The sequence below is a fragment of the Dromiciops gliroides genome, chromosome 2 (genome assembly GCF_019393635.1).
Source record: "Dromiciops gliroides isolate mDroGli1 chromosome 2, mDroGli1.pri, whole genome shotgun sequence".
Classification (NCBI taxonomy): domain Eukaryota; kingdom Metazoa; phylum Chordata; class Mammalia; order Microbiotheria; family Microbiotheriidae; genus Dromiciops; species Dromiciops gliroides.
The window spans coordinates 469628714-469772892 of record NC_057862.1 but is presented as its reverse complement, the minus strand read 5'-3'; the positions used below and the strand labels follow the sequence as shown (position 1 = coordinate 469772892).

Here is a 144179-nt window from a genome sequence, read left to right as displayed (position 1 = left end):
GTATTTGCTGAATCTGCCTTTCAGAGTTTCATGGATGACAGTACCTCACCAAAACAAAAGCAAATTAAAACCTCTACTACCTCTTAAGTGGCCAGTGTCCTGCAAGCTGGCCCATAGTAGTATGGGAAAAGTTCCACTCATGCCGATTTGTTGTTTTTTTTTCCAGTTCTGGACAGTTCTCCCTCCTTAACCCAGAGCTCTCAAGGGGCTCACCATACTGATGCCAGATTTAGTGAGGACACCTGATCAGTCTCAGTCCAACTGCTCAGAACTCCCCAGCTCAAGAGACCCCCCCCCTCACCTTCTGCAGTAGCAGGGATTATAGGTGTGTGCCACCACATGCAGGCACCCATGCCAGTCAACATTCTACATGTCTTCAAAACAAACACATTTATTTTTTTCATCAAGACAAAACATAACTATTGCCAGGTTATGATCACAAAAACTTGCCATCTTTATTATCAAGGGACTCGATATTTGGCTTATCAAAAGCTGTTTTAATAAATATTCAATGCTGAAAAAAAAAATCTTCAGTCATCAAAATGCAGGCAAACACTTACCATCATCAGTAATGTGCCGTCTGTGAGAAAAGATGACGCTATTGACCCATCATCAAAAAGACTAGATGCTGTGAGTTGTTTTTACCAGCAATGAAGAAGATCAATCCGTACTCTCTAACCTCAGTATGAAGAAGCCATGTGGTAAAGAGAGAGAATACAAATGCTGAACTTGAGTCCCAGCTCTGTCTCCTACTACTTGTGTGACCTGGGGGAAGTCACTTAAATGCTCTAGCCTCAGTTTCCTCATCTGTCAAAACAGGGGTAGGGGGATTGGACTAGTTAGTCTCCAAGGTTCCTTCCAGCTCTGCCACTCTGTGGTTCTGATTCCCTTTGGCATTCTGGGTGAGCAAAAGTGTAAATAGCAGAGTATGACCTGGCCATTGTCCCAGGGCATCAAATTAGGAAGGGGCACATTTCTCCTCTAGGGCAAAGCTTCTTAAACTGAGTGTCTAGACCCCATATGGGGTCCTGTAACTGAATGTGGGAGTGGTGAAAAATTCGGCAAGTAATGTTTGATTTGTATACCTATTTTATATCCCCGGGGTGGAGTAAAAATTTCTTGGGCAAAAAGAGGTTCTCGAGTGGAAAAAGTTTAAGAAGCCCTGCTCTAGGGTAAGGGCATACTTCTACCACGAAGCTATCTTAGTCCCCACATTTTATCTCAAATGGGAGGGGGCAGCTAGGTGATGCAATGGATAGAGCACCGGCCCAGGATTCAGGAGTACCTGAGTTCAAATACAGCTTCAGACACTTGACACTTACTAGCTGTGTGACCCTGGGCAAGTCACTTAACCCCAATTGCCTCGCAAAACAAACAAACAAACCTAATGGGAGAACTCATTGGGGAGAGTCAGAATGGTACAAAAGAAAAAGAAAGATCTGGTTTCAATCTATACCTCTAACAGTTACTACCTGTGTGACCCTGGGCAAGTCATTTCACCTCTCTGGCCTCCATTCATCTATAAAATCAGAGGATTGGATTAAAAAGCCGTTTCTACCTCTATGATCCTTTATTAGTTCATCACACATACAGTCACATGATGACCCCTGGGAGAACACCTATGAACTTGGATAATAACCCCATTTCCTTGTGCTTACTCTTCCTTCCCTTCCCCCCACCCTCACCTTTTGTACATCAACTTAGAGAAATAAAGACCCTTTGTCCATTTTTAAAATTAAAAAAAAAATTTTTTTTAAGTGAGGCAATTGGGGTTAAGTGACTTGCCCAGGGTCACACAGCTAGTAAGTGTTAAGTGTCTGAGGCCGGATTTGAACTCAGGTACTCCTGACTCCAGGGCCGGTGCTCTATCTACTGTGCCACCTAGCTGCCCCTTGTCCATTTTTTTAACTTTATAATCTAACCTATTCTTATAAAAACAGAAGTAAAAATCTGTTTTCTTCTAAAATTAACAACAGATTTTGACTCTGTGGCTTACTACTTGAGTGACCTTGTTGCTGTTCATCCTTTGTTTTTGAAGAGGACCAATGACATCAAGAGGTGATATTTGACTTTTGTGTGGATTGGATTTAAGTGAGGCAGAGTTGCATGAAATCAGCCTCATCCTCCCTTCTAGAGTTATCAAAGTCCAGTGGCAAGAGAAAAGTCAAGACAACTGGTGATGGCTGAAGGTATAGTGGATAAACTTGGTGTCTTCAATGTCTGACCAAGCTCCATAGCACCTGTTTCAGCTTCCTTCCTGGCCACTGGAACAAATTGTTCTCATCTGGACATTCTGCCAAGAGAAGTCTTCACATACTTAGGGTGGACACCCCTCCCCCAACTCACCAATGGGTTTGAGACCAGTCAATTATCCTCAGTCAGGCTTAGCCAGTCTGCCAAGACAGTTTACCAGGGTGTGGCCTGGGATCATGCTACAGCTTCTTGGAGCCACAGGGGAGAGCTGGGTGGCAGGTGGATACTAAAGGTGGATGAGCAGGCCCAGAAAGGGCTTGGCAAGTCCTCACACCAGAGGCGCTAGTCCTCCCTGAGCACCATATGCAAGTCTAGGTTGTCAAGTTTCCTCATCTATAAAATGAAGGGGTTGGACTAAACAACCATTAAGACCCCTTTCAGCTCTATCTTGATCATCCCATAAAAGTCTTTTTTGCTGCAACCTCAGCTCACTCCTTCACAACAGGCAGGACTAGGTAAACCTGAAAGGAAAACCCTACCCCAGATTTCCTGGAAGAGGAATCTTAATGATTCTAATCCCTTGCATTTATATGGCTCCTTACAGTTACAAAACATTTTCATATTTAATCCCCTGTGAAGTAGGAAATGCAAGTATTTACAGGTGTGGAAATTGAGACTGAGAGAGCACAAGGGACTTACTTATGGTCTGTGGTAGATCTGGAATTTGAACCTAGCTCCCCTGAATCCAAGGCCAGGGTGCTTTCTATTATTTCATGTTGCTTTAAGACTCCTAAAGCATAGTGGATAGAGATATAGTCTCACTCTCTCAGTCCTCTAGGCCCTAGCTTCTTAAAGTGTGGTTTGAAGGGGCAGCTAGGTGGCACAGTGGATAGAGCACCAGCCCTGGAGTCAGGAGGACCTGAGTTCAAATCCTGCCTCAGACACTTAATATTTACCAGCTGTGTGACCCTGGGCAAGTCACTTAACCCCAATTGCCTCACTAAAAAAATAAATAAATAAACTATGGTTTGAGACCCCATATGGGATCAAGGAACTGAATGTGGGGATCACAAGAAATTTGGCAACAGTTAAAGGTTATTACCTACACTTTTATATACATGAAATATATATTTCATATATATATATATATGTCTCATACTTATTTTATATACCTATATACCTGGAGTCATGTAAACATTTCTTGGGCAAAAAGGGGTCACGAATGGAAAAAGTTTAAAAAGCCTTGCTCTAGGCAACTCTCCAAGACTCAAAGTTGAAGGGAAGGTACCAACTTGCATTTAGTAGAGGGAATTTCCTCACCTGAGAGTTCTGTATAATAATGATCCAGTCCCTATCCTCACGTCTTCATGACCCTAAAGATAAGAATTTCAGATTTCTAAGAGACTTCAAAGGCCAGCTAGTCCAACCCATATCTGAACAGAAATCTTATAACATCCCCAATATGTAGTCATCCAAAGAGTACTAGTGATTGAGAACTCGCCACTTCTCAATTCTACTTTTTCTCAACCGTTTCTACTTTTATTGTTGTTGTTGATTTCAGTTGTGTGTGACCCCATTTGGGATTTTCTTGGCAAAGATCCTGGAGTGGTTTATCATTTCCTTCTCCAGCTCATTTTACAGATAAGGAAACTGAGGCAAACAGGATTAAATGACTTGCCCAGGGTCACAGTTTCTGATACTGAATTTGAAGTCAGGTCTTCTTGTCTCTAAGCCTAGCATTCTATTCACTGCACCATCTAGCTGTTCGTCTCTACTTTTAAGAAGTTCTAATTGTTGAGAAATTTTCTCTCCTATAGAGCTGAAATCTTTCTCTGAAACTTATTACTTTCACCCATTGTTCCTATTGTACCTCTGCCCATTGAAGCCAAGAAGACCTTGTCTAATCTTTCTTCCAAATGGCAGTTATCGTACTCCCTGTACCCCAGATTTTCTCTTTTCTAAGGCTAAAAAGAGGTCTAGAAAGATAAAAGAGGTGACTATGTTACTTTCTGAAGTGTTCAAGGAAGTTGTTCAGTTGTGTCTGACTCTCTGTGACCCTGTTTGGGGTTTTCTTGGGAAAGATACCCGAGAGGTTTGTCATTTCCTTCTCCAGTTCATTTTACAGATGAGGAAACTGAGGCAAATAGGATTAAATGACTTGCCCAGGGTCACACAGCTAATAAATATCTGAGGCTGGATTTGAACCCAAGAAGATGTCTTCTTGACTCCATGCATAGCACTTTATCCATTGTACTACCTAGCTGCCCATTCAAGGAAGGAAGCTGAAAAATGAGTTAAAAATTCAGTTTCCAGTGCCACGGTTTAGGAAGACAATTGATATGCTGGATAGTAATGTGTCTGGGAACTGCACAAGCAGGATGGTCAAGAGACTTGAATCCATGTCATTTGAGGATCTGGGGATGTTTAACCCAGACAAGAAAAGACTTAGAGAGGATCACAATAGCTGTCTTGATGGGAGGGCTTGTGGAAGAAGGATCATATTTGTTTTATTTGGTCACAGAGGGTAAAACCAGAAGCAATGGGTGGAAGCAATAGAGGTACATTTAGTCTTGCTATCAGGAAAGAACTTAGAAATTGTCCCAAAGTAGAAAGTACAGCCCCAGGACATGGTAGGATGGATCTCGCTCACTGGAGATTTTCAAGCAGAAGCTAGCTGATGGGCAGCTAGGCGGCACAATGGATAAAGCACTGGCCCTGGATTCAGGAGGACCTGAGTTTAAATCTGGCCTCAGACGTTTGACACTTGCTAGCTGTGTGACCCTCGGCAAGTCACTTAACCTCATTGCCCTGCAGAGAGAGAGAGAGAGAGAGAGCGAGAGAAAGAAAGAGAGAGAGAGAGATTACTAATCTGCCATGTAGTAAAGAAGACTCCTTTTTGGGTGTATGTTGCATTAATAGTCATAAAGATCTTTCCAATTTTGACTGTATGTTGAATCAACTTCTATGTTTAAATGCTGTATCCCCAAAAGAATGTAGAATGTAGAATTCTCAAAGTCAGGGACTATTGGATTTGTCTCCCCAGTGTGTAGCCCAGTGTTTAATACAGAGGAGACGCTTAATACTTTCTTGTCAGTCAATTTATTGAAATTCTATGATTGGGGCAGCTAGGTGGTGCAGTGGATAGAGCATTGGCCCTGGATTCAGGAGGACCTGAGTTCAAATCCGGTCTCAGACACTTAACACTTACTAGCTGTGTGACCCTGGACAAATCACTTAACCCCAATTGCCTCACCAAAAAAAAAAAAAAGAAAAAGATAAAAGAAATTCTATGATTACTGTGAGAGTGAGATTCCAGGGAGAAGAGTCCCTCCCCTTTACCTCAAAGTAATCTCCATCAGCTTTCTGCCGTTGTGCCTGAAATTCTGCACTTAGAAATACAGTCCTTTGGGTTGAAATATTGTCACAAAATTTATCTTTCAAATCAAACCAGTAATTTTTGATCACCTAACCATGTAACTGGCTCTCTGCCAGGTGCTATAGAGGATGCAGAAGTCTTCAATGCAATTTGTCCATCGAGAATAAACCCAGAACTGAAAAAAAGTTTTAGAGAGAAGTTTGTTAAATCATTTGGCAGGGGCAAGACCCGAAATAGGTGACTTGCTCCTCCAGACTACTTTGAGTTACACATTCTATAAAATTCAAACAGAGGAGCAAGGGAACAAGAGCCGATTGGCGGATACATAGGCAGTCTCCAAGTAAGGCATGTAGGTTACTTGAGATGTATAATGGAAGAAACTCATTACATTCCTTGCATCAATCTATTTCCCTGGAAGGTTTTTTTTGAGTCAGTATAAGCTGGACATAGTGAGTTAAGTATTAAACAAATCTGGTCTCTATCTGAGCAACAAGTCTGGTCTGTCAGCTATGCAGGGCTAGAGTCAAACAATGCAATAAAGTTTTCCCACAAATTCCTACCCTCACAGAGCTTTTGAGAGATAGTTTAGGGTTAAGTGCTGGGTTATGTGGTATGGGCCATGAGAACTGTAAGAATTAAAGAAGGAGAGCAATGAGGCAGGACTGGGTAAACCTGAAAGGGAAACCGTACCCTAGCCCCTCCTAGACAGGGATCTTACTAATATTAATGCTTTCCTTTTATTTTACACCTTACAATTACAAAACACTTTCATATTCATTATCTCTTTTGAGCTTCCCAACAACCCTACCCCTCCCTACCCCAAGATGGCACGTAGTTTGAGGAACCAGAGATTCAGAGACATTGAGACATTGGTAAAGGTCACACAGCTAATATGCAGTTACTTTACCTGAGACCTAAACTCACAGATTTATAGCTAAAAGAGACTTTAGAAAAGATCAACTCTTACAATCATCTCATTTCATAGATGAAGGAAGCTGGATTCTAATCTCAGATCTGCCACTTACTATCTGTGGAATTTTAGTTGTTACTTTGTCTCTCTGGGTCTCAGTTTCCTCATCTGTAAAATTAGAGTCCTGGACCAGACAATCTCTAAAGTCTTTTCTAGCTCTAAATCTATGAGCTTGTGACAATAACTAGGAGGGGCACTTTAGTCACAAGAAGAGAGACCTATACCTGCTTGAAGACTAAAAGGAAGGTTCTACAGGAGAGAAAGAGATAGAGGAATCAAGAAAGGGATCAGATTTTCTCAGCCAGCTGGGAAGGGATGGGGTACAGGATATAGGCCTAGGGGAGCTGACGAAAGAGACAAGCTTCAAAGAACTTTCTTATCTTGAGACTAGATGAATGTGAAGAAGATTGGATATTTCTTCACTGCTGAACTCTGAGAAAGATTATTCTAGACTCATTTCTCCCAGTTCCTCATCACCTACTACTGTCTTCCTCATTCTGCAATCTGGTTTCTGTCCTAGTCATTCTACAAGAGTCTCTTCATTCTGAGGTCAGTGACCCAACAGCTATTCCCACGGTCCTTTCATAGTCATCCTCTTTGATCTCCCAGCAGCATTTGATCCTCTTAAGCACATCCTCTTCCTTATAATATCTTTTGGGATACTACTTTGTCCTTATTCTTCTCCTGTCTGCCTCTTTTTTTCTCAGTCTCTTTCCCTGTCTCATCAATAATAGACTTTACAGGTGAAATAGAGATCACTAGTCCAACCTCTCAATTTATAGATTAGATGATATAAACCCAGAAGAGTGAATAGATTGGCCAAGGTCCCACAGCTAATGAGTGCCAGAGCAGGAATTTGAACTGATGTGTGTGCCCCCCACCCTTTTCTTAATCTGATGTTCCTTCCATGATTCTACTTTGCTGCTCATCTTCTACTTCCTGCTCATCAAGCTGGAATAGTCCCCAGGGCTCCACCCTCGGTGCTTTTCTTTCTACACTCTGTCCCTTGTCAATCTCACACAGTCATGGTTTTATTTATCACCTCTATGCATATGACTTCGAAGTCTATATATATCCAGCTCTGACCTCTCTCCTGAGCTCCAGTTTCACATTTCTTACTGGCAGAGGAATGTTTCTGCCTGAATGTCCTATTTGTACCTCAAACCCAGCAGGTCAAAAATATAACTCATCATCTTCTCCCTTAAATCTTCCCTTTCTCTTAATCTCTTTATTTCTGTTAATGATAACACCATCTTTTTAGTCACCCAGAGTCAAAACCTCAGTTATCTTTGACTCTTCACTTTCCCTCATCTACCACATTCTGTTGTTTCTATTTCCACAATTTCTTTTTCATCTGTCCCATACTCTTCATTACTATTGCCACCACCCTAGTTCAGGCCTACATCACCTCTAACCTGGAGAGTTGGTTCCTCTCTCCAATAAATCCAGTATACAGCTGTCAAGATAATCTGATTGTGCCACAGGTCTGATCATGCCACTCCCACTCAAAAACCTTCTGTGGCTCCCTATTACCTGTGGGATAGAGGAATCGCCTCCTTTCCTTAATGGATGCTTCTAATACAGTTTCATTTTGCCTATAGTCTAATACACATAAAGCACTGCTCATTGGAAAGCACCAGAGAGAATGAGGGTTCTTGGTACCTGGTATCTAGTTCCTGGACACAGATCTTTTCTAACCCAGGCATCATGGAAGAAGCTATCAGATGAGACCTGGTCTAGAAGGATATATGAGTAGCAGAAGACAAGACCATAAGGCAAGCAGCACAGGCTAGCCTGCAAACGTATCCCAGAATCTACGATGGGTAATTGATAATATTCTATTCCCATTGTTTTAGGAGACCAAGGGACTAATATTTATAGGAAATGCATCTTCACCTTCCCTGTATAGATCATCAGAGACTGAGGTGTTCTGGTCTAAATATAGTGGTCTTGCTATCAGTGATGATCGAAACAAATCATTATAGAAAGACTGAAAAATTTCCCATTTTCTACCTATGTATAGTCCTCATCAATAAATGTTAGGTACTATTAATTTGGGATGATGTGAGTTAGTGAGTCTCAAAAATAGGATCTAGGTAAGCAGAGTAGAAGAAGAAAAGCATAAAACAGAATGATGAAATTCAGAGGCAGTAGTGAAGATGTTATACAAATTTATTTCCTTTTTAAAAAAAGATCTGTTGTTTCTTTTTTTTGTTTTTATATCATAGTCTTTTCATTCAACTACACTAAATCCTCTAGACACCTGCTACCCTTAATCTTGGATGATAGTAAATTTTTTTCCTCCGGCCAAAATGCAGCACTAAAATTAAATGGGTTTCCTGCTGACAGATATACATATTAAAAAGTTAAAATGTGAGTCAGATGGGTAGAGAACAATGATCTTGCCTCCTGTGTTTACTTTTTGTTTTTATTCTCCATTTCCTTGAAAAGCTAGAGAGGGGAATTGGGAACTTCTAACCTTAAATTGGTTAGGTATATGGAACAAACAACTCTGATCTCAGCCTGGAAACATTCTTACAGACTTCTGTTAGCCAGATATGGTCTGGCTATGACTAAAGAGCTGTCAATTTTCCCTTATCAGGGAGAGGCTTCTAGTCACTATACCCCAGCAACTTAGATGCTTGGGAAGAGACTCTAAAGAAATAAAATACAAAGGTTGGTAGCAGGAAGAATTGCCCACCAGAGACTATAAGACAAGTGCATTTATTACCCAGTAGGTGAACAGCAGAAACATGACAAGATGCACAGATGCAGTCCTGACAGAGAACAACATCCATTAAAAATCTGGCCCAAGTAGAACAACTTGACATCACCAGAAGCCATAAAACATAAAAGATATTAGTTGCTCCTCTCCAGTGTTCAGTGGCTACATATATTACCTTTACCTATGGCCTTCCACATGAGTGCCCTGGACACACTTATTCCCTATGTGTTTGCTCCTCCAAACATGTTATCTGGCTATACATGGTCTCTGTGTATGTACCTTCTAGTCACATACCCTGGCTATACATTTTCCCTATGATTTATTCCTCATATGCAAATCCAAGCTTTCCCAATGATGGTGTATACATTCATGAGACATAATGATCTAGATTTATGGAGAGAAATATTCTATTGCTCCTTTACTAGCTACACTATTTCATTAATTCCTTTTCTCTGAAAAAAAATTTGTCTTCTGACTAACTAGAAAAAAAAGTAGATGCATCAGTGGGGGCTTATGAACTATGATACTGAATGTATATGGAGCCATATCTCATATGGAGCTTAAACCTAGAACAGCTATTCCTGGGCTTCCATGTGTAAGAGAGGAATGGCCCAATGACCAACCACATAACAAAGAAGAAGATTCAAGCAAAGCCAACAAACACAGCCTCCATGTCAGACATTATATACTACATTCTACACCCATGGTCCCTCCTATAATGAGAGGTAGAGGTATGTTTCATCATCAGTTCTCTGGGGCTGAGATTGGTCATGGCAACCAATCAGAGTTCAAATGCCTTTTGGGTGTTGTTTTTGTTTACGAGACTTACTTCTCCTTTGGCTCTATTCCCTCCACTCTGTTTCAGTTCCTATGGTCTTCTTCTGAAGTTTCTCTGAATTCTTCATATTCATTTGTTATGATGTCCTTTCTCTTTTCTCCATATGGATGAAAACATTTTTCATTGTACTTAATATTGCTGCTAAAATTCTTCTTCCTGTATAATTTAAGCTCTCATTCTCTACTTACTGATGAGAGAACCAAGCTTTTTTTCCACTCTGTATGTTCTCTCTACCTGTTCTTTTTTTCTTCTTTATTAAATATGAAGAAGTCTTCCACTAAACTCCTCCTCCAGCACCTCCTTGTGATATGGAGGTGACCCTTTATTCTTAAAGTCTATGTCAGTAGAGTGCATGTTCTAAGAGGTCCTGTCAAACTGGAATAACTTCAAGAACAGGGCTGATGATAAACAATGCCTGTCACCCAAGAATCAGCCTAGTTACATTTGGAAAGACCAATTGACAGGCTCAGTGTAAAGGGATGAATGTTTTGACCACAGCAATTCTTGAAGACTGTCTCCTAGGGCAGAGAGGGGTCATGTTCTGCTTTGGCATATAGAGCACCCTCATGAAATACCTAATTGTTAGGATAGAGCATCAGGCTTGGGGTCAGGAAGACCCGAGTTCAAATCCAGTTTCAGGTATGTACCAACTGTGTGACCCTGGACAAGCTACTTAACCCACAGTTTCTTCATTTGTAAAATGAGCTGGAGAAGAAAATGGCAAACGACTCCAATATCTTTGCCACAAATGAAGTCTTGAAGAATTGGATTTGACTGAAATGACTGAACGACAATTACTACTACTACTACTACTACTACTACTACTACTACTACTACTACTACTACTACTACTGCTACTACTACTACTGCCACTACTACTACCATTACTACTACTACCCTCTGCACTGGTATATTTTTATTCACTTCATCTTTCCGTCTTTCTTTAGTTATGTAGAGCAGGAGCACTTAGTTTAGGTTGCTTGGCTCCAGAGATAAAATGGCAGATTGGGCAAAACACACATGTCTCCTAGGGAATTCAGGGATCATCCCTCAAGGATTCTCCATCTCAAAAGTCAAGCCAAGGTGGATGGAGCTCTCAATTCTCCACAATTGTCCCTGCTGTCTCACTGCATACCTCAAGTCTTGTGGAGATGGCATTCACTTCCGGGCTAGTCACCAGGACAACTTGAAATCTGGAGTCTGAAGAGTTAGTTGAATGGTTCACTAAAGGTTCTGTGGTCAGGGGCAGACATCACCTACTGTTGATGCTAGCCTAGTAATCCCACAGTTAATCAGAGCATCTACCTGGCAAGCCTCACAGATAGTGCTGCATCTTGATCTGGCTTGGTTCCCATAAACACATTCTCCCCTCTCTCCCTCTCTCCTCTTTCTCTCTCCCCTCTCTCTCTCTCTCTCTCTCTCTCTCTCTCTCTCTCTCTCTCTCTCTCTCTCTCTCTCTGCAAAGGAACATAGAATGACTATAGATTATCATCTTTATGTGACAAGTAATTCAATTTCTGGCCCTTCATTTCCTCTTTTCTTGTACTTAAAAGATCCAGGAAATTGCAAGGGAGAAAACCCAAGCCATTTCAAAATCTGGGTTACAGTTAAGTTGTTTTCTAATACACTTTTTCCATTCTTTTTGAGGATTTTAAACAGTAAAGCCTTTGTTGACTTTAGCAACCATTTTTCTCTCCTCTTTTCAATACTATCAAGGGGTGTAAGATGTTTGAGTTGTGGCATTGCCATGGCTCACACTGGATGTGTGAAGGTGGGCAAATCATTTCAAATCTTTCAACACCACAGACACCTCTATTCTAGGACAATAAGGCATAGAACAGCTGCCAATATGCATTGGTAGAGGAAATTTTCCCCTTGGGAGTTCCCTTTAACCAATAAAATCATAGTTCTAGGGGGAAAAAGAATATTCCTACTATCACTTGAGAGCTGAAATAGGTTCTAAAGGGGCTTGTTAAGGTGACACTAGATGATACCCATTCCTCCACTTGTTGCCAACAAGAGATTTAAAGTTTATGCTGGTGGCATAGCCAGAAAAAGAGTACAATAGCTTGGAAAACTAGGAAACCCCATGTTTATATATGTGCATGTATGTATATAGATAGTTGTATATGTAAATGTGTATGTGTGTGTGTATATATATATACATATATGTATATGCAACTCTCTAAGACTATAAGTTTCAGAGAGGGTGCTGACATGGATTGGTAAAGGGAGTTCCTTATACTAGCAAAATCCCAGGTCCAGGTCTTATCTCCATTCTCATCTCTATATATGCATACCTGTCTATGTGCACACATACACATATACTTCTTTTAAGAGAAATGTGCAGGGCAGCTAGGTGGCGCAGTGGATAGAGCACCAGCCCTGGATTCAGGAGGACCTGAGTTCAAATCCGACCTCAGACACTTGACACTTACTAGCTGTGTGACCCTGGGCAAGTCACTTAAACCTAATTGCCTCACCAAAAAAAGAGAGAGAGAGAGAGAGAGAGAGAGAGAGAGAGAGAGAGAGAGAGAAATGTGCATCTATCATCTATGAAAATACCACTCCTATACTCAAATATTCTAATAATCTATGATCTCATAAATTCAGTTCCTTCCAATGACACAGTTTGTAATCCATCCATGTCTGCCCATTCTGTGTAATGACTCTAATCTGTGTCCTCCCCAAAGTTCACTCAATATGTGGGAGGCCTCCCCTGATTTCTCTTTCATCATAGAGAAGCAACAGAGCCCTGTGGGGGCAGCTATATGGTACAGCACATAGGGTACAGTGCCTGGGGTCAAGAAGATTCATCTTCCTTAGTTCAAATCTGGTCTCAGATACTTATTAATTGTGTGACCCTGGGCAAGTCACTTGACCCTGTTTGCCTCAGTTTCCTCATCTGTAAAATGAAAAGAAAATAGAAAACCACTTCAGTATCTATCAAGAAAGCCCCAAATTGGGTAATGAAGATTTGGATATGACTAATCAACTAAACAATAACTGTGTCTTGCTCTTGCCACATGACCAACCTATCTTCTCTTCCTTTCATATAATTCTTTAATGTCTTCCTTTATTATTGTTCTTCTTTGGATTTCCTCAGTGGTCATATGTTGTTGCATGTTCACATCCAAAATATATCACTCCATTTCTCTCTGTAAACTTGTTTTTAGTTCTTCAGAGGCAGTGTTGTTACATGTCTCACTACCATATAGTAAAAATGATAAAGTGTTGATATTGAAGAGATGGGCCTTTGTTTTTATGGGAAGCTTTGAGTCAATCAAAGAGCTTTTCAGTTCTCTAAAAGCAATCCATCCTATTCTTGTCCTTCTATTCATTCCAGTCCCATCTTACTGTTCATCTATATTGTCTGGCCCAGATATACAAACTGTTGGATAAATTCTAATCAGTGGTTTTGAACCTGGTGTCCTTTGGGATCTATAAATAGATTTCATGGGGTTCATGAAATTAGATTGGAAAACATTGCGTCTTTATTTCAATGTAATTGGTGTTCCTTGTAACCCTATTTTATTGTATTTTATCTTTTTAAAACATTTTAAAAACACTATTCTGAGGAGCCCATAGTTTTCACTGGACTCCCAAAGTGCTCCATGACACAAAAAAGGTTAAGAACTACTGCTCTATAGAATGTTCAACTAATTTAATATTGAAATTTGGTCAATACACATACTTCATCCACTTAGTATTTTGTGTATGAATGGACATGCCAAATTCCTTTTAATAATTCTATTTCTCTTCCAGGAGGCACTATAGGATTATAGAGTTTGACGAAATCAACACAATGTCATTCTCACAAAAGCAAGTTTCAGGCTTCATCAGCCATGGGGAATTTCTCCTCTACTTTGACTCTGTACTATTTCTCCTGCCTCAGAGTGGAGAATACCACTGGCAAACATAGACCTCCCAGTCGTATGCTATGGCTGATGTTTATTATCATTGGATAATTGAAGAGCATTATTTCAATGTTGATATCTTTCAAGGAGTCTTGATGTATGGATCTGAAGCACCTTGCTATATAAAAGTACATGAAAAGGGGCAGCTAGGTGGCGCAGTGGATAGAGCACTGGCTCTGGATTCAGGAGGACCTGAGTTCAAATCCAGCCTCAGGCACTTAACACTTACTAGCTGTATGACCCTGGGCAAGTCACTTAACCCCAATTGCCTCACCAAAAAAAGAAAAAAAAAAATTACATGTAAGGTGGTCTTTTGTCCTTTGTTCAAGTGGGCTTTGTTTTAAAATCTCTTCACAATCAACAAGCAATATGGGATCTTATGGTCTTCATATCTCTCAATCACTTGTTGGTTTTTTGTTTTGTTTTGCAGGACAATGAGGATTAAGTGACTTGCCCAGGGTCACACAGCTAGAATGTGTCAAGTGTCTGAGGTTGGATTTGAACTCAGGTCCTCCTGAATCCAGGGCCGGTGGTTTATCCACTGCACCACCTAGCTACTCCCTCTCAGTCAGTTTTGAAATGGTAAATATAGTTCACTATTGAATATCACAGAAACACAGAATGTGAATTGGAAGAGACCTCAGTAAGCATCTAACTCAGCCTATATACCAAAGGAATTCCCAGGAAAACATACCTGACAAGGTCAGCTAGGTGGAACAGTAAATAGGGCACCAGCCCTGAAGTCAGGAGAACCTGAGTTCAAATCCGGCCTTAGACACTTACTACCTGTGTGCCCCTGGGCAAGTCAATTAACCCCAATTGCCAACAACAACAAAAAGGAAACATACCTGACAAGGGGTTGTCCAGCCTCCTTGAAGACCTCTCAGGAGAGGGAATTCACCACCTCTCAAGCAACACACTCCATTTCGGGACTGCCTTAATGGTTGGGAAGTTTTTCCCAACACAGGGACCTAAATTTGCTTCTGCACTTCTCCAGGCTGCTCCTCCTAGTTTTGTTCTCCGCAGCCAGACGGACCCAGTCTAATCCCACCTTCACACAATGGCCCTTTAAATATTTGAAGGAGGCTGTCATATCCCCCCTAAGCCTTATCCTCTCCAAGCTAAAAATGCCCAGTTCCTTCTGCTGATCCTTATACACTCAAGGCCTCTCCCCACCCTGGCTGCCCTCATCTGGACACTGTCCAGCTTATCAATGTCCTTCTTAAACCCTGGTACCCAGCACTGAGCACAATACTCCAGATGAAGTCTGATAAGGACAGAGCACAGGGGGACCGCCCCCCACCCACCCTGGTACTGGAAGCTCTGAACCTTTTATTGAAGCCCAAGATCCAGTTCGCTTTTTTTGGCTGCCTCATCACACTACTGACTCAATGCAGCTTGCAATTCACTAAAACATGCATATCTTTTCTCAGAACAAATGCCACCTATTCATATCTCTGCCATCTTATACTTTTGAAAGTGGGTGGGGTTTGGGGTTTGGTTTTTTGTTTTTTTGGGTTTTTTTTGGTCCTGAGTGAGACTACATTTATTCTTCTTGAATTTCATCTCATTACATTTAGCCTAGTACTCTAGCATGTCAAGATCCTTTCTTGTACTGTGTGTCAACTGGTATGCTGCTCTCTCCCAACTTTGTGTCATGTGGAAACTCAGTATCTTTATTCAAGTCACTGATAATAATGTTACAGAACACAAGGAGGAGCACTGATCCCTGGGACACTCCACTGGAGACCTGCCATTGACATTGAACCATTGGGGGCAGCTAGGTGGCGCAGTAGATAAAGTACCAGCCCTAGATTCAGGAGGACCTGAGTTCAAATCCAGCCTCAGACACTTGACACTTAGTAGCTGTGTGACCCTGGGCAAGTCACTTAACACTCATTGCCCTGCCAAAAAAAAAAAGTAAATGAGCCATTGAACCACTGACGACTACTTTTTGAATCTGACCATCCAACCACTTCTGAGTCCTTCTAATTGTTATACCTTACTCCTTATCTCTCAGTATCTTCTCCACAAAAATTACCAAATACTTTGTAAAAAGTTTTGCTAAAATTTAGGTAAATTATATCCCCAGCATTCACCACATCTATTGGTTTAATAATCTTGTCAAAACAGGAAATGAAATTAATCTGGCTTGTTTTTTCCTTCTTGAAGCTGTGTCATGTTTCCTTTTTTTCAGATGGTCAACCACCATTTCTTTAATGATCCTTTCTAGAATTTTCTCAGGAATTGGTAACAAGTTCACTAGCCTAGAGTTCACAAACTCTCTTCTGTCCACCCCCCCCACCCTTTTTTTGCAGGGCAATGAGGGTAAAGTGACTTGCTTAAGGTCAGTGACATGCCCAGGGTCACTCTTCCCCCTTTTTAAAAAAAAATGGGATATTTGCCCTTCTCCAATATTATAGTACCTCTTCTGTTTTCCATAATCTTTAGGATATCACTGACAGTGGCTCAGTAATCAGGTCTTCCAGTTCTTTCAAGACCCAAAAATAGTTCATCTCAAGCCAGGTGACTTGATCCTTTTGAAATCTGCTTTTCCAAAATCTTGGATACTTGTCAGACTATAATCAGATTTCCTCTTCTCTCTTATAAACTCTAGGGCAGACAGGTGACACAGTGGATAGACTGCCAGGTTTGGAGTCAGAAAAACTCATCTTCCTGAGTTCAAATTTGACCTCAAACCCTTACTAGCTGTGTAACCCTGGGCAAGTCACTTCACCTTGTTTACCTCAGTTTCCTCATATGTAAAATGGGCTAAAGAAGGAAATCCAAACTACTCCAGTATCTTTGCTCAGAAAACCCCAAAAAAGGGGGCAGCTAGGTGGCACAGTGGATAAAGCACTGGCCCTGGATTCAGGAGGAACTGAGTTCAAATCCAGCCTCAGACACTTGACACTTAACTAGCTGTGTGACACTGGCCAAGTTGCTTAACCCTCATTTCCCTGCCCCCCCCAAAGAGGCAATGATGGATATAGGGGAAAATTAAAACAGTTCATAGACAATAAGTTATTAGAAAACCCCAAAAAAGGTCACAAAGAGTTGGACACAACTCAAAGGACTGAACAACAACATTATAAACTCTAAAATGGGGGCAGCTAGGTGGTGCAATGGATAGAGCACCAGCCCTGGATTCAGTAGTACCTGAGTTCAAATCCAACCTCAGACACTTAACACTTACTAGCTGTGTGACCCTGGGCAAGTCACTTAACCCCAATTGCCTCACTAAAAAAACAAAAAACAAAAACCCTCTAAGATGGTATGTCCAATTCCCCCCATGGTTCCTATCATTTCTACCCCAGCAACTATTTAATCCCTGTTAATGAAATTTATATCCACAATAGGATTTACCCTCATTGGTTATCCATCTTTTGAAGGATGAACTTGTAACTAAGACAAGTTAAGAAGTTATTAGCTGGCTTACTTTCTCATAGAGAAGTAATGAATTACTCAGACTACCAACTGAGACATATTTTTTTGGACATAGCCAATGTGGGAATTTGTTTTCCTTGACTATACATGTTTGTAACAGAGGCTTTTTGTTTTTGTTTTTGTTTTTGTTTGTTTGGCTTTGGGGAGTGGGGGTGGAAGGAGGAGAGATGGCAAGAAGGGAAGGCAAATCTTTATTTTAAAATAAAATAAAATTTAATTTTAAAAAAGTTATCAATTGGGCAGCTAGGTGGCACAGTGGATAGAACACCGGCCCTGGATTCAGGAGGACCTGAGTTCAAATCCGACCTCAGACACTTAACACTTACTAGCTGTGTGACCCTGGGCAAGTCACTTAACCCCAATTGCCTCACCAAAAAAAAAAAAAGTTATCAATCACTTTGCTTTTGGCAAGGAAAACTCTCTAGTAGGTATCTGGAAAATTGAAGTCTCCCATTATCACTATATGTAATATAGTGCCTCTTTGTCAGACTTGTGATCTGTTTTATAAACACCTCATCTCCTTTCTTTTTCTGTCCAGCTGGTGCATAACATACTCTAATAACAAAAATTACTTCTCTATCACATTTTCCCCCTTTAGTTTCTGGATTTCTGCACACAAGTATACTTTATTTAATGGGACAATTTGGTGGTAGAAGGGAAAGGAAATAAGTGTTTATATAATGCTTACTGTGTAGCAGGCACTATGCTAAGCACTTTGTAAATATCACATTTGATCCTCACAACAATCTCCATTTTACAGTTGAGAGTAGAGCGCTGGGCCTAGAGTCAGGAAGATCTGAGATCAAATCTAGCTTCAGACATATATTAGCTGTGACCCTGAGCAAGTCATTTAACCCCTATTTGCCTCAGTTTTCTCATCTCTAAAAATGGAGATAATAATAGCACCCACTTCTCAGGATGGTTGTGAGGGTCAAATAAGAAAGTATTTGTAAAGTTATTTTCAAATCTTAAAGCAATATTTAAATGCTAGCTACTATTATTGTTAATTTAAATTATTATTATTATACATAATACTACTCTGTCCCCCATTTTGCCATCCTGTTTCTTCCTTTTTTGTTTTTTGGCAGAGCAATAAGGTTTAAGTGACTTACCCAGGGTCACACAGATAGTAAATGTCAAGTGTCTGAGGTTAAATTTGAACTCAGGTCCTACTGACTCCAGGGCTGGTGCTTTATCCACTGCGCCACCTAGCTGTCTCCATCCTGTTTCTTCTGAATAAAGTCTACCTATGTAGGGCCAGAGTTTAGTCATGGGCTTCATTCCACCCAGTCTCAGTGACTCCCAAGAGGTCACATTTGTCACCTGGCTGAGGACCTCAAACTTCTGATTTGTAAACTTTGAGTATTGTTGTATAGACATTTGCAACCATGGATTTTACTAATGGCTCCTTTCTGGGATTTTGTTTCCTGTAAATATCTGTGTTTCAGTTATTATTTTTCTTTCACCCTTCCTTGGCTACTCTTTATACTTTCTAACTCTGGGGATATGCATAAGCAAGAGAGGGAAGAGAAAAAGGTTTCATGTGTACAAACATATTTATAGCAGTACTTTTTTGTTACAGTAGAGAGCTGGAAGCAAAATGGGCGTCCATTGGGGGCAGCTAGGTGGCGCAGTAGATAAAGCACTGGCCCTGGATTCAGGAGGACCTGAGTTCAAATCCAGCCTCAGACACTCAACACTTACTAGCTATGTGACCTTGGGCAGGTCACTTAACCTTCATTGCCCCACAAAAAAAAGAAAAGAAAAAGAAAATGGGCATCTTTTAATTCAGAAATGGCACCTTCAGTAGTGCAGTGGATAGGAAGCTAGACTTGAAATCAGGAAGACATGAGCTCAAATGCTGCCTCAGACACTTTTGGGGGGGGGGTGAGGCAGTTGGGGTTAAGTGATTTGCCCAGGGTCACACAGCTAGTACGTGTCTGAGGCCAGATTTGAACTCAAGTCCTCCTGAATCCAGGGCTGGTGCTTTATCCACTGTGCCACCTAGCTGCCCCTGCCTCAGACACTTACCAACTCTGTGACCCTGGGCAGGTAACTTAACTGTTTTCTGCCTCAGCTTCCTCAACTGTAAAATGAGGACCATAATAGCACCTATCTCAAAGAGTTGTTGTGAGAATCAACTGAAATAATGTCTGTAAAGCACTTTGTAAGCTTACAGTACTATATAAATTTTAGCTGTTTGTCACAGGGAAATGGGTGGTGGTAGGGGTCCTTAGGTATTCCTCTTTAAAGAATTACACCCTCGGGGCGGCTAGGTGGCGCAGTGGATAAAGCACCGGCCCTGGATTCAGGAGTACCTGAGTTCAAATCCGGCCTCAGACACTTAACACTTACTAGCTGTGTGACCCTGGGCAAGTCACTTAACCCCAATTGCCTCACTTAAAAAAAAAAAAAAAAAAAAAAAGAATTACACCCTCAGGGGCAGCTAGGTGGCACTACTGATAAAGCAACAGTCCTGGGTTCAGGAGGACCTGAGTTCAAATCCAGCCTCGGACACTTGACACTTACTAGCTGTGTGACTCTGGGCAAGTCACTTAACCCTCACTGCCCTGCAAAAAAAAAAAGAAAAGAAAAAAAAAAAGAAAAAAGAATTACACCCTCTCACACACAAATCCAATTAGAATAAAATAATATTTTATTTAGGCACTAGAGAAAGTTGGCCAAGAAAGAAGACCTGGACTTCTCTGGAGGGGAGATGATTCAGAGACATTTCCTGAGATACCTATCTCCTTGAACAGGAGAAAGACCATAGCTTTTATAGATGGTAGATGCGGTGATTACCTGAGCCCTTATTGGGGGTAGGCTGGGAGAAGTCAGGCCAGGGGTGGCTGCTCTGATCTCTGGAGCCATCTCTGTCCCCCTGACACCACTCAGGCAGAAGCCATGCCTAATGGGCTTCTCTCTCTTGCTTCTCAAGGTGTGTCTGTCCTTGAGTTTAGCTGGCCAGTCTAAACTTTAATAGTCCCAAATTCCCGACCCTATAACACTATTGTTATTATTAATGGCTGAACAAATTATGGTATATTAGTGGAATCAAATAGTGCACTGTAAGAAATTACAAAAGCAGGGACAGTAGATAAAGCATGGGGCCCTGGATTCAGGAGGACCTGAATTCAAATCCAGCCTCAGACTCTTGACACTTACTAGCTATGTGACCCTGGGTTAACCTCATTGCCCTGCAAAAAAAAAAAAATCGAATTTTTAAAAAGAAATTACAAAAGGGATGACTTTAGAAAAAATTTGAAAGAAGAATTTGCATCAGAGTCCATTTCTCTTAACCCTTAATTCAATAATACTTTCAATCTACCACGATGAGAGCCCTTCACCACTATAGCTGCTTTCCACTGCAGAAAAACGCATCCAGGGTCAGTTTGAGCTCATGGGTCATAGAGGCAGAGATAGAAATGACCTTATCAGTCACTTATTTCTTTTTCGTTTTTGTTTTTTTTTGCAGGACAATGAGGGTTAAATGACTTGCCCAGGGTCACACAGCTAGTAAGTGTCAAGTGTCTGAGGCTGGATTTGAACTCAGGTCCTCCTGACTCCAGGGCCGGTGCTCTATCCACTGCGCCACCTAGCTGCCCCCTAAAGAAAATCAGTCACTTATTTCAACAACTTCATTTTGTAGCTGAGGAAATGAAAGCCTAGAGAATGAATTGCTTTGTGCTGCATTCATATACTTGTCAAATCAGGATTTGAAACTCAGGTCTGCTGTCATTAAATTCAACAATCTTTTCCACTGCACCATACTGCCCCTCCCTCTCAAGGATATTATTTTGCAGGATTGTCTGCCACTCGTTTCTGGAGAACCCAAAATGTGGTTACAATCCATTAGATCGTAAGCTGCTTGAGGGTAGGGACTGTCTTTTGCCAGCATCTGGCCCATAATAGGTGCTTAATAAATGTTATATCGAAATGAATGAATGACTCGCTTTAGAAACAATTACCACAACAATATGCCATTTCAGAACTGTTTCCAGATCATCCCTATCGTTTCCTCAGCTTGTTAGACTGGATGATCTTCCAGATGCCTGCTTCATACCTTCAGGTTTTGGCATCACAATGAAAGTTTTACAGTTAAAACCAAGTCATGTATAATTCTCTCCGCAGGCACCAGAGCAAGAAGCACTGGTCGACGTTATGGTAAAAACAAAGGAAGGGCTGATCGAAACAGCTGGTAAGTACCTGTGGCTTGTTACTCAATGAAGCTGATAATGTACTAGCTTGAGCCAGATTTGCTTCCTCTTCTTTTTCTCCAGAAAAAAAAGAAAGAAAGGAAGGAAGGAAGGAAGGAAGGAAGGAAGGAAGGAAAGGAAGGAAGGAAGGAAGGAAGGAGGAGGAAGGAAAGGAAGGAAGGAAGACACGGAAGGAAGGAAGAGGAAAGGACGGAAGGAAGGAAGGAAGAGGAAGAAAGGAAGGAAGGAAGGAAGAGAAGGAGAAGAGACAAGGAGAGATCTGGGACCTTCCCCTAGTCAGAGCCACTGGATACTGTTTGCCTTTTATGTTTCAGACTACTGGAGCTCTGTTTGAAAAGCTGATGGTCTGGTTGAGTTTCAGGCCAAGCCGAATATAGATCCCTGGGTAGTCTGTGCCCTAGCTGTGACTGGCTACATCTGCTGAGCTAGGAGCTCTAGGGCTTCTTCTAGGGGTGCTGAACGTGAGGACAGGGGGAGCATTTGACAGAGGAGCCTTCAACCCAATTCAGTTCAATTCAATATTTATTGAGTACTTACCATGGGCAAAGCACATAGAGAAGGGCAGTGTGGAAGAATGGATAGAAATTCGATCTTGGAGTCAGGAAGACTTGGGTTCTATTCTCTAAAACTATAAGCTAGAGAAGAATCATCAAAAGTCATTTCTTTTTTTTTCTTTTTGCAAGGCAATGAGGGTTAAGTGACTTGCCCAGGGGTCACGCAGCTAGAACATGTCAATTGTCTGAGGCCAGATTTGAACTCAGGTCCTCCTAAATCCAAAGCCGGTGCTTTATCCACTGTACCACCTAGCTGCCCCTGAAAGTCATTTCTATAATAGGAATTCCCTACATCTCCAAAATCACAATTGGTTGGCCCAAACTAATCAATCAGAAATATGCAGAGCACTGCACTGGGTGTTAGGGGAGATAGAAAGATATCAAGAGTCACATGACCTACAAGATGAAGGACTTGACAGTTTCTCTGAGCCTCGATATTTTTCAAAAATCTCCAAAATAATCATTATGCACAAAGAGGTCAAGTAATTATAGTGGTTTCCACCAGCTAAGATACCAAGACCCTAATAAGATAACAAGCTGATTAATTAAAACTAATCTGTGATCCTTAATATGTTCACTCAATCCCTTTCCACTTCCAACAGCCACCATGCTTTGGCAAGTCAGCACAGGGGAACCCACAGGCTTGTGCTCTAGAATCTACTCTACAATTCCTTTGTTGATTCTTCAGTCTTAGCCAGAACACCAACCTGCCCTCACCCCTCCCTTCTGTGGCAACAGGCAACAGAACTCAATTCTGTTGAGCAATATTGCAAAACAAAGGAAATTGAATCCACACATAATGCAAATACAGCACCCTGTGGATTCCAAAGAAATCATGGAACCAGAATAAGATGCTCCAGAATGATTCCTGAGAGAAATGAGAATCTTAAGAGAAATGAGAAAGAAACAAATATTGCTAGACAAAACTTACTGTCTGTTCAGCAGAAATAATAAGCAGTCAGAGCAGGTGGGTGACACAGTAGATAAAGCACCCTCCCTGGATTCAGGAGGACCTGAGTTCAAACCTGGTCTCAGACACTTGATATTTACTAGCTGTGTGACCCTCATTGCCCCGAAGGGAAGAAAGAAAGGAAGGAAGAAAGGAAGGAAGGAAGAAAGAAAAGGAAAAAGAAATAATTAGCAGTCTAGAAAAACTTGAATTCTTGGTGGTGAGTCTTCACAGAAGTGAGAACAGCAGACTTGGAATTTGGCAAATGCTACAAATCTAGGCTAAATGTATTGTTTTTGTTGATTGTCTAGATTTTAGAAGATGTTAATAATGTATATTAAACTTAAAAGCATGTCTTGTGTACATTTTTTCCCAGAGAGCCAATTGTTAAACATTTATTTTCATACTTCCACTTAGTAGTGAATTCATTTTTGTGTGTGTGGAACTAAACTGCAGAATGGGAATGTGCATAAAAAAAAGGAGGGGTGTAAGATTGATGTGTGATCTACCCTAATCAGGTCAATGATAAAGAATGAAGGGAAAACAACTCCTATGGTCTCTCAAGAAGAAGAGAAGCTGTAGGAAAATGGAGAAGGTGACAAAAGGAGAATCTAAGATGGAAAAAAGGGGGGAAATCTTAATTTAGTGATGGAAGGGGTCCCACAGAAGAATAGTTCCTCATGAGAAGGAGAAAAGAGATTCCTTAGAGGGACGTGGATGGAGACATTAAGTGATCAGAATCTACAAGGATTTGGTATTTACAGAGACCATCACTGGAAAGGGTGGTTGTGCCTCTTTGGATAGCATTCTGCCCAGAGAGAAGGGGAATCAGACTTGGGGGCTTTGGCATCCAGAAAGGCTAGAGGACATGGACCCAGAGAGCAAATTTCATGGAAAATGGGGGAGGGGGGCAATCAAGGGAAGATAAGGGTGTAGTAGTGGACTGTACAATCAGGGACACAGGAAAGCTTATATCCTGAGGCAATATTTCTATTCTTTCTATCTCCTACAGAAACTGATCCTTCTAAGACCAAGGCACAAGAAAATTGGTGGAGGTTGGTAAGCTATCGTTTTAAGTGAATATAGACCCATAGAGAAGGGTCATTAAGTAGTCCATTTTGCCTGGGGCATATCAAATCACCAGAGAGAAGTAAGAGAAAGAGAGACCTAGGAAAGGAAGGGAAGTGCAAGATTGTGGGAAGTATTCAATGCTAGCGTCAGGATTTTGGAGTAGGCAATAGGGAACCACTACAGAGTTGGGGTGTGAACAGACCTGTGCATAAGGGAGATTCATCTGGGCTTCTCCTGTGCCCAAATGAGATGAGTCTATAGGAGTGAGTCTATCTCCTGCATCACTGAAGTTACTCACTTTAGCCTTTTGTGCCTGCTCCCCCAACCCATCATAAGAGGAGACAGCCTCCTGGGGACATACTGGGGCCGGAGTGTGAGCCAGAGCTGGCAGCTTGTCCTCACTCCACCGGGTGGTTGGTATGTAGAACTAAACTAGCCCAGGATGTAACCCAGAAGAGGGAGGGCTGCTTGTCCTGAGTGATGCCAGTCCAGCCCCATTCCCTCCTCTGGTTCTAATCTTCAGAGCTGTAACTAGCTCTGAGAAAATAACAACTAACACTTATATAGCACCTGCTGTGTGCCAAAGCACTGTGTTAAGTACTTTACAAGTATTATCTCATTTGATCCTCACAACAACCCTGGGAGGGAGGTGCTATTATTATCCCCATTTTACAGATGAGGAAACTGAGGCAGGCTGAGCTTAAGTGACTAACCCAGAGCCACACAGCTAGCAAGTGTTTGAGGTTGGATTTGAACTCAGGTCTTCCTGACTCCAGGAAGTAACTTTCCCCCAGGGTGCTGACATCCAAATGGGGAATGGGGCAAAATCAGTGCTTCCTTCTCAGGAAGGCATATTTGCCCCATGTAGCAACCACTCTACCTGAACTTTGCCTTGAGGTCATTGGGCACACAATTCTGTGCAGCATGACTCCCACTGGACTACCGGAGCCATTTGCCTACCTTTCTCCCCCTCCTCCCCGCCCCCCTGCCCCATCTCAACTCTTTTCTCCTAATAATACTTTGACTTTATATAGTTCTTACATTTTTTTCAAAGTGTTTCTTCACACAGTATCTCATCTGATTTGGAGGCAAGCAGATCAACTATTATTGTCCCCACTGTACAGATAAGGCAACTGAGGCTCAGAAAGTTTAAGTGATCTGCCTAACCCTACATAGCTACTTCAGTGTGTAAAGGGTCTTTCCACTACATAAATCCTTCCTTCTCTTTCAATTCAATTCCACAACCATTCAATTCATCAGTATTTATGATGTTCGATTCTGCAAGTCATTGTTGCTGTGTCAGTCATTTTACAATCCTGCCTGACTCTTGGTGACCCCATTTGGGATTTCTTGGCAAAGTTACTAGAATGTTCTGCTATTTCCTTTTTCAAGTCATTTTACAGATGAAGAAACTAAGGCAAACAGGGTTAAGTGACTTGCCCAGGGTCACAGAGCTAGTAAGTGTAGGAGGCCAGATTTGAACTTGGGAAGATGAGTCTTCCTGACTTCAGGTCCAGAGCTCTGCCTAGCTATGCAAGGCACTGGGGATACAAAGACAGAATTGAAGCAGTCCCTGTCCTCAAGAAGCTTAAATTCTATTTAGTGGGAGGGAACAATGGTCCTCAGATAAGTAAATACAAAACACCCAAAATAATTTCAGGGCAGAGGTGAAGGTGGGGGAATGGAGCATAAGAGGATGGAGTGGGGTTAGAAAAGCCTTCTAGTTGGGCTTTGAACTTGAATTTGAACTGGATCCTGAAGAATTAGAGACTCGAGAGGGGGAGGTGAGGAGGAAGAGCTTTCTGGACAAGTGAGGCCTCTCTGTGCTTTTCCTTCTCTGTGATGCCCCTCCCCCACCCCCTTTGCATTGTAAACTCCCAGTGGTAAAGACTGAATTTTCTTTTTGGATTATTGACTAACAGGGTGCTCTGTTCTGCCTTGCAGCCCATCTTCAAAGAAGTTGGCTTGGCTTGCTTTATGGACTGCTGTGGTTAATAAGCAAGCTTTTATTGAGATCCAAATATGAAAGGAGAGCAGCAAACAGGTGTTATAATTGACAGCTGTACATGCATAGGGTGCTTTGTAATTTAGCACAGCTGTGTGAGGAGAGAACGTGCGAGTGTGATCATCCCCATCTTACAGATGGTGAAGCGAAGGTTCAGAGGATTGAGGTGATTCAGCGTCATAGGATTTAGAGCCGATGGGAAACTTAGAAATCGTCAATTTAAATCCTTTCATTTTACAGATGAGGAAACTGAGGTGCAGGGCAGTAAAGGGATCTGTCGATGGTCACACAGTCAGTTAGTGTCAGAATTAGGATTTTAACTCTGGTCTTCCTATTCCAAATCTAGTCTTCTTTCCACTAAACAATGGGTGCCCAGGTTCACATTGCTTAAAAGGTCAGAGCTGGGGCTTATGCTGAGGTCTTCTGAGTTCACATTTAGTACTCCTCTACAAGGTATCCCAAAAGTCTTAGGGCATAAATTTTAGTAGCTTAAAGCTGCCCTAAGACTTTTGGTACACTGCATACCCTATTACTTCTACCAAACAGTGCCCTATATGAGGTGTAACCAACTGTGACAATATTTTTAACGTGTGAACATAATACACACTATTTCATGAATCCAGCAATTTTTTTGAGTCCCTTACATGTGACCAGCACTATGGGTCAGCATAAATAAATTTAAGATTGCATCTTAAATGCAATCTTAGATGCAATCTCTGACTGTAAGAAGCTTGAAGAGGTAGCTAGGTGGGCTTGGAATTAGAAAGACTCATTTTCGTGAGTTCAAATCCAGCCTCATACATTTATTACCTGTGTAACCCTAGGCAAGTCACTTCACCCTATTTGCCTCAGTTTTCTCATTTGTAAAATGAACTGGAGAAGGAAATGGCAAACCACTCCAGCATCTTTGCCAAGAAAACCCCAAATGGGGTCATAAAAATTCAGACACAACTAAAGAACAACTAACTTATTAGCACTAAAAGAGGAAGTTCCTTACTAGGAGCTCCATGTACTGATGAAATTACAAATCCATTCGCTATAGATCTATATCTGTAAATGTGTATATGTAAATGTATATGAGAGAGAGAGAGAGAGAGAGAGAGAGAGAGAGAGAGATGTGCTGGTAAATGTTTAAGAACCAGATCTTTGGGGGAAAGTTTACATGACATACTTTTAAGTTTAACCTGCATTATTAACATTTCCTCCAACACTTTGTGAACTCTAAACAATCAACAAAACAATAGATTAAGGCTTAATCTGTAGCATTTGCCTATTTCTGAGGTGTAAATGCTCATAGTGAACATTGAACAGTTGGCTCCTGTATAAGCACAATACTGTGTATGGAAATACATATATATGCATATATAATTTCATTTGATCCTCACAACAACTCTGTAAGGTGTACAAGTATGTTTATGTGTATATATGGGTATACACACACGTGCATATCTGTATGTGCATATACAATATGTGCATGTGTATATAAACACATACAATATAGGTATCCATACACATATATTTTCCTTTTTACTTGTTGCTTTAAATCCCCTTGTACTCAAAATGTATTGCAGAGTTAGAGGTATTACAAAACTAAAGGAAGGAGGAAAAAGCAGTTAGAATTGTTTGCTGGGCTACAATCTAGGAGATACTGAATTAGACAATTTCCCAGCCCTGACAGTTTGCCTTAGTGATTCTAAGACAAGGTTATGTCTCCCTCTGCTGATAGAAACTGATATTGCAGCATGAGCAAATTCATTGAGCTGATTAGTTTCTCTGCTTCTGAAAATGGCGTAGGGGCCCTTGTTCCACCCATCAGCAGTCTGACATCCCTTTTTTCTTGGCTTTGCACTAGCAGAGAAAGCTGACTTAGGAACTCTTTTATAGTTAAAGGATTAAAGGCAAAGTCCCGTGAATGGGCCATTTTAATCAATCAAAAAGCATTTAGTACATCTAAACTCTGTGCCAGGCTCTGGGAGGGGCAAAGGGGATCCACAGGTGAAAAATAAATCAGTTCCTGTCCTAAAGAAGTTTATAGTCTATATATAGATGGAGACAAGGTGTGTGTATATCCAGACCCACCACCACCACCAGGGCTGCTCTTTCCTTTTGCCCTCCCCCTAGAACCTCTCTCTCTGACCCCAGGAGAACCACCAGGTAGCATCTGCTACCTGCTATGATCTGAAGACTCATTTGACTTTTTGATGGAGTTGAATGACCACTGGACCCAGGGGTGTGCTGGTAAATGTTTAACAACTGGCTCTCCAAAAAATGTACCCATGATATACGTTTTAAGTTGAATTTGAATTTTTAAAAACATTTTCCCCATCATTTTTTTTAAGTCTAGACATTGACAAAGCAAAAAATCAAGCTCTGATTTGTAGCATTTGATGATTTCCCAGTCAAAGATTTAACAATCCCTGTTGGGAAATGGTACAAGCTGGTTCCAGCACATTCTTGTCTGGGTCTTACCATCCACCCTGCCACTGAAACATTGTGACTTCTGATCTTTTCACCTACCCTTGTCACCAAACCTTCTTTTATATATTGTCTTCTCTATCTTAGAGCAGAGATTACCTTCATTTTTCTAATTGTATCCTCAGTGGGTTATTTTTTAGGGGAGGGGGTGGTTGAATGAAGCTGTAGAAGCTAAGGCATTAAGAAAAATCAATGTAAAAAGAGACATGATGAGCTAAATTTTTAAATAATCTGAGAATTACAAGAATTTGAGGTGAAAGGGGAATGTATTCCAAGTAGCTGGGGAGGGTAGGTAGCTAAGGTAGACATCCTACCTAAGATACTTAGCTATATGCCCCCGGTAACTCGCAGTATCTCTGAGTCTTCATTTCCCCATCTGTAAAATGGGGATAATAATAATATGTACCTTACAATTTTAACACTGCCCTCCCATGCCTCCCATTTCCTAAAGGCTAGGTATATTATATTTTACCCTCCCCATAGCTTCTCCATGCCCTTAAGGGTGATTAGGGAAGCATCTAGATTTCCTGACACTAGCTCCAGGCTCAACCAATGGTGTTCCCTCAGGTATAGAGGGTGGTCCACTGAACCCTACTTCCATTTAACCACTAACAGTCATATTAGCTTTTACAAAACAATATTTACTTCAAAAGGTATAACAACAAACATACATTGCTTCATTCAATAAACATTTATTAAGTGCCTAGCACGTGCCAGGCACAGTGCTAAGCTCCAGGGATAAAAAAAGTGGCAAAAGATAGTCTTTGATTTCTAAGAGTTTACAATCTTCCACTAGGAGTAAAACATTAAAATATAAAGAAAGGAGGGGGCAGCTAGGTGGTGCAGTGGATAGAGCACCGGCCCTGGATTCAGGAGAACCTGAGTTCAAATCTGGCCTCAGATACTTGACACTTACTAGCTGTGTGACCCTGGGCAAGTCACTTAACCCCCATTGCCCTGCAAACAACAACAACAACAAATATATATATATATATATATATATATATATATATATATATATATATATATAAAGAAAGGAAATGAAATTAGAAAAATGCAATTTTTAAAGACATAGCCTGTTCTTCACCCAAAGGAAACAACTCTTATCCACATGGTGGAAGAATGCAGGATGCAGGAGAAGTCTTTCATGTTAGGTGATCTGGGCATTCTCCAAGCCTCATTACACAGGGCTGTTGTAAGGATGCCTAATGCACTATGTAAATATTAACCACTCTTACCATTCTGGGCATGGGGAACAGCCAGTGCAAAGCCACAGACACAAGAAATGTGTTTTGTGAGAGACAGTAAGACCAGTTTGGCTGAACCAAGGAGTATAGGCCAGAAAGGTAGGTTGGAGCCAGATTGTGAAGGGTTTTCAATGCCAAACAGAGCAGTTAGTCGTGTAACAGGAGCCATTGGCCCAATTAGACTACAGTATACTCTCTCCCTTTGGGGCTCAAGCTTTGGGCTTATATAGATCAGGTTCAGGGCTGGAGGAGCCTGTTCTCTAAAGGGAGGGGTCAGGCTCTCTTCTCCTTCTCTGGCTCTTTAAATCAGGGCATGTGGGGTGTTCAGGGAGGACTAGTACCTCTGGTTTGAGGGCTTGCTGAGTCCCATCTACCCGTCACCTAACTCTTACCTGTGTCTCCAAGAATCTGTAACAAGCACAGCAACCTTATCCCTGTAAAAGCATTTCAGCATATGGGCTAAACCAGGTTGAAAGTAACCAACAGGACTCAAACCCCTCCAAAGGGGTGGATGAAAACAATTCGTTTGAACAGCCATGAAGGTGGGTGAAGCAGGAGCATGGTCAGACATCAAAGATGCCACAGTCATCCATTTCATCCTAGGCCATTGCCAGGCATTCTGACTTTTATCATCAAGGTCCAATGGAAGAGAACGTGAGTCTGACTGTATAACTCTGCCTCACTTATATCCAATTCAAGAGTAAGTCATGACATCACCCCATGATGTCATTGGTCCTTTTTTTTTTTTTTAGTGAGGCAATTGGGATTAAGTGACTTGCCCAGGGTCACACAGCCAGTAAGTGTTAAGTGTCTGAGGCCGGATTTGAACTCAGGTACTCCTGACTCCAGGGCCAGTGCTCTATCCACTGTGCCATCTAGCTGCCCCATCATTGGTCCTTTTTGAAAAAATGAAGGAAGGGGGCAGAGCCAAGATGGTGGAGGAAAGGCGGTGAGCTCTCAAATTCACTATGCAGTGGCTCCAAAAAACATCCAAATAATGCCATGGGACAATTCCTGGAGCAGAAAAATCCACAGAAGAACGTGCTGAGATCATTTTCCAACCAAGGATGGCTTGGAAGGTCAGAAGGAGGGAGCTGCTGTGCGGAGACAGGAGTGGAACCCAACCCCACAGTCACGCTGACACAGATCCAGTCCCAGGAAGGCCTCACCAGAGAAAGAGACCCCCAGAGCCTCTGAATCAGCTGCAGTGCCAGTGTCGTCTTGTCTGGAACTAAACTCACAATCTGGTGAGAGGGCTGAGCCCTTGGCAAGGGGGAGATTACAAGGGTCTCTGCTGGTGCTGAGGCAGAACTTGGGTTTTTCACTCCTGCTGAGAACCAGGAAGTAGGCTTGAGTAGCAATGGCCCAGGTTGGGGAGGGGCACAGGCTGGTCAGAGCTGACAACCACAGCACACAAAGCTGGTTTATTAGCAAGTTGGTCTTGGGTCATCTATGGACCAGGGAACAGGCCAGGTGAGTGAAGAACCTTATCCTCCTTAAATCATACCACCTGGGACCTCCTGAAGTTTGGGATAGTGCAGCCTGGAAACAGTGCCCCACTTTTAGAAGCTAAAAGGCAAGATGAGCAGACAGAGAAAGGTGAGGACTACAGAAAGTTTCTTTAGTGACAAGGAAGACTGAGGTGCACCCTCAGAGGAAGATGTCAACATCAGGGCCCCTATATCCAAAGCTTCCAAGAAAAATGTGAATTGGCCTCAGGCCATAGAGGTGCTCAAAAAGGACTTTTAAGATAAAGTTAGAGAGGTAGATGAAAAAATGGAAAGAGAAATGAGGGTGATGCAGGAAAGATATGAGGAAAAAGTCAACAGCTTGAAAGGCCAAATGGAAAAGCTCTCTAAAGAAAATAATTGCCTAAGAATTAGGATTGAACAAATGGAAGCCAATGACTTTATGAGAAACTAAGACACAGTAAAACAAATCCAAATGAATAAAAAAAAATAGAGGGCAATGTGAAATATCTTCTTGGAAAAACTTCTGACCTGGAAAATAGAGCCAGGAGAGATAATTTGAAAATTATTGGTCTCCCTGAAAATCATGATGAAGGAAAGAGCTTAGACATCATCTTCCAAGAAATTGTCAGGGAAAACTGCCCTGATATTCTAGAAGCAGAAGTCAAAATAGAAATTAAAAGAATCCACCAATTACCTCCTGAAAGAGGTCCCAAAAGGAAAACTCCCAGGAATATCATAGCCAAATTCCAGAGCTCCCAGGTCAAGGAGAAAATATTGCAAGCTGCCAAAAAGAAAGAATTCAAGTACTGTGGAGCCCCAGTCAGGATAGCACAAGATCTAGCAGCTTCTACATTAAAGGACTGGAGGGCATGAAAAAATGAAGGAAGAACAATAAACAGGAATAACACTTTCAGTCCCTATCCCAGACCTTCAAGGTAAATCGGAGTAAACTGCTTAAATCGAAGAACAGACTCACACCTAGCATCTCCCTAAAATGGATTATTAAGCTAGATCAAATATTATAGTACTCCATGCAAAAGCAGATCAGGTATATAGAACGCCTATTTATTTCCTCTCCACAAAAGAAATACTTAAAACACAAAAGACTCATAAGAATGCTTTGAGAAAGTCTTAAAACAAGATATGGTAACTATTAAGAGGCAGCTGGTGGCAGAGCTAATCAGGAAGATTTTCCCGAGTTCAAATCCTACCTCAGACATTTACTAGATATGTGATCCTGGGCAAGTCACTTAACCTCTGTTTTCCTTAATTTCCTCAACTATAAAATGGGGATAATAATAGTACCCACCTCACAGGGTTGTCATGAGGATCAGAGGAGTTACAGCAAAAGCACCCAGTACATAGGAGGTACTATATAAAACGCTTATTCTCTTCCTACTCACTAAAGGACACTCTGGTCCTTTAATGTAGAAGCTGCTAGAGCTTGTATGACACTCTCCTAGGTGGTTGGTACTTAAAAGGTAAAACCATGAAAGATTGTGAGGCTGCTAAATTACCATCTCACCTTCACCTCAGCTTTGTACTAAACAAACAATTCCTTCGGAGTCCATAGCTTCTGGCAAGCCAGGACATTCATGTCTCCTCCACTCCAAAAAGCATCAAAGGAGTTTCAGAGAGCACTTGCTAAGTATAGCTAGCACCAGCTGAGGAAACAAAGAGCTTCCAAATTTGAACTCATGAGGTAGCATACAAGGCTGGAAACTTCCATCTCAGGATTGCTTTCACTCACCTATGCTCAGGGAAAGAGACGCAAAGTACTAAAGGGGCCAAAGTACAGGCTCAGGCTTACCTAAACAGTTGTTTTTCAGTCGTTTCTTTGTGACTCCATATGAGGTTTTCTTGGTTTGCCATTTCCTTCTCCAGCTCATTTTACAAACGAGGAAACTGAGGCAAACAGGGTGAAGTGACTTGCCCAGGGTCACATAGCTAGTAAGTGTCTGAGGCTGGATTTGAAGGCAGGGCTTCCTGACTTCCCAGTACTCTATCCACTGTGCCACCTACATGCCTAAGTAGTACATATGTTGAAAGAAGAACTCTCCGGTCTATCTACAGGAAGTCAAGGAGAGCTATTTCTTTTTTTAAAAAATTATTTAGGGGCAGCTAGGTGGCGCAGTGGATAGAGCACCGGCCCTGGAGTCAGGAATACCTGAGTTCAAATCCGGCCTTAGACACTTAATACTTACTAGCTGTGTGACCCTGGGCAAGTCACTTAACCCCAATTGCCTCACTAAAAAAATAAAAAAATAAAAACCAAAAAAAAAATTATTTAATCCCCCCTCCAAATACATGTAAAAACAATTTTTAACATTCAATTTTTAAAATTTTGCGTTCTAAATTCTCTCTCTCCTTTCCTACCTCCCCACACCCCTCATTGAGAAGGCAAGCAATTTGATATAGGTTATACATGTACAGTCATGCAAAACATATTTCCATATTAGTCATGTTGTGAAAGAAAACACAGATCAGAAAAAGAAAAACAAAGTAAAAAAAAAAAAAAAGCATGGGAGAGACAATTCAAAGAAGAAGAAGAAACCTGAAGATGTCTTTCCCTTTAAAATCTACTGATTAGGGACAGCTAGATGGCGCAGTGGATAGAGCACCGGCCCTGGAGTCAGGAGTACTTGAGTTCAAATTTGGCCTCAGACACTTAACACTTACTAGCTGTGTGACCCTGGGCAAGTCACTTAACCCCAATTGCCTCACTAAAAAAAAAAAAATCTACTGATTAGGTGGTATCAGGGGCCAACCTTCTTTGATGCAGCAGTCTATCATAAGAGGGGAAGGCACAGGGGGTTTTGTATGTCCTTTAGCAAGGACCCAAGACCCTTGTCCCATCCCCCATCTAGCAGGAGCACATTTTCCAATGGGATCTCTATTACAGCAGGAAGTGGCATTTAAATTGAACTTTGCTTTCCTCCTAGTTTCTAAGAAAATAAGGCCTTTAGTCTAAGCTGCTTAGATTCCCCTCCCTGATTCAAATCCAAGTGGAAAAACCCAGATATATTCCCACCATCTCTGAAGTGTATATGCCCACCTAGTGCTGGTTACTCTGTTCATATATCCTTGAATGTTCACGTTTTTCCTTCTCTGAAAAGCATATGGAGGATTTACTATCCAAAGAGGGGCAATGGTCATCTGGACCCCAGAACTGCTATTGACCTTTGGTGAGGGTAGAAGGCAACAGCTTTACAGAGGTTGCGTCTGGATGCCAGTTAGGGAAGATAGGCAAGTTCAAACCTCAGTTTATAGGTTACTCACACTCCCCAGTACAGCAGAATAAAGTAACAGAATGAACATTAAAACCAGAAAATGTGGGTTTAAGTCAGGGGTGTGCTGGTAAATGTTTAACAACCAGCTTTTTTTTTTTTTTTGGTGAGGCAATTGGGGTTAAGTGACTTGCCTAGGGTCACACAGCTAGTAAGTGTTAAGTGTCTGAGGCCAGATCCGAACTCAGGTCCTCCTGAGTCCAGGGCTGGTGCTCTATCCACTGTGCCATCTAGCTGCCCCAACAACCAGCTCTTAAAAATAACTCATAAGGGGGCAGCTAGGTGACACAGTGGATAAAGCACCGGCCCTGGATTCAGGAGTTCCTGAGTTCAAATCCGACCTCAGACACTTGACACTTACTAGCTGTGTGACCCTGGGCAAGTCACTTAACCCCCATTGCCCCGCAAAAAATAAAATAAAATAAAATAAAATAAAATAAAATAACTCATAACACATTTTTGAGTTTAATCTGTACTATTAACATTTTCTCTATCATTACTTAAGTCTAGAAAAGCAAAAAAGCCATCAATCAAGCCCTGGCTAGCATTTGCTGATTCTGAGGTGTAAATATTCACATTGAAAATTTAATAATAAGGGGGCAGCTAGGTGCTGCAGTGGATAAAGCACTGACCCTGGAGTCAGGTGAACCTGAGTTCAAACCTGGCCTCAGACACTTGACACTTACTAGCTGTGTGACCCAGGGCAAGTCACTTAACCCTCATTGCCCTGCAAAAAAAAAAAATTAATAATCGGCTCTTGACAGCTCACATATGGTTTACGTCCTAACAATGGATGCTACATGGTAACAGAGGACTTTGAGCAAGTTAATCTTTAGAGTCTCAGTTCTCTCATTTGTAAAATGGGGATAATCATACCTACAGTACTTACCTTGTGAGGTTATTATGAGAATGAAATGAGATGATGTATGTGAAGCTCTTAAAAACTCTTATGTGCTATTCCACTAAGAGCTATTTTCACAAATTAATCATTTGTACTTACATAGCAGATTTAAAGTTTACATAGTACTTTCAGCATAATCTTTTAATCAGGGAAAGTATAAAAAAGTACTTATCTCCAGAAATGCTGATATAGCAAATGTGCATAGAGTCATGTAAATCACATAAGATTTTCTATAGATATATCTGTATAGTATTATAGGATATACAAAATTCTTAATATACCAACTGCCAGTAATAGAGGCACGATAATAACTATGTTTATATAGTACTTCTCATACATCATCTCATTTTCTTTTTTTCTTTTTTTTTAAGTGAGGCAATTGGGGTTAAGTGTCTTGCCCAGGGTCACACAGCTAGTAAGTGTTATGTGTCTGAGGCTGGATTTGAACTCAGGTACTCCTGATTCCAGTGCCTGTGCTCTATCCACTGTGCCACCTAGCTGCCCCCATCATCTCATTTTCTGCCTGGAACATAGTAAGTGCTTAATAAATGCTTTTTTCATTCATTCTTTCATTCATTCCTTTACAACAACCTTATGAATTAGGTTCTATAGGTACTATTTCCATTTTACATATGATGAAACTCAGTGAGACTCAGTGAAGTTAATTGACTTGCCCAAGATCACATAGCTAGTAAATGTCAGAACCAGGATTTGAGCCCAGTTCCTGATTCTAAGACCAGCACTGAGACCAGTCAGTCAGCAAACATTTAAATACTTATTATAGAGGGCAGCTAGGTGGCTCAGTGGATAAAGCACTGGCCCTGGATTCAGGAGGACCTGAGTTTAAATCCAGCCTCATACATTTGACATTTACTAGCTGTATGACCCTGGGCAAGTCACTTAACCCTCATTGACCCACCAAAAAAAAACCAACTTACTATATGCCAGGCATTTCCCTACAAACAAGGGTTACAAAGAAACGCAAAAGTATCACCCCTGACTTCAAGGAAGTCACATTCCAATCGAAGAGATGATACCATCATCACCACCACCACCATCATTATCATATCAAAACTTCTATAGTGCTTACAACATGCCAAGCACTGTGTACTTTATATTTACCCCATTTGATCAAAACAACAATCCTGGGAAGCAGGTGATAATATTATTCCTATTTTGCAGATGAGGAAACTGAGGCAAACAGAGTTTAAGTGACTTGCCCAGGGTCACACAGCTAGTAAGTGTCTGAGGTTGGATTTGAACCCAAGGGAACTGAGTTCAAACTCCAGGTCTATTACTCTTTCACTTGTGTGACCTTGGAAGTAATTTCATCTGTATAGGCCTCAGTTTTCTCATATGTAAAATGAGAAGGTTGGACCAGATGACCTCTAAGGTCCCTTCCAGCTCCAGGCCTTTGATCCTGAGCTAGGGTCTGATATACACCTGTATATCAAAAGATATAGGGCTTCATCCCCCAAAATGCCTTCTCAGCAAAACTATTTATACTTCAGTCCCAAAGCCAAATGTGAAAGTCATGCTTTGTGCTTCTATCAGATATATTTCCTGGGGAAAAATATTGACTGACCTTGGTTTCTTGTTGAGAAATACAAGACACATTATTGCTTGTTAAGAAGGCAAATTAAAGCAGAAAATACAAGTTTTTATTTTCTTAATGATTTGAATTGAAAGTAGAAGTGTTAATAAGACTTTAATTAGTGAATATGTTAATTTTTCTTCTAGGCTGGATTTCTGGGTTCTCTCCTTAACCTCTATGAAAATTAAACTTCAGTGCTGTTTTGTAGTCTATGTGTGACTGTGCCTTCTTTAGTTTATTTTTTAATTAATTGATTGAGAGGTTGATTGATTGATTAATGTTCTAAAATATTAAAGCAGCTCTCTGTGGTGACAGACAACTGGGAATTGCAGGGATGCCCATCAACTGGAGAACAGCTAAAGAAGCTGTGGTATATGATGGTGATGCAATACTGCTGGACAATAAGAAATTATAAGCTCGAGTCAGCTAGGGGATGCAGTGGATAGAGTACCAGCCCTGGATTCAGGAAGACCTGAGTTCAAATTTGGCCTCAGACACTTGACACTTAATAACTGTGTGACCCTGGGCAAGTCACTTAACCTCAATTGCCTCACCAAAGAAGAAAGAAAGAAAGAAATGATAAGCTTAATGATCTTAGAAAAACTTGGAAAGACCTTGCCTTCTTCAAAAAAAATATGAACATAATTTTCTTTAAGTTATTGACTGATTAATCATTAACAAACATTTTTGCATTAAAAAAACCCAAAGAGAAGATTATGTATGTGCCTATGAACTTTGGTTATGCATGGCTCTTACAAGTATACATTTAACTTCATATAGCAGTAACAAAATTGCCCTATTTGCTTCACCTTCTGAATTTCTCTTGGTTTTCTTCCATACATCTTAAAATGTATGATGGGTGAGTATTTCATTCTTTCTCCCCTAATCTTTAACTCATCCCTCTCCCCAGCCCTTTTTAAAAATAACAATAATAAACATTTTTATTTATAGCTTTGAGTTCCAAATTTTATCCCTCTTCTCCCTCCCCTCCCTCCTCCCTGAGGCAGTAAGCAATCAGATGTGGGTTATTCATGTGCAATTATGTAAAACATTACCATATTAGTCATTTTGTAGAAGAAAACTTGAATAAAAGAAGAAATGAAAGAAAGGGAAAATAGCCTGCTTCAGTCTGCGTTCCATCAATATCAGTTCTTTCTTTGGAGGTAGATAGTATGTTTCATCATTAGTCCTTTGGGATTGTCTTGGATCATTGTATTGCTGAGAATAGTCAAGTCATTCATAGTTCTTCATCAAACAATATTGCTGTCACTGTGCACTGTGTTCTCTTGGTTCTGCTCACTTCACTATACATCATTTCATACAAGTCTTTCCAGGCCTTTCTGAAATCATTCAGCTTGTCATTTCCTAGAGCAAAATACTATCAATGGCTCTTTTTAATACATAAGAATAGTGAAGCAAAACAAATCAAAACAAGTCATTTCTGAGAATGTATGTCTTCTTCTGGACCTCTATCTAGGTCATTGCTCTCTGCCAAGAGGATGAAGGCAAGCTTCATCATTGGTCTTATAAATTCACAATTTGGCTGTGAACTTTTGGCGGGGGGTTGAGGCAACTGGGGTTAAGTGACTTGCCCAGGGTCACACAGCTAGTAAGTGTCAATGTTCTGAGGCCGGATTTGAACTCAGGTACTCCTGACTCCAGGGTCGGTACTCTATCCACTGCGGCACCTACCTGCCCCAGGCTGTGCACTTTTAAAAGGCTAAACCCAGGACGCAAAGTTCTGGCAGCAACTGCTATGCTCTAAGTACTTTGAGTATAGGCTTCATGTCGGACTGTGTTTCTGTCACCTGAAGTCCAGTCTTGGTAAGTACAGAGACTCACAGAAAAAACATTAGACATATGGGAACCTAGGTGGCACAATGGATAAAGTACCAGCCCTGGATTCAGGAGGATCTGAGTTCAAATTCAACCTCAGACATTTGATACTTACTAGCTGTGTGACCCTGGGCAAGTCACTTAACCTTCATTGCCCTGTGAAAACAAAAACAAAAACAAAACAACAACAACAACAACAAAAAAACCCAAGGGGGCAGCTAGGTGGCACAGTGGATAAAGCACCGGCCCTGGATTCAGGAGTACCTGAGTTCAAATCCAGCCTCAGACACTTCACACTTACTAGCTGTGTGACCCTGGGCAAGTCACCCCCATAGCCCTGCAAAAACCCCAAAAACAAACAAACAAACAAAAACACTAGCCATCAGCTGGTGAACAATAATTCAGGAAGAGCATGAACAGATTGGGATCTGCTTTGCTTACTGGAGTACTTGAAAAGTCAAAGAGGTATCTTAAAGTGCTATATAAATGCAGGCTATTATTATTGTTGTGGTTAATGCTATTATCCAAAGAAAAGCTCATCACAGATACTTTATAGTGAACCCCCTCACCCCCACCCCCCCACCCCCTGGCAGGTGGGGGGGTGGGGGGTGGAGCTCAAGATTCCCAGGACCACTTTGGCCCCCCTGTGAAACAGACCTGAACCAACTTGGTCTCTTCTGGGGATTCTTTTGACTAGGTCAAATAACAGTGGAGTTATTGGACCAGTATCGAGGAGGCATAGTGAATAGAGTGCTGGGCTTAGAGTCAGAAAGATCTAAGTTCAAATCTGGCTTCAGACACTTACTAGCTTTATGACCCTGGGCAAGTCACTTAACTCTGTTTGCCTCAGTTTTCTCATCTGTAAAATGACCTGGAACAAACCACTCCAGTATCCTTGCCAAGATAACCCCAAATGGGGTCTCGAAGAGTCAGGCACAACTGAACAACAGCAACAACAACAACAACAACAAAAAGACTAGTAGGAACCATCTTACCCAGCAGGAAGTTGAAATAATTTGTTGAAGAGTGTGACCTTTCACAGCAGAGAAGAGAGTCAGCTATGGATCCAAGAGAATTCACCCTGGCTGTCAGGAATAGAGCTGTGAAGAAAAGCAGGCTGAGAGAGTCCAGCTGAACAATCTGATGAGCAATGACACTGCACCCACCAGAAAATAACATGATGGGGAGCAGCTAGGTGGCACAGTGGGTAGAGCACCGGCCCTGGATTCAGGAGGACCTGAGTTCAAATCCAGCCTCAGACACTTAACACTTACTAGCTGTGTGACTCTGGGCAAGTCACTTAACCCAAATTGCCTCACCAAAAAAAAAAAAAGAAAAAAAGAAAATAACATGATGATACCAGGAGAAGAAAAGGAGTAAGAGGATCATAAAATTAGAGCTGGAAGGGGAAGAAGAGGCCCCTAAATCCAACGAGCTCATTTTAGTAATGAAGAAACAGGCAGAGAAGTTGAAGTGACTCTCCCATAGTCACACAGCTAATAACTGACTTAGAATTTTCTGGTCCTCTTGAGTTTATGGAAGGAATGTTTTGTTACTCTTGTTCCTAGGAAGACATTTCAGGAAATGCATTTGAAAAGTGTTGCCCCCTCTTTTGTTTTTAATTTTTTTTTTAAAATTTTTGCAGGGCAATGGGGGTTAAGTGACTTGCTCAGGGTCACACAGCTAGTTAAGTGTCAAGTGTCTGAGGCTGGATTTGAACTCAGGTACTCCTGAATCCAAGGCCAGTGCTTTATCCACTGCGCCACCTAGCTGCCCCCTGCCCCCTCTTTTGTATGTGGATATTCTTTTTTTTTTTTTTTTTGCAGGGCAACTGGGGTTAAGTGACTTGCCCAGGGTCACACACCTAGTAAGTGTAAGTGTCTGAGGTCAAATTTGAACTCAGGTCGTCCTGAATCCAGGGCTGGTGCTTTATCCACTGCACCACCTAGCTGCCCCCAATATTCTTTTTATTAAAAGGGACAAAAAAGGACCTTGCTGTGAGAAACAGAGAAAATCAGCTTGAGGTAAAACATAGGTGGGGTTGGGTTTTTTTTTTCTTTTTTTCATTAAAAAATTTTTGAGTTCTAAATTCTTTCCCTCCCTCCACTTTCTCTCCCCCACTCATTGAAAAGATAAATAATATGATACCCAAAGTCATGCAAAATATATTTCTATATTAGCTATGCTGCAAAAATAACAAAAAATAAAGTTTAAAAAAAGCTTTAATCTGTACTCAGAGTTTATCAGTGCTCTCTCTGGGTGTGGATAATATTTTTCATCATGAGTCCTTTGGAATAGTTGTGGATCATTGTATTGATGAGGGTAGCTAAGTCTTTCACAGTTGATTATAGTTACAATATTGCTTTTACTGTGTACAATGTTTTCCTGGTCCTGCTCACTTCATTTTGCATCAACTCATATAAGTCTCCCCAGGTTTTTCTGAAACCATCCCCTTTATCATTTTTTACAGCACAATAGTATTCCATCACAATCATATATCAAAACATGTTCAGCCATTCCCCAATCAATGGACATCTCAATTTCCAGTTTTTTGCAACCACAAAAAGAGCTGATATAAATATTTTTGCAGATATCTTTTCTTTGATCTCTTTTGGATATAGATTTAGTAGTGGTATTGCTGGGTCAAGGGCTATACACAATTTTCTGGCCCTTTGTTGAAACATAGTCCCAAGTTGTTTTCCAGAATGGCTGGACCAGTCCATAACTTCACCAGCAGTGCATTAGTGTCTCAATTTTTCCACATCAGCTCCAGCATTTGTCACTTTCCTTTTCTGTCATGGGCTCCAATTGGTATGCTTTTACTTTATCCTGCTCTGATCCAGACTTTCAATCTGTTAGTCAATCTGATATGTGTGAGGTAATACTTCAGAGTTGTTTTAATTACATTTCTATTAGTGATTTGGAGCGTTTTTCACATGACTGTCGATAGCTTTGATTTCTGCTTCTGATAACTGCTTTTGACCTTTGATCATTTATCAATTGTCAAATGGCTCTTCCTTTTACAAATTTGGCTCAAATCCTTGTATATTTGAGAAATGAGGCCTTTATCAGAGAAACTTGATGCAAAATTTTTGTTAGCTAAAGGAACTTTAACATTGCTTTAGTGGCCCAAAAGTAGCAACAAAGCAGCTTTGTCTATCAGGAGAGCAAAGAGGTTCAGAAGAGAAACAGGAGATATATGGTGCAGCTTGACACCCAAAGAGATCATAGGCATGTAGGCCTGTATTCCAGAGTTCTGAGATGCCCTGAGCACATGAGTTTCCCTAGTCATGTGCCATATTGCTAGGTTTCTGTGAGTTTCTACCCACTCTCCTCCCACCCCTCCAAGGACACTATGAATTGGTGGGAGAATGTGACCTAGGTTTATGGATGGATTGTTATGGGGGGTTTGGGGTTTTTTTTTTGTTTTCATAAGATTTTTAGTTCCAAATTTTTCTCCCTCCCCCCCTTCCCAAGACAGAAAGCAATCTGGTATAGGTTATATATGTATGCTACGTTTTGATCATTCTTGCTTTTGCCTTCTTCTGAATAAATGTTATGTTATAGCTATGATTGCTTTTGCTTTTCAGGTAGTAAATAATTCATGATTAAGTGTTAATAGGGAATATCAGGGTAGACTGACTAAAGTAACAGAAACAACATTATTAAGCTAGGGCACAAGAATCAAAGGCTTTGCTGCTTATTGATAGGGATTTATTTATATTTATAGGATTTATTTATATGTATAGGGATTATTTATTTATAGGGATTCTTTTCTTGCCCCTGGGTACTTTTCTGTTCTGGGTGCCTTTGAAAGGATTTATTCTTTTCACAGCATTATATGCCTTGCAGAACATTTCATCACTTGAGAGTATTCTTTCTTATGGGACCAATGAAGCAGCTGAAATGCATTTTTAAGCCTACTTGACTGATATCCACCACTGGGATGCTGTTGCATCTTATATTCACTCTGTGTTCTGTCTTCTGGTGGCACAACAAGGAACTTGCCCTCATTTTTTGCCTTTTGTGGTCTTTGGCCTTGATGTGGTACATATAGCCTTTCCTTTCTTTGCTTGCAAGGGATGCTGTGAAGAAATGTTTTGCTTGTGCGCCTGGCATAATAGGCAAAAAGACACCTTTGAAAGCCTTGGTAAGTACAAAAGGCTGATTTTTGATGATTTTAGAAATATTTTCCTAACTCTTAAAAACTTATGACTTTTTAGCTTGCAGCAAGGTATTGTTTGCATTTTGGTTTTTTTTAGTGAGGCAATTGGGGTTAAGTGACTTGCCCAGGGTCACACAGCTAATAAGTGTTAAGTGTCTGAGGCTGGATTTGAACTCAGGTACTCCTGACTCTAGGGCCAGTGCTCTATCCACTGCGCCACCTAGCTGCCCCATATTGTTTGCATTTTTAAAACTGAAGGTGGTTTTGTAAGCAATGATATGTTCACAAACCAAAGTGTCCATCCAACCATGTCAGTTTGTGTGTTTTGCTTAATAATAATATTAATAATGGAGTACAAATAGCAATTGTTTCTATTCTCACCAGAAACCCTGGGGGTATTTCCCTCCCAGACTTTGTAGAGTCAAACTAGGCCATCTTTTCCCTCAATTATTACCTAGCCTTTAACTACCAAATGGGTGCTGCCTCAGATAAACTGAGACATGGGAAAGACCCGAGCTTAAAGAGGCCAAGCTCTCCCACTACATCTGGGGCCATCACCAGTCATCCTGATCTATGTCTTGCCAGTGGATTCTGATGACTGGAAGAGTGAGGCTGATGACTGCACAGTTCTGTCTCACTTAAATTCAATTCACTTGCAAGTCAAGACATTACCTTGCTGATGTCATTGGTCCTCTTTGAGAATGAAGAAGAAACAACACCAACAACATTAATAATAACCACTATAGCACTTACTATGTGCTAGGCACTAATAAACCCTTTATAATTATTTACATTTGATTCACACAACAACTTTGAGTGGTAGGTGATATTGTTATCCCCATTTATCAGATAAGGAAACTGAGAAAAATATAGTTTATATGATTTGCCCAGGGTTACACAACTAGTTAACTCTAAGGCTGGATTTGAACTCAGGTCTTCCCGACTCTAGGCATTACACTCTATCTACTGTACCCCTTAGCTACTTGGGTTTCAAAGAACAGGATGTTACTAATGCATGCAATTTTTTCCTCTTTGGTTAATATTTTTCAGGATTTCTCATGAATAAAAACCAAACTTTTGGATGAGGTTTGGGGCCCCATAATCTCCCAAAATGGCAACAAGCAGTCCTATAAGCAATCTCAGGAGGGATTTCTTACTTAGGAGTAGAATACTGCTAGGATTTTTTGATCTTCTTAGAAGGTCTAGGTCACTAGAAATGTTCTAACCCTCAAGGCAGGGGAGAACATCACTACTATTTAAAATGTAGCATAGACCTACCCTTATTTAGTAGGACATCAGCCATTCTGTGAAGTTCAGTAAAGTGCAAAGCTGTTCCAGGATCCTGGCAGAATGAAATGGGACATGAGCACCAGTTACCTTATTTATTTAACTTATATGCAGAGGACATCATGTGAAATTCTAGGCTGGATGAATCAAAAGCCAGAATTAAGGTTGCTTGGAGAAATATCAATAATCTCAGATATGTAGACAATAGCACTCTGATGAAAGAAACTAAGGAAGAATTAATAAGCTTGATGAGGATGAAAGAAGAGAGTATAAAAGCTGGCTTGAAGATTAACATTAAAAAACCCTAAGATCTTGGTAAATGATCTCAAGACTTCCTGGCTAATGGAGAAGAAACAGAAGCAATTTCAGATTTTATATTCTTAGGCTCAAAGATCACTGAATATGGCAACTACAGCCATGAAATGAAAAGACACTTGCTCCTTGGAAGGAAAGCTATGGCAAATCTGGATAGCATACTAAAAAGCAGAGACATCACCTTGCTGACAAAGGTCCATATCATTAAAACTATGCTTTTTCCAGTAGCAATATATGGCTATGAGAGTTGGAGTATAAGGAAAGTTGAAGGCCACAGATTGACATTTTTTAATTATGGTGCTGGAGAAGACTTTTAAGAGTTCCTTGGACAGCAAGGAGATCAAATCAGTCAATACTTTAAAAAATAGTTCAGACTATTCACTGTAGCGTCAAATACTGAAGGAGAAGCTAGGTGGTGCAGTGGATAAAGCACTGACCTGGGAGTCAGGAGGACCTGAGTTCAAATCTCACCTCAGACACTTATTAGCTTTGTGACTCTGGACAAGTCACTTAATCCCAATTGCCTAAAAAAGAACAAGAAAAAGAAAAAGAAAACCATCCTGGGCCATCTCCAGTTATCCTGATGTTTATCTTGCCACTGAAACCAGATGTCTCTAGAGGAATGAGTGAGGTTGGTGGCCTTGCACATCCCTCCCTCACTTAAATCCAGTCCACTGCAATTCATGACCTCTGTCATGGTCCTCTTCAAGAATGAAGGACAAATGGGGCAGCTAGGTAGTGCAGTGGATAAAGCACTGGCACTGGATTCAGGAGGACCTGAGTTCAAATCCAGCCTCAGACACTTGACACTTACTAGCTGTGTGACCCTGGGCAAGTGACTTAACCTCCATTGCCCCTCAAAAAAAAAAAAAGAATGAAGGACAAACAACAACAACAAATACTGAAGCTGAAGTTTAAATAATTTGGTCATATAATGAGAAGATGGAACTCATTGGAAAACACTCTGATGTTGGGAAAAATTGAGGGCAAAAGGAAAATGGAATGGCAGAGGATGAGATGGGTAGATAATGCCATGGAAACAACAAACTTACACTTGTACAGACTTTGAGAGATATTGAAGAATGGAGAGCCCTGTGTGCTATAGTCCATGGAGTCATGAAGCATGGGACAAGACTCAATGACTGAACAACTATTGAAGAAAACAAAATGATATGCAACTTCTTATCCTGTAAGGTAAGGAAATAAAGCATTTACTAAGTGCTTACTATGTGCCAGGCATTATGCTAAGCACTTTACAAATATTATCTCATTTGATCCTAAAAACTACCCTAAGAGGTAGGTGCTATTATTGTTCCCATTTTACGGTTGAGAAACTGAGGTAGATGAAGGTTAAGTGATTTGTGCAGGGTTACACAGATCATAAATGTCTGAGGCTAGATTTAAATTCAGGTCTTTCTGACGCCAGGCACTGTATTCACTGTGTCACCTAGCTTGTATCTGTATTCTCATAAATTCAGATGCCTCCCTTGAGCATACTTTTTAGTTCCAGGCAAAGTAGCATTTCCTACCTACCCCCTAACGCTCTTTGGTCTCCTACATAACTCCTGCCAAAGCTAGATTGAGAAAAAAATAAATGAATAAAAAACTTAAGCCAAAAAAAAAAGTATTACTAGTGACTACTTTGTATAAATGGGAAATGCACCAGTGGGGGCTCAAGAGAAAGAGTTGAACATTTAGATATGTACTTCCCCCACCACCAGGTTTATCTCTAAGACTCTGGGAATGAGTTGTTGAAACATCCATGCCCCCTCTGGAGAACTACCTTGACCTGCTAGAGTGGATACAGGTTTGGTGGCAGGATGGGGTGAATAAGCCAGCCCCAGCCCAGGAAGATAGAGAATGAGAAGAAGGTGGATGAGACTGAAAGTCAGTACCACATACTCTATACCTGCCATGAAAACACAAGGAAGAAAAGGGGGGTGAAAAGACAAAGTGAAGAAATACATTTGGGATAAAAAAGGTGGCATCAATAGTGCTGACTGCTAGAGAGAGGAAAGGGTGTATGAGAGCAGAACAAAACCATTGCATTTTGCCAAAAATGAGTCAACCCAGAGAGGGGCAGCATCTTCACGTGGTAAAATTGTGAAGCACACATATTTGTCTTTGATGGGCTCCTGGACCCCAAGATTTCCTACTTTCCTTGTGACTCCAGTCATCTCCTTGAAGTCTATCCTGTATCCTGTTCCTTCCAACCTCCCCTCTTTCCATAAACTACACAGCTGCCAAAATGATTTTCCTAAATCATAGGTCTGGTGATCATCACTCCCCTGTCAAAGAAGCACTAGTGACTCCTGGTTGTCTCTAGGATAAAATCCAAACTTCTCTGTTTGGCATTTAATGCCCTTCACAATCTGATTCCAGCTTTCCTTTCCAGGCTTCTTGCACACTACTCTCTATTATGCACTCTCCCATGCAGCCAAACTGCCCTATTTGCTCCTTCTCAAACCTGACATTCCACCTCCTGACCTTTGCACAGACGCACCCTATCCCTGGAATGCACTCCCTCCTCTCCTGTCTTTCTCTTAGGATCCAGAGTCTCCTTCAAGATCCTTCTCAGATTCTCCATTTCTTCCTGAGGCTTTTCCTGATTCCCTCCCATTTTAGTTGCTATTTCTTTATACCCCTCCCAAATTACCTCATATTTGTACTTTACATTCTTTCTATCTACTTATCTGTATACATATTGGAACCCTCAACAGAATGTCAACTTCTTAAAGGCAGGGGCTGATTTGGTTTTGTCTTTGTATCCCCTAGCACAGTGCTTGGCATTATAGCAGCTGTTTAAATAGCTTGTTGAATGATTTATTGTCAACAGCAAGGCACATCACCCTGTTTGCCTCAGTTTCTTCATCTGTAAAATGAGCTGGAGAAGGAAATGGCATATCACTCTACTGTCTCTGCCAAGAAAACCCCAAATGGAGTCACAGAGTCAGACAGGAATAAGAATGACTGACTGAACAACAACAAAAAACAACACAAAGAATGGATTTTGTTGTTGGCTGGTAGTGACTATTTGCATTTTAGGGAAATCTTGACCATAGAAAAGTCTTTTATTTTTATTTATTTATTTTTAGTGAGGCAATTGGGGTTAAGTGACTTGCCCAGGGTCACACAGCTGGTAAGTGTTAAGTGTCTGAAGCCAGATTTGAACTCAGGTACTCCTGACTCCAGGGCTGGTGCTCTATCCACTGCGCCACCTAGCTACCCAGAAAAGTCTTTTAGATCCAAAAGAATGAATCTCTTTTGGTGCAATTTCTGCCACAAGTGGGGAAAGCTTTGGGGGGACAGAGGATCCCTTCCTTGCTCCTTTCACATCTCACCATATAGATTACCTGTTCTCTCTCCAATTAAGACAGATGGTGGATGGGGCAGCTAGGTGGCGCAGTGGATAGAGCACTGGCCCTGGAGTCAGGAGGACCTGAGTTCAAATCCTGCCTCAGACACTTGACACTTACTAGCTGTGTGACCCTGGGCAAGTCACTTAACCCCGATTGCCTCACCAAAAAAAAAAAAAAAAAGACAGATGCTGGTGATAAGAAAGGAAGTTCAACTGCAGGGACCCAGTGAGGAAATGGAGGGATTAGTTAAGGATCACCCTGGCAAGGAATTTTACAGTGAAAGGAAAATGAGAGAGAAGAAAAGTTAAATAGACTATATTTATATAGGGTTTTATAAGTCACAAAGTTACTTCTCTCACAAAAATCCTGTGAGGTAGGCAAGTGGTGTGAATAGTGTTGACCCATTTTGTGGATTCGGCATAAAAGCTCACAAAGATTGTGACTTACCTGGGGAGGTGGGGAGTCACACAACTACTGAAGTTGGAATCTAGATGTTCTGACTCTAGTTCTAGTGCTCTTTCTATTATATAACTCTTGAGGGACCAGCTGGGTCAAAGGATCCTCATGCTAAAACTGGAAGATGCCTCACAGGCCATCTAATTCAACTCGTTCATTTGAAATAATTTGGACAAGGGTCACTCAGGCAGTAAGCATCAGAGGCAGTATTTGAATCCAGGTCCTCTGACTCCTAAGCCAGTGGGATAGGCCACCATAATTTTTTCTAGCCAGGGGAGACCCAAACATGTACACAGAAGTGAAGTAACCAGTGGAGAGGGAGAGAGACCCAGAAGGGTCTTTTGAAATCTAGGCCAGGGGCAACTAGGTTGCAGTGGATAAAGCACCGGCCCTGGATTCAGGGGGACCTAAGTTCAAATACTGCGTCAGACACTTGACACTTACTAGCTGTGTGACCCTGGGCAAGCCACTTACCCTTCACTGCCCTGCAAAAAAAGAAAAAAAAAAGGAAATCTAGTCCAGAAGTTCTCGACCTTTTTTTGTATCATGAATCTTTTAGCAGGCTGATGAAACCTATGGACTCCTCAGAATGTTTTTAAATGTATAAAATAAAACACATACAATTACAAAGAAAAAGTTATATAGAAATGCAGTTATCAAGATTTTTTAAAATAAATAAGTCTAGGGAGCCCAGATTAAGAATTCCTGATCTAAACCATCCCCCTCATTTCATATATGAGAAAAATGAGGCCTTGTTAAGTTGAATGCTACAGCCCAGGTCACACATCATATTAATAGCAGAAAGAACTAAACGCCAGGTGTCCTGATTTCTAACCCAGCACCCCTTCCACCTTACTACCCTGCTTGATAATTGAAGATGCTGGAAAGGGAGGGGCTAAATGGGTGAGCTTCTGAAGCTCTCAGAAGGCAGGAAGGGATGGGACAGAAGGGTACAGGTCAATAGATTAGCCTCCATGGTCTCAAAGCCTCCAGTCTAACTGGAGACCGAACCCTGGAAATCCAGGGGCCTTCAGCCTCCCCAGCGGGACATCCAAGACTGGAACCAGGACCCCTAACCTGCCCGAATTCGGTTAACAAAGGCAGGACTACAACTCCCAGCATGCCCCGAGTCCAGCCCGGCTCGGGTGAGGGTGGGTGGTGTCAGGCTCTGGCGTGGAAATGATAGACCCCACCGGGCGGGCAGGATTTCTGCAATGAGAGGTGCTCGTTGTTTATTTGGGGGAGCAGGGGGCCAGCAGTGGCGCCGGGCAAGGATGCTTGACTATTTATTTCTCTTCTAGCCAGTCCCAGCTTGTCTCTGCTCCCCCTCCCCCCACCCCTCACCCCACCCAGGCGAGTGGGAGAGCTACGGCAGCGGCGGCAGCATCACTCCCCCAGTCGCCGCCGCTCCGCCCCATCCCTGTCTGTTTTTCTCTCCCATTCTCCGTTGGCGGCGGCGGCAGCAGCGGCAGCGGCGGCAGCGGCAGCGCTGCAATGAATGATCCTCCACCCTGGGGAGAGAACCGTAGGTGAGCGTCTCTGAACACAGAAAGGCCATGAAGGACCCAGGACCCCAGCTGTCCAGGATCCCCGGCTTTCCCAGCCCACTGCCATAGAACGTTGGAGAGGAGCAGGAGGAGGAAGAGACCAGATCCCTGCCGCCCACCCCCATCCTATTTTTTTCTTTCTTTATCTCATTGTTGCTGTTTACAGCCCAGGGTCCCTTCTCCCCAGCATGGGCCGGGCTCCGGGGGCTGCCTCTTGGCAGGCGATGCTGCTCCTGCCGCTGCTGCTGCTGCTGCTCCTACCACTGCCTGGTCATTCTGCCTAATCCTCGTTCCCAGCCCGGGGTGGTGCAAGCAAAGAGCTGAGAGCTTTGGAGGCCAGGACTGCAGCAGCCGGCAGCCACCACCCCAGCCAGCATCCCTCCCTCACCTCAGGAAGCTGCATGCACGTTGAGGAGCAGCCCCAGTGGGCCGGGACCGCCGGGTGGATCCGGACTTAAGGGCAGGCAGACAGCCCAGGCTGCTTGAGTGAGGGAGGTGGGGCGGGGGTGGGGTGGGATAGGGACCAGGGGTGGTGGGGAAAAGGGAGTACTGTGAGCTGCAGAATGGCCAATAAAGCCAAGCCCAGCGAGGCCCTGAAGGTGGTGGCCCGGTGCCGCCCCCTGAGTAGGAAAGAAGAGGCTGCTGGCCACGAGCAGATTCTCGAGATGGACGTGAAGCTGGGACAGGTGACCCTCAGGAACCCTCGGGCCGCCCCAGGGGAGCTGCCCAAGACATTCACCTTTGACGCCGTATATGATGCCAGCTCTAAGCAGGCTGACCTATACGATGAGACGGTGCGCCCACTCATAGACTCGGTGTTGCAGGGCTTCAATGGCACCGTTCTTGCCTATGGCCAGACCGGCACGGGCAAGACCTACACCATGCAGGGCACTTGGACTGAACCGGAGCAGCGAGGGGTCATCCCCAGCGCCTTTGAACACATCTTCACTCACATCTCCCGTTCCCAGAACCAGCAGTACCTGGTGCGGGCCTCTTACCTGGAAATCTACCAGGAGGAGATCCGGGACCTGCTCTCCAAGGAACCGGGCAAGCGGCTGGAGCTCAAAGAGAACCCAGAGACTGGGGTCTACATCAAAGATCTCTCTTCTTTTGTCACCAAGAATGTCAAAGAAATAGAGCACGTGATGAATCTGGGCAACCAGGCCAGGGCTGTGGGCAGTACCCACATGAACGAGGTCAGCTCCCGTTCCCATGCCATATTTGTCATCACAGTGGAGTGTAGTGAGCGGGGTTCTGATGGCCAAGAACACATCCGGGTGGGCAAGCTCAACTTGGTAGACCTGGCTGGCAGTGAGCGGCAGGGCAAAGCGGGCACCAACACAGCTGGAGGAGCAGCTACCCAGCCTTCAGGGGGAGGGGGTGGCACTGGAGAAAGACCCAAAGAAGCATCAAAAATCAATCTCTCCCTTTCTGCTCTGGGTAATGTGATCTCGGCTCTGGTGGATGGCAGGAGCACCCACATCCCCTACCGGGACTCCAAGCTGACCCGGCTGCTTCAAGACTCTCTGGGGGGCAATGCCAAGACCATCATGGTGGCCACCCTGGGTCCAGCTTCACACAGCTATGATGAGAGCCTGTCCACCCTGCGCTTTGCCAATAGGGCCAAGAACATTAAGAACAAGCCTCGGGTGAACGAAGATCCCAAGGACACGCTCCTCCGGGAGTTCCAGGAGGAGATTGCCCGCCTGAAGGCTCAGCTTGAGAAGCGGGGGCTGCTGGGTAAGCGCAGGAGAAGCAGCCGCAGGAAGAAGTCAGTGGCCATAGAGGGGTACCCGGAGGGGTCTGTAACAGAGGCCTGGGTTGCTGAAGAAGAAGATGACAACAACAATAACCACCGACCCCCCCAGCCCACTCCAGAGGTCCCTCTGGAGAAGAATATGGAGAACTATCTGCAGGAACAGAAGGAAAGACTGGAGGAGGAAAAGGCAGCTATACAAGATGACCACAGCCTGGTCATTGAGGAGAAGCAGAAATTGTTGGAGGAGAAAGAAAAGATGATTGAGGACCTGAGGCGGGAGCAGCAAGCCACAGAGCTCCTGGCCACCAGATACAAGGTAAGGCATTGGGTGGGGAGTACCCTATGAGCTCATAGGCTCCTTGAGCCTTCCAATCCCAGAATTGGGAGGGACCTTAGAGAAAAACTACTGCAGGGTTCCTTTTTTTTCCCCCGGGGCAATGACTTGCCCAGGGTCACACAGCTAGTAAGTGTCTGAGGCCAAATTTGAACTCAGGTCCTCCTGAATCCAGGGCTGGCGCTTTATCCATGCTACCACCTAGCTGCCCCCTACTCCAGGGTTCTTGACCTTTCTAGTGTCTTGGATACCTTTAGCAGTCTGGTAAACCCTATGGACCCCCTTTTAAGAATAATGTTTGGGGGAGGAGCAGCTAGGTGGCACAGTGGATAAAGCATTGACCCTGGATTCAGGAGGACCTGAGTTCAAATCCGGATTCTGACACTTGACACTTACTAGCTGTGTGACCCTGGGCAAGTCACTTAACCCCAATTGCCTCACCCAAAAAAAAAAAAAAAGAAAAGAATAATGTTTGTTGGGGGCAGCTAGGTGGCACAGTGGATAAAGCACTGGCCTTGGATTCAGGAGGAGCTGAGTTCAAATCTGACCTCAGATACTTGACACTTACTAGCTGTGTGACCCTGGGCAAGTCACTTAACCCTCATTGCCCGACCAAAAAAAAATAATAATGTTTGTTACCTACATTCATAATTGAAGGAAATGCTATATTTCAATTAGAGGTTAGTGAAAATAAAGATGTATATTTCCCCCAACCAAGCTCACAGACCTCCACTCCCTAAATCTATCCAGGGACCTCAGATTAAAAACTGCTGATCTGATCCAACCATCTCTTTTTACAGATGGAGAAACTGAGTCCCAGGGACCAAAAGTGACTTGCCCAAGATGACATAGCTAGTTAGTAACTGGGTCTAGGATCCAAGTCTCTCAACTCCCAGTTCTTTTCTCATCATTCAGTGACATCCACTTAAGGAAAACAGAGGTAAAAATTACTCATGGAGGAATCTTGCTCATTTCCTTTGGGACCAGAGACTGATGCTTTATCAGTAGACTAGGTTGGAAACCCCTCACATCTTTCTCCTCTCTGTCTCTCTCCCTCACATGTACTGCTTAGTTGGCAGATGCTCCACTAATACACAGATGTTTCCTTACAAGCTCATAAGCTAATGCACAGTTACCCCCCAGGGTTAATCTGACCCTGCTGCCCATGAAGTCATGAACTTTGAAAAACTAGACAAGATTTTTGACCTCAAAGGAACCCTGACTTGTCTTTCCTATATCACCTGCAGTGCCTTTCTTCCTTATTATACAGCTCTAGACCTGATACCCTTTTCTTTCTGAGGAGTAAGCCTCCATGAGGGAAAAGGAATTCCTGAATGCTATGATAGAAGGGAAGCCCCATTGTAGGCCCATGCACTCTGGGCTGGAATTCTAGGATATAGGGCTCCATGTCAGTGGAAGGAGGGTAGGAGGAGACTTTCAGGTGATGATGACCTGAGAAACAAACCAGCTGCCTGAATCCTAAATCTAGCCATGACTATCCAGTTCCAAGCCCAGTAAGATTTGAAGCCTCTGCCCTAGGGAGGTCATGGATCAGGATATCAGCAAAGTGAGCAGTTCTCAGCAGGGTGTGAGAGCTTTGAGGTCACATAGCAAGGGTCAGCTATGAATGGCACCAGCACTAGGCAACAACCACAGCAAGCCCCAGACAGGGGCAATAAATAAAGAAAGGCTATGGGGGGAATGAGAAGAAGAAGAGAAGAGCAAAAAAGGAGAAATAAGGGGAGGTGGTGATGTGCATCTATTGGGGAATAATAGAGAGTGGATGGTCAAGAATTGGGCAGCTTATTGATGGATGGGATAGAGTGCTGGCCTTGGAGTCAGAATGATCTGAATTCAAATCCTGCCTTTGACACTTAGCTATGTGGATCTGGGCAAATCCTTTAATGTCTCAGCCTCAGTTTCCTTCTCTGTAAAATGGGGGTAATAACAGCAGGGTTGTGGTAAAGATCAAATGAGATAATATTTTTAAAATTTCTTTGCAAACCTTAAAGCACTATACAAATGCTAGCTGTTATTACTGTTGTTGCAGGCACCCCTTGATGTGGCTAGTATCTTTAGTTCCTGTGAGAGATGAAGGCAGGGGTGGGGCTGAAGGCCACCTTAGGAATCCAGAGGCCTTAAGTGCATTTGTTTTTAGGAGGCGTCATGATGGCTGGATGGTCCCTGGATCGTCTTCGGGGTAGCAAGCTCCTGCTGAGGAACTTCCTTTATCAGCTCAGATTACCACCTTCTCTGTTACTTATAGTCAAGAGAGTTACTTGGGACACTGAGAGGTTATTTGCTCATGGTCACATAGTCAGTATCCATCCGAGATCAGATTTGAACCTGGGTCTTTCATATCTGCCTCTAATTGGGAGACTTCCTATGACTACTAGAATAAGGGGAACCTAGGATGATGCTGATCCTGTCCTGGTCGATCCACATCTGGGGTTTGGCATTTGGCATTCTGGTCCTCAGGACAGCAGTTAACAGCAAACTCACTTGAGAGAGGAAGAGGGAGCAAGGAAGTGGGGAGGGAAGCCTACTCCTAGCTGACAGTGCTGATATGATCCAACCATCTCTTTTTACAGATGGAGAAACTGAGTCCCAGGGACCAAAAGTGACTTGCCCAAGATGACATAGCTAGTTAGTAACTGGGTCTAGGATCCAAGTCTCTCAACTCCCAGTTCTTTTCTCATCATTCAGTGACATCCACTTAATTATTCTCACTAACTGGGTACTAAACTTTGCTGCTAAAGGACTGCAAATACTTTGTATATGCCCTGGTTGCCCCCCACTTTAGTAATGACTCTTCTGAGGGGGCAGCTAGATGGTGCAGTGGACAGAGCACTGGCCCTGAAGTCAGGAGGACCTGAGTTCAAATCTGGCCTCAGACACTTGACATTTACTAGCTGTGTGACCTTGGGCAAGTCACTTAACGTTCATTGCCCAACTTATAAAAAAAAGAAAGTAAAGGACACTGATAAAAAGAAGAACATGCAGAAAGGTGAAGGGCCTTCTGAAGATCATTGGAAGCATTTGGGGATGTTTAACCTGCAGAAGAGAAGGCTTAGGGAAACACAGTAGTCACACATTTCAAAGCCTGTCATGTGGAAGAAGTATTAAACATGTTCTTATTAGACAGCATTCCCAGGAACAATGGGTGGAAGTTGCAGAGACAGATTTAAGCTTGATGTCAGACAAAACTTCCTAACACTTAGAGTCGTCCAAAAGTGAAATGAGCCACCTCTGAAGGTAGTGATATTTGCCTCACTGGAGGTCTTTGAGCAAGGGCTAAATGACCATTCGTCAGGTGTATTGTAGTGACAAGTTGTGTTCAGGTCTGGGTTGGACTACATGGTTTCCCAAGTCTCCCCCATTATGAGATTCCCTGACTCTGTGTTCCCAGCTCCAGAATTTTTCACTACTACCAATTCTAGAGTAGGAAATATCAGCCATGAATAGGTCCCTTGGCACCCTCATCAATGGTGGGGTGGAATTGTGCTTCTTGGGTGCCTAGGTCTGGTGGTCTCCTAGAACCACCACCACCACCACCATCATCTTCTTCATCACCATTATTATTATAATAAGATTTTGATTCTATTTTATTCTCATCCAGATGTAGTCCAGTGAGTAGCCTACAGTTACATCAAATCCCATTTGCTCTTTGGCTGTTTAGAATGGACCATTTAAAAAAAGCCAAACACAGAAACAAAATTTAAAATAATTGAACATGATGGGGGCAGCTAGGTGGCTAAGTGGATAAAGCACCGGCCCTGGATTCAGGAGGACCTGAGTTCAAATCCTGCCTCAGACACTTGACACTAGCTGTGTGACCCTGGACAAGTCACTTAACCCTCATTGCCCCACAAAAAAAAAGTAACACCTTACAAGTAAAAAACAGGGTGCTCTGTTCGTGTCTGTGTCCCCACTCTGAAGTCTATTTCTGTATTTTTCTAGATTTTGCCAGTGTTCTTGTTATTTACATAGCCATAGATATGGTGTACATTGTTATTGTCATCTTGCTTTTTTTGAGCTATTATGCTCTATATACATCCTCTTGTATTTCCTAATAACCTTTGTATTTTATAATTCCTTAAGGGGTCCTAATCTTTCATTCTCAGCTTGAACCACAATTTGGTTGGCTTTTCTCCAGTTTTCTTTGTTTTCTTTTTTGTTATTAGAAATAAAGCTGTTAAACCAGAAGAGAACTTAGAGATCATCGAGTCTAATCTCCTCATTTTACAGTTGAGGAAAAGGAGGGAGGCCTAGAGAGAGGGAGTTGATTTGCTCAGTGTTGCCCAGCTCATTTGTGACAGAACTGGGATTAGAATGTAGAACTCCTTATTCCTTGTTGATTGTTCATTTTAGTATCCCACCCTACAGGGCAGAAGGGAAGGTAGAAGGATTCTAGTTATTTATTTTGAAATTTATGGAGACTTGTTCCTTCACTGTGTTCTTCTGGTCTTATTCAGTTGAAAATGAAATGGTCTAAAACAAAACAAAATGAAATGAAAGAAAAGAAAAGAAAGCCAAATATGGTACCTGGTTACCTATTCTTGCCTGTCCTGGAATACTTGGAAACTTAGGACAAGGCACATTGTCAGTTATTGGCGGAGATGAAAGATATGTTCATGTTTATGTATTTGTATTCATTTTTTATTTTATTGTATTTGTATTTATACCAAGAGCAGTCAGAGCTACCTGCTAGGTTGTTAAGAGCAATGGCCCCGGAGAATCCTGTACAGAGCACAGTATACCTCTTACTATTAAAGAAAGGCAAGAGATTACCCATCTTCAGAACAGATAGGCCCTTCCAGGGAGGGCATAAGGACTGAGACAGCTGGGCTCTAAACCAGAGATGCAGCAAGAGCTGGGGAGAAGTTGGGCCTGTGTAGAAGCAGCATTCATCTCTACTTTGTAGACCAATCCCCCTTCCTTCCAGGATTGCAAAGGAAGTCTTTGTATCCCCAGCAACTAGCACAGTGCCTTGTACATAATCCAGGAGTCATGGCTATGTACCATTTCCACTGTTAGTAAATGACTAGATCCTTATGGTATAGGGTCTAAGAGACCCCGGCAATTTGGGATAGAGTGGGGGATGGGGAAGAGGGCAAGAAGTGAAAGCCATGGTTCCTGGAATCTTAGAACTAGAAGGAGGCTTGGGGACTATTGAGTCCAGTCTCTTCATTTTAGAGGTAAAAAAAAAAAAACAAAACCCTAAAATTTAAAAAGTTTAAAGTGAATTGATCAAGCTCACATGACAATGACTTTACATGTATAATAGGTATCCTATTTGACTTCTCAATGGGTAGGGGAAGGCCAGGAGGGAGGAAGAGAATTCAAAACTGAAAATAAAAATAAAAGATTTTTTCTTTTTTTTCTTTTCTTTCTTTCTTTCTTTTTTTTTTTTTTTGTGCATGTGAGGCAATGGGGGTTAAGTGACTTGCCCAGTGTCACACCCCTAATAAGTGTCAAGTGTCTGAGGTCAGATTTGAAACTCAGGTCCTCCTGACTCCAGGGCCGGTGCTCTATCCACTGTGCCTCCTAGCTGCCCCTAAAAGATTTTTTTTCAAAATGGTATAGGGGCAGCTAGGTGGCGCAGTGGATAGAGCACCGGCCCTGGAGTCAGGAGGACCTGAGTTCAAATCTGACCTCAGACACTTGACACTTACTAGCTGTGTGACCTTGGGCAAGTCACTTAAACCCCATTGCCTCACTAAGAAAAAAGAAAAAAAACAAGCGAATGGTATATTAATTTTTTTAAATAAGTTAATGGTATATCTCAGACTGAAATATAGGGTACAGTACCCTGAGTCAAGTTAGAAGACCTGGGTTCAAATCCTAACCATGACTACCTCCGTAATCTTGGACAAGTTGCTCTATTTATCTAGGTCTCAGTTTCCTCATCCGTAAAATGAGAGGGTTGAATTAGATGGTCTCTGAGGTCCCTTCCAGTTCCACATCTATGACTCCATAGCCATAGAGCTCCCATTGCCTCATCTAGGACTCTTTCCATGGTGTAGGGTAAGTTTTCTTCCCATCCATTCTATCGATTCACTGGGTACAGTAAGAGTCTCCTTTTCTCCAGGCTTCAGGTAATTGTCTGCCTAATGGAGATGAGATCTCTGACACAGCTCCCCAGGGATGGAGGTGACATCATCATTATAACCAGGACTCTTAGGTATTTAGCAAAGATGGAGGTGCCCAAGGAAGTTTCAGAATGAGAATAATTCTGTGCCCTTTGTCTATGGTTCAAAACCCTTTCCACCTTTTGTCACCACCCCCCACCCCCAACTACATAGAACTAAGAGGAGGCCTGGACATAGCTCTGTCACTTGTGAACTATGAGACCTAGCCAAATGAAAAAACTAGAATTAGTGTTAATAGGCCTGGATTCAAATCCTCTCTCTCTATCACTTTCTACCTGTGTGGTGGTGTTGTTCAGTCATCTTTTAGTCATGTTTGGCTCTTGGTGACCCCAACTGGGGTTTTCTTTGCAAAGATATTGGAGTGGTTTGCCATTTCCTTCTCCAGCTCATTTTACAGAGAAGGAAACTGAGGCAAACAGGGGTAAGTGACTTGCCCGTGGTCACATAGCTAATAAGTGCCCGAGGCCAGATTTGAACTCAGGAAGATGAGTCTTCCTGGAATAGGCCTGGCATTCTATCCACTGCATCACCCAAGCTGCCCCAGCTACCTGAGTGACCTTGGGGCAAATTACTTGGCCACTCTGAATCTCACTTTCCTCATCTCTAAGATGGAAGAATCATGTTAGGTGACTTGGAAAGCCATTTTGTGGTGTTGCAAAACCAATTGTATGGCTTAGAGGGATCTCCGAAGAGCTGGGGTTAGGGGAAGGAAGGTATGGGAACAAGGGAATGAGGATGGAGGTAATAATACCTGCCTGATCTCAGTGCCGGAGCTATCTTGTTAAATTTGAAATATTAAAACAAACAAACTGGACATTGTAGAATTTGAGGAGTTCTTTCTTTTCTCCTTTGTATAGAGAAATGTTTGTGAAGTTCGTTGTTATCATCATAATAAAAAGTAAAAATTTTAAAATACCAGCCCCACCTCCTTCCCAGGGATATTATAAGGATCAGATAAGATGATAAATGTGATTGCCCTTTGAAGAAAGTTAAAAGCACCTCATGAATGGAAGGTATTATTAGTAATAGTAATATCTTCACCATCTTGCCACCCAGGGCTCCCCAGGAGCCCCAGAATTATGGCTTTGGCCTGTCAAAAGTCACCCTGTTCCCTATCTCCACCCTGGGCTCCCCAATACCTATGTGTTTCTCAGAGTTCTGAGTCATTGCTTCAGGCCTCAGGGGAGGCTTAGGAGGGTGTCTGAGACTCAGAGCTTGGGTTTTCTTCTCAGAATTAGCTAAATCCACTCTCTACCCTCTGGTTTATCCTTATTCATCCCCCCCTCCCACTTTTCTCTTTTTCTTTCCCATCTCAACACAGAATGTCTTGGAGGGGAAAGCATGCTGTCTCTGAAGTCAGAGGAGATGAGTTCAAATTCTAACTCTGACGTTTACTTCTTTTGTGCAATTTTTGGGCAAGTCACTTCAGATATGTGGGGCTCAGTTTCTTCATCCATCAGATGAGGGAATTGGATTTGATAACTTCTAGTGGCCCAACCAAATCTACACCCATGATCCTGCCAGTAGCTAAGCTAACCGAGTTCCTTCCCTTAGTCTGCCTTGGGGCCTGGGACAGAGTTGATCTTGCCAGATTCTTGGTCTCTCTGTATTCCTCATAGTGCCCATGGTGACATGTTTTGTTTTTGTATCTGTCTGTAACCCTGGATGCATAGCTTTTCATGAGCCTTAATCATTGCCAACAAGTATTCATTGAGTCTTCCTGGTGCTATAACTAGGGTGGCAGGGAGGTTAATGTAGAATATAAGAATTTCTTCCTTGCAACCTTATGTCAGAGGTAGGGGTATGCTGGAAGACTGTTAAATTTTCTGTATGAGCATTTATACCTCAGATATCTGCAAACATTGCAAAGCAGAGCTTAAGTTGTTGATTTCTAGACTTTAAAAAAATGATGTATAGAATGTTAATAATGCAGATGAAACTTAAAAGTATGTTTTGTGCATGTTTTGGGGGGAAGAAGGAGCAGTTGTTAAACAAAGTCAGTGTGCCATTGGTTAGAGCTCAAATTGTGGATTAAAAGAAAGTGCAACAAGGATAAGACAGTGTTTGCAGCTTGATTGGGACTAGCTGCTCAGTTAGAGGAATGAAAAAGGACATGTTTGTGAGAGAATGCTGAAGATAGTGAAATATCAGGCCTTTGGGGCAACTAGGTGGCACAGTGGATAGAGCACCAGCCCTGGAATCAGGAGGATCTGAGTTCAAAACCTGATTTGGATACTTATTAGTTATATGACCCTGGGCAAGTCACTGAACCCTGATTGCAGGAAGGAAGGAAGGAAGGGAGAAAGAGAGGGGAGGAGAGGGGGGGAAGAGAGGGAGGGAGGGAGAGAGGGAGGAAGGAAGGATAAGTCAAAGAAGGCAGAAATCACAGGCAGGATTAGATCCCCAAGGGATCAGGTTGGCAAAAGAGTAGGGAATAAAAAAAAAAGAGTAGTGAATTCTAGATAGAGCCTCGGGGCCTCCCACCACCATGGGAAGTGGGAAGAGATGGAAGATGGATCCTGAAGAAGTAACCTAGGAAACAAAAGGAAATTAAGATGAAACCAGCCTCAGAAGCTAGCCTGAGTTCTCAAGTAATAAGGCAGTAGACAATATTGACCTATCTCTATCCCCTACTAATAGCTCCTCTACCTTCTTCCCACCTTTAGAGGTAAAAGGGGAGGTTTGGGGGCAGCTAGGGTGGCACAGTCGATAAAGCGACTTGGCTCTGGATTTCAGAATGGTGACCGTGAATTCAAATTCCAGCCTTCTCCAACATACTTGGACACTTCCTAGCTGTGTTGGACCCATTGGGCAGAATCCCTAATTAACCCTCATTGCCCTGCCAAAAAAAAAAAAAAAAAGGAGGATTCCCCAAGATTCACTCCTTGACTCTGTATCTCTATCTCTCTTTACATTCTCATCTTTATGTGAACAATTTCCAAATTTGTTAGCTCAAGGGTCCTGACCTCTCTTTTGAACTCTTGACAGTAGAGGAGTCTGGTGTAATGAAACTGTCCTGGGATTTGGAATTAGAGAGACTTGGTTCAGTTCTTGGCTTGTGTTTCTTATTACCTGGGGTGATCTTTGACAACTACCAAAAGGTCTAGGCCTCAATTTCCTTCATTTTTAAAATGAGAAGGGTTGAACTAGATGGGTCTTCAACTCTACACATCTCATCTAGCACTAAAGGCTACAATGCCTTATTTCTAATTTCCTCTTGAGTTTCTGGGTGGTTTTCAGTGGATAGAGCACTGTGCCCTGGATCAGAAAGAACTGAGTTTTAAATGTCACCTCAGACACTTACTAGCTGTGTAACCTTGGGCAAGTCACTTAAGCTCTGTTTGCCTCAGTTCCCTCATCGTAAAATGGGGATAATTATACTCTCTACCTCCCAGGGCTGTAGCGAGGATCAAATTAGATATAATTGTAAAGCACTTAGCACAAAAGCCTGGAAACATAGTAAGAATTATAGAAGTGTTAGCTATCATTTTTATCGTTGTTGTTGCTATTGCCTGCAACTCTATGTCTCAGGTGTAACATATCATCTTTCCTCCCCAACAAAATACCCAACTAACTCCAAAAACACTCCTCTCTTCATTTTCCCATTCTATTGAGATATCAGTTTTCCCTTCGTCAATGCAGACTTAAAATGACTGAGTCATCTGTGATTCCTCCCTCCTTCCTCCACGTATAAATTAATCAGCAGTTTCTGGTCTATTTGTTTCTTTTTAGTGTTTCTTAACTTGTTTTCTATTCCTACTAATACCACCCTGGTCTAGAACCTCACCTAGGCTAGGCCACTGAGGTGACCCTTGCTGGTTATTGGGGAGTATGACTATTTACTATAGATTTTTTGTGGTGTCAGCCATTTTAATCTTGTCTACCTCTTCCTGACCCTATGTTAGGGGTTTTCGTTTGCAGCAGGATACTGAAATGGTTCAGTATTTCCTTCTCCAGCTCCTTTTAAAGAAGAGGATACTAAGGCAAACAGGGTTAAGTGACTTGCCCAGGGTCACACAACTAGTAAGTGTCTGAAAATGGATTTGAAGTCAAGTCATTCTAGCAGCCACCTAATATCCTCCTCTTACCTGGACTCCTGCCCTCCAGCTTTGCCTCCCTCCAGTCCATCCATCTTACTTGAAGGCATCAGATTGATCTTTCCAAAATGCTATTTTTATCTTGCTGCTCCCCTGTTCAAACCACTCATTGCCTATTCAGTTCAGTTCTACAGTACTGGTTTAGAGGCAGCTAGAAAGCTCATTGGATGGAGTAGTAGGCCTAGAATCAGGAAAACATGAGTTTAAATCCATCCACAGACACTTCCTAGCTATGTAACCCTGAGCAGGTCACTTTAATCTCTGTTTTGCCTCAATTTGAGTAATAACAGCGCCCACATCCAAGGGTTGTTGTTTGGATCCAATGAGATAATATTTATACAGTGCTTCATACAATGCCTTGCACATAGTAGGCCCTATATAAATGCTTATCCTCTTCCTTTCCCTGGTATAGTTACTTCAATTTAACAGACATTTATTAAGCACTTATTGTGGGCAGAGGGCAGCTAGATGACACAGTGGATAGAATGCTGGGCCTGGAGTCAAGTAGACTCAACTTCCTGAGTTCAAATCTGAACTGAGACACTTACTAGCTATGTGACCCTGGACAAGTCACTTAACCCTTTTTGCCTCAGTTACCTCATCTGTGAAATGAGCAGGAGAAGGAAATGGCAAGCCAGTATCTTTGCTAAGAAAACCCCAAATGGGGTCACAAAGAGTCAGTCATGTCTGAAAAAAAAATTGTGGAAGAAGCACTGTTCTGGGTGCTAAAGATGATGCAAAGATTTAACCAGAATCATTTGGTCACTCATTTGTGGGAGCTGTAAAAGTGAATGTTGGGGCAGCTAGGTGGCGCAGTGGATAGAGCACCAGCCCTGGAGTCAGGAGGACCTGAGTTCAAATCTGACCTCAGACACTTAACACTTACTAACTGTGTGACCCTAGGCAAGTCACTTAACCCCAATTGCCTCATTAAAAAAAAAAAAGTGAATGTTAATGACCTTGAAGAGAATGTGAATAACACAACCTTCAAAGTCACAGCTGACATTGAGTTTTTCTAAGTAGGGTGCTTCACCTCATTTGTGCCATGAATGCTCTGATGGTGGGGAACCCATGGATGCCTTTTCAAAATAACTTTCAATATAAACTAAGAAAATGTTTACATTTCATAATAGAATGGAATAGAAATAATCTAATTTAATTCTAATATAAATATGTAATTTTCCCCATTCAAGTTTCCAGATCCCTTCCTTCCCTGATATCTATTCATGGACCCCTTTGGGGGTCTCTGAGAAGCTACCATTAGACTGGAAATAATTAGGCTATAGGGGAAGGAACATTGGCTCTGGAGTCAAGAAATCTAATTCCTCTTTTGAATATGAGCTCCTCCACTTATTACCTTAATCATCTTGGAAAAGTCATTTTCCTTCTCTGTGCCTCTGTTTCCTCTTTTTGAAAATAAAGGGGTTTAGGGGCAGCTAGGTGGTGCAGTGGATAAAGCACTAGCCCTGGATTCAGGAGGACCTGAGTTCAAATCTGGCCTCAGACACTTGACACTTACTAGCTGTGTGACCCTGGGCAAGTCACTTAACCCTCATTGCCCTGCCAAAAAAAAAAAAAAAAGAAAAGAAGGGGGTTTAGGGGCAGCTAGGTGGTGCAGTGGATAAAGCACTGGCCCTGGATTCAGGAGGACTTGAGTTCAAATTCGACCTCAGACACTTGATACTTACTAGCTGTGCAACCCTGGGCAAGTCACTTTACCCTCATTGCCATGAAAAAAAAAACCACACACACACAACAAAAACAAACACAAAAATAAGGGGCTTTGGTTTATATGGTCTAAAGGTCCTTTCCAGCTCTGGATAATAATTAAAGGGGAACAATCATCCACAGTGTATTTGGATGATGGGCTTAATTCTGTCTGTTACAACCAGGGAGAAAGATAGAAGTCATTGTGTATGGTATTGTTCCCTGAAGACATTGGTCCATTGTGCTGGGTTAGCTTAAAGGGCAAAAAAAAAAAAAAAAAAGCTGAATGTTTTGGAAAACAGAATAGATTAAGATTTTCCTCTCGTTTCTGTGAACCCTGGAATCCAGAATTCTGTCTGCAGCTCTGCTTATACACCCCAACCCCAAAGACAAAATGAAAGCCAACTAAAACAATTGAGGGCAGGGACTATTAACCTCATGTGTTAGGGGCCCTTTTAACAGTCTGGTGAATGTTTCTAAATAATTGAAGGAAATGCTAAATTTCACTTAGAGGTCAGTGAAAATAAACATATAGTTTTCCCTCAACTAAATTTATGAACCCTTGATAAGGGAGATCAATAGATCAAAAGCACTTATTAAGCACCTACTAGAGAAGCAGTATGTTTCAGTGACTCACATGCTGACCTTGGAGTTGTGAACACCTGGGTTCAAATCCTGTCACAGACACTTAGTAGTTGTTTGACTCAGAGCGAGTCACATGACATCTGTTTGCTTTAGTTTTCTCATCTGTAAAATGAGGGGATGGTGGCCTCAAAGGTCCCTTCTTGTCTCCAAGTCTATGATCCTGTAATTCGATGGGCCAGTGCTGGGGATACAGAGAAAAAAAATGAAACAGTACTTGTTCTCAAGTAGATTATATTTTAAAGGGGAAGACAACCTGCACATATAAAGGCAAATACATGACACATGGAAATCAAATGTAAAATAGCCTTGGGAAGGAAGTCACTAGCATCTGGGGCATGGTGTAAAGATAGAACTTTCAAAAAACAACCTGGGGCAGCTAGGTGGCACAGTGGATAAAGCATTGGCCCTGGATTCGGGAGTACCTGAGTTCAAATCCGGCCTCAGAAACTTGACACTTACTAGCTGTGTGACCCTGGGCAAGTCACTTAAACCCCTTTGTCCTGCAAAAAAAAAATTAAGAAACAACCTTCCTCTTATGATGGAAAGTGAAAGCTTGGAGGGGATCAGTCAATCATGTATTTATTAAGCCCCTACTATGTGCTGGGCATCATGCTACTAAGTGCTAGAGATACAGATATAAAAATAAGACAACCTTTTCCCTCAAGGAGATTTTAATCTATTGAAGTCAGTAGTATCAGGATGGGCAATGGATGATGTGTAGCTTCCAGTGCCTCCCTATCCAAGGTTACCATGTATCTACTTTGTGTATATTTTGTATACACTTATCTAAAGGATGGCTTTCAACCTCTCACCTCCATTAGCAAGATGCTCTATGTCCTGGTACCATTATCAGATTGGAATACCTCTTTAAGTTATAGAATCAATCATTAGACATGATATGTAAATATGATTCTTTATATCCTGCAGGGTGAACTTTTTAAATTGGGTCATAAAGTGGGGCTAACCCAACAAGTTATCCACACCTCTGGGAGTTTTAAATAGCAGAAGGATTTTAGTAGTTCCTGAATCTAAAGGGTCCAACCCAGGAGTTAAAAACTTCAGTTTGGGAGTTGATGATTCTACTTTGATTCCACTCTGAGAGGGAAGCAACCTTAGTAAGGGGAGAGGAGATGGAGAGGGTTTCTCTTTCCTTCACCTCCCTTCAATCCATTGACCTTCTTATTGAAGCAGACAATATACCCATATGGGAGCAGAGAAAGATACACACATATATACATACACAGAAAACATTGATAAACATGGATAATAAATATAGATCTGGAATGGTAGCTACGTAAGGGAGGAAGCAGTTCCAAGGAGTATGGCACTTTGTGGAAAGAATGCTGGCTATGAACTCTAGAAAATCACAAAAACAAGTTACATCTAAAGGGAAAGTTCATGAGGACTTCACAAAGGAAAAGAACCCCCCAGTGCTAGAATTTTTTGCCACATGTGTTCCTTATGTGTGTGAGTCGCTTTCTTTGTACTTTTAAGTTGGAGTCCCTTTCCCTAGCAACCATATGTGTGTGAGGCAAAAGCATGCCCCAAGTTTTGGGGGAATGTTTTGTTCCAACTGTTCTTACTATACCATCTAAGTAAATACACTAGCTAAAAGCTAATTGAAGCTACTGTTTGATTGCCGTTGGGAAATAGCCAGGTGGGGGCTCATGAGCAACAATACTAGAAACCTCAACACTTTAAGGTTACTCCTGGAACCTATGGTCAAACTATTAAGCTGCTCTTTGGGGACCCAGCCTGCCAGTTTGAGTGGGAATTAGGAAAGCAGCCTCAGAAAGAGTGCCATACCTCTACACAGTGCTATACCATGTTGTCTCCTTCATTAAAATGTAATGTCGAAGTCAGGACTGTTTTGCTTTTGTCTTTATATATCCTCAGTGCTTAGCATAATGCCTGGAATATAGTGGGCACTTAAATACTTAGTGATGACTGATTGATATCCTGCCCTGTTAGAAAAAAAGGAAACTTCTTACAATTTACAATGAGGACATATACCAGACATACTACTTTCAGTAAACTTATTGAGTGGGTCATTATTCATAAGATGCAGTCCTGGCATGGTGGAAGGAGTATTAGATTGGAAGTAGTTGACTTGAGTTAAGTCCTTAGCTGTACTACCTACTAACTGTAGGGCTGCAGACAAGTCACTTCGCCTTCTTTGAGCTTCAGTTTTGTAATCTGCAAAATGGGGAGAGTAAATATCTCCATAGGGAAATTCTAAAACCTAGAAAGATTTACATGGACTAAATGCTGAGTGAAGTGAGCAGAACCTAGAGAACATTATACAAAATAATAGCAATATTTTGTGATGATCAACTGTGATAGGAATTAGCTCTTCTCAGTAATACAATGATCCAAAAACAATTCCAAAAGACTAATGATGGAAATGCTCTCCACATCCAGAAAAAGAACTATGGAGTCTGAATGCAAATCAAAGCATACTATTTTTTACGTTTTTGTTTGTTTGTTTTTCTTTCTTGTGGTTTTTCCCTTTTGTTCTGTTTCTTCTTTCATAACATGACTAATGTGGAATATGTTTAAAATGATTGTCCTATATAACCTATATCAGAATGCTGTTTGTCTTAGGGAGTGGGGAAGGAAGGGAGGGAGGGAAAAAATTTGGAACTAAAAATTTTACCCAAAATGAATGTAGAAAAAATAAAGTACCATAAAGAAAAAAGATAGGAAATTACTATACTAACAACTATTTAATTCAGGAGATGAGGAATAGGAACTAGGAAGAATAGGATTCAGGAAAGGAAGGAGGGAAACATATAAAGGTTTTAAGAAGTCAGGCCTTAAGAGCAATTATGTTATGGAGAGATCTTAGAGATCATCAAGACCAGCTGTTCTCAAAGTGTGTTCTGTGGACCCTTGAAACTGAAAGCTATTTTCATAATAATATTAAGATGTTATTTGGGGGCGGGCTACGTGGCACAGTGGATAAAGCACTGGCCTTGGATTCAGGAGGACCTGAGTTCAAATCCACCTCAGACACTTGACACTTACTAGCTGTGTGACCTTAACCCCTCATTGCCTCATTAAAAAAAATGCTATTTGGCCTATTAAAATGCACTTCCCTTTTCTAACTATATATCTATGTGAGACTGATTCTCTTTGTATCTTTCAACCAAACAACCTTGAAATCCTTGAAACCAGCTATCTTTTATTAAGCCAGATATTAAAGAGATTTGCAAAAAGTATATAAAATAATGCTGCTCTTCTCAACTTTTTTTTGTTTTTGAAAAATATAGTTATTTTAATAAAAATATGTTATTATGTTTGTGTAATGGGTCTATTAATATTTCTATGAATAAATACATATTAATATAAACAATTTTATCACTATGGTAAATATCAATAGATATAACCCACATAAACAAATGCTCTTTAGGGTCCTCAGTAATTTCTATGAGTGTAAAAGGGTTCTCAGACCAAAAAGTTTAGAGAACTGCTAACCAACTATGTCATTTTCATAGATCAGGGCTTCTTAAACTTTTTCTACTCACAACTCCCTTTTTGCCCAAGAAACATATAGAGGTATATAAATAGGTATACCTAACCTTTTACTGTTACCAAATTGTTTCTCAATGTGTACAATCAGTTATGGAATTCTATATTGGGGCAACCCACAGTTTTAGAAGCTTTGTTATAGATAATAACCCTTGAGGCCCAGAGGAAATATATGACTTGCTCAAAGTCACACAGAAGTAAGTGACAGAGCTTGGATTTGAACTCAGGTTCTCTGACTCTAAATACAGCAAAACCTCCTATGTTGGTTGTTAGGAGTGCCCTGAATAGACGTTACTCTATTTCTCTTATTGGTTTCTCTGCTTCTGTTTCCAGATGAAGGTAGTACTCTCCATAAATCCTCCTAATTACTGAGATAAACGAGCTTCTTCTCTGGTTTTTCTAATTGCCAGCCTCATTTCAGACAGCATGGCATCCCAGGTCTGGTTCTCCTAAGCTTCTGTCTCTTCTCTGGCTCCAGATTTCATAGAAGGCTTCTGGCAATCTCTTATTTCTTACTTCACCCATCCAATTGAATCCAACCCAACCCAACTCAACCCAATCCATTTGAAAAAGCATTTAAGGGCTTACTCTATATCAGGTAGTCTGCTAAACACTGAGGACATAATGACAAAAGTGAAATGGTCCCAACCTTTAAAGAATTTACACTCTACTCTTGTTCAGTAATTTTTCAGTCATGTCTGACTCTTCCTGACCCCATTTGGGGTTTTCTTGGCAGAGGTACTGGATGGTTTGCCATTTCCTTCTCAAACTCATTTGACACATGAGGAAACTGAGGCTATCAGGGTTAAGTGACTTGCCCAGGGTCACACAGCCAGTAAATGTCTGAGGCTAGATTTGAACTGAGGAAGATGATTCCAGGCCCAGTGCTCTATCCACTGTGCCACCTACCTGCCCTTATGTTCTACTTATATCCCCATTCCTTCTACTCATTGTTTTCCCATCTCCAGACACACCAGACTCAAAGCCTTTCTTTCCTCTCCTTTCCTGTCCTTAACTCTGAGCACTATCTATCCTTGCTTCCCAAAGATCCCTTTTCTTCCTTAACATTCAACTTCAGGCAGCTAACATATACAAACATATTGACTTGCAGAGTATCTTCGGGTCAACAAGAATACAACCTGACAAACAGAAGTACAGTCATCGAAGTCTAGCTTCTTCAAATGCCCCATACCTATGCCTACCACCCTGGCTTCTTTTAAATCCCAACTAAAATCTCTTCTTTTACAGGAAGCCTTTTCCAACCCCTCTTAAGTCCAGTGCCTTCCTTCTGTTAACTATTTTCTGTTTATCTTGTATATAGTTTGTATATATTTATTTGCATTGTTTCCCTCATTAAATTGTAAGCTTTCTGAGGGCAGGGACTATCTTTTGCCTCTTTTGTATCTCTAGATGCTTAATAAATATTTATTAATTGATTGATTATATTTGAGCCATCAATTACACAACAACATACTCAGAATTCAGCATCATGTTCTTCATCTGTAAGGATGGGGTAATAATTGTGTCCACCTCCCAGGGCTGTTGTAAGAATCAATGAGATAATGGATAAAAGAGTGCTTTGCAAACCTAAACCAAGTTGTGTAAAATGTGAACTGCTAATAATGTTACCACCCTCACCCCCATTTTGTCCAAACCTTCCATCTTACAGGTGAGGATTAGACTGCTAGGGGGGACCATTGATAGAATGTTAGACTTGTAGAAGGGAAGATGAGTTTAAATCCTGCCCCAGACACTTACTCACAGTGTGACCCTAGGCAAGTCATTTAACCTGTCTCAGCCTCAGTTTCTTCATCTATAAAAGTGGGTAAACAAAGGTACCCAGCTCGCAGGGCAAGTAACTTAACCTTCTCAACCTCAATTTCCTTATCTGTAAAATGAGCATAATGAAGTATTCACCTCAGGATTGTTGTGTTTTATTTTGTTTTGTTTTTGTTTTGTGGGCAATGGGGGTTAAGTGACTTGCCCAGGGTCACACAGCTGGTAAGTGTCAAGTATCTGAGGCCGGATTTGAATTCAGGTACTCCTGAATCCAGGGCCGGTGCTTTATCCACTGAGCCACCTAGCTGCCCCCAAGGATTGTTGTGTTTTAAATGAGATTATCTTTAAAGTGTTTTAGAAACCTTAAAGAACTATATATGTGAGTTGTTTGAAGACACTGAAAGCCCAGAAAGAGGAAGTGACTTATCCAAGGCCATATGGCAGATTGGTCTGATCAGCCTGTCATCCAGCAGCATAGTTCCTTTTTAATTCTTCATGTAATTCACTTGGTGTAATAAGTGCATTATCATATTGCTCTTATTTATTTCCGGCTCCTAGCTATTCCAATAATAGACGAATTGGTGATGATAATGCACTTATTGTACTATGAGTACAGGGAATTGGAAGATAGCCACGAATAGTCTGGTCTGTGGTCTAGCCAGCCAGGCCTGGAGAGCCTCATGTGCTTATGCCTGGAGCCAGTAGGGCTTAGGAGCAGTAGAACCAGGGTGGAAAATCATAGACTGGAGGACGAAATAGTCTTTCTTTACAGTTTCATAGCACTTGGTTTATCAGAGGGAAGGATGTCTCTCTGATGCTGGGAGCTAGGAGAGACAGTCTCCTGTACTAGAACATTCCAAAAGCATCCTGGATTTGTTCCAATCGATGTAATTAAACTCTTTGATTTTCAGCAGAATCTGAATCCCTGAGCATTCACTGGATGTATCTATTCACCCAGAGAATCAATTTTCATCCACTGTTGTCCATTTTGTTCTCTCTTGCTGGAGTTGGCGTGGGGGTGGGGGTGGGGGTGGGGATGGGGGCTCATCCTATTCGTACTCAGCAGAGCAGCATGAGTTGCTCAGTGAAGATGTTTCTGGTCTCTTCTGCTCTGGATAACAGTCTACAGCCTTTCCCCCTTCCCAGCTTCCATGGCAAGGGAGCCAGAGAGAGGACTTTGTAGGATGTGTTTGGCTAATAGGCCTCACTGGGAGCTTTTCTCTCCTGAGATACTTAGCTCATCTCTGCCCTCCTGAAGCTAGGAAAGGATGATGCAAAAACCCCAGCCTGTGATTTCATCCCAGCATTGCCCCCCCCCAATTCAAACGTACGTTTACTCAATATATGGGGTTCATGTGGCCAAAGGAATGAGCCAGTGGGTATCATTCTGATTGAATTAGAAATAAACCCTTCATTAAATGCCGGAAATTAAGATGTTAAGAAAAGTAGATAGTAGGGAATTATTACGTCAGTTGGAGGAAATTGTTTCAAGATAAGATAAAATATGGACAAACAGACAATTCTGCGGATGAAGACGTTTAAATAAAAGTGTTCCCCCAAGGATTAGTACCAAAAGTAACATTGGACAAGTCTCTTAATTTTTCTAGAATTAAGTTTCCTAATCTGTAAAATTGAGGGGGTTAGACTAGAGGATGCCTAAAACCACTTGAGGGTTAAAATTTGATGCGATTGTCTGGAGTTAGGAGGATCTGAGTTCAAATTCGGCTCAGACACTTACTAGCTATGTGACCTGGGCAAAATCACTTAACTCGTATTACCTCAATAAAAAAAAAATGATGTGACTATAATTCAATTTAGAAGTAGCACAGGTGCTTCAAAAGATTAGACTAGAAATAGTGGGAAAACAGTGTGGTAGAGTGGAAAGAGCACTAGACTGGAAGTCAGGAGAACTGAGGTCCAGCTCTGCCACTAACTAGCTGTGTGACATTGAACAAGTCATTTACCTCTCTGGGACTCAGTTTCCTAAAATGAGGAAATTAGACTAGATTATCTCTAAGATCCCTTGCCTTCCTGGCTAATGTCTCTGACTCTTGCACAAGGCAAACATTTTTTTAAGATAGAACCACAGGGGGCAGCTAGGTGGCGCAGTGGATAAAGCACCGGCCCTGGATTCAGGAGTTCCTGAGTTCAAATCCGGTCTCAGACACTTGACACTTACTAGCTGTGTGACCCTGGGCAAGTCACTTAACCCCCATTGCCCCACAAAAATAAATAAATTAATTAATTAATTAATAATAAAAAAAAGATAGAACCACAAACGAAAAAAGGATGTAAAGTATGAGACAAGAAGGAAAAGCTTACAAACCATTATCCATTAGGCCCTCACTCCTCCACTGGCAGGAGGAGAAGTGAGTTTTTCTTCCCATTTTAATTTGGAAGAAATCAAGGTGGGCGGTGAGATATTGAGTCTTCTGGCAGCTCAGAGTATGTCCAAACTGGGACTTGAGTCCGGATCACCTGACTCTGTCTCATGCTCTCTTCACCCTGACAAGATTTCTTCACTGATGAGAGACATTTTTGTCTCCTGGAATAGAGAGTGATCCCTGCTGTGTTTTTAACCTGAGCCTTCAGAGAGAGAGAAGGCTAAATCTGATCCTGACATATCCCCCAAGGCCCAAGTCCATTGTTTTCCTGTGTGTCTGTTCCTTTCGTTTCCTTTTCACCTCTCAAACCTCAAGTCTCTGAAAAGCTATGGAGGGAGAAATAATAACTGACATTTACTTGGCACGTTAGTTTGCAGATCGCTTTGCACATGTCTCATTTGATCCTCATAACCCACTGCTTAGCCCCATTTTACAGATGAAGAAACTGAAGGCCCAGAAAAGTTTAGTGACCTGTTTGTGGCCATAAAGTTACTCCAGGCTGGCACTCTACGCTCTCTGCCATGTTGCCTCTAGCCCTGGGATGCTGTGAGCAGCTGAGATTCCAAATAGAAGGAACCAAGGCTTGAAATGGGCTGGCCTTTATAAGGCTCTGGATTTGGTACCTGATTGTTATTTGTTGTTTTATATTGTTTTGAATGAGTGACGAGTGTCCGACTGTCATGCTTCTCTTTCCATCAGATCCGAGGGTTGGAGTTTAAGGACATTCAGGCTGAAAAACAAATCCCCCTGGTCTCTTGGTTCCTGTATCCCATTAGCTACCAGAGATTCAGACTTTTAGAGTTGAAAATGGGATCTTAGAGATCACACTTACTTGCTTGACAGGAAACTGAGGCATGGAGACATTAAGCTCTACAACCCTTTTTATTCCAGGTCCAGTTATTTTGTCACAGAGTTGAATTTAGGCCTCTTGATTTCCAATCCCATCATGGTATCCTAGGTCTAGAGCTGAAAGGGATTTTGGAGGCTAATCCAACCCTCTCAATTTACAGATGAAACTGGAGTCAAGATTAAGTGACTTGCCTAAGGTCACACAGGTAGTAAATATCTGAGGTAGGAGTTGGAGAGATTTTTCTCCTTTACATGATCTTTTTTTTTTTTTTTTTGCAGGGCAATGAGGGTTAAGCGACTTGCCCAGGGTCACACAGCTAATAAGTGTCAAGTGCCTGAGGTCAAATTTGAACTCAGGTGCTTCTGAATCCAGGGCCCGTGCCACCTAACTGTCCCCTCCTTTACATGATCTTACTAAATCTTAGTTTCTTGGTTCAGACTTCTCTCTGGTTGAGGCCTTCAAACTTGTGTCACTCCAGAGACTATCTTGAGAGCCACCCAATAACCTTCAGCAACACCCTGTCTGTTTTAGATGGGAGAGAAGGGGAGGGTTTCCTAGGTCCCACTCCCCTGAACTGGCCTGACCAGGTGCCTTCATTTGCAGGGGCCACAATGCCAAATGTTACTGCTACTTTCCAAATTACTTTTCTGTCTGAGGCTTCTATCTTCCTCCAGAACCTCTAAGCTTAACTGACAGCGACCATAGAGTCCATTTCTCCTATCTGGTAAAAGTCATGTCTGATAGCATCTTTCTGGAAGAATGGCTTGACCCTGTAGCCCAGACCAGCATCTCCTGGCTTTGGAAATGCCATTCCTTCTAGCACTGAGGGATCCTCGTTTTCCTTGACTCTTTGTGACCCCCTGGACTATACTGTCTATGGGTTTTCTTGGCAGAGATACTGGAGTGATTTGCCATTTCCTTCTCCAGCTAATTTTACAAATAAGAAAACTGAGGCAAACACTCTTAAGTGACTTGCCCAGAGTCACACAGATAGTGTCTAAAGCCAGATTTCAACTCGGGAAGATAAGTCTTCCTGACTCGAGGCCAGGCACTCTATCCACTGTGCCCACCAAGCTGCCCCTCTCTCTTTTTCCTAGAAACCTTCTGATTGTTGTTTGATTTTGCCAGACCAGTGAGTTCATTGTCAGAGAACTTTCCATTTGGAAACTTCCTGTACCCTGAAGGTCAGCATCAACTCTGCTCAGTATTAGAGAATTTCCAGTTGCCTTGAGGATAAAATACAGACTCTTTCCTTTGGCATTTAAAGCCATTCACCACCTGGACCCATACTATCTTTTTAGTCCTGCTATGGACTGGTCCCTTATCAGTACTACCTAATTCAGCCAAACTGGCCTTCTTGCTGTTTTCTTCACACAAAATATTCTGTCTCGCATTTTCATGCCTTTGCTTTGGCTGCCCCTCATGCCTCAGCTCAAAGGCACAACATTCTCACCTCAACCTCAGAGAATCCAAGCACCATCTTGTCCATGAAACCTTTCTTGATCCCTTCCCCTCCTCTCCACCCCCACTTCCCCACTGTTAGAACCTTTCTTCCTCAAAACACTTTGCATTTTTTTAGATGTGTTTTGTATATACTTATGTATACAATGTATACATACATATGTATATGTATGTGTATATGCATATGTCTATATCTATGTATAAGTTATCTCCCAAGAGAGCATGTAAGCTTCTTGAGGGCAGGTACTGTTTCATTTCACTTTGTATTCGCCAGCACCTACTGCAATGCCTAAGGGCACTGAAATGTTTAGTGAACTGTTCATATTCACATAGGTAATATGAATCAGAAGTAGAGCCTCAATTTAGGTATCCCTGATTCCAATCCCCTTCATCCACTATATCATACTGCCATATACTTTTTTCTCTCTCCCTCTTCTGTTTGTCTCTTCACTTCTTTGCCCTCCTCTCCCATTCTTTCTCTTCTCCCTTCTTGCATCTCACCCCCTTTGCTTCCCCAGCTCCCTTTCTCCAGCCTATATTTGTCTCACTCTCTTTCCTCTCTCCACCCCTTTCCTTCTCTCCTTCTCCTTTCCTCCCTTTCTCCTTTCTTTGCTCTCCCCCTCTGTTCTTCTTTCTCCCTTCTTCCCCCCCCCCCATGCCTCTTTTCTCCCTCTCCCTAAATCTGTGTTATTAGTATAGAATTTAATTTACTTTAGTGGAGATGTGTTGATTTTTACCAAATACCTTGGTTACTGGCATAGTTGATTAGGCAAATTAATTAGAATGCTAATCCCCTGTAGTTAGAGCTGCAAGGTGTGACTCAATCAGAAATTCTGTAAGAATCCTAAATTTAGGGTTTTCATCTGTATCCATCAGAGCTTCTAATTTTGAAGATTTGAAACTGATGTTTAGAATAGCAGACCAGCATGTTAAGAATATTAATGATTTGTCCAAAGATGCCATCATCCCCAAAGTAATCCTAGCTATGCTGGCATATTTTTTTTTTTTTTTGCTTCAGGGGAAGTTGCTGGTGTCATGACTCTGGCTCTGGCTAATCTGGGAAATGATTACAATGACTAAATAATTATTTGAGAAGCAGAAGGTCAAGAGTAAAGTGAAACTTCCACCAGTTTTCTTATAGCAGCATCAGGAGTGACTTCAGCACTGAGCTCCTACCTCTTCCTTTTCTCTTGCACAGATGTAGAGTACCCACAAAGCCTCACAGTCTCCCTCTGTCTAGACTCACCAGCTCCCTGCTAGCTTTTTAGTCATGTTGGCATCTTTGAGAACCCTGTCATATCCACAGCCTCCTCCCACCTGTCCTCTTTTGCCAGTAGACAAAGGAAGCATTGACTTAAAGAAAGGAAGGCAGTGGATATCTTTTTCCAGGCAACTAAGGACTCAAGATCTCCAGCTCTCCCTCTCTCTCTCTCTCTCTCTCTCTGAACAATGCTCTCCTCTAACTCCCACTCCCACTCCCACTCCCGCTCCCGCTCCCACTCCCACTCCCAAGCTGGAGGCACAGCCAGAACAGATGTCCTGTAGACCACCATCTTTCCTTTCTTGCATATGCCATGGCCCAAGGATATAAACCTTTGAAGAGTAGGAGGAGGTCAAGTCATTTGTACATATTAGTGATTAACAATGGGAAATAGTTTTGTGGAAAAGAAGGACATAAGAAATGTTATACTGGGTCAGTTTCATCTTCCACCCAGCCAATACTCTGTCTGGTAGGGGCACAAAGGGATAGTCTGTGGAAGGGATTTATGTGGTATCCATGATGTTACCGTGGCCAAAGAATTAGTCACTGAGTGACCAACCTCCTGGTAATAAACTCTTTGTGCTTAACTAGACTGATTCCCTGGTTAGTAGTCCCAGAATATCTCCAGGATAATAAACATGATATTGTCTTAGAAGATTATGTATGTACTTTGTTCTATCCTTTCAGCATTCCAAACTTGGCCTTCTAACTTGAGGGTGAATTTCTTTAAATATTTATTTTATTTGCTGAACGCATTTATATTATGACAAAAAAAAATCTCACAAATTTGCTACCTGCTGAGTAAAGTAGCATCCCCTTTTATTTGTCCGACAGCTCCTTCTTTAAAACTTCAGGGGGGGGGGCGGCTAGATAGCACAGTGGATAAAGCACCGGCCCTGGATTCAGGAGTACCCTGAGTTCAAATCCAGCCTCAGACACTTGACACTTACTAGCTGTGTGACCCTGGGCAAGTCACTTAACCCCCATTGCCCCGCAAACAAACAAACAAAAAAAACTTCTGGGGGACTCATCCAGTTTTTGTGTTCAAAGATTTGCTGAGGGGGCAGCTAGGTGGTGCAGTGGATACAGCACTGGCTCTGGATTTGGGAGGATCTGAGTTCAAATCCAGCTTCAAACACTTGACACTTACTAGCTGTGTGACCCTGGGGCAAGTCACTTAACCCCAATTGCTTCACCAAAACAAACAAACAAACAAAACAAAGATTTGCTGAGAACACTCATTTTTACCTTACCTACACCAGGCATGATTCTCTAGACTTCAGTCTGATGGAATCACAGATGTCCTTGACATATTGATCCCATTTTGACCCTTTCTTTCCAGACCAACCAAAGCAGTCTTTCATTTGTAGTCAGTCTCCCATGTTTCTCCCTTGATCATTTTAGTTGTTCTTTCCATTTTATCTGTTTTAGTAAGAACAGCTAACATTTATATAGCATGTTTAAGGTTGTAAAGTACTTTGCACATATGTGGTAAGGGTAAAATGAGATAATATATGCACTTTGTGGAGTAGCTAGGTGGCGCAGTGGATAGAGCACTGGCCCTGGATTCAGGAGGACCTGAGTTCAAATCCAGCCTCAGACACTTAACACTTACTAGCTGTGTGACCCAGAGCAAGTCACTGAACCCCAATTGCCTCACCAAAAAAACAAAAAGAAAAACCAAAAAAAAATGTGCACTTTGTAAAGTTTAAAGCTTTATAGAAGTATATGAACTATTATCTCATTTTTACCTCACAAGTCTGTGAACTATTATCTCCATTTTACATTATGAGAAAACTGATTCTTAGAGAGGTTAAATGATTTTCACAATGATGTCACAAAACTAGTAAATATCTGATAATTTTATATTTAATTGTAGAGATAAGGAGCCACTGACGTTTATTGAGATGGGGTGTCAGATGAGCAAACCCTTGCTTTAGGAAAACTATTTTGGTGACTTTGTAGAAAATCTATTGAGGTGAGTAAAGACTTGAGGCAGGGAGGTGAATAGGAGGCTGTTGCAGTAGTCTGGATCAGAGGTGATGAGAGCCATGTGAGTGGAGAGGGGGGGACATAGTGAAGAGATGTTGTGGAGATAAAGCTGAGATTTGGTAACAGATTGGATATGGGGGATGATTGAAATAGAGGAATCAAGGATGGCACTGAAGTTGGTATCTTGGGTGATGAGAATAGTGGTGATTTCAATAGTAAAGAGAAGTTCAAAAGAAGGGTGGGTTTGTGGGGAAAGATAATTAGTTCCATTTGAGACATGTTGACTTTGAGATGCTTAACCAAACATCCAGTTTGAAATAGGCAGGGAGCTCAGAAGAGAGACTAGGGCAAAATATGTAGATCTGGGAATCATTTGCACAGAGATGGCAATTGAACACATGGGAACTGATGAGATCACCAAGTAAGAGAGTGTAGGAAGAAAAGAAAAAAGCACTTAGGGCAGAGACACGGGAGACACCCATGGTTAGTGGGCATAATGTAGCTAACGAGCCACGGAGAAGGAATAGTCAGCAAGAAGGAGAAGAACCAAAACTGAACAGTATCCCAAATGCCCTGAGAAGAGAGAGTATCTGGGAGTGGCCAAACAGTGTCACATGTTACAGGGAGATAAAGCAGCATGGGCATTGAGAGAAGGTCATTAGATTTGGTAATTAAGATATGATTGGCAGCTTTAGAAAGGTTCATTTCAGTTGAATGATGAAGCTGGAAGCCAGATTGCAAAGGGTAGGAGAAGTGAAGGAACTATGTACAGACAGCTTTTTCACAGAGTTTAGCTGAGAAAGGGGAGGAAAGATATAAAATGATGAGCTAGTGGGGATAATAGGATCCCGAGAAGGTTTTTGTTTTTTTAATGATGAGGAAGACTTAGGTATGTTTGTAGGCAGCAAAGGAAATTCAAGTAGATAATAAGAGGTTGAAAATTAAAGGAAGAGAAGATAAGTAATGGGGACAATCTGCTGGAGAAGATAGGCGTGGGTATGGGATCAGGTTCCAGTTCAAACACTTTCTCAGTGTGTGACAACCTTTGAAAACCTGTTTTCCCCATCAATAGAATGGGAATGATTCTACTTCCACTACCTAACTCACAAGCCTTTACGTGCTGTATTAAATGTGAGCTGTTGTTAATATGTTGTTAGTAATGAGGACTTGTACAACAGTGATGGAATAAAGAGGTGAAGGGATGGAAATAAGAAACTTGATAAAGATCAAGTGGAAAAGACTTAGTGCTTGGTTTAATATAGCAAATAAAGGAGATAGGTGAGCCAAATAATTATAGCTAACATTTATATCATGCTTTAAGATTGCATGAGGGGAGGCAGCTAGGTGGTGCAGTGGATAAAACACCAGCCCTGGATTCAGGAGGACCTGAGTTCAAATCTGGCCTCGGACACTTGACACTTACTAGCTGTGTGACCCTGGGCAAGTCACTTAACCCCCATTGCCCCGAAAAACAAAAAAAGAAAAAAAAAAAGATTGCATGAGGGCTTTACATATTCAATTTTGTTTAATCTTCACAAGCCTGTGAGGAAAGTGCTATTACTGTTTCCGTTTTCCAGATGAGGAGACTGAGGCTGAGAGTGGTTAAGTGACTTGCCCAGAGTCACAGAGCTGGTAAGTATCTAAAGAGAAGTATGAGCCAAGTTCTTCCTGATTCCAAGACATTATCTGCATCCATTATACAATGATGCTTCCTTAAGGGTGACCTAGGTTCAAGATCCAGTTACAACACTTTGAGTTAGGTGACTATGGGCAAATCACTTAACATTAGGAGTCTCTATTTTCTCAAGTGGAAAACAAAACAATGTGACCCACACTCCCTATGTCACAGGGTTGTCCAGTCTTCCAGGAGGAAAAATTCACCACCTCTCTAGGCCAGTCGTCTCACTTTGGGATTCTCTAATGGTTAGGAAATTTGTCCTGATATCCAGTCTAAATTAGATTCTTTGCAATTTCTACTTGTTATTCCTGGTTCTTCCCTCTGAGGTCAAACAGAACCAATCTCATGTTTCCACATGACAGTCTTTCAAATGCTTAAACAGAACTATTATGACTTTCTTGAGTTTTATCTTCTCCAGGCTAAATATTCAGAGTTCCTTTACCTGCTTCTTACATGATGTAGACTGAAGACCCTTCACCACACTGATGGTCCTACTTTGGATCCTTTCTAGTTTATCAGTGGTGACTGGAACGAATACTCAGATGTGTTCTGATCAAGGCAGAGTATAAAGGGACTATCACTTCCTTATTCCTGGAAGCCATGCCTCTCAATGAAGTCTAAGGTCACATCATCTTACCTAGCTGCCACATCACATTGTTGGCTCATACCGAACTTATGTTCTACTAAATCTCCTCAGATATTTTTATTTTAATCTATTTTTAAAATTTAACATTTTCATTTCCAAATTCTCTCCCTCTCTCTACTCTCCCAGTTATTAAGAAGGAAATCAACATGATACCCATTATACATATGAAGACACAAACATTTTCACATTAGCCATGTTGTTAAATAAATAAATAAATAAATAAAATGGGGAAAATAAAGAAAGTTTAAAAATATGCTTGGGGGGGGCAGATAGGTGGCACAGTGGATAAAGCATTGGCCCTGGATTCAGGAGGACCTGAGTTCAAATATGACCTCAGACACTTGACATTTACTAGCTGTGTGACCCTGGGCAAGTCATTTAACCCCTATTGCCCTGTAAAACAAAAAACAAAACAAACAAACAAAAATATGCTTTGGGGGGGCAGCTAGGTGGTGCAGTGGATAAAACACGGGCCCTGGATTCAGGAGGACCTGAGTTCAAATGTGGCCTCAGACACTTGACACTTAGTAGCTGTGTGACCCTGGGTACCTTTGCCCCACCAAAAAAAAAAAAAAAAAAAAGGATAACTGAGTTTAAAAAAATATGCTTTGACCTGCACTCAGATTTTATCAGTTTTCTCTCTAGATATGGATAACATTTTTCATCATGAATCCTTTGGAATTGTTGTGGATCATTGTATTGATCAGAATAGCTAAGTCTTTCATAGTTGATCATTATTGTAATATTGCTGTTATTGTATACTGCTCACTTCACTTTAATATCAGCTCATATAAGGCATGCTAGGTTTTTCTGAAGCCATCCCCTTCGTCATTTCTTACAGCAAAATAGTACTCCATCACAATCATACACCACAGCTTGTTCAGCCATTCTCCAATTGATGAGTATCCCCTCAATTTCCAATTCTTTGCCAGCACAAAAAAAGAGCGGCTATAAATATTTTTGTACATATGGACTCTTTTCCTTTTTCTTTGATCTCTTTGAGATATTTAGATCTTTTTTAGACCAACTGCTACTATCTAGCCATGGCACCCCCATCCTATACTTGTGAAGTTGATTTTCTGAATCCAAACATAAAACTTTGTTTATTGCTGCTGAATTTTATCTTATTAAATTCTGCCTGGTGCTTCAGCCTGTTAAGATCTTTGGATCATGGGGGCAGCTAGGTGGTGTAGTGGATAAAGCACTAGCTCTGGATTCAGGAGGACCTGAGTTCAAAGCCAGCCTCAGACACTTGAGCTTACTAGCTGTGTGACCCTGGGCAAGTCACTTAACCCTCATTGCCCTGAAAAAAACAAACAAACAAACAAAAAGATCTTTGGATCCTGGCTATTTATTATTTAATCCCTCCTAGTTCTGGGTCATCTGCATTTGTGTTATTTCATTTGGTCTTTACAACAACCCTGTAAGGTAGGTGCTACCTTGAAAATCCTAGAGAGTAAATAACTAAAAAGTTCATCATTTAGCATATAGCTTGATTTATTGTCTTCTGAACACTTTACCTAAAAAAGACCAAGACTGCAGCTCATCTGTCACATTTTGTCCATTCATATAATCTTTGGGGGGGGGGGCAATTTGGGTTAAGTGACTTGCCCAGGGTCACACAGCTATTAAGTGTTAAGTGTCTGAGGCTGGATTTGAACTCAGGTCCTCCTGAATCCAGGGCTGGTACTTTATCCACTGTGCCACCTAGCTGCCCCCCATTCATATAATCTTGTGAAATCCTTCATTTTACTCTCTGGAAGGGATTAATATAATTTTTGAATGTGTTCCCTGTGTTCTCTTTCCCAGATAATTTATAAAAACTTTGAGACCAGTTCTACCTCCCATCCGTGTATGACCTAAACACTTATTATCCACAGAGAAATCCTTCCTAACCCATGACAGAATATCCCCTCTCTCCTAACCCAGCTATGTTATAATTTAAAATTTAAAGACAACCTTTGGTGTAGAACTTTGCCAGAGGCTTTTTAGAAATCTAAATGAGTTATTTCTATTGGTTACCCCACATATTTATTTACCCTTTTTAAAGTGTATCAGAGAAGATAATCAGACCCAATTTCTCCTTATTGAAAAACAATTGCTTCTTTCTCAATGGATTTTTTTAAAAACTAGGTCTGTGATTTTGCTGGTATAGAGAATTTGTGATGAGGAAATTCCCTTTACCAATGTAGCTTAGCAACTACCCTGTGACTTATAGCTTTACCAAGTTGCCTAGGACAAACTCATGAAGAATTAAGTCACTTGCCCAGGGTCATAAAGCCAGCATGTGGCAGAAGCAGAATTTAAATCCAGGCCATCCTGATTCTGTATACAGTTTTACATCTACCATCAATGGTGTTAAACTTAAATAGAAAGGGAATATTGTAGGATGCACATTAACTTAGAAAACCACAAATTACTATCTTTTATATCACATTGTATTTTTACTTATTTTATTAAGTATTTCCCAATTATATTTTAATCTAGGCTCAAGTTCGACACCTCCGTACTCCATCTCTCTCTCTCTCTCTCTCTCTCTCTCTCTCTCTCTCTCTCTCTCTCTCTCTCTCTCTCTCTCTCTCTCTCTCTCTCTCGGCATAACCAATGGGTTATGTTTAGCCATCCTATCCTTTATTTTTGGTTCCCCACCCTCTAGTGTTCTCCCATTTCCCTGTCAGAATGTCAACTCTGGATGACCCCTATATTCTTTTTTTTTTTTTTTTAGTGAGGCAATTGGGGTTAAGTGACTTGCTGAGTCACACAGCTAGTAAGTGTTAAGTGTCTGAGGTTGAATTTGAACTCAGGTACTCCTGACTCCAGGGCTGGTGCTCTATCCACTGTGCCACCTAGCTACTCCACAAAAGTGCATATATTATCTCATTTTGCCCTTACCACATATGTGCAAAGTACTTTACAACCTTTAACATGCTCTATCCACTGCGCCACCTAGCTGCCCCAATATTCTTTTTTAATTAATCCTCTCAAAAGTATTTACCTCAATAATTCACTTGCCTGTTTGCAGAATTTATTGTTTTTCATTGGAATGGTTAAGTTTAACCATTATTTGTCTTGGAGTTTGAAGTATAGGTTTTTTTTGTTTGTTGGTTTTTGTTTTTTTTCCTGGAGATCTGTGAATTCCTTCAATTCATGCTTTGTATTCTATATTCAGAAGTTCTGGGAAGTTTTCTCATATTACTTCCCATATTATGGTGTTCAAATTTTAAAAATTGTTTTGTCTTCCTGGGATCTGTGATTCTTAGGTTTTCTTTGTTCATCCTATCTTTTTTTTTTTTTTTGCGGGGCACTGGGGGTTAAGTGACTTGCCTAGGGTCACACAGCTGGTAAGTGTCAAGTGTCTGAGGCCGGATTTGAACTCAGGTACTCCTGAATCCAGGGCCAGTGCTTTATCCACTGCGCCACCTAGCTGCTCCCTCTTTTTTTTTTTTAAACTTTAATTACTTTGGGGGAGAGGGCAGGGCAGCGAGGATTAAGTGACTTGCCCGGGGTCACACAGCTTGTAAATGTCAAGTATCTGAGGTCGGATTTGAATTCAGGTCCTCCTGAATCCAAGGTCAGTGCTTTATCCACTGTACCATCTAGCTGCTCCAGTTCATTTTATCTTGAAGATCAATGGCTTTTGTTTGTAGAGAGATCATGTGCTCTTTTGACATGATTGTCCTTTTCCTTTCTTCTTCCAGATTATCCTTCACTCCATTATATTTGTATTGTTCTCTTTTTGACTCCTGTGGAGAAACTCACAACTGTGAATTCAAATTTTCTATTCTGCTAATTATTTTTGCTCTTCAGATAAGTTCTTATATTTATTCCTTCTAACATTTTCTCTCAAGAGTTTCATTTCTCTTTTGAACCTTTCTGGAGAATCCTGTTGTGGTTCCAAGCTCTCTTGAGATTCTACAGGTAGCTGTTTTCATTAACTATTGATTAAATTTCCTTTGTCTTGCAATATTTACTTAGAGAAGCTTATAATCTTTTAGATCCTTTAATACTTATTCTCTTTTCCATTTTAAATATCCTTTCTGTTGACTTATTTGCTTGTACTTTAGATTTTTAATTAAATGTTTTTCATCTTGTAATCTGCGGTGATTTTAGCCTTTTTCCTCTTATATTGTCACTTTCTGATGCCTCTTTCCTCAGGAGTAGGGATAGAAGGGGCTAGTCAAGCCTCCTACAATTGTTGGGGAATTTACTTTTTACAAGTCACGGTCCCTGCCCCAAGTAGCTTCTGGTGATACAGTCTTAGTCCTAGCTGGATTTCAGTCTGCTTTCCTTTAGGGCTGTTACAGATGCTCACATTCACATTGGCTCACATTGGCTTCCTGCTTCACTTCACTCTATTCTTTATCTCGCTAGCTGGGCTGAATCGGCATCTGTCACTTTTTACTGAGTTGGGGGAGGGTAGGATGAGCAGTCTGGGAAGAGTTTCTGCAGTTTGGGGGTTCTCTACCTAGGCACTACCCAAGTTAGAAAAAAATCCATTTCCCCCTCCTCTTACTTCTCTCCCTTCTCCCTATGCTGCTGAGCACAGTCAGTTTCTGCTACTTGTGGCAATGGATGTTGGGGGAAAGTCAGGGATGAGGTGCATCCTGGCAGAATCTCTGCAACAGGAAGAAAATCCCTGAGTGGGTCCCAAAGCACAGACCCATGGGTTAGTGGATATTAGTAGGGAAGGGGCACTGAGTGAATTTAGATTAGTGTTCTCCACTATTAATTAATTCTGGGGCTGTTACCTTATTGAGCTTTTTGCTTTCCTTTTCCTGTGTATTCAGCTATAAATGCTCTGCCTATAGCACATTATGCCTCTTTCAGGGTTGGGGGTTTTTTGGTTTGTTTTTGAGAATTAGTAAGGACTGAAAAAGATGTCTAATCCTTCATTTTGCTAGTAATGTGACCTGGCTCCTCTACTCAGTAAATTTCACTCAACAATGATGACAACAACAGTAATAATAGCTCACATTCATATAACACCTACTACACACTAGGCACTGTGCTAAGCACTTTTACAAATATTACTTCATTTGTTCCTCCCAACAACCTTGGGCAACCTTGGGAGGTAGGTGCTATTATTATCCCCATTTGAAAGTTGAGGAAACTGAAGCAAAAAAAAAAGAAAGTTAAGTGACTTTCTCAGGGTCACACAGTCAGTAAGTTTCTAAGGTTGGATTTTAACTGAGGTCTTCTTTGCTCCCTGCTCAACATTCTATCTACTGCATAACTAGCTGCCTAAGCAATGAAAAAGCTGGTATCATTCTCCTTTTTATAAGGTGGGGAGAGACACTGAAAATAAAATGTATACACCTTAAGGGAGTACAATGTCTTCTTTTTAATTTTTTTTTTTAATTAAACATTTATTTTCTTTCTCTCCCACCTTTAACTCACATTGAACACACACAAAAAAGAAAAAGATAAGGCTTGTAACAAGTATACATAGTCAAGCAAATTTCTGCATAGCTATGTCCAAGAATTAGATCTTATTCTGTATCTTGAGTCTACCACATTTTTCAGGAGGTAGATAGTGTGAGATTTAAAATTGAATATTAGATCATAAATCTCCCCTACTTAACCTTTCCCTTAATTTATCTCCCAAACTAGTAAATGGAAGAAGCTTTTGGTTTTCTAGATAGACCTTTTTATTTATTGTTATGGTAGTCACAAGGTGATGTTGATTAGAAGGATAGGAAAGTAGAAACACAATACAAATCGTCTTAAGTCTAAGCTTAGTCTATATTCCTTATAAAAACTCACCAAACCGAAAAGGCCACCTTTGGAGAGAGAGAGTCTGTGCCGCGCCGTCAGGAGTCCCGCCAAGCAGGCAAAAGCCCCACTTCCGTTCTCCCCACCCCGGAAGTCGAGTCCCGCAGGCAGTCTGACGTGCGCAGCAGGTGGACTGTTCGTCTCCTCCCCAAAAGGGTGGTCCTTGAAAAACTGGCGTCTTTCAGTTATCCTAACCGACTGTTAAAAACTTTCATATTTTACCAGCTTTTGGTTTTCTAGATAGACCTTTTTATTTATTGTTATGGTAGTCACAAGGTGATGTTGATTAGAAGGATAGGAAAGTAGAAACACAATACAAATCGTCTTAAGTCTAAGCTTAGTCTATATTCCTTATAAAAACTCACCAAACCGAGAAGGACCACCCTTTTGGGGAGGAGACGAACAGTCCGCCTGCTGCGCACGTCAGACTGCCTGCGGGACTTGACTTCCGGGGTGGAGAGAACGGAAGTGGGGCTTTTGCCTGCTTGGCGGGACTCCTGACGGCGCGGCACAGACTCTCTCTCTCCAAAGGTGGCCTTTTCGGTTTGGTGAGTTTTTATAAGGAATATAGACTAAGCTTAGACTTAAGACGATTTGTATTGTGTTTCTACTTTCCTATCCTTCTAATCAACATCACCTTGTGACTACCATAACAATAAATAAAAAGGTCTATCTAGAAAACCAAAAGCTTCTTCCATTTACTAGTTTGGGAGATAAATTAAGGGAAAGGTTAAGTAGGGGAGATTTATGATCTAATATCCAATTTTAAATCTCACAATAGAATGTTTCATCTTTATTCATCTGGAATCATTGTATATCACTGCATTTGTTAGATTTCTCAAGTCTTTCAAAAATTAATACAGTGTTGCTATTATAGATATTATTCTCCCAGTTCTGCTCATTTCTGTGTAAATTCATATAGCTCTTCCCAGTTTTCTCCAAAACTATTCATTTTGTCATTACTTTGTTATAATAATATTCCATTACATTTATATATCATAATTTATTTAGGCCAATAGGTGGGCAATCCCTTAGTTTCCAGTTTTTTGCTACTACTAAAACAATGAACACAATATCTTAAAATTTGTTATTTTAATTTATATCCTATATCCTACACCATCATTGAAGTACTAAGCATCTATTACATGCCAGACACTGTGCTAGGTGCTGGAGATGCAAGTACAAAGAATGAAGCAATCCCTACTCACTATGAGCTCACATTCTTTTTTTTCATCATAAAAGTATTTTATTATTTTCCAGTTACATGTAAAAATAGTTTTCGATATTTGTTTTCATAATATTTTTAGCTCCAAAATTTTCTCCCTCCCTCCCTTCCCTCCCCCCTCCCCAAGACAGAAAGTAATCTGATATAGGTTCTATATGTACACCACGTTAAACATATTTCTGCATTAGTCATATTGTGAAAGAAGAATCAGAACACAAGAGAAAAACCTCAAAAAAGAAAACACAGCCTAAAAGTGGAAACAGTATGGTTCAATCTGCATTCAGAATCCAGTTCTTTTTTCTGGATGTGGAGAACATTTTCTATCATGAGTCCTTTGGACTTGTCTTTGGACCATTATATCATTGAAAAGAGCTAAGTCTATCACAGTTGATCATTGCACAATGTTGCTGTTACTGTGTACAATGTTCCCCTGCTTCTGTTCATCATTTTTACAGCATAATAGTATTCCATTACATTCATATACCACAACTTATTCAGCCATTCCACAATTGATGGGCATTCCCTTAATTTCCAATTCTTTGCCACCACAAAGAGAGCTGCTATAAATATTTTTGTACATGTGAGTCCTTTTCCCTTTTTTGTGATCTCTTTGGGATACAGACCTAGTAGTGGTATTACTGGGTCAAAGGGTATGCACAGTCCCATAGCCCTTTGGGCATAGTTCCCAATTGCTCTCCAGAACGGTTGGATCAGTTCACAACTCCACCAACAATGCATTAGTGTTCCAATTTTTCTACAGCTTCTCCAACATTTGTTATTTTCCTTTTTTGTCATATTAGCTAATCTGATATGTGTGAGGTGATTGGTACCTCAGAGTTGTTTTAATTTGCATTTCTCTAATCAATAGTGATTTAGAGCATTTTTTCATATGGCAATAGATAGCTTTGATTTCTTCATTAGAACACTGACTATTCATATCCTTTGACCATTTCTCAATTGGGGAATGACTTGCATTCTTATAAATTTGATTTAGTTTCCTATATATTTTAGAAATGAGGTCTTTATCAGAAACACTGGCTATAAAAATTATTTCCCAGCTTTCTGCTTCCCTTCTGATTTTGGCTGCATTGCTTCTGTTTGAACAAAAACTTTTTAATTTAATGTAATCAAAATTATCCATTTTGTATTTCATAATATTCTCTATCTCTTGTTTGGTCATAAATTGTTCTTCTCTCCATAGATCTGAGAGGTAAACTATTTCTTCCTCTTCTAATTTACCTATGGTATCACCCTTTAAATGTATCCATTTTGACCTTATTTTGGTATACAGTGTAAGATGTTGGTCTATGCCTAGTTTCTGCCATACTATCTTTCCAGTTTTCCCAGCAGTTTTTGTCAAATACTAAGTTCCTATCCCAGAAGCTGGAGTCTTTGGATTTGTCAAACAGTAGATTACTATAGTCATTTACTACTGTGTCTCGTGTTCCTAACCTATTCCATTGATTGACCCCTCTATTTCTTAGCCAGTAACAAATAGTTTTGATGACTGCTACTGTATAGTATAACCCACCTTCCTGTGCATTTTTTCATTAGTTCTTGACCTTTTGTTCTTCCAGATGAATTTTGTTATTATTTTTTCTATATGAGCTCACATTCTAATGGGAGAGATAAGTACATATAAAAACACATGCAACATAAGCATAAAGTTAATAAATATATATATATATATATATATATATATATATATATACATATATGTATAATACCAGTTAAATACAAGGTAATCTGGGGGGGGGCGGTCCTAGCAGTTGGTGAGATCAGGTAGGGCTTCATTTAGGAGGTAGTGCTTGAGTTGCATCTTAAAGGAAGAGAGGGTTTTTCTTAGGTGGAGGTAAGCAATGGAATATGTTCTTGGCATGCAGTATGGCTAGTGGTAAAGCATGGAGATAGATGATGGAGTATAGTGAGTGAGGAACAGATAGAAGGCCAGTTTGGGAGGAATACTATCCAACGAGGCTGAGGCCTTATTGTACAGGCTTTGAAAGTGAAGTAGGGGGGCGGCTAGGTGGTGCAGTGGATAAAGCACCGGCCCTGGATTCAGGAGGTCCTGAGTTCAAATCCGGCCTCAGACACTTGACACTTACCAGCTGTGTGACCCTGGGCAAGTGACTTAACCCCCATTGCCCCACAAAAACAAAACAAAACAAAAAAAAATTAAAGTAGGGAAGTTTATATTTTATTTTAGAAGCAATAGGAAGCTCCTGGGGTTAGCTGAATAGGGGAATAGGGGAATCACTTGGTCAAATCTTCACTTAAGAAAAATTACATGGGCAACAGTGTATAGGGTGGGCTAGGGTAGTAAGAGACTTGAGGCTGGGGAACCAATTAGAAAGTTCTTTTTTTTTTTTTTAATTTTTTCTTTTCTTTTTTTTTTTCTTTTCCTTTTTTTAGTGAGGCAATTGGGGTTAAGTGACTTGCCCAAGGTCACACAGCTAGTAAGTGTTAAGTGTCTGAGGCCGGATTTGAACTCAGGTACTCCTGATTTCAGGGCCAGTGCTCTATCCATTGTGCCACCTAGCTGCCCCAGAAAGTTCTTTTAATAATCTAAGCAAGTGGGGCAGCTAGGTGGTGCAGTGGATAGAGCACCAGCCCTGGATTCAGGAGGACTTGAGTTCAAATCTGGTCTCAGACACTTCACAATTACTAGCTGTGTGACCCTGGGCAATCACTTAACCCCAATTGCCTCACTAAAATTAAAAAAAAAAAATAATCTAAGCAAGTGATGAGGGCCCGAATTAAGGTTATGTAAATGGGAAAAAAGGTCATATATAAGAGATATTGTGAAGGTGGATAAAGCAAGATTTAGCAACTGATCAGATAAGTGGGGTGAGAATGAGAAAGTGAGGAATCAAGGTCAATGGTGCAATCATGAACTGAGATAATGAAAGGATGGTCATGCCTTTGACAATAATAAGAATGTTTAGAAGAGAAGAGGGTCCAGGGGGAAAGATAATGAGTTTAGTTTTATATATGTGGAGTTTAAAATATCTCTGGTATATCCAGTTTGAAATGGGGAGATGTTGGAGCTGAATATGTAGATGTTGGTGTCACTTGACAGTGAAAAACCCTTGGGTACTGATGTGGTTGCTGAGGGAGAGGGGGGGGGGAGGGAGGATTAAAGGGAAGAAGAGAAGAGGGCCTAGAACAGAACCTTGGGAACATCCACAGTTTTCGGACTGATGAGCCAACAAAGGAGACTGACAAGGAGTGATCATACAGGCAGGAAACAAACCAGGAGAAGGAAGGTTATGAAAACCCAGAGAGAAGAGGATATCCAGGAAGACAAAGTGGTCAGTGGTACCAAATATAGCAGAGTGGTTGAGAGAGATTAATACTAAGAAAAGACCATCCAATTTGACCATTAAAAGATCATTGCTGGGCAGCTAGGTGGTGCAGTGGATAGAGCACCAGCCCTGGATTCAGGAGGACCTAAGTTCAAATCCGGCCTCAGACACTTGACACTTACAAGCTGTGTGACCCTGGGCAAGTCACTTAACCCCAATTGCCTTACCAAAAAAAAAGATCATTGCTAACTATGGAAAGTGTAGTTTCAGTTGAGTGATAAAGACAAAAGGCAGAATGAGGGTTATACTCTGAGTGATAGGAGAGGAAAGTGGAATAGCAATTAAACTAGTATTTTATTTTTTCCTATTACATGTAAAAACAATTTTTCATAAAATTTTGAGTTCCAAAATTTCTCCCTCTTTCCCTTTCTTCTCCCCTCCCTAAGATGATAAGCAATCTGATATGTTATTTATGCACATCATGTAATATATATTCCCATATTAAAAACATACACATAAAAGTGAAAATACTAAGCTTTGATCAGCATCTAGACTCCATAGTTCTTTCTTTAGATGTGGAGAACATTTTCAATCATTAATCTTTTGGAATTGTCTTGGATCACTGTATTGCTGAGAAGAGCTAAGTCTACCATAGTTGATCATTACACAATGTTACCGTTCCTGTGTATAATGTCCTCTTGGTTCTGCTCACTTTGCTTTGCATCAGTTCATGTGAGATAGACAACTTTTTCAAGGAGTTTGGTTGTTAAAGGGAGGAGAAATATAGGATGGTAGTTGGAGGGAATGATAAGGTCTAGTAAAGATTGTTTAATGATGGAGAGATTTGGGTATATTTGACGGTAGTAGAGAAAGAATGAATTAATAGGGAGAGACTGAAGATTTGGGTGGAGCAGTGACTGAGAATGCAGTCTACTGGAGAAATTGGAAGAGTCAGACTAGATTAGGTACTCATATAAAGAGGCTGGCCTTCTCAAGTAGAAAGGCTCATAAGTAGGGGGAACTACTCACCAGTCTATCTACCCAGTCAGGGTCTATATTTTCCAATGAGTAAGCTCCTGAAATCTACTACTTTCTAGGGCCTCTCATGTGCACAGTAGGAAGTAGGTACCATTTCTCCCTTCTCTCTTTTCCTAGCCTTACCCTCCCTGCCCCGCCTTAGCTTCCAGCATTCCTTGGATGCTGAGCTCAGCTGCCATATTGCTGTACTTACCAATAGCTAGTGAGTGTGGGCTGACCCACTAGAGGAGGGCAGAGTATCGGGGAGGGAGCTCAGGATGAATTGGGGGCTGAGGACAGGAAGCTAGCGGGGGAGACTTTAATGAATTCTTTGTGCTTCCCAAGGTTTTAGTTGGATGAGATGGTTAAGGAAGCCATCAGGAGACCTTGCTGCCCCAGTCTTGGCTCTTCCACTGATTTATTTTGTGACTTCAGACAAGTCATTTCATTTCTCTGAGCCTCAGTTTCCCCATCTGCATAATGAGAGGATTGAACTCTTAAGCTCCCTTCTGGTTATAATAACTAAGATTCTCTGAAAACCCAAGCAATATGTGTAGGGAGGGGAGGGAGCACCCCTTTTACACCCTTCTTAGTTGTGGGGACTTCTAAAATTTCCCTGCTCTCTGGACTTCTTGAGTATATTTGCCCATTATCCATAAGAATGAGGCCAGTTGAAGGGCAACCTATACCTCCTGGTGCCATTTGATGATGAAGAGGCCCCAAGGATATCATGGAGATTGCTCATGGGGGATCCTCTTGGAGGTGACAGATCGCCAGATTTGAAGCCAGAGGACCTGGGTTCAAATCCCAGCTCTGCTGCTTACTTAGCACACCTTAAAGACAGTAGGGAAAGAATGAATTGATAGGGAGCAGGTAGGTTGCACAGTGGTTAGAGCACTGGTCCTGAAATCAGAAAGTCTCATCTTTATGAGTTCAAAATGAAGCCTCAGACACTTACTAGCTGTGTGACTTTGGGCAAGTCACTTAACCCTGTCTGACTCAGTTTCCTCCTCTGTTAAGTGAGCTGGAAAATGAAATCCAAACCGCTCCAGTATCTTTGCCAAAAAAACCCCAAAAGGGGTCACAAAGGGTTGGACAGGACCAAAATGACTGAACAACACAGAGTACAGATGAGGAAGTGGGACAATCGGAAGAGGCTTCCTGTACTGGGTGGCGCTTGAGCTCATTGCTGGCCTTTGGTCCTGTTACTTCCTTTCTCTGTGTCTCAGTGTCCTCATCTGGACTTGATGAATTAATTCTGAATCTATGGCCTGTGATCACATGACCCTGTAACGATTGGAATAACGCCACCTGCTGGAGACTTACTGTAGAAGAGTTCCGCCCATGAAGCCAAGGTCTTTGAGGGCAAGACCAGGAGTCTTTTCTTTGGCGTCAGGAAGTGACGCGGGCTAGTGGGAGGAGGAAGGAAGAGACTGGCGCTCAGTCTCGCGCTCTTTCCTTTGGACTCTGGTGGAGAGCGGAGCTAGAAATGCGCTCTCCCTTTAATAGATAGGAATCTAGGCCTTTCCCTCTCTCTTTACCAAATTCTTGTTTTCCTTAATAAACGCTTAAAGGTCTAACTCTGGCTAAAGCTTATAATTGATTGGCGACCGCTCATTGGATATTTTAGACAGACTAGCTAGAATTTTAGCCCTTAACAACCCTAAGGTCTTGTCTCTTCAGCTCTGCTCTTCTCTCTCCTCCCACATTATACGCTGGAAGATAAAAGCTCTTCATTCTCTCCCAAGCCAAGAAGTCCTTTTCTGACACTTCCAATCATTAAGCAAACGCTTTAGGAGCTGAATGATGATAATAGCAGCTGAATTTATATAGTGTTTTAAGGTTTATAAGGTGCTCTATATTCATCAGTTCCTTCGAATCATATGGAGAGCCAAGAGGCCCCAGGGCTGGTCTCCTAATGGAATGAAGGCTCTAAGTTGTTTTCTCTAACTCCGGCTGGCACCATCAGCTTCAGAACAGAACATCGCTGGCAGCACTCTCCCCTTTTCTTTCTTCCCATTCTACCTCTGTCCATCTGCCCTCTGTAGTAGAGGTGTCCTGGCCAGGTGCCCTATTTTTCCTTACAATGGGAGGTACACAGGCCAGCTGCCCTGCTTTCCCTTGGGGTCCCCTCTCAGCCTCACCCTCTGGGAGGGTGCTGGGAACAAGAAGAACTTTTGTGTGACGCAGAAGAGTCCAGGAAGAGATGAGAGAGGAGACAGATGTTGGATCTCACTGAGGGCTGAGTGGCACAGGGCCTAGGACGGGATTTGGTATCAGTGCTTCAGAGGCCATCCAGTAAAGGAAACAAGAAACCACCAGCTTATTGCCAAGATCTTTTGGACTTTTACCCACTTCCTTCTCTCTATCTCTCTCTGTCTCTGTCTGTCTGTCCTCCCAGGCAATGGAGAGCAAGCTGCTGATTGGAGGTCGAAATATCATGGATCATACCAATGAGCAACAGAAAATGTTGGAGCTAAAAAGGCAAGAGATTGCCGAGCAGGTAAGGATGCTGTCCTTCTGTGCCAATGGACTTGTGGCCAAAAGGTTTGAAATGAGAGAACCTCTTCAAGTGACCAGACAGCTAGGTGATGTAGTAGATAGAGCACTGGATGTGGAGTCAGGAAGGCCTGAATTCAAATTCAGCCACAAACACTTTCTGGCTATGTGACCCTTGGGCAAAGCACTTAACATTTGTCTTCTCAGCTGTAAAATTGGGACAATAATAATTCCTACCTCACAGATCTGTTGTGAAGATGAAATGAGATAATACTTGTAAAGAGCTTACCACAGTGCCTGACACATAGTAGGTGCTTAATACATGCTTGTTTCCTTCCTTCCTTCTAATCTTATTTCTGTCACCTGGGCTACTTTAGTTCCTCATCTATAAAATGAGGGGATTAGATTAGCCAGCCTTTAAGGGCCTTTCCAACTCTAAGATCCTAGGACATTAAATCAGGCTTCCCTCTGAAGAGAGAATAAAATTATTTCCTGCAAATACTTAGAACCCCTACCACCCTTTGCTCTCTCCCTTGGCTGAGAACATGAGAAATGCCATGCAGAGCTAGACTGAGTCATTCCAGTCCACCAGCCTTTCTCTGACAGCAGTGGTTTGTGGGAAGTCAGGGTAGTTGCTTTCCATGACGTCAGCTTTGGAAGGCCAAGAACAATCCAGACTAGATAACCCATCCCTAAATCATCAAAAGCTGAAATATATTTAGTTTACTAGTTAACCTTGTCTTTAGGAGAAACAACACTGAGATCATGCCTATGATTTACCTAAGGCTTACTCCATTCCTGCAGATCCATGTGGAGGCTGGGATCCCAGCAGAGAGATGTAAAAAAAGCCTCAATGACTGTGATAACCAATGACTTTGTCCCAGTAGGGGAAGCTGAGGAGGAAAAAGGTCACATTTGGGGTTAGGATGAGTGGGAACATCAGGTCCATGAGGAATTACAGAAAATAGGAAGTATCTGGGAGATAGACACTGTCTCCTGAGCTAAGGACCCTGCTCTTTTTCTTTCGTTCATTCATTCTTTTAACAAGAATTGATTAAACACCTACTGTATTCTAGGTGGAAGACAAAGTGACATAGTGGATAGAAAGCTGGCCCCCAAATCAAAAAACCCTAAGTTCACACCCTGGCTTTCACTTCACTAAGCAGTGCCCTAGGCAACTCACAAAGACTATATATAAGGTGCAGATCAGGTACAGATCTTCATTGGTAAAGCGATTTTCCTTATTGGAAGTGTCCCAGACCAATAAAATCACAGGTCCAATTTATTTATTTATTTATTTTTAATTTTTTAAGTGAGGCAATTGGGGTTAAGTGACTTGCCCAGGGTCTAAGTGTTAAGTGTCTGAGGCCAGATTTGAACTCAGGTACTCCTGACTCCAGGGCCGGTGGTCTATCCTCTGCACCACCTAGCCGCCCCCAATTTATTTTTAAAATGCACTTAGCACTGTGCTAGGTCTTAGGGATACATGAATGAAAGCATAACAGTCACTGTCCCCAAGAAGCTTGGAGGAGTAGGGAGAACAAAATGTACAAGTGAAATAATACCCACTCTCAAGGAGTTAATTTCCTTTGAATCAGGAAATCTGTCTGGCTCTTCCAGTGGAAGCAATAGCCAACCCCTTCTCCCATGTAAGATTTCCTGAAAAGGCACTGAGACCATCTTCCCATCTTTGGTGGGTTCAGACTGTTAACATCACTTCCTGGTCACCTGAGTACAAAACATCCATACAGGGTCCTCTGAAACTTAACTGATGTGCATGTCAGAGGAAAGGGAGCTTCCCTCAGCTGAATTAACTTGAGGTGTCCTCAAGGCCTATCTTTATTGAATATCCTTTTCTTGCTTTGGCTAAATAAATTTCCTTTTGTTAACTGTGGATTGACCCATGAGCATCTCCTTTTGTTCCAGTATCTAATCTAAACTATCAGGGGACTGGCTTGAGTGAAGCCTGAAACAACTCCTTAGATACTTTCCCTCCCTCCTCTTCATGTACTTACTGTGCACTGCTTTGTCCTAGAAACGCAAAGAGAGGGAAATGCAACAGGAGATGTTGTTGAGGGATGAAGAGACCATGGAGCTCCGGGGAACCTATACCTCTCTGCAACAGGAGGTCGAAGTCAAAACAAAAAAACTCAAGAAGGTGAGTATGACAAAGTGGGCTGGTAAGGGGCCTAAGGCGGTTAGGTGGTACAGTGGATAGAGCACCAGGCCTGGATATCAGTGAGACTTGAGTTTAAATCTGGTTTTAGACACTTATTAGCTGTGCGACTTTGGGCAAGTCACTTAACCCTGTTTGCCTCAGTTTCCTCACCTATAAAATGAGCTAAAGAAGGAAATGGCAAACCACCTCAGTATCTTTGCCAAGAAGACCCCAAGTGGGGTCACAAAGAGTTGGACACTTAATTGAAAACAACTGAACAACAACCAAGAGATTCTGAGAGACAGAGGAAAGGAGGGAGTGCCTCCCAGGCATGAGGAACCACCCATACAAAGATAGTTTGTCTGGAATTAAGAGTGTCTAAAAGGGGCAGCTAGATGGCGCAGTGGATAGAGCACTGGCCCTGGAGTCAGGAGTACCTGAGTTCAAATCCGGCCTCAGACACTTAACACTTACTAGCTGTGTGACCCTGGGCAAGTCACTTAACCCCAATTGCCTCACTAAAAAAAAAAAAAAAAAAAAAAAAAAAAAAAAAAAAGAGTGTCTAAAGGCTTCCCCTCTACTGTTTTGTGTGAGTGCACATATGTGTTTTTTAACCCCTACATGTCTAATTAAGTTATTGAGGTCCAGGAGAGTGAAGTGTACTAGTCTATATAAGTAGACAATGCTCCCCTAAGCCAGCCAAGAGACTGGGAGGCTTTTTCACTCCTAATCTCTGGCTGGGACTATCCTCAAAGTCTTATTGTTGTTCATTTGTATCTGTGTCTAACTCTTTGTGCCCCTATGAACCATAGCATGCCAATACTGTCAAAGTCTTAGATAAAGATAAATTCCCTTCTTCACAGTGTCATTCCCAAGTAGCAGCCTGGCTGCTCTCTGTAGTCAAACTACTCCTAGAGTAGGGGAGGAAGCCTTAAAGAGAGACAGCAGACCCAGGGTGGGTTACAGAAACTGGAAAAGGGAGAATTAGAGAATATCTAAAATGATGGGAAGTTCACTCACTGTCAGCAAGATACCAGGTATTCTAACAGTTTGGGGATCTGGAAAGGCCTGTGAATGGGTGCAGAGCTTCTGTTACGGCCTGGCCAGGATGTAAAACTAGAATCCAGCCATTGGGCAGATGTGCCTCCTAGAAGTTCCCAGGGCCATAGCAATCTGACCAGATCTTGAACAAAAGTCTGCTACTGTGGTAGTTCCCACAAACACACTTCCTTCATGTCTAGATACACTCTCTGAATGCTCTCCATTCCATTACTGATGGGAAAGGGGGGAAAACATGGCTTGAAAATCAGAGGACTTAGGTTCAAATCCCACCTCGATGTAATACTGGACTTGTCACTTATGCTCCCTGGGCCTGTTTCCTCAAATGCAAAATAAGAGGGTTGGATTTCATGATTTCTAAGGTCTCTTCCACCTCTTCTACCTCTTCCACCTCTTCTGTGGTCTCTTCCACCTCTAGTCCCAGGATCTTCTTATTTTCCCTCCTGGGCTTCCTTCACTATAGCAGACAAAGCCACATACCTGTCCCTGAAAAACACTGTGTGTGTGTGTGTGTGTGTGTGTGTGTGTGTGTGTGTGTGTGTGTGAGTAATATCAGTTACCTTCAAAATACCCCTAAGGCTCCTCTTTCTCTCTCTGATCATAGCCATGGGAGGTGGGGTGGTAGTAGCTTCTTTGGTGGGAGGGGGGATAGCAGTGGACCTATAGGCAGCTTATTTGAGTTTTATTTGCAGTAAGAAAGGGTCAGGCCGGGGCAGCTAGATGGCGCAGTGGATAGAGCACTGGCCCTGGATTCAGGAGTACCTGAGTTCAAATCCGGCCTCAGACACTTAACACTTACTAGCTGTGTGACCCTGGGCAAGTCACTTAGCCCCAATTGCCTTACTAAAAAAAAAAAAAAGAAAAAAAAAGAAAGGGTCAGGCCAAGGTGCTTATCCTTCTTCTCTTTTGAGGAAGAAAGTAGTTTCCTGTGAGAGGTAGAGGCTGTTGCTGCCTCCCCTTCCCACACTAGGCAAGGCTGACCCTGAATACATGGCCTGTCTCTTGTCCAGCTCTATGCTAAGCTGCAGGCAGTGAAGGCAGAAATCCAGGACCAGCATGATGAGTACATCCGTGTGCGGCAAGACCTGGAAGAAGCACAGAATGAACAGACCCGGGAGCTCAAACTCAAGTAAGAGGCATCTTTCTCCTTCCTAACTTGTTTCTGTCTACTTTCTATCCACTTCTAGCCCCTCTCTCATTCCCTGTTCCTTCAAACTCAAGCTTTTTATGACCAGGCTCCCTTGCCAGGATGCCCCCATTGCAATGCTCACCATTCCCACGTGCAGCAGGGTACTGGGAGAACTTACCCAATCAAGCAGGGGTGGTCCTCCTTACCCCTGCTACACTTAAGTCTCATCTTCTCTAAGGCTAAGGTTGCAGAGTCAGGGCTTGGTAGGGCATAGAGTAGAATGGCATGTTCCCTAAGGACAGACTAGAGGTCAGATAGGCCTGAAGCTGCAAAGTCAGGACTTGGAGGATTTCCTCCTCATATTTAGCAAACACCCTAACATGCTTTAGCCCACACTAGGGGCTTTCCCATTTCAACTGCTAGACCTCGTTCTTTGGCTCCAGAGATGTTGAGTTCCACCATTTCATTTAGTTTTTACTAATGCCAGTTTTCCCCTACTATCTTCTCATCCTTGGCTTTTGGGTAGGGAAAAAAAAAAGTCAGTGACTTCTCGGAGCACTCCCCAAATTCTTTGGCTTTTGGGTATATGTGTCTGTTCTGTATTTGTCAATCCACCCTCTATCACCTATACTATACTCACTTCTTCCTCTGGCCTTCCTGCCTCCCATTCCCACTCCCAGATACCTAATCATTGAAAACTTCATCCCTCCCGAGGAGAAGAATAAGATCATGAATCGTCTTTACCTGGACTGTGAGGAGGAACAATGGAAGTTCCAGCCACTGGTGCCAGCTGGAGTGTGAGTATACACTTACCCAGGGAGCAGAGGTAGGGCTCTGGAGGTCTATCTTCTAGGCAGGGGTAAGAGGTCCATAAGGACCTGGTCATGATGGAAGACCGAAGGGAGAGATAGAACTATCTATGGCCCTAATCCCGAGTAGAGGGGTTGATTTTTTTCAGTTCTGATGCAGAGAATCTCTATGAAGAGAGTAAACATCTAAAAGGGAAAAGTTGGTGGGCAGTATGGTATAGTGGATGAGGTCCTAGAAGACTCAGGTTCAAATTCTGCCTCAGACACTAAGCAGTTTTGTGAAGTTGAGTGAGTCACTTAATCTCCCTGTGCCTTGGTTTCCTCAAATGTAAAATGAGGGTATTTGATAGCCTATAAGTTTTTTTTTTTTTTTCCAGCTCTATATCTATGATCCTATGAGTTCCAAAAAGATGAGTTATCTTAGAAAACCAGAAGTACTATTGTGGAGGGAGGGTGTCCTGTGAGGAGGTGAAAATACTGACCTTCCTAGTAGGTCCTTTCTTTGGTACAGCTTAAAGCAGAGGAGAGATTTGACCATCATACATACCTCTCTTCATCCTTCAGGTAGACCCTGTATTTCTGTAACTTAGGTGTAGAACTCCCTCTGCTGGTGGTTATGTAGAACTAGATAGAAGACCACACCCAATCCTGTTATAATGCCAAGGAATTGCTAATTCACATTCAGAGTTCTGCTTAAAGAGATACTGGAGGGCGGCTAGGTGGCGCAGTGGATAGAGCACCAGCCCTGGATTCAGGAGTACCTGTGTTCAAATCCGGCCTCAGACACTTGACACTTACTAACTGTGTGACCCTGGGCAAGTCACTTAACCCCCATTGCCCGCCAAAAAAAAAAAAAAAGAGATACTGGAGGGGCAGTTAGGTGGCGCAGTGGATAAAGCACCGGCCCTGCATTCAGGAGGACCTGAGTTCAAAGCTGGCCTCAGACACACACTTACTAGCTATGTGACCCTGGGCAAGTCACTTAACCCTCATTGCCCCACCAAAAAAAAAAAAAAGAGATACTGGGCCATAACTCTGCCTCTATCCCAGAAAGAGCCAGGTCTAAGGGTAGGCAATGCAGGCAATCACCTAGAGCAGGGCTTCTTAAACTTTTTTCACTCACAACCTCTTTTTATCTGAGAAATTTTTACACAACCTTGGGTATATAGGTATATAAAATAGGTATACATAACCTTTTACTGTTGCCCAATTTTTCATATCCCTCACATTCACCTACCATATGGGGTTGTGACCCACAGTTTAAGAAGCTAGGACCTAGAGTACATCTTGCAGAGGGAATAATGAAGGACACATTTTTTTAAACAGTATCGATTTCTTTCATTTTTATATTACTTTCATTTTCCATCATAGCCCTCACCTCCCTCCACCCAGAAAGCTATCCCTCATTACAAAGAAGAAAAAAAAGATTAAAAAAATCTATTCAACCAAATTATTACATAAGATATCAATTGAGTGTTCCACACCCAGAGTTTCCTACCTCTCTCTAGGACACTTTTAAATATTACTTAGGATCACATGGTTATACCTGGAAGGAACCTTAGAGATCTTCTAGCCCAATTCTTCATTTTATAGATGAGGAAGTTAAGGCCCAGAGATGACCAGCAACTTGCCCAAAGTCACACAGGTAGTGTCTAACTTAGGAATCCATGTCTTCAGACACCAAATTCCCATGTTCTTTCCACTAACCCATGCTTTTTTGCCATGCCAGTTCTTCAGTACTTCAAGCATCCCTGTTTTCATTGGTGTATGTCTCCTACTGACACAGATCTCAGTCCCTTTCTGCCTTAGTTTTCACAAACTCATATTTTTTAATGCCAGAAAATGCCATTCGTAGGAGCTTGTAGGTACCCAGTCTATGATGTTAATTCATGTGTGTTAGGGTTAAAGCTCAAAACTTCCAGTGGGCTCCAAGGGATACCGTGGGGAGGAAAATCATCAAAGCTCAACCAAGATGCGCAAATGCTTTGTCATCACTCTGCTAGGGAGATACCACCAATGGGGTACTGAGGAAAGAAAGCTAAATTTGGAGTCGGAGAACGTGGATATGACTCCCAGGTCTGTGATGTACTAGCTGGATAACTTTGGGCAAATCACTTAACCTCTCTGGTCCTTTGTGGCTCATATGTTAAAAAAAAAAAAAGAACACAGTTGAACTAGATAGAATCTGGGGTTCCTCTGAGCTTTGACCATCTCCAGATCTAACATCAGCATCCCTGCAACTGGAATAGGAAGAGTTAAGGAGAATTCCTTATTTCATGATCTTGGTTGAGAATAGTCACATCCTTCATTTACACAGTCTGAGGTGGTGACCCTGACCCTGATCAAAGTTAAAGAGGCTGCCACAAAATGCCATCATTTTGTTTTTGTAAATTCAGTTTCCAAGGGAGTTAATTCCCTGAAATTTAGGTATGCTGCCACCAGGTGGTGGTAAGATACCTTGCTCCTACATGAACTACAGAATGGTGGGTGCTTTTCTTGAGATTTATATGGTAGTTCAGAATCATAAATGAAAAAGCTGGAGGAGACTCCAGAGGTCATCTAGTTCTCAAATTTACAACCAGCTTTATTAATGACAAGATTATTAATTTTTAAAAAACTAAACTCATATTAAAACAGGTAGGGCTTTTAGAACAGTTTTCAGAAAAAGGAAACAGCTTCTTAGGATCTGATTGGGCATCTTTACTTGCTATCTCTTAGTACTTTCTGGTACTTTCCTAGTACTTTTTCTCTTTTATTTGTAGGATCATAGATCTAGAGTTGGAAATGACCTCAGAAAGCATCTAGTCCAATTTCCTCATTGTCCTATTGATGAAAGTGAGGCCTAGAAAGGTTAAGTTACTTGCCCAGGTGGGATTCAAACCCAGGACTTCCAAGTCCAAATTCAGCACTCCCTCCTCTGTACCACACTGCCACCTGTATTTGGTTCTGACCTCAAATAAAATAATGTATCTGAAAAGCTTTGTGAACCTCAAAACATTATATAAATGTGAGTTGTTTTGTTTTGTTTTGTTTTGTTTTTGTGGGGCAATGAGGGTTAAGTGACTTGCCCAGGGTCACAAAACTAGTAAATGTCAAGTTTCTGAGGCCAGATTTGAGCTCAGGTCCTTCTGAATCCAGGGCCAGTGCTTTATCTGTGAGTTATTATTATTATTGCTATTTTTATTGTCCTTAGCTTTATTTAGTTTTTTTTGTTTTTTTTTTTAGTGAGGCAATTGGGGTTAAGTGACTTGCCCAGGGTCACACAGCTAGTAAGTGTTAAGTGTCTGAGGCTGGATTTGAACTCAGGTACTCCTGACTCCAGGGCCAGTACTCTATCCACTGTGCCACCTAGCTGCCCCATGTCCTTAGCTTTAAAAAGAGATGTGATGGCAACAGAAAGAGTCTCAGAAGAGGTGTCAGAAGACTTAGGTCTCCTTGGTTCTAACAAACTGTATGACCTTGAGACAGTAATTTCATTTCTCTGGACTTCAGTCTGCTCAACTGAAAAATGAGGCAGTTGAACTAGATGACCTATAAAGTTCCTTCCAGTTGTGGCATTCTGTGACTCTACTTAACTTTCCGAAAGTCCCTCACAGAAATGTGTTAGTCAGCTACAGCTTGGTTGGTCCAGTAACTTGGAGAGTCTCAGAGTTGAGAGGAAACTCCAAGATCAGTTAGTCCAACCTATGCCTGAATTAGAATCCCCTCTACAACTTCCCAAACCAATGGTTATCCCATCTCTGCCCAGGACCTCTGGGGAATGGGGTGATGGGAAGGGGAAACATGTCTTAAGGTGCCCCTTCCATTTATGAATAGCTTTAGTTATATCAAACTGCCTCTCTGTAACTTCCACACATTGTTCCTTGTTCAGCCTATCCTCTGGGGTCAACAGAACAAATCTGATCCCTCTTCCCTCTGTTTTCACATACCTGAAGATAACTGGCATATTCTAAGTCTTCTCTTCTCCAGGCTAAATAATCATTTTCTTCAACTGATTTTCATACCATAAGATCCTCTTGCCATTCCAGTCCCTTCCTCTGCATATGCTCCTTCAGCTTATCAGTGTTCTTCCTAAATGGTGGTACCTAAAATTAAACATGAAATTCCATATTCCTATTCTCTCCAGGAGAGAGTAGGGCAGGAATATCACTTCCTGAGACCTTCCTTGCCTCTTGAACTCAAGTCTAGAGCTTTACATGTATGCCTACTAAATTTATTCAGTTCCCATTTTCTTTCTTTCTTTCTTTCTTTCTTTTTGGCAGGGCAATGAGGGTTAAGTGACTTACCCAAGGTCACACAGCTAATAAGTATCAAGTGTCTGAGGCCGGATTTGAACTCAGGTCCTCTTGAATCCAAGGCTGGTGCTTTATCTGCTGCACCACCTAGCTGCCCCCCTCAGTACCCATTTTCTTACATGCAGACCCTATGCCAGGCACTGTGATAGGTGATGGGAATACAAAGATAAAAATTAAGTAATTCTTGCCTTCAAGAAGCTTATAGTCTACCAGTATTCACACACATACACACACACACACACACACACATGTGTATGTATATAAATGTTAGTACAAATAATACAAAGCAATTTCAAGGAGAGACTGTTAGCACCCAGGAGGAATCAGGAAAGGCCTGATATAGGAGACAGCACCTGAGTTAGGTCTTGAAGAAAGTTAGGGATTCCAAAAGGTCAATATGAAGAGAGATTATTTTCCAGGCATGGAAGTACAGAAACGGGAAATTGAATATCATGTAAATAGTATTTTATCTTTCCAATTACATATAAAGACAATTTTAAACATTCTTTTTTTTTTTTTAAGTGAGGCAGTTAGGGTTAAGTGACTTGCCCAGGGTCACACAGGTAGTAAGTGTTAAGTGTCTGAGGCCAGATTTGAACTCAGGTACTCCTGAATCCAGGGCCAGTGCTTTACCACTGCGCCATCTAGCTGCCCCAACATTCATTTTTTAATAAGATTTTGCGTTCCAAATTTTTCTCCCTCTCTTCCTTCCTACCTCCCTAAGACAGCAAGCAATCTGATATAGGTTACACATGTGCAATCATGTAAAACATTAGTTAGTCATGTTGTGAAAGAAGAAACATAACAAAAGGAAAAAACCATGAAAAAAGCAAAGAAAGAGGGGCAGCTAGATGGTGGAGTGGATAGAGCACCGGCCCTGGATTCAGGAGTACCTGAGTTCAAATCCAGCCTCAGACACTTAATAGCTAGCTGTGTGACCCTGGGCAAGTCGCTTAACCCCAATTGCCTCACTAAAAAAAAAAAAAAAAGCAAAGAAAGTGAAAATAGTATGCTTCATTCTGCATTCAGACTCCATCAATTCTTTCTCTGAATGTGGATAGCAAATAGAGAGGTGAATCAGTGGAATAGAATAGGTAGAAATTATACTATAGTAAATGACTATAGTAATCTATTATATGATAAATCCAAAGATCCAAGCTTTTGGAACAAAAACTCATTATTTGACAAAAAACTTCTGGGAAAACTGGAACATGGTATGGCAGAAACTAAGTATAGACCAACATCACATCATATAATAAAATAAGGCCAAAATGGGTACATAATTTACACATAAAGGATGATACCAAAAGCAAATTAAGAGATCATGGAATCATTTATCTGTCAGATTTATGGGCAGAGGAAGAATTTAGGACCAAAGAAGATATAAAGAGCAAAACAAAATGTAAAATAGGTCATTTTGATTATATAAATTTTTTTGATTATATAAAATTTTGCACAAACAAAACTAATGTAACCAAGATTATAAGGGAAGCAGAAAACTGGGAAAGAATTTTTGAAATAAGTATCTCTGATGAAGGTCTTATTTCTCAGTTATATAGAGAACTGAGTCAAATTTATAAAAATACAAGTCATTCCCTAATTGATTAATGGTCAAAGGATATGAACAGGCAGTTTTCAGACAAAGAAATCAAAGCTATCTATAATCATATGAAAAAATGCTCTAGATCACTATTAATCAGAGATGCAAATTTGAAACAACTCTGAGGTATCACCTCATACCTATCAGAGTGGCAAATATAACAAAAACAGAAAATATTGGATGTTGGAGAGGATGTGGGAAAATTGGGCCACTAATCCACTGTTGGTGAAGTTGTGAAAAGGTCCAGCCATTCTGGAAAACAATTTGGAACTATGCCCCAAGGGCTATAGAGCTGCGCATACCCTTTGATTCAGCAATACCATTGCTAGGTTTATATCCCAAAGACATCCCCAAAAAGAGAAAAAGACCTATTTGTACAAAAATAATCGTAGAAGTTCTTTTTGTGATGGCTAAGAATTGGAAATCAAAGGAATTCCCATCAATTGAGGAATGGCTAAACAAGCTTTGGTATATGATGGTAATGGAATATTATTGTGCTATAAGAAATGACAAGCAGAATGATTTCAGAAAGGCCTGAAAAGACTTGTATGAACTGATGTATAGTGAAATAAACAGAACCAAGAAAACACTGTGCACAGAGACAGCAATATTGTTTGATGAAGAACTGTGAATGATGTGACTATTCTCAGCAATACAATGATCCAAGGCAATCCCAAAGGATTAATGATAAAACATATTATCCACTTCCAAAGAAAGAACTGATTTTGATTGAACACAGACTGAAGCAGGCTATTTTTCACTTTCATTTTTTTCTTTTATTCAAGTTTTCTTATACAAAATTACTAATATGGTAATGTTTTACATAATTATACATGTATAACCCATATCTGATTTCTTGCCACCTTAGGGGAGGGGGAAGGGGAGGGAGTGAAGGAGGGATAGAATTTGGAACTCAAAACTATAAATAAAAATGTTTATTATTTAAAAAAAAGAAAATCCTAAAAAAATCAATGTGCATAGCATTTTCCATCATGAGTCTTTTGGAATTGTCTTGGATCTAGACATTTAATATCATGTATAGGGAACACCTAGGAGGCTAGTTTAACTGGAATAGAGAGGGTGTGAAAGGGAATAATATGTAGTAAGATTGGAAAGGTAAATGGGAAGGAGCTAGATAGTGGATACATTTAAAGGAAAAGACTGAGGATGATGGATTTTATCCTAGAGGTAATAGAGAGTCAATGAACATTTTTGATTAGGAGAGGAAGTGGTCAGATCTATATTTTCAAAATATCAATTTGTGGAAGAAGGACTTGAGAAAGAACAGACAGGAAGCAGAAAATCTAGTCCAGTTGAGAAGAAATAAAGGCCTAACCTAGAGCAGAGGCTATGTGGATGGAGAGAAGAGAACAGACACAAGAGATGATTCGGAGGTAGATTCTACAAAATGTGGCAACTGATTAGATGTGAATGTTGAAGAAGGAGGAGGAGGAGAAGGAAGAAGAGGAAGAGGTATCATCATCAGACATTATCAGAAGGTTAGGAACCTGGTTGCCTTGAAGTATGGTGATACCATTAACATAAAGAGGGAAGTTTGGAAGAGAGTTGGATTTAAGGAAAATGTTAATAGATTTTGTTTTGAATGTGTTAAGTGTGAGCTGTTTATGTGATATTCCAGTGGGGATGTCCAGTAGACAATTGGTAATGCAGGACTAGAATCGAGAAAAAATATTATAATTACATATATGGGTTTGGGAGTCATTTTCAAGAAGATGATAATTAAGCCCCATGGGAGTTAATGAGACTGCCAAGAAAGAGAAGAAGACCCAAGACTGAAACTTGGGTGATACCCACACTTTGTGGACAAAAAAAAGGATGTTATTGGAGGCCCTTGATAAATGCTCATTGATTGATGAATTGATCAGCAAAGGAGACAGAGAAGAATCAGTCTAATAGGAAAGAGGAGAACCAAGAGAGAGAAGCACCACACAAGCCAAAGGTAGAGAGAGCATTCAAGGGGGTGGTTAATGGTTTCAAGAGAGGCTTAGGGGCTGTTCATATAGAATATTCCATACAAATTCAGGGACCAAATTAGTTGGTTTTTCTTGGTCATTCTTTGTTACAAGAGAGGATTCAGTGCTGGAGTATATATGGAGGGTGGGAGGAAGGGATATATCCAGAAATGATCGTGATATAAAAACAAAAACATGGATTGTTAGAAGGAACTTAGTGGAAGGGGAGAAAAGGGCTGCCAGCAGGTCAGATAAGATGAGGACTGAGAAAAGGTCATTTGAGTTGGCAGTCCCCGTTACCTTGGAGAAAGCAGTTTCAGCGAGAACCAGGGTCAGGAGTCAGATTGTGGGGGGTTGAGAAGTGAGTGGAGGTAAGGAACTATGAACTGGAAGAACAAACACCCTTTCTAGAAGTTTGGCTGTGAAAAAGAGAAGAGCAACAGATTAGACAAGAGACTGGATTCAATCAGCCCTTCTCACCTATTGAGACCACTGGGGATGCTGACTCTGTCTCTCATGTGTAGGATGCCATCTTCCACAGTCTGCTTTTAAGAGTTAATTTGCCAGAAATTTCAGCTTTGCTCAAGTAGTATCAGCTCTCCTCCAGATGTGCAGCATATTACTTCTGGGAGCCACAAACCCCTAGGCATCTCCCTGACCAATCCTGGGAGGCCTCTCTACCTGACATTACCTCTGTTGTTTGTTTGGGTTTTTTCCATATCTTAAAGAAGCCATTCCTGGGTTTCTAGCAGTTCACTTAAATTTATAGACTATGCTGACATTTACTCTCTGGGTCTGTTTTACCGATCTCTCTTAGCAACCCCCCCCCCCCCCAGCAAGGGCTGATTTGAGTTCTTGGCCTTAGAAAAATTCTATCCTCCAACAGCTATTTAACTAACTTTGGAATCTGTCCCCTTCAGTAACCTTGCATTATATTTGGTGTGTCCTTAGGCATAACTGGTTTAGTGTGGTTATAAATTAATGTTTAACAATAGGTCTATGAACAGAAAATATTCAAGATAAAGGTTTGGGGTAAAAGATATCAAAATAAATAGGACGAATCAATAGGGGAAAGAAATACTTTTCATTATTACATTTGACTTTAAGCCAATTTATAAAGCATTTATTAAGCACCTACTATGTGCAAGGCACTGGGGATAGAAAGACTAAAATGAAACAGTCCCTGCTCTTAATGAGTTTAAATTTTACTGGAGGAATACAACATGTACTCAAATAATTAAATGCCCAGTCAATAAGTATGTATTAACAGTCTTTCATGTGCCAGACACTATGCTAGGCACAGAGACTAAAATTAAATAGTTTCAGTCTTGAAGGACATTACATTACATATACTTTTAGTTTTATGGAACATGTTATTTCTTTGGTGTAAGGAATTTGAAGAAAAACTGCCAATGCCAAGACAGATTTGTCACTGGGAGCCTTGGATTTTTTCCTGGTGCCTGGAGAGTAAAGTGATTTGCCCAGAATCATACAGACAATATGTGTCAGAGGCAGGCCTCAAACCCAGCACTTGGGGCCTACAAGGCCTGTGCTCTCTATGGATAATAAATACAAGGCAATTTGATAGGGAAAGTATGAGCCAATTTAAGAAGGGAGAATTGTAAGAAATAGGGGCCCAGGAAGAGCCTAATATGGGAGGTGGCAAATTTTGTGTCAAAAACCTATGGAAAGGGGCAGCTAGGTGGCGCAGTGGATAGAGCACCGGCCCTGGAGTCAGGAGTACCTGAGTTCAAATCCGGCCTCAGACACTTAACACTTACTAGCTGTGTGACCCTGGGCAAGTCACTTAACCCCAATTGCCTCACTAAAAAAAAAAAACAAAAAACCTATGGAGTAAAAAAAAGTTACTTTAAGAAAGGGAATATTGAAAAACTTTAATAAAACTTACCAATAAATCCAAGCAAATTAGTTATACAATGTGAAAAGCAGTGAACTGGGGACAACTAGGTGGCGCAGTGGATAAAGCACTGGCCTTGGGTTCAGGAGGACCTGAGTTCAAATCCAGCCTCAGACACTTGACACTAGCTGTGTGACCCTGGGCAAGTCACTTAACCCTCACTGCCCTGCAAAAAAAAGAAAAAAAAGAAAAGAGCAGTGAACTAGGAGGCAGAATGCTTGAGTTCTTGCCCTGGTCTTTCTAACTAACTGTGTATAACCAGAAAATTCATGTTATGTTTCTTGGCCTCAGTTTCCTTATTTGTAAAATAAAGCAGTTAGGCTATATTATCTGCAAGGCCCCTTCCAACTTGACATCATGGTGAATTACATGCCATGTTAAGGAGGAAAGTTAGTCTTTCCTGCTATTTTTTTCCCATCACTTAAGTAATTCACAAGTATTTAATGAAGTTGGCTGGACCAGATAAAAAGCAAGGGCCCTTTTGGCTTCTAAAATACATCAGAGATCTATGATTTCGACCATGTTAGTTGTCCTTCATTTCCCATGCAGATTACAATTATCCCCTGCAGCAGTGGAAATTTTAATGAGTTCATAGTTAATGAGTTGCTGTCCCTGAAAAAATTCATCCCCCAGTGATGGTCACATGCTGACTTAGAAAATCTCACAAGTTTATGTATTTCTTTTTTATTAATACATCAACACATTAAAATCAGATAGAGGGGCAGCTAGATGGCACAGTGGAAAGAGCACCAGCCCTGGATTCAGGAGTACCTGAGTTCAAATTCGGCCTCAGACACTTAACACTTACTAGCTGTGTGACCCTGGGCAAGTCACTTAACCCCAATTGCCTCACTAAAAAAAAAAAAAAATCAGATAGAAACTCCATTTTAATCTGGTTTGGGCCACACACTGGTAAGGAGTCTTCCTGAACTCAGTTTGTCCGGTGCTGAGATAACATAGTCATGCTCTGTCCCTGATGGAACCTGCTACAGTTTGTTCTTTGCTAACATAACAATCAGTAGCTGACACATATATAGCAAAGTGCTTCACATAAAATCAGAGATCTAGAAGTGGAAGGGACCCCAAAGGCTACCTAGTCTATGTCCTTTATTTTACAGCTGAGTAAATTGTGGCCCAAAGAAATGATGTGACTTGCCCAAGGTCACAAAGATAGTAACCTTCAGAAGCTAACTTTGAACCTAGGGTTTCTGACTCCAGAGCTGGTGCTCTTTCCATTGTAGCACATAAATTAGCCCCTTTGTCCCTGATGACATGCCTATAAGGTAGGTACTTTTACTATCCCATTTTACAGATGAAGAAACTGCAACTCAGAGAGATCGACAATTATCAAAAATTACCTGAAGTAGAAGCTGACACCTAGTAAGTACAGGAGAAAGGATCTAAAACCCTAGTCTTCCTCATTCCAACTCTAGCACTTTAAACACAAAGGAGATTTTTTTTCTATCCACAGAAGGGCTTCAAAGCTGTATAATTTTTGCATGTTGTTAGTGCAAATGTTGGCTATTTCATTTTGTATTGTTATGCCAACAAAAACAATTCAGGTCATTTAAGGGTAAAAAAAGATAGTAAGGGGGCCACTAGGTGGCGCAGTGGATAAAGCACTGGCCCTGGATTCAGGAGGACCCGAGTTCAAATTTGGTCTCAGACATTTGACACTTACTAGCTGTGTGACCCTGGGCAAGTCACTTAACCCTCATTGCCCCACAAAAAAAAAAGAACTGAGAAGATAACTGACATACACAGAGTCACATAGATATGACCATAATTTGACTCAAGATCTTGGACTCCACATCAATCAAAAAAAGATAGCATTTGAAAAATATGTGCTTCATGTTTAAATAGGGTTTTCTTGGTTAGTGAATGGTTTCATATACATTTGATTCTCAAAACAACTTTGCAAGGTAGCTATTGAAAGTATTATTATTCCCATTTTACAGATGAGGCAACTGAATCTGAGAGAGATCTAGCAGCTTGCAGGAAATCATACAAGTAGCAGAGAGTCAGGGCTCAGACCCAGTTCTATTAACTCCATGTTTTATATATGTATGCCCCTGTATCATACTTCCTTTTCATACATATCAAGAGCTTTATGTTATTATTAATAATAATAATATAATAATAGCTACTATCGCATCATGGAATCCTACACATAAATGTAGTCTGCATTAAGAGGCAACAAGACCTATAACCTCATGGGCATTGATATCATCATATGATTGAATGTAAAGAACACATTCCTTCTTTCTCTAACAGGAAAATATAACAACGATGTGAGATAATTTTCTTGGGGGTGGGTTGGGGGCATTTGGGTGTTCTGGAAGAGATGAGGCCCATAGTCACACAGCTAGTTAAATGTCTGAAGCAGGACTTGAACCCAAGTGTTCTTGGTCCAAGCCCAGTACTTTATGTCCACTATCCCTTGCTACTCCTTACAACTCATTTTTTAAAATTAATTAATTTATTTATTTATTTATTTTTAATGTATAAGGTATTTTATTTTTTCCGTTACATGTAAAGATAGTTCTCAACTTTTGTTTATACAAGCTTTACAATTTCAGATTTTTCTCCCTCCCTTCCCTCCCTCCCCCCTCCCCTAGACAGCAGGTAATCTGATATAGGTTATATCTATAACTCATTTTTTTTTAAAGGCAATTGAGGTTGTGACTTACCCAGGGTCACACAGTTAGTGTTTGAGGCTGGATTTGAACTCAGGAAGATAAGTCTTCCTGACTCCAAGCAGGGCACTCTATGAATATGGCGCCACCTAGCTGTCTCCGAGGTAGCTCCCTTTCTTCAAAGTGTCCACTCTAACCTTATGTTAGGCACTTACCATTGTACCACAATGATCTTATAAAGCCGCTCAAGAATTCCATTTAAAACCATCTCTAGCCAAGACTTGAGGTAATATAGAGTCCTAGTCCTCTGAAAGAGTCAGATGATCTGGGTTCGAATCTCTGTTCTTTCTTGTGTGACTTTGGACAAGTCATTTAACCTCATTAGGTCACAGTTTTATTTGTAAAATAGAGGGTGGGATAAACTGAGCACCTTCAAATAGAGATTAGGACCACTACATAAGAATCCCTGTGGGCCACATATTGACTTAGAAAATGACATATGTTTACATATTGTTTTATTATTAACATATTAAAACCGAATTTTAATGTGTTTAAAGAACCACATTTTAATCTGATTCTGGGTCACACTCTGGAGTGTTGTGAGCCACATGCAGCCCCAGATCTTGTGTTCGACACCTCTGAATTAGGAGAAAAGTGACATGGGCTGAGAGCTGGGTGGTAGTGTGTCAGGCAATATCTATCTCTATCATCTATGTATCAATCATCTATCTATCACCTTAATGGGACAACTTTCAATCATTGAGATAGAGCATAAGGGATGAATTTAAGTGTTAATAAAGGTTACAGAATCATAGATTTAGAGCTGCAAAGTCCCTTGGACATCTATTCCAACTCTCTCATTTTATAAATGAGGAAACCGTGGCTTGTATAGGTGAAATGACTTGCCCGGATCACAGAACTACCGAAGGCGAGAAACAGAATTTACACCCGGGTCTTCCTGACTCTCGTCTGGCTTTCTTTAGCATGATACCACACTGCTATCAAGATATGGTCATTCGGGCCCTTGGGGTTCCCTGCAGATGTGGAATCCATCCCTTATAGGGAAGATGCCCTCAGTTCTGTGCACCCAGCCATGAAGTCCCACCCCTTACTTAGAGAACAGGACTTGGGTGGGAGAGATCAGCCAGCACAGAGCTTCTGTGTACTCTTTGCAGGCCGGTTTCCATGCACCCTCTCAGAATATCTGTGGCAGCTTTCATTGGCCCATTTTGCCAGCAGACACTTGACCTGCAGCACTGCTTACCCAATCAGATGATGTCATGAGACAGAAAAAACCCAGCACATTCCCTGCCCCCTCCTCCCCTCCCTCCCCTACCGAGAGCCTTATGTCAATGTGCATGTCCTGGAGTTGACATTCACGCAACCATCCTGCCTGGCAGCTTCCCAGGTTTCTCCACATTATCCTTAATTGCCTCAGAATAGCCTGGAAACTTATGTAGGATGGGGCAACCGCCTAGCCCTGCCCCTTGGGACCTCCCTGACCTACCACAGACCATACTGACCTTTTGTCAGCCCCCTTTCCTGTAATCTTCGTTTAACCCAATGGCATTATTCCAGCCAGCTGCTAATTATGATTCATTTTCTAAGGAGGAGCTCCAGCAGTCAGATGTTTTTATTGTTACCACCTGCGTTATTTATAATGTTAACAACAATACTCGACTTTTTTTTAGCTAGGTAGTGCAGAGTGTAGACTGTTGGGCTTGGAGTCAGGAAGACCCGGGTTTGAATTCTGCCTCAGACACTCCGACACTAGCTTTGTGACCCTGGGCAAGTCAGCCTCATTTTCCTCATTTGTAATCTGGAGATAATAATAGTGGTCACCTCACAAGGCTGTTAGGAGGATCAAATGAGATAACATATATAAGGTGCTTTGTAAACCCTAAAACACTATATAAATGTATTATTGTTGTTGAGTCGTTTCTGTCATGTCCACCTCTTTGTGGCCCCAGATTTGGCTACAGATCTTATTATTGATGTCCAATAGTGTTTCTCCTTCACCATAGATAAAACATAAATAGTAGCTATGTATCACTTTATAGTTTGTAAAACACTTTCATATATATTATCTCATTTGATCCTAACAACAGCCCTATGAGGGCAGGATTCTCCCATTTTACATCAGAGAAAACTGAGGCACACAGCTGATAAGGGATTTGCTCAAGACTCTATGACTAGGGGCAGCTAGGTGGTGCAGTGGGTAAAGCACCGGCCGTGGATTCAGGAGTACCTGAGTTCAAATCCGGCCTCAGACACTTGACACTTAACTAGCTGTGTGACCCTGGGCAAGTCACTTAACCCCCGTTGCCCCGCAAAAAAAAAAAAAAAAGACTCTATGACTAGGGGCAGCTAGGGGGTACAGTGGATAAAGCACTGGCCCTGGAGTCAGGAGGACCTGAGTTCACATCTGGCCTCAGACACTTGATAGCTGTGTGACCCTGGACAAATCACTTAACCCTCATTGCTCCACCAAAAAAAAAAAAGACTATGACTAGTCAGGAATTGAATCTGGGTCTTCTGACTCCGAGACCACCATAACTGTTTCTACCACACAACATTCAGGAAATGATGGGTGCAAATGAGTAATTTTTCCATCAACAAACATTTACCAAACACCTGTTATATATAAGGTGTTATGCAAGATACTGGGTGTACACAGTTTAAAAATGTCACAGACCCTTCTCTAGAGGAGTTTCTATTCTAGTGGGAAGTATGAAATGTACCAAGATAAATGTGGTATCTGAGCCATCCCCCCAATTTATAGGGTAGGTCCCCCAAAGAAGGCCCCCTCAGGTTCAGTGTACTCTGTGAGTCTATATCCACTAAAATCATGGCCCATTAGCCCCCATTGATGTATTTATCTTTAATCATCTATCAGAGAGCACCGTTAGTTCAAAGCAAAGGTGTTTAATAAAATGGCATAGTAAAAAAACAGAAATAAAACATTTTCCTCATAAACTTCAGTCACCCTCTTCCATAGATACACAAACCAGCAGTAGGAAGGATGGATACATACAAGTAGAGAGGTATATGCATAAGAAATATGTGGTTAGAAACCTGGATGGAGGGACACACACACACATGCACACACGGCTTATGTTTGGCCAGGATATACTTAGGGAGATGGACATATAAGGCACATGAGTGGCCAGGGCACACACACAATGGCCTTCAATGTCATAGGGCCTTTGATGTCTTCTAGTAATGTCCTTATGCATCTCCTTCTGGGCTTGTTCCCTGATGGTCTCTGCTGGACATGCTAGCTGCTGCCTACTAGCCATTGGACATTAGGGCTTCTCTCTGCTTCTGGCTTTGGCTGGGATCCTTAGCTATAGTCCTATGTCTCCTTCATGAGAAAAGTGGGTTCCACCATGCTTTTAGTTACAAGCTAGAAGCATTTTCTATAGCTATTTCAGAAAAGCTGCTGCCTTCACATCAGCCATACAGCCATCAGCAACTCTAAGAAAAAACCTTTCTCAGCATTTTTCCTTTAGGGGTTATTTATCTATTCTCTTTCAGATTCTTGGCTAGAAGGCCTCTGTGTCCTCAACAGGACATTTTCCCTTCAGATATCAAGTATATTAATTGGTGGTTTTGGGGAGGAAGGGGTTGTTTTTAGCTCCAAACCCTTTTCCCTCTTGCATGTAGGGTGAGAGGGCTCAGGGAAAGAGAGAGACAAAACTGAACCAAGTGAGGAAGGCTTTTGTCTCTCTTACCTGCCCAGTTACATTCTGAAGCTTTCATAGTTAGATATAATCAAAGTCTGAGTTCTCACTTTCATAAATATGATACCCAGTAGGAAGTGCTAAGGGCAGAGGAAGAGATCCAGACAAAGTGCTCTAGGAAAATTTGAGGTAGGAGAAAACTTTCAGATGGGAGTGGGGGAAGGAGAGTGGGAAATAAAGAAAGGCTGCATGGAAGAGGTAGCACTAGAATTGATTCTGATTATGTTCCTCCTGCCCCCAATCTCCTTTCTGGTTTCTTCCTTCTCCTTCCCCACTTTTCTGTCCTTTTTTGTTTTGCTTCTTCCTGTTACATTCCCTTCTTCTGCCGTTCTCTTTTCATCCCTTTCTCTCCTCCAGCATTGCCCTTTTCTACAACATTCGGGGAACTAAGGCAGTAGTGACAATTTACTCCCCTCCAGCAAAGGAAAAGATGTATGTTTTCCCTGTGCCTTATGGGAGTTTGGTACTCTTTGTCTTTCTCTCTAGTTCTCCAGTAAAGTAGAATGGTAGGTATAATGTTGGGCTTGAAGTCAGGAAGTCCTGAATTCAAATCCTCTCTCAAATACTCCCTAAGCTGTGTGGCTAAAGGCAAATCATTTAACCTCTCTGAACTTCCAGCACCTCCCTAATACTTAGGTCACAGTTATCTGCACTGGCGGAGGACATTCCAATACTGGGGGACTTCCCACACTGATGAAATCAAAGGAAAAGCCTTCACATATTTGAGTGCTAGCACAGTGCTTCTGGGGAGTAAGCATTTAATAATTGCTTGTTGGAGTAAAGCAGGACTCAGGAAAATCTTTTACTTCCGTTTCATTCCTGTGCCCTTCCACTTCAAGATGACAACTGCCTGCATTTTTCCCCTCTCTGCCAGCCAAAGAAGCAAAAATACTTTCCCCAGTTGCTTCCGCTATTCATTCTTCCTGTCACTGCCCCAAATCCTTCAGAGGCAGAAGCCAAAGTCATCCATTACCCAAGCCTGTACTCTGTGACCTATCTTGGTCAATGCCAAGGGATCAATGTGCTGCCCAAATGGGAGTGGCCTGATTGGTGGAGACCAGAGCTCTCAGTACATGATTGGCTGGTTGGGAGTTGCATAATTTTCCATTACTTTTCCACTGCAGAAATAGAAGCATTGTTGATGCCTTCCAGTGCTGCCTATTCACTTACTTAAGGATGCATAGCCAGTGGGTGAATAATCCAGGCCCACTGCTTCTGGGTCTTCATCCAGATGCCAACCTTTTGACTATTTCATTGCTAACTGGTGTCACCCTTTAAAGGTAAACCAGGGTCATAGGATTTAGGGGAATGCCAGACTTTAAAGTCACACAGAGGTAGGCCCAAGAGGCCATTTACTTCAACCTTCTCATTTTTCAGATGAGGACAGTGAAGCCCATGGAGGTTAAGTGACCATCCTAAGGTCACAGAAATAGTAAGCCATCCAGTCCAGCTACCTTGTTTTGTAGAAGAGGAAACTAGAGACCTGAGTAGCAAAGAAACTTGCCCAAGATCACAAAAATAGTAGGCAGTAGAACCAAGGTCATTTGACTCCAAACCCAGTGCTCTTGCCATGGGCAGCTAGGTAGCACTGTGGATAAAGAACAGGACCTGGAGTTTAGGAAGATCTGAGTTCAAATTTGAATGCAGATACTTACTAGAAGAATGACTTGAGGCAAGTTACTTAACTTCTGTCAACCTCAGTTTCCTTATCTGTACTATGGGGATAATAATAGCACTTATCTCCCAACATAGTTATGAGGCCAAATGAGATGTTTATAAAGTGCTTTCCAAATCTAAAAGTGTTATATAAATGCTTACTATCATCATCATTAAACATTGCTATTTAGGGGGCAGCTAGGTGGCACAGTGGATAAAGCACCGGCCCTGGATTCAGGAGTACCCGAGTTCAAATCCAGCCTCAGACACTTGACACTTACCAGCTGTGTGACCCTGGGCAAGTCACTTAACCCCCATTGCCCTGCAAAAAACAAAAAACAAAAAACATTGCTATTTAACTGTTTCATGTGTCTTCCCAATAAATCTGTAAGTTCCTTGATGAGAGGATACTTCTGTGTCCCCACTGAACTTTCACACGTAGTTGTTCTTTAGTCATTTTTCAGTTGTGCCCTACCCTTTGTGACCCCATTTGGAGTTTTCTTGGTAAAGATACTAGAAGGATTTGCCATTTCCTTCTCCACCTCATTTTACAAATAAGAAAACTGAGGCAAACAGAGTTAAGTGACTAAGGTCACACAGCCAGTGAGTGTCTGAGGAGATTTGAACTCAGGAAAAGAAGTCTATACATTGCAATACCTAGCTGCTTCCTTTACACATAGTAGGTTCTTAAACTTGTTCAATTGAATTGAGGCCAGATTCCTGTCAAAAGGTTATGGGAGGGGCAGCTAGGTGGCGCAGTGGATAGTCAGGAGTACCTGCGTTCAAATCCGACCTCAGACACTTAACACTTACTAGCTGTGTGACCCTGGGCAAGTCACTTAACCCCAATTGCCTCACAAAAAAAAAAAAAAAGGTTATGGGAGGGGCAGCTAGGTGGTGCAGTGGATAGAACACTGGCCCTGGATTCAGGAGGACCTGAGTTCAAATTCGGCCTCAGACCCTTGACACTAGCTGTGTGACCCTGGGATTCATTGAACCTCTTTTCATTCACGCTGTTAACAATATTAAGTTCATGACCATATAAGGTTGTAGAATATCAGCTCCCAGCGGGCAGTAACTATCTTGTTTTTGTTTCTATAACCCTAATGCTAAGGAGAGTGCTTGGTACCCACCTAGGAGGTGATTATTAATAAATGCTTGTTGATTGATTGATTGATTGATTGATAGAAGTGAGACCCCTCCCTGGGCTTCAAACTCACGTCCTCCAGATTCAAGTCCTCTGCTCTTTCTCCTCTACCATAAGAAGGCAGATTTACCAATAATATTACCTAGTAGTTATTTTGTTGAAAGCTGGTGGGAGGAAGATGAGGAAGGATCTGGAGCTGTTTAAAGAGGAGAAAACTCAGGAGACATGTTAAGTGTCTCAAAATATTTGAAGAACTGTCATGAGGAAGAAGTTTCAGACTTGTTCTGTTAGGCGGCAGAAAGAAGGACCAGGAGAGAAATTTAAGCTTGATGTCAGGAAAGAATTCCTAACAATCAGAGTGGTCCCTAGGTAGAATGGGCAACCTCAAGAGGTAGAGGGGCGGGGCAGCTAGGTGGCGCAGTGGATAGAGCACCTGTCCTGGAGTCAGGAGGACCTGAGTTCAGGTCCAGCCTCAGACACTTAACACTTACTAGCTGTGTGACCCTGGGCAAATTACTTAACCCCAATTGCCTCACCAAAAAAAAAGAGGTAGAGGGGCCCCTCCTTGGAGGTCTTCCAACGAAGCCAGATGACTACTCGTCCAGTACGTTTGTGAGAGATATAATTTTGGGGTGGGGGTTAGATGAGTTGGCCACTGAAGCAAGTCTCTCTTAATTATAGATTCTATTGAATTTCAGCCACCTACACTATCCTTGTTACCCTTTAGCTTGGAAAATTGGGAACAGATGGTACACATGAAACTGTCTGGGCCAGGTTCAGGTTAGTTCGAATGGACAGACAGCAGCAAAATGAGAAAGAGGAAATAACTGAGCCTGCAGGGCTGGAGGTCTGCTGGGCACATTAATGACCACTTAATCCCTCATGATGTCACCATTCCTTTGTGCACACAGGAAACTCACCCTGATACTATCTCTCCCTTACAGCAATAACAGCCAAATGAAGAAGCGGCCAACCTCAGCAGTGGGCTACAAGAGACCCATCAGCCAGTACGCGCGGGTTGCCATGGCAATGGGGTCCCACCCCAGATACAGGGTAAGAGAATAGCAAACGGAGGGGAAGGAAAGATTTTTCCCAGGAAGGTTTGACGAGTGTCACCACTGAATACTTTATCCTACTTGTCATTAGAGCCAGAACTAGGGGCAAGGTACAACAAAGAGGGTCATAGGATTCTGAACAGGAAGGAACCTTAGAATTAATCTAGCCCAACTCCCTTATTTTACAAATGAGATAGCTGAAGGCCAAAGAAGGGAAATGACTGGCCTGAGATGAAACAGGTAGCAGAGCTAGGATTTGAGCCCATGTCCTGAGATTCCAAATCCAGGGCTATTTCCATTATATCATTTTAGGGAAAGGGATATTTATGAAGTCCAGTTCTCATAAATCTAATTTTTTTTAATACCCTAGGGTCTTCCTGAGTTAACAGGAACAGTGAAAGACTATAAAATTTGTCCAAAGTGACACAGCTAGTATGTGTTATAAGCAGGATTAGAACCCAGGGCTTCCTGACTCTGAGGCTGGCTTTTTATTCACTATGCAATGCTGCCTCTTGTACATATTTTCATGCTAGGAAATTCTACCCTTCATGGCACATGGGAATTTATTTTGTGATAGGCTACATATGTGACCATGAAGCCTTCAGGCTTCAGCTGAGCAGTAACATATGGATGTACACTTTTAAAAAAAAAGTCAGTAAATGGCTGAGTATGGTGGTACATGCCTATAATTCCTGCTACCTGGGAGGCTGAAGCTGGCAGATCTCTTGTACTTGGGAGTTCTGAGCTGCAATGGGCTAACTCAACTGGGAGTCCAGTATGGCATCAGTAGGGTGAGCCCCTGGGAGCAGGAGGCCACCAGATTGCCTAAGGAAAGGAAAAACAGCCTAGGTCAGAAACAGAGCAGATAAAAGCTCCCATGCCAATCATAGGGGGATCCAGCCTGTTAATGGTCCCTGCATTGTCAGCCCAAGATAGAAGACACAGTCTCAAAAAAAGAAAAACAAATTCAATGCATCTTTTATTGATTTTTTTTAACATCATATCACTTCCCATTGATTCCTCCTTAGCCTATCAGAACCCTCTCTCACAACAAAAAAGGAAAACATAGCGTTTCATTGGTCATGCCTGACAATGCAGGGCATGGTTTTAGCTCAGGGGAATATAATTTTCAGACCTTGCTGAGGCGGCACAACTGCCTTCTCCCAGCCTGTTCATTGCCACCATCAGTTAGAATCAGCTGTGGGCAGAAAAGGCACATGACACTAGACACATCTGTACCCATATCTGGTTTTACTTTCCCGGAGACAGGCAGAGAACATCCTATTCCTGGAACTGGATGTGTCCCCTCCAGCCGTCTTTGAGGTTGAATTCTCTCACGACCAAGAACAAGATCCCCGGGCACTGCACATGGAAAGGCTTATGCGTCTGGACAGCTTCCTTGAAAGACCTTCCACCTCAAAAGTCCGAAAGTCCAGGTCCTGGTCAGTATATCCAAATGCCAGTGGGGGGTGAATTTCATCTAAGGACTAAGAGGACCCAGTGGTCCATTGGGAGGTACAGATTCTGAGTATCTTAGGGAACATATTGACGGGGAGTAAAGTAAAGGAGAAGTAGGGATGGGCTAGCACTACCTGACATGTTTCCTGTGTTCTTTTCCATCTTCCCACCCACTCTTCCCACCAGGTGCCAGAGTCCTCAGCTGCTGCCCTCTTCCACTTCGCATGCCCCACTGGCCTCCAATGCTCTGCATCCCTCTACGATGCTGGCCCATGAGTGACAGCCTCCAAGGACCACACTGCCTGGCCCCACAGACTCTGGGGATATGGGCGGCCAGCCTCGAATCATCTCATCTGCGGCTTTGTGTGCGTGCAAGTGTGCTCATGTGTGTGTGTTGTGTGTGCGTGTACGCGTGCGTGTGTGTGTATGAGGGGAGGGGGTGAAAATCTAGCAGACTGTCCCCCTGCCTTCAATTGTTAGCTTCCTATATTTATTTAATGTTATTTATTCATGGAGCTCAGCTGGTATGGGGGAAATGACCTTCACGGAGGCCTCTGGGGCTGGCAGCAGTCACTGGGTAGCTTCCTTTCCCTCTTGTCAGAACCTCTCAGATGGGCCTCAGGCCAGTGCCCATATCGGCTGTCTCTTGAAGGGAAGGTGGCCAGTGCCTGAGAAATAGTGTTCTTTGCTACTCATCCCATGCCATGGTTTCTATCTCCTTCTCATCCCCTGTGGCACTTAGAAGCAACTTCTGATGGTGGAAGAATGTTGGCTATCCAGAGAGGAGGAGTTTCCCAACAATGGTGGTTCCGAAAGGCCTACCCAGGGAGCCCTGAGGTGCTGCTGAGCTGCAGGGGCTGGCGCTTGAATTCTCTGGGGCCCAGGCAGCCTCCCTCAGCTCTTCTCTAGGACACTTGCAAGGACTCAGATGACCTCACTGCATCAGGTCACAAACTTCAGTTTTGATGCAGAGTCCTGGCTCTCTACAAGCTGTCTCCTTCATTCTCTCTCAGTCCTTCACTTGGATTCTGGGGCCAGTTGCTGCCATTGACAAGAGTTTGAGCTCAAGTTCAAGACGTTTGTGGGGAGGGGCATCAATTGGTTCTCCACGTCTAAGATCCCCAAGTGTCTTGCCACAGCCACCAAGGGACCCAAGCTCTAAGCTGCAGGAGGGATCTGCACCAACCTGACTTTGAAAAAAAAAATTAGCTCTTCATACCTGGTGCTTCCCTCCATCTTTCAGCACAGGGATAGAGGACCCAGGCAACTCTCTTTACCAGCTTCACTTAATACTACTTATTGCTTCTGAATCCAAGTTCTTAGGGATATTGCCTTCTTGAAAATGAACCATCCCTTTGCAGTTATTATGTGAATTAGCCCCTAGAATAGTAATTCCCACACCTTGTTATACTGGTCAATAGTGTCTCATTTCAGAAGATGTACAGAATTCCAAGAAAACAAACAAAAAATGCTTTCATTTGACTTTTAATTTTAATTGACTTTAATTTTTTTAAATACACACTTGAGGAGGAAGAGCAGAAATCATGAAATCAAATAAATGTTTAGAGTGTCGTGACCTCCAAAAGGTTGGGAATCACTAGTTTAGGGATTTCCTTATGTCTGCCTCCATTCCTATCCTCATCCAGTTTCATGTGACTTCTTTTCACAAAAGCTTTCAGATTCTCTTGCTCACACCACCCACAGAATGGGAATCCCCATCTATTGGAGGAAACCCAATGTCTACCATACCAAACTGCATTTGGTATGTTCAGGGGTGACACTGTTCCCTCACATGGCCCTGCTCCCCAGCCCCCAGAGAAATGTACCCATCCACAATCCCTATCCTCTTAGCTCTTGCCTTTCCTTCTTTGGCTCTGAGGCATTTTCCATTCAAGCTTCCTTAAAGGACCCAGTCCTTGAGGGCCATCCACCTAGCTTGCTTCTGGTCACAAGTTCCTCTTCTTCAAGGGAAATACTTCCATATTGGAGCAGTAAAGGATTTAAAATCAGAAAGCTAAGCTGGAGGATTTGTTTTGGGCTGAGATGGCAGCTGACTGGAAGCTTCCCAGGTGTCATGGGAAGGAAGGGCTTATCTTCCTGACTACACCCCCCCTCCCACCCCCCAGTCTTGGAACAAAAGCTGGGAAAGCCTTGGAAGGTGGAAAAAACAAAGCTATTGTTACCTTTTCATGTTTGCTCCAGGGTGGGGATCCTCTTTCTTCAATTGCCTTTGTTCACTATCTGGTCTTTTGGTCCCTCAGTCTTATAGCACAATCCCTGACTTTCCCACCCCCCAGGTCTAAAGTTCTGGACCTGAGGTCATGAGAGAAGCTTCCCATCTGCCTGTCACCTATGTGTGTGTGCGTGTGTGTATGTATGTGTTTACCTCACTAAGGAGACTCTTCACACTCAGTGTAAAATTTCCTGGGGACGGGGCTGAAGGGGGTGGCGAGGTCTCAGTCTCTTTTCCTTCTAATGGATCAGACATTGGATTCACAAAGTGCAGGCCTTGATTAGGACCAAATTTTTGTGCCTGTTGTGATGGTATTTATTTAGAACTCCAGCGTTAACTGTATGATGGCCCTGTCACTCTATACATATGAATATACAGGACGTATTATAAATATATATATAAATATTATCCTCTGTCTCCCCAGCTTAGGATGGAGGCCTCTCTGTTGAGCTGCTGTGCACCTGCCGTTTGGTGCTGTCAGCAAGCCCATCAGCCCTAGCCCTATTCAGATGAACAAAATCAACAATAAAGGAATGAGTATCATCACTGAGACTGTCGCTTGTCTTCCCTCCTGTTTTGTTTCTTTTACTTTCTCCCTCTTTTCCTTCCTTCTTTCCTTCTCTTCCCTCTCCATTCTCTTCCCTTCCCATATAGCAACTTGGAAATCCAAGTTCAGCGGTAGTAAGGAAAAACATTCCCTGCCTGACCACGGAATCTTAGATGGGAAGAGGTCAAAAAAGCAAATTGACCACAGGGCACCTGCTCAACCCTCCATAAACAGCCTATTGCCAGGTCTCCGTGGCCTGGGACACTGTGCCCTCAGTCAAGGTCAGGGAGCCCCAGCCAAGAGGCTCCATATCTATGGGAGCTCTGAGACTGAAATGGGAGTTCTACAGTCTAATTTTGCCACCATATTTCTGCCAAGTCCTCCCTTTCCACACTTCTGGGTGAGAGGGTCAAGCAAGGCACAGAGCTATAAGTACCATCTCTTCTGACCAGAATATTTTCTGTCAGGGCCCCTTTGTCCTGTTAAAGTCTAGACTAGAGGCTCTTAACCTCTTTTGTGTTATGGATACCTTTGGCAGTCTGAGCCCACAGACCTCTTCTCAGAATGGATAAAATAAGATAAAATGCAGAATTAAAAAGGAAACCTATGCTGAAATACAGCTTTTCAAAAGGCAAGATAATAGACCCCATGTTAAGAACTCCTGGACTAGGAGCAGCTAGGTAGTGCAGTGGATAAAGCACCAGCCCTGGATTCAGGAGGACCTGAATTCAAATCCGGCCTCAGACACTTGACACTTACTAGCTGTTTGACCTTGGGCAAGTTACTTAACCCTCATTGCCCTGCCAAAAAAAAAAAAAAGATTAAGTAAAAATCACTCAATCTAGGCCAAGATGGTGGAAGAGGCTATGATTCCCACAAGAACTCCTGTACTAGACCATCGATACACAGAATCTAAGGGAGTATAGAAAGAACACTGGCTGTGGAGGCAGAGAATCTGTTCAAATCCTACCACTGCCACTTACTATTTGTATGACCCTTGACAAGTCACTCAACCTTACCAGACCTCATCTGTAAAATGAGTGGCCTGGGCTCAATGTCCTCTTAGGTCCCTTTCAACTCTAGATCTATGGTCCTGGGTTATACAGTCCCACTGATACATGAACAAGAATCCTCTCAACATCCCAATGAGTTTCAGCTTTTGCCTTAAGTCTGCTCCAGCATTAAGGAAATCCCCTCCTTCCTAAGGCAGCCCAGCCCACTGTGGATAATTCTGTCAACAAAGAGTTTTTCCTCATGTCAAGTAAACATTTTTTGGTAACTCCCACCTAGAGTTCCCCAATTCTACCCTCTTGGCCAAACGTAGTAAGTCAAGTCTCTCTTTCACATGATAGCCCAAAGTAAATAAGAATCAAAGGTCAGGGGGCAGCTAGGTGGCATAGTGGATAGAGCACCGGCCCTGGATTCAGGAGGACCTTAGTTCAAATCCAGCCTCAGACACTTAACACTTACTAGCTGTGTGACCTTGGACAAGTCACTTAACCCCCACTGCCTCACTTTAAAAAAAAAGAATCAAAGGTCAAATGAAAAGTAGGTCTTCATTAAAAAGGTTGGAGACTTTCTGCTCCTAGTGCAGCTTTAGGAGTGGGAACGGGGAGTGCTATTGAAGGTAACTATAGCAAACCAGCTATTTGGGCAATTATCTATTTTCCTGGGGGGTTGACCTGATCTTCCACTTTCTGACCATCCTTGCCATCCTCAGCTCTAGGATCCAGAAGGATTGCTGAAACTAATCTACAGGAATGAGGTTGTTCTCTTGAAACAACTTTGGGAGGAGATGCTAAAGACACCATTCTATCCCAACTCAGCCTCACTTAAATCCAATTCATGTGCAACATAAGACATGATGTCATTGGTCCTCTTCAAAAAACACAAAGGACAACAATTCAGACCAGATCACCATTGCCCTCTCCCCATCACTGCATCCTCTGCTTTCCTTGCACATCTGACTTTTCTCCTTATTCATTGTATATCAGTCTGCTTGAACCAGGAGTAGGTACTGTCTACCTCCTGAATCCATCATCTTTTGTCCCAACTACATCAAATAGAAGAGGTTTTAGCAGTCCACATCAGAACACTGGGCACCAAAGGCACTAGCATTTCTACATGCTCCTTCTGGAAGGAGTTCCATCCTTTTTGCTCACAATTTCCCTTTGTCTCTCTACCAAAAGGCATTATTTTGTATGTGAGGAGAAACCAAGGTGTGAAAGGAAAAGTGATTTATTCCAATTTCCTTTCTAAGCTAGTGCCAAAGCCAAGGGGAAAAAAAGGCTTTCTGACACCCCCAAGCTAGAAATCCAGTTTCACCAAATTTCCCCTTCCATTACAAAGGGTATAGGTGATATCGGTGAATTCCTGGGGCTTTATGGTAGCATGTGTACAAAGGGACTGAGAATTCAATGAAGAGTTCAGCAAACATGGATTAATCACTGACGGTGTGAAAGAAACTGTTCCAAATTTCCCTCTCTGTGTTCACTCAGTTTACAGAGCTATTTCCTATTTCCAGATTCAGCTATAGCCAGGATTCTGTCCTCTGCACTGTACCTTCCTTCTGTTTCTGAAAATGATTGGGATTAAAATGTTGGTAAGAGTATAGGTCTAGGGGGCGGCTAGGTGGCGCAGTGGATAAAGCACCGGCCCTGGATTCAGGAGTACCTGAGTTCAAATCCGGTCTCAGACACTTGACACTTACTAGCTGTGTGACCCTGGGCAAGTCACTTAACCCCCATTGCCCCGCAAAAAAAAAAAAAAAAAAGAGTATAGGTCTAGAGCTGGAGGGGATCTTGGAGGCTATTTAGTTTAGCTGGCTTTTTTTTTTTTTTTGTAGCCAAGGAAACCAGAGGCTGCGCAATTTGTCCAAGGTCACATAGGTAATGGGAACAGAAACAAGATTTAAACCCAGGTCTTCTGACTCCAAAGCCAGTGATCCTTCCACTATACCATGTTGTGCCATTGGAATCCAGATGACATACCAATGCTATTGCAGAAGGATTGAATTCAGAAGATCATTATTACTAGCATCACTAGAGCACTTTCCAAGTATTATCTCATTTTCTCCTCATGACAACCCTGAAAGGTATGGAAAAGCATGGGAAGAACAAGCACTTTGAGAGAACCCACATACGGTCTGGAGCTCACTATGCTCTAATAAAGTGTGCACTTCCTAAAATCAGAACTCCCCCCACTCCCTTTCCTCACCTCAGACTGCCATCTTTTTCTATTCTACCATGGTATGTGTTTGCCATGCCTTCTCTCAGGTAAACCTGTTTTATTAGAAGTCCCAGCAGGGCAGCTAGGTGGCACAGTGGATAAAGCACCGGCCCTGGATTCAGGAGGACCTGAGTTCAAATCTGACCTCACCCACTTGACACTTGCTAGCTGTGTGACCCTGGGCAAGTCACTTAACCCTTATTGCCCTGCAAAAAAATAGAAAAGAAAAGAAAAGAAAAAAAATAGAAAAAATAAGTTGGGGGACAGCTAGGTGGTGGAATAGATTCAAATTCGGCCTCAGACACTTGAGACTTACTAGCTGTGTGGCCCTGGGCAAGTCACTTAACCCTCATTGCCCCACAAAAAATAATAATAATAATAAGTTGGGGCCAGATAGTGAACAACTATAAAAGCCAAACAGAGGAGTTTATATTTGATCCTACAGGCAAAAGAGAACCCCTGGACTTCATCGAGAAAGGGAGTTATGTGCATTCAGAGGGTAGTGATGTTCAGTGTCAAAGAAGAGCATGACTTTCCTTCTCTCTGAGGTCAGAAGAGCTCCTTATATCCATGTAGATAAATAGGAGGGAGCCTGACTCTGCTCAGCTTACCAGCTCTTAAGTACTTTCTTCTTCATTCAGTTATTGATCCTTTCTATTTAATAGAATATTCAGCACTCTCAAAGGAATGCTTTATTTGGGGGTTTCCACATATGCTCTTTATAAAGATGCCAGGTTTATGAAGTATCCCCTTCTTAAAATAGTGACAACCCTGAGATGAATGTGATTAAAGCTAATCTCATTTAAAAATATTTACCTGGGGGCAGCTAGGTGGCGCAGTGGATAGAGCACTGGCCCTGGATTCAGGAGTACCTGAATTCAAATCCGGCCTCAGACACTTGACACTTAGTAGCTGTGTGACCCTGGGCAAGTCACTTAACTCCCGTTGCCCCACAAAAACAAAAAACAAAAAACAAACAAAAATAAAAATATTTACCTGGCTTGGTGCGGTTCATCTATAAAGACATGATCCTGCCCTCATGTAGCTTACTCAGCTTACTCTAAAGAAGGGATAGAGAACCTTTTTATTTTTTCTATTGCAAGTCATTGACTTCAGTGGGAGGCATGGGGCTTAAAGAATCAATTGGAAGGCACATATGTGAAAAGAAATGTGGTGTTTTTGCTTTTGTTTTTCAGAGAGATATGTAAACTACTTTATTCATCTTTTAAACTAAAAGCAGAGAAAAAAACCCATTCAATAATGATAGATGAAAAGGAAGAAGGGAAAGAAATTGTGTGTGTATATTTATGTCCATATGGAGCAGAGTGAGGGAATAGAAGGGAGAGCAATATTAAACACTTTAGTCATGGTTTAAAGTAAGAACAGAGAACAAACAACTCCATTCCATAAATACAACAATTATGAGGTTTATTGACTGACTGATTATAAAGTGTATACCAAGTCTATATTATGGCCACTTAAGAAAGAGACAAAGAGGAAGAATGAGAGATGAAAAAGAAGAGGGAGAAGGGAAAAGGGGATATATGTGTATATTTATGCATATATATTTTGGTTGATTGGCTAGACATTTCAGTCATGTCTGACTGTGACCCCATTTGGAATTTTCTTGGCAAAGATACTGGAGTGGTTTGCCATTTCCTTCTCCAGCTCATTTTACAGATGAGGACACTGAGACAAACAGGGTTAAGTGACTTGCCCAGGGTCACACAGCTAGTAAGTGTCAAGCGTCTGAAGCCGGATTTGAACTCAGGTCCTCCTGACTCCAGAGTTGTCACACTAACCACTGAACCATATAGCTGCCCCCATGCATCCATATACATATATGCATATTCATATATAGAAGAGGAGAGAGACAGATTCAGTGACACACAGCTGAGAGGGACACAGATACTGCACAGAAAAATACACAGGCATGGACATGACAAAAAAGAGAGAAAGTCATGGAGACACTGAGAAGGCACAGTGGGCTTTGTAGTGAGTACACTCATGTCTCTCCTGTTCCCTGGGGCTATGGGAATCAGAGTAAGTTTTCATCCCCTGCTTTCACTATGAAATGCTGAGGAGCTGTCCAGCCACTTCAAAGAGTACTTCCTGCATTCATCAACAGTTTTTCTTGCTTTTATTTTCAAACTTCAAAGCTTGCTCTTGAAACAGATTTATTTACCCAGGGGATTATAGAAGTTTTGCATACATATTAAGGAATGATTTAGGTTTTAGAAATGTATTTTCATCCTCAAGTGGTTTCATACTTTTGACATAGGCCTAAAATCCATGGAGTAAAAGTCCAGTGGATAGAGAATACAGATCTGTGTGGGTATGCATGTGCGCACGCGCGCGCGCGCACACACACATGCACACACACACATACACACACATGGATTAGTTCAGCATTTCAAAGATCTTGGACTGGCACTACACTTGGACAAAAAGGTGAGTCCAGAATTGAATAAGAGGAGGAGAGTAAGCTAAATCATATTTGAAAAATTGAATGGTTCTTTTAATGACTCCAAGCTACTCCCTGCTACCACAGTCCATTTATGTAACATCAGTATTATCCTGGCAGTGCTAAATGGCTGAGAACAGTGGAACCCCAAGATCTCTGAATAATCAAAATTATAAATGACTCAGATGGCTGTGAAAAGGCCCATGTGGGCGTGGGAGGGCTGCAGAACATTCTCTGCAGTGACAATGTGTGGATGGGAAATCACATAAAAGACCTTGCTCATTTCTTATCTTTGGGACCTTGGGCAAGTTACCTAACTTCTCTAAGACTCAATTTCCTCATAAGGGTGTTGGACTAGATGGCCTTCTCAGCTCTAAATCTGGCATAGAATAAGCACTTAAGAAGTGCTCTTTTCTTCCCCTTTCTCCATTCACCTCTCCTTTTTCTCTTTTTCTTTTCCTTCCTCCCTCCCTTCTTTCCTTCCTTCCTTCCTCCCTTTCTTCTTTCCTCTCTCTCTTCCTTCATTCCTTTCCTCCCTCCTTCTTTCTCTGCTTCCCTTCTTCCTTCCTTCTCCCCCTCTCCCTCTCCCCCCCCCCTTTCTCTCTCTGCCCCAATCTTCTTTCCTTCCCATCATGTAGAGTCAGGGATAATAGCTAGAATGATATTAATAAAACTTTAAAAGATCAAGAGGGATGCATCCCATGTGATGGTTTGATCTCTACAAATGATTTATGAAAGTCTATGGAGGAGAATCACAGAAGATAAAAAGGTGTGGCTAGGTTGTGATCTGAATAGGTTCACAGAGTAACCATACTGATGAGCACAGGGATTCTTTGGTGTACTGGAATTAAACTTAGAGGTAGGAGTGTGCTGGTAAATGTTTAACAACTGGCTCTCACCCTACCCCCCAAAAGTGTATTCAACACAAGTTAAATTTAATCTGTATTATTTACAATTTTCCATCTGTTTATTAAGTCTAGAAAAACAGCAAAACAATAAATCAAGTGCTGATTTGTAGCATGTGCTAATTTCTGAGGTATAAACACTCATATTGAAAATTTAACAACCGGCTTTTATAAGCTCTTCCAAGATGATTCAAACTGCCTTCAGCATACCCCAGTTTAGCAGAATTGGTCAGAGTGATAACAATGAACTATTGTACTAGGACAAATTCAGTTGGAGCAGTTGAGTGGTAAGCAGCACACAGAGAAAATGACTGCAGATATAGTTGAAGGAAGGGAGGGGGCAGCTCATTCCCCAGAGAGTCTAGCTTTCACTCCTCTGGGAGTTATGAAGTGCAGTGAGGAAGAGGCAGGCCCTGAGAGTGGGGCACCGCAGTGATGAGACCATGGGGACTGTGACCTGGGAACAGTTGGACAATGTAGTGGCTCAGGCCAGAGAAGGTCTCTGACTTGAAATGTGGAGACAGTAGTCGTTACTAGGTGGAAGTGGGCACTACCGGATGAAAGCTCTTGTCACTAGCTATAGCTCTGACGAAAGGCCTTTTTGCTTGCAAAAGTGGCTCATATCTTTGTTCTCTGAGGAGCTGCCTCATTTTGAAACCAATAGTCACTTCATCCCCCCTCCTCTACTACCCCCCCTCCAATAAAATTCTATTTTAAGAAAATCTGAATGTGTGCTAGTAGAGAAAATAGAAGAGAGGCAGTGTGTAGTAATGGATAGAGAGCTAGTTTCCAACCAGGAAGACCTAGGTTCAAGTCCTACCACTGGCACAACACTGGCTGTATGACTCTGGGCAAATTACTTAATCTCTGTGTCCTAGGCATTTTTCTAAGACTACACATTGCAGAGAAGGTGCCAATCTGCTGGTCTGCTGATCTGCATGGGTGGGGGCAGATATTCACCAGGAGCTTCCTATACTAATGAAAGGAGTAGGGAGATAATAGACAGTAGGAACACTAAACAACTCCCAGGAGAGAAATAAAGCCCTTCAGGAACAAAGAGGTGGGGAGCTGCATTGTACCAGAGAGGAGCAGCTCTTTGTTCAAAGCACTTTCTCTCTTCACCTTTTCCCAGCAGTGAGAGGCCCCCCGGGACCCATTCCTGACTCCCTGAGAGAACTGGCTCCACCCCAAGTTAGCAACAAGAGGAAGGAGGTACTTGGCCTGGACTGTTAAGATGCTTTAGATAATATAGGGGGTGAGGGTGGGGAGTGGGAACAAAGGGTGGGACAGAGACAGGTAGAAAATGGCAATATAAACTGAGGAACTGAAACAGTTATCCAAAAAAATTCAAGGACAGACAGACACACACACACACAACCCTTTTCCCATAAGTATCAGGTTGATGGTAATAATAACCCACATTCATATATCTGCTTGTGATCTATAAAACATTTTCCTTGCAACAACCCTGGGAGTTAGAAAACAATAAAAATATTATTCTCACCATTTTATGGACAAATGAATCCTACTTGGGGATAAGGATTAGTCCCTGTCTTTTGGTCTTTTGTATAGATATGACATGAATTAGAATCATAAAGTCATATAATGTATTAGGTAGAAGAGATCTTAGAGGCTAGCCACTATACACTATCAGACCATAGATGGGGAGCCACTGAGATACAGAGGAAATTATTCTGAGCACATTGCTATAAGATCTGTATTTGAAGCCTTGCTCTGCTATTCAAAACCAAATCACTCAGCCTCCCTGGGTCTCAGTTTCCTCATTTGTAAAATGAGGAGGGGGTTGGATTCAAAGGCCTCTAAAGTCTCTTCCAGCTTTGAATCTATTCTGTTTTGACCTGAAAAATGAAGGAGGTAGACTCAATGACCTCTGAGGTCCCTTCTCCCTCGAGCTCTATGGAACTAGGATATAGTAAATGTATTTCAGAGTATGTATCTAAAGGCTAGAAGACCATAATTTTAGATTGTGTCTGCTTAGAGGTCAAAGATTATGCCTTTTAAATCTAAATTTTGTATGGTTTTTAGTACAGCACCACTCACAAAGAAGGTTGCTGCCTGATTGAGTAATTGTCTCTTCCTTCATCCCTTCTACATTATCTCAATTTTAGAATTTTAGTAAAGCCCTAAAGAAATTATTCTCTCTTCTGGGGGTTTCTAAAAGCTTTTAGATTGAATACATCAGGCCTGCTCCCAGCCTAATTCCCAGATCAGCATTAAACACACACGCATGCAGACACAGAACAAAACAACCTCCCACTCTTCAATCTTTCCTTCTGCCTCACTCCTACTAAACCAATTCTTTGTCCTTGATATGACCTCCATTTCCTCCCCCTCTTTCTTCCCCCCTTCTTCTCCTTGAGTCCATTACCACAATCTGGCTTCATTTCCCTCACTTGATAGTCTCGATCCTCTTGTTAATCATTTTATCACTCATATTATCAGTTTTCCTTGAATAGCTTGCCCTACTGGCATGCCTTGACGAACCCCATCCTTGGGTTACCCCCACCATTCTCCTTCACTCCTACTCACAGGCTGCTGTAGAAAGTCAGGCAACTACATGACTGAGTTCACTATAAATTTGTCATGTCCTCTCTGCTGTTCAAGAGGCAGCATGCTATAATGGTTAGCCTCAGAGAAAGAAAAAAGTTGTGTTCAAAGTCTTCATCTGCTACATACTGGCTATGTGACCCTGAGTAAATTATTTAAATTCTCAGGGCAGGACCCCAGCCGACTCTCTAATACTATGAGTTGCTGAGCAGACACAGATATGCTTTGGTGGAGTGAGTTTGCTCATAGGGAACTCAGTAGATTTATGAAATCACTGATCTGGTAAAAAAAAAAAAAACAACCAAAAACAAAAACAAAAAACCCCACCTTACGTGGGCTCTCACCACTGTACAGCAATCCTCTTTTCCTTTCCCCATCAGTACTCTGTTATGTCCTCCAAAGTGGCTATTCTAAATTTTCTCTTCAAACTCTCAAAATTCTTCTTTTCCTTCCCTCTTTGCAGAGGAAATTACTACCTATTTTTCTTAGAAAACAGAGGCCATATACTTTGAACTCATCTCTCCCATTCTGTAGCTCAAAATCCCTCTTCATCGTCGTTCTTCATTCTCTCTTCCTTTGTTCCAGTCTCTGTTGAAGAGATGTCCCTTTTCCTTGCCAAGGGCAACTTTTCCACTTGTGCTCTTGTCCTCCAGGTGCTTGTCCCACATATCATCCCTTCTCTGTCTCTCATGTTCAGTATTTTTTTTTATCCAATGGCTCTTTCCCCACCACCTACAAATATGCCTTAGCCTCTTGTGTTCTTAAAATCTTTGAACCTGCTATTCTCTCTTTTTCTTTCTTTCTTTCTTTCTTTTTTATTTATTTATTTTTTTTTGGTGAGGCAATTGGGGTTAAGTGACTTGCCCAAGGTCACACAGCTAGTAAGTGTCAAATGTCTGAGGCTGGATTTGAACTCAAGTAATCCTGACTCCAGGGCCGGTGCTCTATCCACTGCACCACCTAGCTGCCCCACCTGCTATTCTCTCAAACTATCACCTTATAACTTTCCCTTTTAGAGAAAAAATTCTGAGAAATGTCTGTCTCCATTCAGTGCTCCATTGTCTCCTTCCCTTGTTCATTTCTCAAGCCATTGCAATCTGGTTTCTGAATCCAGAATCTACATGACTGAAACTGCTTTCTGCAAAGTTACCGAAAATCTCTTAATAAATCCAATAGCTTCCCCCACCCCATTTTATTCAACCTCTCTGTGACTTTTGACACTGTTGACCACCCTTCCATCCTGGATACTCTGCTCACTTGGCTTCTATGACAGTATTTTCTCCTGGTTGTTCTTCTACCTGTCTGAGCATTCCTTCTCAGTCTCCTTTGCACAATCATCATCCTTCTGCTACCCACTGAGTGTGGACATTTACCAAGGCTCTATCTTGCACTACCCTTCTCATTTTTCTCTATATTCTTCCCTCATCAACTCCCAGAGATTCCACAATCATCTCTATGCAGATGACTCCTAAATCTATCATCCATATATCCATACATCCATACATCCACCTATCCATCCATTCATCTATCTATCTATCTATCTTGCCTATATCTATACCTATATCTTGCTACTGGACTTTGATGACTCTGGAGGAGAGAGTGAGGCTGATGACTTTGCACAGCCCTGCCTTACTTACATGCAATTCACTTGAAAGTCAAGATGTCACCCTCTTGATGTCATTGGTCCTTTTCTAAAATGAAGGATAAACAACAAGTAAACAGAACTTTCTGCAAAATAGTTCAGGTTGACTCTCTAAGTAAGGTAAATTAGCCAAGACAGCTCTTTACTTACCAGAATTCTGAGTTGTCTGATTAGATCTTAGGATTTCTTGCTATACAGCAAAGTAGCTGCAAAACCTATCTTTCCCCTTTCTGCATTTTCCTCTCAAACTAGAGTATGTGTGTATAGCAGGGAGGGGTGGGGTGGACAAAAAGCCACAGACATTTATGAGAGACTTTGCCCCTGTTAAGGTCTAGATAGTTCTGAAGGACAAAAACTAGAACTGAAGCTATCTTCTGATGAGACTTAGTCATTATTCTACCAATCAAGAACTAGCTGCTAAAACCTTTTTGTCAACTAACTGGTCCTTCTTGCTGGTTTTTTTCAAACTTCTGACACAAAGCTATTTTTCAAGACCCTACTGAATCTTCCTCTCTTACCTCATCTTCAATCTCTTCAGCCTCAGCCTCAGCTTCCTATATCCCTCAGTGGTTTAAATCAGAGTTTTTTGGAACTCAGTGACTCAACTTTTGCTTATAAAGTAACAACTCACCAAAATTTCCCATTTGAATTCCATAGTTCTTATTTAATCATCCCTTAGTTTCCAAATAGTTATGATTTTTCAATTTTTGAGTTCTGCCATCTTAAATCTTAAAACAGTTACATGCAAATGATCCATGGGATCAGAATGCTCTGCTACTTTAAATCCTCAAAATGGTGAGTCCTCCATTTCAGTCGGAGCCCTTGAAACCATGGTTCTTTATATTCACATATCAGTTTTTTTCTAAAGAAAAGTTTCTCTTTAAATCTTCAAACTATTAATGTACAAATAAGATATTGCGAGTTAACCCAGGATAAGCTCTGAGCTGGGAAGTGATTCCCCTGGACCAACACGTCCCCAATTGAATTTGCCCCAGGACCAGAATTCCTACTTAAGGTTCTTACTACATAGCTAGTGAAAGCCAATGTAATTACAGGAATCAAGAAATTAATAGTATAGTATAACTAATTTAGAAAATGGAGCTGCCAGAGCTCATGTCTCAGGTTTCATTCCCATATGGACCAATTAACTTGGCTCAGCTTCTGGCTGCAGACTACACCCTGGGACCCAGATTACCATCTAAAAATTGCATTCCTTGCTCACAAGGAGAACTACTTAAGAGATTTTAGATGGATTTAACTTAAATGTTGAATCTCTTCCTTGATTGTAAACTCCTGAAGAGCAGAAAACACTTCGCTTTTTGTTAAACCAAAGTTCTTTTCTGCACTTTGTAAGCATTGTGTTCATCTATGAAAGATGCAATATCTTAGATCCTTTACCAGTCGATATAACTCTTTTCCTTTACACAAAAATACTTTTTCTGGCCCTTTCAATCCTAAACTGTTCCGTATGAAGGGACAGTGTCTTACATTAATCTTATTTTATATTTCTACCTTTCACACACTCTTCATTCCAGTCAAACTGACCTCATAGCTCCTCTCTGTATATAATATTCTACATCTTTGACATGTGGTACCCCACATTTGCAATGAACATTCCTTCTGTACCACTGTTCTACCTTCCTTTCTTGCTGCCAATTCACAGAATCTCTACCTTCTTCCAATGCGCAATTCAAGTGTTACCACCTATACAAGGCCATAAATCCAGTATGAAAAGCCATGTACATTTTTCTGTCCATTCTCATGCAACTGAATTCAGTAAATACTTCTTAAGTGTCTACTATATAAAAAAATGCTGTGTTGTACTGGAAGAAATAGAAAATTTGGGTGAGACTCTCTGTTTCCTTCATGTACTTTTTTTTTCTTTTTTCTTTTTTTTGGTGAGGCAATTGGAGTTAAGTGACTTGCCCAGAGTCACACAGCTAGTAAGTGTTGAGTGTCTGAGGCCAAATTTGAACTCAGGTCCTCCTGACTCCAGGGCCGGTGCTCTCTCCACTGTACCACCTAGCCGTTCCTTCCTTCATGTACTTTTACAAGGTGGGGATTAAATACTCATCTTCTGAGGGATCCCCCTGCATATCAGTCAGTTAGGTGGTATAGTGGATAGAGGACTGGGTCTGGAGATAAGAAGACATGGATTCAAATCCAGCCTCAGATACTTACCAGGCATGTGAACCTTGACAAATCGCTTAACCTTTGTCTGCCTCAGTTTCCTCAACTATAAAATGGGAATCATAACAGTACCTACCATTGTTGGAGGATCAAATGAGATAATATTTGTAAAGTTCTTAACACAGTGTTGGGCACATAGTAAATACTTATTCCTTTCCCCTCATCACTCCATGTAAAATCATTGCTACATTGATTTACATGAGACTTTAAGTTACCTAAAATAGAAATAGTCATCTAGCCAATAGCATAGGTTTCTTGGTAAAGTCTCTGAAGAAATCTTCAGCCCCTAAATTCTCTTCCCTAACCTACACTGCTGTGACATGTGACTGTCCTAGTTTTTAGGTAGAGAGAGTATGGTTGCATAGGAAAAAATCAATACTATTTCAGAATTCATGCTCTGAGATCTATAGGAGGAAAGAGGAAGAGCAGAGAGATTCTATTTCTATGTTTTCTTCAAGTGAGGTAGTATCATTTTCATATAGGAAGAACATATGACGTCTTTCCCATAAGAAGCTATTGACCCATTGTCAGAATATCTTTGTTTATTTATTCATTTGCTTCTTTCTCTCTTTCCTTCATGTTCTTTTTCCCTCCCTCTCTCTCTTTATCCTTTTCATATTTCTTTTCTTCCATCCTTCATTCTTTTCATTTACTATTATGAATAATCGACTTCTCTAGGCACTTGGGGAAATTAACACAAAGACAGATGACCTAGTTCCTGCCCTCCAGGAGCTTTCAATCTAGGAAGAGATTCAATGTTTAAGTTAAATCCATATAAAAATCTCTTAAATAGTTCTTTATGAATGATGGCCTAGGATTTTTAGATGGCAATCTGTGTTTCAGAGTGTAGTCTGCAGTGAGAAGCTGAGCCAAGTTAATTGGTCTATATGAGAATTAAACTTTAGACATGGGCTCTGGACAGCTCCATTTAAAAAATTAATTATACTACACTATTAATTTCTTGATTCTTGTCATTAGAATGAGTTTTACTAGCTGTGTAGTAAGAGTCTTAACTAGGAATTCTGGTACTGGGGCATATTCAAGTGGGTCCAGGGGAACCACTTCCCAGTCTAGAGCTCATGCTGGACTAACTGGTAGCCATACTGTTCCTCCTCCTGGTCTGAATGTGGTACATGAAAGCAAATGCCACCTTTCCAGGAGCAGTTCAGCCTCAGAAAGCCCTGAATTCTCTCCATCAGAATGTACTAAAAGGCCTCTACAAGCCTCCCTCTATGAGAGAACTCCTTTGTCTAGGGAGGAACTTCCCCCACTCCTCCAACCTCAGGAATTTGACTCCAGTCTCTGAAGGGCTCAGGGTCTCCAAGGGCCCTTCTTCTATGGGCACATTGTGGCCAAAGGAACACTTCCCAGCCTGAAATTTGTCTCCAGTCTATGTATTAGCTGTATCAATCAATCAATAAACATTTATTAAACACCTACTATGTGCCAGGGATTGTACTAAGCCTCAGGGACACAAAAAGAGGTAAGAAATAGTCCCTGTCCTCAAGGAGCTTACAGTCTAATGGGGGAGACAACATGTAAACAAATATATACAAATAAGTTATATATAGGATAAATAGGAAATGATTAACAGAACAAAGGCACTGGAGTTAAGAGAGGATGGGAAAGGAAGGCTTCCTGTAGAAGGTAGGATTTTAATTGGAAATTAAAGGAAGCCAAGGAGGTCAGTAGAATGGAGGAGAGAAAGTGTTCAAGACATGGGGGATGGCCAGAAAACATGCCAGAAACCAAGAGCAGGAATTTTTTAGTTCATGGAACAGCAAGGAGACCAGTCTCACTGGATAAAAGAGTATGTGTTGGAGAGTAAGGTGTAAGAAGACTAGAAAGGTAGGAGAGGGCTGGAATAAGAAGGGCTTTGAATGGCAAACAGCATTTTTTATTTAATCCTGGAGGCAACAGGGAGCCAGTGGGTTTTATTGAGTGTGTGTGTGTGTGTGTGTGTGTGTGTGTGTGTGTGTATGAGAGAGAGAGACAGAGACAGAGAGAGAAAGAAAGAAATGGTTAGACTTGTGTTTCAATAAAATCACTTGGTGGCTGAATGAATGATGGTTTGGAGTGGAGAGAGACTCGAAGAAGACAGACCCTCCAGTAGGTTATTACAATAACCCAGATGTGAGGCAAGGACAGCCTGCACTAGTGTGGTGGCAGTGTCAGAGGAGATAAGGGGACAAATATGAGAGATGTGGTAGAGGTGAAATTGACAGGCATTGGCAACAGATTGATTAGAGGTGGAAGAAGAGATAGTGAGGTGTCTAGGATAACGCCTTGTTTGCAAACCTGAAAGATTGGGAGAATGTTGTTGCCCTCTGTAGTAATAAAGCAAAATTGGGGGAAGTTTGTGGGAAAGATGATGAGTTTGGTTTTGGACATGTTGAGTTTCAGATATCTACTGGACATCCAGTTGGAGATGTCTGAAAGGCAGCTGGAGATTTGAGACTGGTGGTCAGCAGGGAAGTTGGAGCAGGGTAAGTAGATTTAAAAATCATCAGTACAGAGATGGTAATTAAATCCATGGGAGATGATGAGATAGATCTCCAAAGTGAAGTAGTATAAAGAGAGAAGAGAAGAGGGTCCAAGACAGAACCCTGAGGGACATCTGTGATTAAAGGCATGTTCTGGATGAGGATCCAACCAAGGAGACTAAAAAGAATTGATCAGATAGGTAGGAAGAGAATCAGGAGAGAGTAGAGAAACATGCTTTGAAGCTTTTAAGTGCTTTTTCTCCTTGAACAAGAGGCACATTCATAGACATAAAAATAACAAAAAATCAACAAAATGTATTTTAAAATAAAACAAACCAAAAAAAACTACATTTGAATAACTCCACCAATCCCATTCTTGAATTGTTTGATTAATTCACTTCCAATATAGGATTATGAATTTAAAGCTGCAAAGCACCTTAGAGGCCAAATGATCATTTATGTTATTTTACTATGTAATGATGGGGGGTCGACTCAGTCAGCCAGAGAAAATGTTAGGAACCAAGAGCAGCAGTGTTTAGTTCATGGAACAACAAGGAGGAAAGTGTCACTAGATCAAAGAGTATGTGTTGGGGGGGGCAGCTAGGTGGCACAGTGGATAAAGCACTGGCCTTGGATTCAGGAGGACCTGAGTTCAAATCCAGCCTCAGACACTTGACACTTAACTAGCTGTGTGACCCTGGGCAAGTCACTTAACCCTCATTGCCCTGCAAAAAATTAAAAAATAAATAAATAAATAAATAAAAGAGTATGTGTTGGGGAGTAAGTGATAAAAGATTCTACCCTAATATAATCACCAAGTCAGAATGCAAGCACATTTATCAGGTAAGAATTTTATTGTCATTCAGTCATTTCTGTTACATTCAACTATTTGCAACCCCATTTGGGGTTTTCTTGGCCAAAAAAAAAAAAAGATAATGGAGTAGTTTGCCATTTCCTTTTCCAGCTAATTTTTCAAATGAGGAACTGAGGCAAAAAGGATTAAATGACTTGCCATGCTGAACCCCAATGATGAATGTAACATTTTGCAAGGGGGGCATTATTTCTAGATGTTGTAGGTCTTCAAAGAAGACCTCTATGGCATCAGTGGTTGGAGCATAGATTTGGGTTACTGTGATGTTGAACAGTTTGCCTTGGGTTCGAATAGATATCATTCTGCCATTTTATTATACCCCAGTACTGCTTTTCTCACCCTTTTATTGACTATGAGGGTTGCTCCATTTCTTCTAAAGGATTTTTGCCCACAGTAGTATATATAATGATCACCTGAATTAAATTCTTCCATTCCTATCCATTTAAGTTCACTGCCATCCAAGGTATCAATATTTAATCTTTCCATTTCCTGTTTGACCACATCCAGTTTACCTTGGTTCATGCAGTTTACATTATAGATTCCTTTGCAATATTGATCTTTACAACATCGGACTTTCCTTTTGTCAGGAGACATATCCACAGTTGTGCTTCCTTTTGGCTTTGACCCAGCCACTTCATTACTACTGAAGCTACTTGTATTTGTCTTCCACTCTTTCCCAGTAGTGTCTTGGATACCTTCTGACCTGAGAGACTTTTCTTTTGGTGTCATATCTTTTATCATTTTAATTCTATGTAGTTTTCTTAGCAAAGATACTAGAGTGGTTTGCCATTCCTTTTTTTCTATCTTAATGGCATTTTTTTTTCAATTACTTGTAAAGATGGTTTTCAACATTCATTTTTGTAAGATTTTGAGTTCCAAATTTTTCTCCCTCCCTCCCTTCCTTCCCCCTCCCCAAGACAGCAACTAATCTGATATAGGTTATATATGTACAATCATGTAAACATATTTCTACATTAGTCATGTTGTGAAAGAAAAATCAGAATAAAAGGGGAAAACCTCAATAAAGAAACAAAACAAAACAAAAAACAAAAAAAAGATGAAAATAGTATGCTTCCATCTGCATTCAGATTCCATAGTTCTTTTTCTGGATGTGGAGAACATTTCCCATTATGAGTCTTTTGGAATTGTCTTAGATCATTGTATTGCTGAGAGGAGTTAAGTCTATCACAAATGATCATCACACAATGTTGCTGTCACTATGTAAAATGTTCTCTTGGTTCTGCTCACTTCACTCAGCATCACTTCACTTAAGTCATTTTGAGTTTTTCTGAAATCTGCCTGCTCATCATTTATTATAGCACAATAGTATTCCATTACATTCATGTACCACAACTTGTTCAGCCATTCCCCAATTGGTGGGCATCCCCTCAATTTCCAATTCTTTGTCACCACAAAAAGATTTTTTTTGTTACATGTGGGTCCTTTCCCCTTTTTTGTGATCTCTTTGGGATACAGATCTAGTAGTGGTATTGCTGAGTCAAAGAATATGCAGTTTTATAGCCCTTTGGACATAGTTACCAATTGTCATCTAGAATGGTTGGATCAGTTCACAACTCCACCAACAATGCATTAATGTTCTAATTTTCCCACATCTTCACCAACATTTATCACTTTCCACTTTTGTTATAATAGCCAATCTGTTAAGCATAAGGTGGTACCTCAGAGTTTTTTAAATTTGCATTTCTCTAATCTATAGTGATTTAGGGGCAGCATTACTATGTAATGATGGGGGGTCGACTCAGTCAGCCAGAGAAAATGTTAGGAACCAAGAGCAGCAGTAGATAAAACACCAGTTTTGGATTCAGGAGGACCTGAGTTCAAATCCAGCCTCAGACATTTGACACTAGGTGTGTGACCCTGGGAAAGTCATTTAACCCTCATTGCCCCACAAAAACCCCCCAAAACAAACAAACAAAAAATAGTGATTTGGAGGGCAGCTAGGTGGCACAGTGGATAAAGCACTGGCCCTGGATTCAGAAGGACCTGAGTTCAAATCTAGTCTCAGACACTTGACACTCAGTAGCTGTGTGACCTTGGGCAAGTCACTTAACCCTCATTGCCCTGCAAAACTAACTAACTAAATAAATAAGTGAATAAGTAAATAAATAAATAAATAGTGATTTAGAACCTTTTCATATGACTATAATAGCTTTAATTTTTTTATCTGAAAACTGCCTGTTCAAATCCTTTGACCATTTCTCAATTGGGAAATGACTTGTATTCTTATAAATTTGACTCAGTCCTCTATATGTTTAAGATATGAGGCTGTTTATCAGAAACACTGGCTGTAAAAATTGTTTCCCAGCCTTCTTCTTTCCTTCTAATCTTGGTTGCATTTGTTTTGTTTGTACAAAAGTCTTTTAATTTAATGTAATAAATATGATCCATTTTGCATTTCATAATATTCTCTATCTCTTGTTTAATCATAAATTCTTACCCTCCTTTTAGATCTGACAAGTAAACTATTAGTAAACTATTCCTTCCTCTCCTAACTTGCTTATGGTATTACCCTTTATATCTTAATCACATAGCCATTTTGACCTTATTTTGGTATACAGTATAAGATGTTGGTCTATGCTTAGTTTCTCCCATATTATTTTCCAGTTTTCCCAGCAGTTTTTGTTGAATAGTAGTGGTTTGCCATTTCTTTCTCCAGTAAATCACCCTTTGTTAGAACTCTCCATTACAACCTGTCCATCTTGGGTAACCATGCACAGCATAGCTCATAGTTTCACTGGGCTATGTAAGCCTCTCCACCTTGACAAGGCAGTGATCCAAGAGGAAGCAGAGCAGAGACTAATAGAGTTTTGTCAAGATAACTTGCTGGTCATAGCAAACATTCTTTTTCAACAACCTGAAAGGGGACTCTACACATGGGCATCACCAAGTGGTCAGTATCAAAATCAGATTATACTTATATACTTTGCAGATAAAGGTAGAGAAGCTCAATATATCAGATAAAACAAGACCTGGAACTGACTGTGGCTCAGATCATGAGCTTCTTATTAAAAAAATCAGACTTAAATTTAAGAAAGTAGGGAAAACCGTCAGACTATATAGATATGACCTAAATAATACTCCCATATGAATATGAAATGGAGGTGATGGATAGATTTAAGGGATTAGATCTGGTAGAGTGCCTAAAGAACTATGGACAGAGGTTTGCAATACTGTAGAGGAGGCAGCAACAAAAAAAAACCCATTATATTTTATTTAATTATTATTATTATCATTATTGGTGAAGCAATTGGGGTTAAGTGACTTGCCCAGGGTCACACAGTGTCAAGTGTCTGAGGCTGAATTTGAACTCAGGTCCTCCTGACTCCAGGGGCAGTGCTCTATCCACTGCACCACCTAGCTGTCCCAACAAATAACATTCTAAAGAAATAGAAGAACAACAAAGCAAAATGACTATCTGATGAGGCTTTACAAATAGCTGAGGAAAGAAAGAAAGCAAAACAAAGGAAAAAAGGGAAAGATATACCCAAATGAATAAATGTAGAATTCCGGAATAGGAAGGAGAGAAAGGAAAGGTTTTTTCCTTAAATGGGCAATAGAATGGGAAAGACAAGAGATCTTTTCAAGAAAATTAGAGATATCAAGGGAATATTTCATGCTGAGCCAGGACCAAGGGGTCTCAACTGCTGATCTATGTTGTGAAGCCTCCTGCAGACTTACCCAGACACCCTCCACACTGTGCTGAGTTGTGCTGCATTCCCCTTTCACCCAAGTGAAAAAGACTTTTCCTCAAGTCGTCTAAATTATCTCAAGTTGGAAGATTGTGTCTCTCTGTCTTTTTGCCAAAATTCATTTACAGGCTTGATTTAATGTTGTTTTTGAGGGAAACTTGGGAAAGTTCAGGCAACTTCCTGGCTTCTCTTTGCCATCTTGGCTCCATCTCCCCCAAATATCTTAGAATCAGATCACAAAGTTGAAACTGGAAGAATTCACTAGTTACCTCTTCAAAGAAACCCCCAATATATGTAATATTCCTAGGAATATTATTATAAAAATTCAGAACTCCCAGGTCAAGGAAAAAATGCTGCTAGCCAGAAAGAAATTATTCAGGTACTGAGGAGTCATAATGAGGATCA

General features: G+C 41.6%; 1 protein-coding gene across 1 annotated transcript; it reads left to right on the top strand.

The window, feature by feature from the left end:
• The first annotated feature begins 50709 nt into the window (after positions 1 to 50709).
• KIF3C (kinesin family member 3C) lies at positions 50710 to 123718 on the top strand. Its single transcript, XM_043985084.1, has 8 exons — positions 50710 to 52278; positions 94200 to 94301; positions 96333 to 96455; positions 98525 to 98643; positions 99324 to 99440; positions 119365 to 119473; positions 120745 to 120917; positions 121120 to 123718. The coding sequence occupies exons 1-8, from the start codon at positions 50767 to 50769 to the stop codon at positions 121211 to 121213; spliced, it is 2349 nt and encodes a 782-aa protein (XP_043841019.1). The 5' UTR covers positions 50710 to 50766; the 3' UTR covers positions 121214 to 123718.
• Positions 123719 to 144179: the final 20461 nt, after the last annotated feature.

Bases quoted from the DNA above. Each gene is read 5' to 3' on its own strand.
- KIF3C (XM_043985084.1), top strand. From the start codon at position 50,767: ATGGCCAATAAAGCCAAGCCCAGCGAGGCCCTGAAGGTGGTGGCCCGG. The intron at 94,302-96,332 runs GTAAGGATGCTG...GCTTTGTCCTAG, and splicing joins GGCAAGAGATTGCCGAGCAG to AAACGCAAAGAGAGGGAAAT. The intron at 120,918-121,119 runs GTCAGTATATCC...TCTTCCCACCAG, and splicing joins GTCCGAAAGTCCAGGTCCTG to GTGCCAGAGTCCTCAGCTGC.